Genomic DNA, 121,896 nt, shown 5'->3' with positions numbered 1-121,896 from the left:
CTGATTGAAGAAACCCCAACTGAAACCCAATTTAAATTTATTAAACTGGATTTATAAGGCAGAGTTGAGTGTATTTGTGTTTGGGTATCATGTCACACTCTTAACCTAAAGAGAATAACTGAATGTGACACACTAATAACAATGACTATGTTTAGTTACTTGTTTTTTGCTCTTTCTCTGCCTTGACTCAGGCAGAACTGGCTCCTGAGTCCTAACCCAGGAATGGCCCTCACTGGACCAACTGCCAGGGCTCCAGTCTGCTTGCTGCTGGTTCTCTTGTATCTTCGCACAGTCACAGGTGCAACCACCTCACAGTCAAGCCAAAAGCTTAAGTTATAGGTCACACTTAATGAAGCTTTAACCCCCTGTCTATGTGTTCAAGTGTGTGTTTGTGTTTGGCACAGGAATGTCAGGCTGGGGTGGATGTTTGGACGGCCAGAATGTATCTGCAGCAATCAAAGAAAACACAGTTTGGGGAGAGATTGTTGCTGAGTTAATGGCTGACACCACAATGGAGGGAGTGCAGTGGAGCCTAATTGGAAAGGATGCACATTGGTTTTTCTTGGATGGAAGCAACATCCGGCTCAACACGTCAGCTGACCGGGTGCTTGACAGAGAGGTAATGGCACTGATAACTGAGCTGTCTACAAGGCAGAAATATTTAGATGTGTAATATACTTTTTGTAGTGGCCTTGAGCCACACTAAGGAAACTGTATTTGGAACAAACACATGTTGAACCTCACTATCTCCTTCTTGGCCCAAACCTAACCTCTCTTACTGTCATCCTCTTACATCATGGCAACTGTTAATGGGTCAGCTAGATTATCTCTCTCTCACACCAAGAAAGTCTTTCAATGTGCTGATCACTCATTTAAAACAAAAAAAATGAGATAAACAACTTCAGAAGGAAGAAGCTATAATATTTATAATACATATAACCCCAACAATCCTGAACTTAATAAACAGAAAGAAATGGGTTGATCTGTGAACAAATGACATGATAGCATCACACAGTTGCTGCAGATTTGTTGATTGTTGTACATCTATGATATGATATGAATCTATCTATGATATGAATCTCCTGTCACACTAAATCCCAAATGTTCTCTGTTGGCTAGAGATCTGTTAGCTGTGGAGGCCATTTGAGTGCAGTGAATGCACTTTCATATTCAAAAAACTACATGATTTTAGCTTTGTGACATGGTGCATTATCCCGCTGGAATCAGCCAACAAAAAATGGGTCTGCTGTGGTCATAAAGGGATGGAGTTGGTCAGCAACAATACTCAGGTAGACTGTGATATTTAAACAATGATCTGTTGAAACCGAGGAGACCATATTGTGCCAAGAAAATACCCCCCACACCATCACATCACCATCACTAGCATAAATTACTGGATCCATGGTTTCATGTTGTTTTATATCAAATTCTGAATGTCACAGCAGAAATTGATAATCATCAGATCAGGCAACGTTTTTCCAATTTTCTGTTGTCCAATTTGTTAAAACTGTGCAAACTGTAGTCTCAGCTGACAGATATAGGTGTAGTCTGCTGCTGTAACCATCTGCTTCAAAATCCAGCATGGTCTGCCCATTCTCCTGTGACCTCTGGCATTAATAAGGGATTTTATTTTCTTCTTTTTTATTGTTGACGCCAGACCAGCCCATCTGGCACAGACAACCATGCTGTGTTCAAAATCAATTAAATCACCTTTCTTCCCCATTCTGATGGGATTGGCTGATTAGTTTGTATTTACAGGCAGCACCTAACAAAGTGGTCAATGCATAAATCTCCACATGTGTTTATTTTAAATATGCAATTGCTGCAGTGAAAGAAATGTTATAATTTCATACTTTATAGCATTAAGTAATCCAAATGCAGACCAAATCTAAGTTATATATTATATAAATCATTATAGAATGGAAAGACTCTTTACATATTTAATAATCAACTCAAAAACTCAACACAAATCAGCTTAAAAACTATGATTACAACAAGTCTATTCTTTTAAATTGATTTAAAATCCCTTTATACAAATTAATGTTTCATGTTATTAGACAGGTATTGAGCTCACATGACTCTTATGTCCTGTTTACTGAATAAAGAGAAGTGGCCTAAATTAAGATTTGAAAAATAACCCTGAACATCAACAGAAGTTCAACAGAACATCAACAGAAGTACTAACCAGGCCCAACCCTGCTTAGCTTCTCTATAAGTGTCTTTGATGGACTCTGGTTACAAAGTTTCTGATTTGGAAAGGGACTCCATTTGAAATGTGTGGTTTTGACAGCTATGTTTAACAATGTTATCATATCACTGAATGAAAAGCTCTGCCTGTCGCCTCTTGTTTTACATCTTTTAGGCACTGGGACCCATCCTAATAGCTGAATTGACATGTCATGAGGATGGCATCCTTCTGGTACACTGTCTTCCATCATTTTACTCATAATTCCTCTTTGTATCATTCCAGATTCAAAGCTGAATATATGTGTGTCTTTTTGCTGTTATTTTAGAGTGTTTACAGCGTCCTGGTGAAGATTCTTAATGAGAATGATAATTCACCTGTGTTTCCAGAAAACACAGTCCAGACTCTTATTATCAGTGAGGTATAGGGCTTTCAAAAATACCCGCACGCAAATCTCTGCATGTGTATATTACAATAAAAATTCCACTCCTGCTGCCTCAAGTGCTTCTCTGTCTGTCTGTGTTTTCAAGCTGACTGCAGTGAATACTGTGGTATTTACTGTCCAGGCCACAGATGCCGATAATGACAACATCATTTACTCAATTGACCAGGCATCCGTAAGTTGTATTTTTCTACCTTTTAAATAAAAATTGGAAACATAAACAAACAATTTATCATTGTTTATGTATTTGTGTGTATTCCACAGCCTGATGCTGAATATTTCAAAATTGATCTACCAAACAGTGGAGAGGTGGTGCTGGCCAAGCCTCTAGACTATGAGACCAAAACTGTGCTTACTGTCACCATCTATGCCTCAGTATGTACATTTATTTAATTTATATTTCTTTGATTCTAATCACGTGAGTAATTGTGCAAATATATACATATGTTGCTAGATTGTTTTTTATCCCAAAAAATAAAATAAAAATACAATCAAGATTTGATTCACTGGTTCTCCTGATTGTAAGACTGTAAGAAAAGCTTCACTGTATTTCATGCTTCATGACCAGTGTAATATATTTGACTTGTCTTTATTTCAGGAAATGAACACTGCTGAGCACTACAATATCAGCACCAGTACCACCATCACTGTCCAAGATGGAGATGACCAATACCCACAGTTCCTGCCCTGCACGTGGCTTTTCCAGGAGACTAATCAAATCTGCACCAGCCCTGTGTACACGGTCAACGTCACTGAGGGGGAAGAGGTCAGGTGCTAAACCCTCCCTCACAGATGGCACACACATGTCATCAGAGCAACACAGTGCGTGGCTATCAGTCGCTCAGAGTTTGGTAAACTTAAAGCTGACGAAGTCCAAAATGTTAGTTTTAGCAGATCAAAACACCCAAGATAATGCTCTGAGCTTTATTTTCTTAAAAAACAAAATAAAGGATATTAAATTTAAAAAATGATGAATTTCCTTTATTTTTTTATTTAGATTCTATCAAAAAATTTTATGTTATCTGGCATTTTTGTAATTCCCTGTCACAGTTCAAACAAGACTCAGATCCAGTGGCTTGGTTACTACTTTATTAGAGCTGATTTGAACAAATATGTATAATATTGCAGGACATTTTGTTGGACTTTTCTCCTGGTCCCATTCATGCAGTGGATGGAGACAGAGGACTCAACTCTTCACTGAGTTACACCATCCTGTCAGGTAAGATAACCAGCAACACAAATCAGTATTTAAAAATGTTCTGTGTTTGTATCTATAACTGGGTTTTTCTGGGTTGCAGGAGATGATGATGAACATTTCACGATGGACAGGCTGACAGGTGAGACGAGGCTCACTCGAGGGGTGAGAGACAGGCTCATAACTCCACTGCTGTGGCTTCAGGTCATGGTAAGGCTCAAACACACTGTAAGTGGCAGGTTTAAAATGTATGACGTCTTCTTCAGTACCAATCTCATTACTGTGGCTTTTTGTCTCTATGTCATTCACCCAGGCATATCAGGATAACGACCCCAGGAAGTATTCTGTTGCTACAGTGTTGGTCCGAGTTCTGGCAGCGAACCAGTTTTCTCCAGAGTTTGACAAGCCTGAATATCGTGGCTTTGTAGTAGCAGGAAAAAGTCCAGCCTCTCTGGTCGATACTTACGGTAGCAAAGCACTAGTGCTACATGTACACGACCAAGATTTTAACCAAGTATGCACTGTGACATGCACAGATACAACCATGCTGCCGATGGTCAGTGCAGTCTGTAATGCGTCACCTTTTTTCTCCACAAACTCACAGGGTTTCAATCCAATGATCTACTTCACGTTCAATCCCACATCCAATCACACAGACATCTATCAAGTCACACAGGAGGGTCTCCTGATAGCCAAGACCAGCGAACTCAAACCAGAACAGGAATATGTTCTGGAGGTGAGCCTCGAAACTGTACAGGCTACAAACCTTATGTTGTGTTACTTACATTTAGCACTTTTTAAACAACCGTTTGAATTGAATCACACATTACAGAGAATTTAAATAAAGTAGTATAAAATAGTTCATATATATTCAATAACATTGTCTTTCTATACTAAAATTGTAGAAACACAGTAAGAACTGGTGGGGGGAAATGTAACCAATATGTAACAATGTAAAATCAATTGGCTAAAATATTACAACCAGTGTCTCCCTGTAGTTACTAATAACATAGGCGAGTTTATATTAGGTCTATGTGAATCATGTTTTCTGTGCTCCACTTGCCCTCTGTCTTCCACGAAAGTCTCATAAAAGATGCATGTAAATAAGATAATGATGCCATTAAAATACTTTGCAGGTTATGGCTGTAGATCAGGAATCAGGTGATGCCACGTTTGCTACCGTAGTTGTGGAGGTGTTACCTGAAGGGCAACCAAGTAAGGTGACCCATCTGCACACTTGTATACACTGCTGATTGCTAATAATCCTGCAGACTAAAACAGCCTCTTCATGTTTTACTTTGTTTGCCCCAGTCCCCTATGGTCCACTGCGAGGTGATCACGTGATCGGCTGCACAGTGGGTAAAGCGTTGTTTCTGAGCATGGTGTTTATGACTGCACTTGGATGTGTCCTGTCTATACTGATGTGGCTGAAGAAGAAACAGAAGGGAAAGAGAGGCCCATTGGAGAGAGGCTGTGTAGCACAAGGCAAACATCCCAATGTCGTAAGATAATTTATGACTAAAATATTTACTAAAATTAAAATTAACATTTTTTATTTGTCTGAATGTGATCCAAAATATTCTGCCATTTACTCCCACAGAGCTTACGATGGTTCCAGCTGGTGAGTGGTCTCTTGTTTGTTTGTTTGTTTGTTTGTTTGTTTTGTTTTAGAGTTATCTGTATCCTCACCATATTTTTTTCCTGTAGTAAAAACTGCTTGTCCTTTTAATGTTACCTTTATAGCATATTTATCTTCTATCCAAAACCAACTAAGGGATTTAATTACAGTTTTACATCTGAACTCTTCTAATTCTGCTAAAAGTAAATGATCAGGTTTTACAAAACTGAATGAATAATAAAATTCATGTAAATACAAGATACAACTTCCTCACTAGTTCCAAAATTTCCAAACCCATCTCATGGCCTTCATCTGCAGATTTAACTCAAACTTCCTATTACAGAATAACACGCACAAAAGGTGTGGTCAAGAAATGTCACATGGACCCTGCTTGTCGAATCTACTATTTCTAATGTTAAAGTTTATACAGTATTTGAATATTCAGAGTACTTTATAAGTCTGTGAGACTCGAGGGCAATCTGCATATTCAAATAATCTTGCTCAGGATGATTTGCTTGCACCGTCTTTGTATCTCTGTGCAAAAAGTAGCTTTATTCCTCTGTGTGTTGATCTGATGAATGTAATCACTCCTCAGATGAGTCATCATAATACTATGCCACAAACGGAGGAAGTACCCTACAGCAGTGAAGAATATGGAACTTACAATCCTTCCTTCAGCTTTACTGAAAACCCAGGAATCTACATCCAACAAGGATGTACCCCCTGTCAAGAACCGACCCCACCCACAGATACAGCTGTACCTGACACCAGCTCCATCCCCACTGAAACTGTAACCTTTGACAATAATGTTTCTACACCAACCAACATATCTTGCATTTCGCCCACTTTTACAGCCCCTGCAAATGTGAGCCCAACAGATAAAACTCTGGGTGCTGCTCCACCCAACGAAACCCCTGGTATCCCACCAGAATCAAACCCGGAGTCTATTGAGGAACAATCTAACATCAGCCCAAGCCCTGAAACCGATGACGCTGATACAACTCCACCTGTAACATGCCCGGATATGCAAACAGGCTCCAATGATGATCTTGTTGACCCAACAACTAGCCCCTCCTCTCAATCCAGTATTCCATTCAGTCGTACCCGAATCGCTTCAGCAGAAATTGACAAACCCTTTCGTAAATCTTGCGTGAAGACGCCCTCATATTCGCCTTTATTGTCCACATCCATCCCCAGGCAGACAAGCACACCCCCACCCACCCCAGAGGATGTCCCTTTAAAGGCCACATTGGTACATATAGATACCTCTCCCACTGAGACGCCACCAGAAACACCAGAGCGAACGGCGGTAGCTCTGAGCACAGAGGTGTACCAACCCTCTACGTCACTGGATGAAATAGAATCAGAGCGTCTCGACGGGACAGCAGACAGTAGCAGTCATCCTGAGGAAAGAAGGGCATTGACAAACTCGGTAAACACCCAAGATGACCGCAGGGTGGGGGAGGATGATGATGGTTTTCTGGGAGATGAAGATGCAGACAAGAACAGTGAGGGTGAGTTGGAGTCAGACGAAGAAGAGCTGCTGAGAGTGATGGCTCGTTGTAATCCCATTTTTATCACATTTAGTAAGTGATGTCACTATGATATCGCAGGCGGGTGACAGAAGATGGCGCAGGTAAGACGAAGATGGAGAAATCATGGAGAAACAAAGAAGCACTAAAGGCTGGCTCTGCTGTTCTGAAGGCATAAATGAAGACTGGGTGTATACACAGTGCACTTGAAGGGCCACATCAAAAAAAGGCCTGCATGTGTTTGCACTAATAAGCTACAACATTAAAACCAAAGTGCAATGTTCTCCTTGGAAATCTTGAGTCCTGTTGCTTTGATGGTGCCACTCACCCAAATAGTTGCATAGCTGCAGATTAAGGAAACCTATCCAGTGAGATGGCACTCCCCGGCAGCATGGCCTCCTTAAGCAGAATGATGCTCACAGAGGCTCCCACAAACATGACAAAGAGGCTAAGTTAATGACTTGGACTCTTCACATACTAATCTTACTGAACATCCGTGACGTACTGAAGACCTGGAGTCAATTTTTCTGAATAATGTTTCAGTAACACAAGAGGAACCTCCATGATATTTTGACACATGGTTTGAAAGTTGTAGCTTATTAGTCTATATGTAAAACAACATGTAACGTGTAACATGTAGCATGAAATACACCATGCTGATCCATTCATAACACATACAGTAGTCATAGTCTAAATAAGATAATAAGGATACCATGAAAATGCAATACAAATAAATAACACACTGTTTTAAAACAAATGTAAGCATAAATTGAGATTTTGTTGTCCAAACATTTCACACTAACCAAATATACGAGTTTATCCTGAATATGATGAAATATGTGAAATATACTTCAAAAAGATAAATATACACAAATCTCAGTGAAAAGTGCTGCTAAAATTCCATCCAGACTGAATATGGGGGGTCGGTGGTGTTGCTGTGGGTGTACTAGTCACAAGCAAAACACTTGCTGTAATATCAGAGGACTATGTAAGGCTAACATTTAAATCCACAGGGATAAATGCAGCTCCAGTTTATGTACATGTTGTAACAAAGAGCACAACACATACTTGATAATGATCGTTTATCAGTAATCAGAATGTTCAAAGGGATAATCACAGCAAATGTCTGATTTTCTGGTCACATTCCAGTCAGTGACGTCTTTTTGCAGCTGTTAAAACCCCAGCAGCTGCCATCACATGACACAAGTACAAAATCTACATTTAAAGTCACAGTGCAAAGCACAGCCACATTTGAAAAGCCACTTACCTGTGCATCTAAGGTTCCACAGCGTTATGAATTTTGATGAGAAGAGATTTACACTTATGAATGTACTTACTTACAGCATAAAATTAGTATAAAATATGTGTACATTCATCACGGAACATCAGTTTGAAATCAAAGAGAACAGGGGAGCACATGTTACAACAGGCATGGACACATCTGAAGTTTTAATCTCTCAGTATTTCAAACACTCAGCGCCATCATTACCCAATCTGTTCATCTACTCTTAAAGGCTCCATTCTGATGGACCTTTTCAGATCTATGTCAACATACACTGCATGTCAGTGGGAAAAAAGCCAAGGAACTTCTGTAGATCTTTATCAAGCTACAGAACCGGAGAAACTATTTCCTGGTAGGAAAATGGCTTCATAAACTGTGATGTGGGGGGGGGGGGGGGGGGGGGGGGGGGAGAAAGAAAAAAAAATTCTACAACCACAGGGACTGTTCCTACAGTTAGCTATACTGAATGCTCTTTTAATTTAATTACAGAAGCTACTCGAGCACAGGAAGCAAGCTTTGAATTTTCCAAACAGTATTTTAAGGACTTACTTGCTTTTTCTGATTTGACAGGACAAAACTGAACTCATTAGAAAGAACTGCAAGCACAGCATCAGGCAAACACTCATAAACTGGTTGATGCAATCTCTACAGTGAAAAACGCTGGTGGCAGCCTCATGCTATTGGGCTACTTCAGAAATAAAGGCAGGTCAGAATTGGCCATAGTTTAACTTTCAGCATAGCGTGTCTAAAGATACGGTTTCAGTTTTCGTTGTTAAAGGCCACTGACAGATGGTTATAGACACTAGAAATCTAAAGATACAAAAGGTGAAAGGTTGTGCATACTACTGATTCTTCCTTTAATAAGTTTGTCAGTGTAGCAGGCAGCACTCAGTCTTGAATATTCTGCAGATGAATCCTGTTCTTCTCACATTTTTGTACATCAAAGCAGAATAAAAAAAAAAAAACATTTTTCTGTAAAAACTTAAAGGTTAAGGCTCCTAATGAATAGCATCAGGTAAGTGAATGTGAATCTAAAGATCACAAAGACCTCAAAAGAAAAGAGCTTCTGAATAAATTGTTAATATTCATCACGCCCTATTCTGAATAGTTTGTGACTTCGCCGCATTCATTAAATACTGTGTGCATTCAGCTCAGTTCTGACACTTTTGTATATAAAAACACCAACATTGGTATTATAGTGAAAGGGAAAATGAATGTCTGAAAAAGAAGGTGGAAGGAAGACAACAAGCAGGTCAACATTCTGAACTGTGTTTTTCCTTCACTGTTAATACGAGCACTGATATTTTTCAGCTTCCACTTAATATGATGAAATGTTTTATAAGATTATTTATTAGGAATGTGAAGTTTGTAGAAGACAGTAACTGAGCAATTGGTATGTTTAGCTTTCCAGAGAATAGCTGTTATACAGCAGAAAGCTTCTGACAGCTTAACCAACACAAAAGAATAAAGAAACCAAAACACTCCTTTTTTAATTTTTTATTGAGACTTTGTTCTCAATCACAAAAACTGGACCTGATTGTTAGAGTGCTCACTTTGCTGAACAACTCATTTACAGTAAAGTCACTAGTGAAAGGCTGTTGCTGCAGTGAGCTTGTAAAAAAAAGTCATATATAATACCATAAAAATTATTAACAGTGGTTATAAATGCTAGTAGTGATAGTACAAACATGACAAACATATCTGGGAAAGAAATGTTGAAACGTCATTTTTTTCTAAACTAAATTGCTTACAAAACAGGACAAAGATTTTGGTTGGCACACAAATTAGTTCAGCTGAATCAAACAAAACTGTAACAATAAAAAGCAAAAAAAACAAGTCATCAAGAATACAAGTAAATATGTACACACGGATTCACATGCACGCACACGCACTCACACTAATGAGGTGATGAGATAGAAGAAAGGAGGCAGCATTGAGGACGAAGCATCCATCAGTCCCTAAATTCATCTGTATTCCTTCAGCTAACACGAAGCACGTCGGTTGGGATGTGCAGATTTTGTTAACGTGGAAGGTTTAGGCCCAGCTTAGCAAACAAAGCCTGGTCCAACTGATGATACTGTATTGCACTCGACCAAATGGTCTCCATTGCCACTGGAATTCAACATATACCTCCTTGTTACAAACAGCTGTTACTCCAGCATCACAATAATATGAAGAAATGAAAAACAAAGTACAAGTAAAGTTTAGTTTGAGCCCAATTACAGAGCAATGGTACAAATTCTGCTTTTTGCTTCAGTCTAATGCACTACAGAATGACATGCTGTGACAAGCTGCTCTGTAGGCTACAAACTAAAACTCTGTTCCATGAAGCATTTTGCAACAAATCAAGGCTATGCAAAGAAACTGTCTTCTCAAAGAAAATAATATCTGATTTGTCCTTTACCTGACATGGGCAAAAAAAAAGGTAGTGTATGGAAGCAGAGCAAAGGCCGGCATTATATATCCCAATCTGAGGCATTGCTTAACATGAGCTCACACTGGCCGATGGTGTGCAAGTTGCTTAGAATGTTAGTGTGTGTGTATGCAATGGGACACATTCAAGAATTCAAATAAATTATTGTCTGTGGCGTTCGATTAGGCAAGCTCATCTTGTTTAAAAAACACTCCACGGCTAAAAGGTGGCACACAAGAAGAGCACACAGTCTTTGGAGGCAGGCGGATTTTAGAACTCATCGTGTCGAGTCAGCGCCTCCCCGAAGTCGGTCGCCTGGCTGCCCACGAACAGGTCATACTTATCCACAATTTCGGCTTTGGTGAGATGGCCATCCTGACAAAAGAAACACAAGAAACCATCTGCTATAGGCATTCAGTTTGTCCTATATGTTTGAACTAACACAATGGTCTGCCTTTCAAGCTATTTTAAAGGCCTCCAATTGAGTTTTGATTACAGATACACCAGTATTTTCTGAACACTGGTATGAGCTGATCAGGATCTTGCTGACTGGTCTGGTCTCGACTAGTGTTTGGGATCACATTTAACAATTTACTAGGTCAAGTCAATTTTGCTACATATTCAAAAACTTAAAAATGTTATAACCAGTGTGGGCATGAGTCCACTTTCACTTTCTATACCTAAACTCACGGTGCAGATAAAAGTAAAGTCACAAGGAACAAAATGAAAGAAATAAGTAATTTTGACATTTTACAGTACTCACTTTGTCTGCATCAGACTCATAGACCAGATGCTTGGCCTCAGCCTCAGCGTGGTCATAGTCACTGGGCAGGATCCAGTCTCTGGTCTCCTCCTTGTCCATCTTCCCGTCCTTATTTTTGTCTCTGAATTCAGTAAACTGCTCCCTCTCAGTCTTCACCCACTCAGGTTCTGAGGTGTCTCCCTCCTGGTTGTACATGTCACCTAGACCACAAACAGACAGGAACACATTGACTGATGAAGCAAGTGCTAGAAATGCAACGTGGCCTATAAAATATAATAAAACTTAATATGTGTGTTGGTTTGCTTCCTCCAATCACCAAAGATCGTGTGGTACAAACTAATAATGATGCTGGTAGGCTGTCAGAACTCACCTATGTACTCATCCAGGTCAATTAAGCCATCTCCATTCTTGTCAATGTCTTCCATAGTTTCCTTAAAAAAAAAGAAGAAGAAAAAAAAGTACATAGTGAGAAAGGATAAGGAAGATATCCAGTTGGTCTCAGTATGTAGCACCTTTGTGAGTGTGTCTCTCACCAGCACTACGATGTCTTTCATGTGGTCATACTCCTCAGGGTGAAGGAAGGCTGTAAACTCCTCCTTGTTAGCTTTCATGTCATTGTCCTGGTCAGCCATTTTGAATCTCCTCTCATCACGAGCCATCATCTGCCTGTAGCTGAAGCCATCTTCAGGGTCGGGATCATCTGCGAGTCAGAAGACACAGCATTTTTCAGTGTGAGTCCAAGAGTGGCAAAGTACATTTGTCTATAAAAATAAAGCTAACGTATGAAACGAAAACTGTCTGCCTCTGTACCCAGAATGTATCCATAAGTGGCATTCTTGTATTCCTCCCATGACACCACGTTATCCCCGTTGAGGTCATGACTCTTCCACTGTCGATCCACATCATCATAGATCCACCTCTTCTGTGCGTGCTTGATCCACTTCTTCATTTCCTCAACAGTCACGTAACCATCTTTATCCTCATCTATACGCTCAACCAACATGCTGGAAAGAAAGAGCAGAAAAATTAGAAAAGGTTCATTTTTTCCCCCCCTAAAGTTTTGTCATCTCAGATAAGCATGATCAAAACAAAATGTACCACAAGAATTACTTTTTCAACCAATTTTGGGATTCATTTGTATCTGCATAATTCCTCAAAGTATTCAGGTAATTACAAACATCCCCCAATGACTTTAAAAAAAGAAGAAGCAGAAGACAGTGTTGTTACCCGAGCCTCTCCTTGCTCTCTTCTGGTGTGAGCTGGTCAAAAGTCTTAGCCTCTTCCTGTCCCAGAAAGGCTTCATGGTCATAGTCAAAGTTCTCAGTATCATCGTGCTCTCGGCTGCTGAGAGGTTCATCGTGGTGCACACGGTCCTTCTTGTCTGTGGGTTTGCTGGTGGCGTAAACCACGCAGAGAGCAAAACACATGATGAGTGGCCGCAGCTCCATCCTGTGCACGTACAAGCACCGTCTAGAGCAGGAGTTTGGAGGGGAGAAAAAAAGTCACCAAAAAGCCATTGTCATCCTCCTAAACCCATTTCTTTATCATGGCATGAAAGCATGCAGTCAGTACTAATCCTGTCTTTTGATTTCATTCATTCATTGCTGGTTGCCAGTATATGACTCAAAGGGCAGCCAAATACCACGAGTACTGCTAATCTTTCACAGCTTATGCAATACTTTATTTGTTCTACTGCTGCTTTCTGGAAGCTGGTGTTCCACACATTGTTATTACCATAATCTACTCGACAGTTCCCAGCATATTACACAGTCACTCCACACAAAGTATTAAACCAAAACATGTTAATGGAGCATGTTTATTGTCTTTTACTGTACGGCGTAAAGCTTGGTATACTTAATAAACTGGCAATTGAGTACAGATTTCTCTTCAAAACATGCTGCATGATCTTTTGCTCCAAACATCCACAGATTTGAGCTTTAAAGCAAACTTATGAGATTAAGCTACCTGTTCACATATCTAAAAGACCTTTGTAAGTTTACCTGGCAAAAACACACCTAATAACGGTTTTACAGAATTGCCGGGTTGCTATCCCATATATTCTAATTTTTGGTCATTTTATCATCCTGTGATCAAAAAAGCTCACCATTATACTGGCTTTAGCGTGGCAAGTGATATAATCTTTTTTTTTTTTATCTCGACAACTTAAATCTTGCCTTTTTTGTATTAAAGTTAGAAGCAACAGTTTGTGACCGTTATTTCTAAGACCGTTACCATCCATACCAAGGTGAGGCATTAATAGCAGACTGGCTAACCCAGGATACCGCTAGTTTTCCCCCCTATTAGTCTTGCAATTTAAAGCGCTCAATGCGGATAAGTCAGCACCATCATAACGGACCACTTTAAGTCACTATTGGAGAAATACACTCTATTTCTTTTAGAGATTTTACCCAATTTATTTTGAGTACTCACCGGTTTCTTCTGCAAAGTTCGTCGCTGTAGCCTTACGTCCGCCCCTCGGAAACACACCCATGCACTTCCTGTGCTAGAACAAAAATCAACCAATCAGGTTACGAGAAGCCGAATGCGATGTCGCTTGTTCATTGGTCCACTTCAAGAGAGCATCGTTGATTGGATTGGCCAAGAACCGCCACGTCCTCAAAGGCGACAAAACACACTTCATTCATAAATGCCACTGTCAAAAAAGCTACAAAACCATCACATTTTGCCTAAACATGTCGCTTATTATTTAAATAAATAAATACATTAATTATATATTTTTGTATAGTATTAATGTTGTTACATTTTATTGATTCCAAGGGGAAATTCATTTGTCAAAGACAGAGGCTACAAAAATGAAGAGAAGCTTGGCTAATACATATTCAGACGCATAAAAGAAGCAGTCACATAAACAAGCACAAGTAAATAGAAGTCGGTTTTTTTCGGCTTTTTTATTTGTTTAAAAAATAAACTATTTTCTACAATTATACAATCCACAATTATAAACTTGCTAAGTGTAGCCAAAAAGAAATGAAAAAGAACAAAATGCAATAAGGCCTGCAATTACAAAAAAACAAAACAAAAAAAAACCCTCAACCCAGTGAGAGCAACTATTTAATCAAAAATATGAAACCACTCATTTTTACCACTATATATTGTCATCAGAGTATCCAACTATCCATTTTTTTCTCCACTTTTTGAAAACAGGGTCGTGGGATGCTTGAGCATATCCCAGTTTATAATGGAGGCCAGAGACTCTGTGGAGAGTTCACGAGTGCATCACAAAGCCAACAGACAACCATTAAAACTTGCATTCAAACCTACAGCCAATTAGGATCACCTAACATACACTTTGGATGGTGGGAGAAAACCGGAGCACCTGGTTAGAACCCACACAGGCAGAAAGATTCAAACATAGGACCTTCTTGCTGTGAAGCAACAGTGCTCTTCCAACTCTTAGTGCCATCCAAATAGTAGATTTGATCAGAAATATGAAAGCCATTATATTTTAAATCATATACCCCTCTGAATTCTTTATATGTTTATGTAGCTCATTGGAGAAATAGCAATTTATACTGCCTGTTTTGTCTTCCTTTGCTCAGGAATTTTCATTATTGTAAATTCTAAGCTGACCCAGTATCTGTATGTCCATCCTATGAAGATATGATGAGAATTAATATACATGACAACCTATGACAAATTCTGTTTTTTATTCGGGTGTGATTTAACTACATTCATGTTTTGCATAAAATATTTAACAACTTATGCATGACATTTGCCGACATAGAGGCTTAGTATAAAAAAGGCAACAATTACACATTGTGTAAAAATAACAGTAACTCAAACATGTCTCCTGGTTAGCTCTGAAGTGTAATCTAACTGGCATGAGTTTGTTTTTCTTACAGAGTCTCTCAGAGCCATAAAAATTAAAGTGTTTTATGTAACAATGGGAGCTTATGGCACAGCAAAGTCTCTATATCTCAGCCAACTGCTGAGTTATCCAAATCTGCATTGTCCCCATCTTCTTCTGTCTTGTCGCGCAGGTTAACATTTTCTCCTTGACTGGATTCACAGGTTGTGTCCATCTGTTTCCCACCATCACAGCTTCCTGTAAGACAGACATATTTGGGTTTTTAGCATTTTATTTTCCAAAGTTGATTCTTTATCAAACTGCAGATAAAACTGCAGGTTGTGCTGATTAACTCCTAAAAGTATACAGAGTTGTATCAACAATGTTAGACGTGATCATCTATGTTGCACTGCACTGAATTTGGGCAATCAGGCTGACCTGTGCTTGCTTCACCCTCTTTCTTCTCTGTGAGAAAGATTCGTTGCATTTTCAGTTTCTTCGCTGTGTGGCATAAGTACTTCAGATCTAGACCACCAACTCCTTTTCCTGCAGACAAAAACAAACAAATAAAAAAAAAAAAACCAACTTAAGTACTTAAGTAAAACCACTGAAAAAGTTGTAGTAAATTGGTACCTTTTCCTGGTGTCTCCTCAAACAGCACACAAGTTCCCAAAGCATCTTTAAAGAGGCAAAGATAACAAAGATTTAAAAAACAACAAAAAACTTCACAGACAATCAGCCAGCGGCACCCACATGCTCATCTATTAATGGCTTATATTTCCAGAACAAACAATCTGTAATAGTTAATCAGATATCAGACTAGAAATGACTCTTTGGAACTAAGAAAGGACATCAACATGAATAAGTATCCTCGCAGGATGCAAACACAGCAGGTACAAGCAGTTTGAATCTTTTTCATTTTGCAAGATTTCTCACCTTCATATTCTCCTGCAAACACATACGGTCCAACTTGCATCATGGGTCTGTCGCTGTCAATGTCCTTACACACAAAAGAGAAAAGTAGATTTATGAAGCTACACTGGAAGCAATTAGGTTTCTCTTTTCTCAGTACAACAGAATATGCTTCAAACTCACCAGTATCTTGCATGTGCCCCCACTCTTGGTCAGAAAGTCATTGTTGATTATACCAGAGAGCTCCACCACAACAATCTGCTCCTAAACAGAGCAAAATTATTGATGCTTTAGAAAACATAAAAGTGCATTAGAAAAACAGACTCCCCTGAGAGTTATTTTTCTTTACGTGTTTGTGTTAATTATTAAATACAAAAATACACAAAAGTCAAATTATCTGGTGTGATGATTGTCCCTTAAACCAGCACTTGGGAAATGTTACGCTATCAAACGGCTCTGTATCCTCATGTGCAGTTGAGCTAATGCGGTAGCTTCAGGGGGCTACATCGAATGGGAACTACTAGTAAATTGGTGGCATTTCATACCTCCTCTTCCCATTCGTCTTCCATGCTGAAATTCCTGTAATGAAAAAAAATATTGTAGGTTATAATTTATGTTTAATTAAGAAAATATATCGAGCTAAACCGCTACTCACTGGCTTAGTAATGTTTTGACAATTTCCGCGAATGTACGGTGGCCGAGAAGAGCCTTTCCAGCGTGTTTTGCCGGGTAGCGCTCAGTTACAAGTCCGTCCATCGAGGGGCGGTGTTGCTCAGTTTTGCAGGTAAATTTCAGAGCGGAGCTATTTAATGAGAACTGGAAATTTAATGATCAGGACTTAAATCTGTCTGTTTGTCTGTGTCTTCTGCCAACAGCTGAGAACTCTGAATCTAAATATTGGCTACCTGTAGGCATACTCATGACCTCCATCTGCCATTAGTGTTATTAATGCCCTCCTGTTTTGAGGCCATGGTCGACATGGTGATGAGATGAGATCAGGTGAGATGAGATGGAATAAGATGATACATTTTATTGATCCCCAAGGGGAAATCCATCTGTCAAAGACAGGGGCATAAAAAAATGAAAAGAAACTCAGATCTCACACATATTCAAAAACATAAAAGAAACAGCCACACAAACAAACACAGTTAAATTAAGAATAAAAGTGGAGTGATATTAAGAACTAAATGAAACACTGGAGGTTTGTGACATCAACAAATGCTGCAACCCCTCAGGAAAAACATGAGCATCTCAGTGTTTTTAGGTTACTGTGCAGAAGTGAATGGAGGCATACTAATACAAACGCTTCAGAAGCAAACATCGAGCTGAAAGTGTGCTGTCCAAAATCATTTATATGATTAAAGTAAGAAATATAAAAATGCTCAGAAACTGCACCTAATAGCCATATTAATTTGCGGACTGTGCTCAGTTGGAAAAGGACAAATGCTCACCAGTGGAACCACGAAGCCTAAAAGCTGAAATGTTGTTGTTGTTTTTAACACATCTGCCATTCAGTTGACTCTGACTTCTTTTGTATATTTTTGTCCTTAGAATGCTCACCTGGATTTAATTTTGTTGTAACATAATCATAATGAATATTATATGTATTTGATAACTACAATACATTTGACGTGCCTGAAATATATAACAATATTTAATAGCCAAAAAGGGGGAAAAATGATACTCATTGATCTCTATGGGAAAATCTCTTTTTCCTGGCTACCCTCTGCTCTGGGGTCAGAGATCAGGGTCAGCTGAGGGTCAGCATTATCGATGCTGGTTGGGTTTCATCATTCCACTTAGGGTGTCTAAAGAGGACTTCTTTTTTCTCACAGAGTCCTCCATTTTAACTCCTTGTGCCTATATACTATCAAAACAGCTGCAGAAAATAGAAAAATGTGAAATAAATTTGTGCAAATCTACTCAATTAACTATAAGTGACAAATAGCTCCTTACACATTAGCAATATTAGGTCATTATTTGGGTAAATACATTTTTGAATTTTGTTTTTCACAAATCCTCTTCCACTGAAAGCCAGGTTAACATCGACTAAGAGAAGTGTAGTAATTGTTAACTTGTTTTAAGTCGGCACATCGGCTGGTGTTGGGGCATTAATAGTAGATTTAGGGAATCTTAGGAAGTCTGGGGATTAGATAGCCTACTATATTTAATCGCACAGAAACTTCACCCCTGCAAAATCCTTATTTTTAATTTTTGTTTGCATTTATCATCTATACTGATTTACTCTGGAAGAAAATGACTAAGTTTGTTCAGGTCTGTTATACAAAACTAACAATTCATTGTGAGGCCTATTTTATTACTGTAACATTTTGTAGCAGAAACCTAAATTTTTGTTTTTTGTAAGTTGCTGAGAAATACAATTTTTCTCAACAATATCCATCCAAGTTTCATGAATCTGATCAAGTCTCTTTTTAGTGAAGTTGTTCACGCACCAAGAGTGTTTTCCGTCTATAAATACCTGTGCAACTGGAAAGGAGACTGAAGCTGGCTGAACCTCACCCTTAGAGAGAAAAAAACAACAAGATTTTGAATCAAAATCAGGCAAAGCAAATTAAAGCGGGGTGGGGGTGCAAATCTCCCATGTGCCTTCTCCCTCCCCGTTTCTGGCCTATCATCTATCTCTGGACCATGGTAGGGGTTGTCATGTCGACCAGCCTACTAGTTACTATGACAACGGCTCAAGGGGAAGCTCTTGCTAGGGAGGTTATTGCCTCCTTGGGGATGTAAGAAGGACAGGGGGAATGTGAGCGCAGACAAAGAGACACCCAAAAAGGCAGGAGTGAAAGGTGAGGTCAAGCCAGAGTGTGTTGACTGGAAGTGTGTCTGCATATGAGGCAGTTTACATTTATAATCCCACAGTACGGGACAGAGTGCGTGAAGGACTAAATCAGTGTTGTCCCACTGAGCCTTTGGATGTAGTACAAAGTTTCCTCTCTCTTGGAAGAGGCCCGAGCCTGTCCATACATGATGCATTACACTTCCTTCTCAGTGCCATACCCTGGGGCAGAAAGGGGCGGAGGTAAGTGAGGGAGTGACATTAAGGACCCTCCAAGGTGTCAGATGGGTCCCCAGCTTCCCCCCATATTTTGTCATATAAATGTCATAAAGACAAGTTTGGAGTTGTGGAGCTTTTGCTGTTCCTTCTGCCTGGGGGGTATCACAATGGTTAATTGCCCCATTAGTACTGACAGGGTAAATTGGTGGAAGGGCTAACTATATATTACAGTGAAAACAACAAACCCCTGGCATACACCTGAGGGCATGGGAAGCTTGGCACATTTAACATTACAGCCTGTGCATACTTGAGTGTTTAGGCAAAAGATGGGATGAGTGTGAATTTTGAATGTACAATCACACCAGCTTTAATACATTATTACAACTCTACACTTATATCTATGGAAATGAACTCAGTGGCAGTCACAGAGAGCGGCGCTGCTTTCGTCTGTGCTGGATCGACGTACGTTCAAACCGATGAGGAAAAATATTCTATTTTTTTCTATTTTAAAAAAACCTTTTAGATGAGGATCGCTGTTGAGGTGGATTGTGCCCAAAAGCATACAGACATGTTCTCCTCACACCGAGACAGACATCAAATGTGTTCGCCCGCCTTTCTGTTTTAATGAAAAACACTTGCAAATTCAATGCAAATGAAAATCTATATTGATAAGCAATACCAGTAATAACAAAGATCATTTGAAGGCCTTGGAGTCATTACACAAGTCTAAGGTTTGGGAAATTTGACTAAATTCAAATGGGCTATGTATCTGAAAATGTCAGGGAAACATATTTCCCTTGTATGTTTTGTTCTTACAGGTTACTCTGTTACATTTATAAGAAACAAACATCTGACAAACTAAAATCAGTAAAAACATGAATGTGTATGAGCAAACAGAAACATTTCCAAACAGCATATAGCCACATTGCAAAAGCTTCAATTAACATTTTATCTCTCTCTCTCTCTCTCTCTCTCTCTCTCTCTCTCTCTCACACACACACACACACACACACACACACACACACACACACACACACAATGTCTGGCCTAACGTTATGAAATGATAAAATAGTATACTGTCACGAACAAATTGCAGAAAATCCATGCTGGCACTAAAACAACTGATCCATCCACGATTTTGCTGGAGCTCATTCCAGCTGTGATAGGGTGAGAGGCGGACTTCACGTTGGACAGGTCGCCAGTCTATTCAGGGCCAACAGATAAAGACACAACAATTCACACCTGCGATCAATTTGGAATCACCAGTTAACCTAACACGCATGTTATTAACCATGGAGACACGAGGGGAACATGCAAACCACACATAAAAAGGCCCCAGCAGGTCGGTGGATTCAAACCCAGGACCTTCACGCTGTGAGGCCACGATGCACACCACACACAACAGATCTGTCACTGGTTTTTTTTTTTATTATTTCTATTGTGTGTGTATATATATATATATATATATATATATACACACACACACACACACACTATCACGTCTTTTTTCAGGTTTTCGAGATTTTCATAAACAATTACTAGATGTACCAAACGAAGGCCATTTTTTTAGCAATGTCTTAAGTGACCAATCGAGGACAACCAAGAGAATCACAAATAAAATGTCAGTGCACTTAAATCTAACACAGGTAGAAAAAATAATTATAAAAAATTTATATTCATGACTTTCCTATTCCGATATGACCTAATAGTGCGGTTGCTTCACGCAACAGTGAGCTGACAGAAACCTATATTCATTTAAGCTTCTGTGGAAATTCAATCAAATATGAGAATCTACAGACTGTTTTATATATGGACTTTTTTGCAGGAAGACTAAGGTTTGTGGGGGAAAAAAAAATGTACAATTGTAAAATAAGGACGAGATCAGCTCTGACAAACAAAGCTCAGAAAAGAAATAAAAGGGAAGAAAATAGATGCTATGGATCTTAAATTTAAATGCGGTGTTCACCTTTTAAAATATGGACGATCGACAGATTGCACATCCAGCGTGAAATTCACAATAGTATTATCATAACAATAGATTTCGGTGGCGAGGATGGACGGCCGGACTGGAAACAAAACCCTGCTTGGCTAAAGGTCTTCTGTGATTCTGTGACAGCAATGGATACAATAATTTAGCTTTAGCCTAAATATATATATTTTTGACTTTTTCCAGAGAATTTTTCTTTCCAGTAACATCAAGCCAGTGTGCCAAACTCGAGTCCACTGCTTCGACTAACCTGATCAATCCAAAAAAAAGAAAAGGATGAAATACCTTATTTCTCAGCCTATATCCAACCATATAATAGTTTTTTTTTCTTTGTTGACCTAAGTATACATTTTAGATCTCTTCAAGGCCTTCAGTTTTTCACAGTTTTTAACTTTTACGAGCCAAATGATCGCAAACAGATTTAGTAAAATAGTGTAATTTAGGCGCATGGCATCATGCATACGTTTGGGCGTCTAACCTGTGCTTTATCAGGCACAAATGTCAACAAGATATCTCTAAAACAATCCTCGAGGGCCTTTTGGTGTGTTTGTACCAGTCTTCACAGTGAAGCACAGTGACAGCGTCGCGTTTTGCGGCAGGTTTTCCATTTTTGCACATTCGTAAAAAACGTCTGGATTAAATGTTTTTTGTTGATGTGGATTTTAGTTCGCCGTTTTTATACTTTACAGCATTCCGATGTGTGTTTTGGTAGAATTACATATTTAAAAAAAATTCTGCAAAACTGTTTCCTTTCTAGATATTTTAAATGGGTGGATTTGTTTCTTAGAATCCATCTAAATGGATACGCCTATTGGAATTTCCAGCAGCGACACACTAGTATAGAATAAAATGTAATGTTTCGGCTGTAATCTCATACTTTTAAAAAAATATTTTCCTCTCCTCGTCTTCTCCTTGCGTCCCCGGCAGCCTCTCCCCCCTCCCTCCGTCCTTCCTCCCTCTCGCTTCTCTCTCGCGGAATCCTATTGATCCAAACGGGCTAATTAGCGGTGTCTGCGCAATTACGCACATGCGCACTGGGCGTAATCTCAGCCATTTTTTGAAGGAAACTAATTAGCAGGAATAAAGAGCCAAGTGTTTTTCCTCCCACAGTGATCAGAACTCATTCTACCTCTGGAGCTCGCACAAACCCCTCCGTCCCCCCATCTTCTGTTTACTACAGCCTATATGTAGCTTTAATTACACTGTTGTTTGGTAACAACTTGGACCCCGCTGCTCTCTCTCCCTCTCCCCATTTTTTTCTCTTCCTGGCTCCGTAAAAACGCAGAGGATCATTCATAAGGAATGAGTGGACTCTCTGCGCGATTGTTTTCTGGACTACTACACATTCAGCGTGCGGAGCTTTGTACCAGAGTCGCTGCAGAAATGTAAGTGTGTCATTTGTTTACGATGTTAAAGGGAGCTGGAGGGACGCGACTCGGCGGTGGGGAGGAGGGGATGTTTGGTCAGTGTAGCCTCTAATTCTCACAAATCGAGCTTTTGTGCGTTAGGTCACCTGTTACTGGTTACTGATCACTCTCGGCTTTTGATGAATCGGGCTAGGATACACTGTAAACAAAGGCTGAAGTAGTGTGGGAGCTGATGGTTGGTCAGTGGCTTGACAACACAGAGACGGGGAGTGAACTATTCAAGCCACTGCCCCTCCGGTATTCTCCCAACAGCCCGGCTACTGTGGTCCCAGATTAATGCTAAAATACCAGTGCTTTTACCTTGAGACTGCGAGGAGGTCGTTGGCTTATGGTCCACCGAGTCTTCACGTATAAAAATCAGTATTTGTCCATATCCAACTGTGTTTATCCAGGTCCCACACGGGCAGACAAAAGGCATTTTCCTAAAGTATTGCTTCACAACTCTTCTCTCTGCCTGTTTCTCTCTCCTTCTCACACCCCTGCTCTCTCTTCTCCCTTGTAACACACACAAGCACACACTCGTGCACACACCCACACCCACACACCAGTCTAGGGAATCCGGGAATACACTTTTTGTTGTATATTTGCACATGATTTTTATGTTGCAACTTCTGTTGCGCCACAACTACAGCAATAGGCCTGTGCATGTTGGATTTCAGGTGTTACATGTGTGCTTAATTGACATCACCACAATTAGCAGCACAAAAAGAGGTACAGGCATATTAACAGACAGAGATGCACACACATGTGCACAGACAGACAGACAGACAGACACACACACACACACACACTGTTAAATGATGGCTTCCCGCACTTGATCGATGAAGAGCCAGGAATGCTTGTATAAATAGTTACATTGCCGATAGACCCAGGTTATTGATTGCAGTGTAAATGAAAATCTTTATCAGATTAGAGACTGTTCTCAGCTGCTGGCAGGCCTGCTTGGTCCCTCAGCATTCTCTGGCAGGACAGTGGACAGCAGCAGTGGGCAAGGGTCTGTGGCCTGTGACATAAACACAGTACATTAAAGCACTATCAGGGTGCCGATATGAGCCATATATCTTAAAGCTGCAGAGAGGGGGAGGGGGTGGCTACAGGAATGAGAGAGAGAAAAGGGGTGTTTAAGGAGGAGGAAGAGGGGGTTGGTTGGTTGAAGGAGAAGGTGAAAGGGTAGATTAAGGTCTCTCCTTGATTAAAAAAGGTCAGTAATGAGATTGTGGGACACACGCAGGCTAACAGAGATGTATCTGTCTTAGATGGCATTCATCTGTCATTCAGAAACTGACGAGGGGAGAAAACCTATCCATTTTTAAGGAAGTATCTATAGTGATACGTTTTTATATAAAGTGAATTAGATTCATTGTGAAATTTTATTGCTCTTTTTTATTTTATTCATTTATCTTAAAGTATGATAGAACGTTATAGGCCAGTACTAGCTTTATTTCAAAGTAATAATTACAAAAGTAAAGTCTTAAATATGTAGATTTAATAAGATGTAATAAACTGTTTGAAGTATTCATTTTTCAGACATGCCTCTGCTGTGGATTACAAATGAATAATAAAGCTTCAGTTTAATAAAAGCAGGGATTTATTATTTATTACCCTCTAGTATTTATGTGCCTGGGTATTTCTGTAGCAACAGAGCTTACAGGGGATGGAAGCAATATAACAGACCCAGACTGTGAATAAGTCAAAATAAAATCCACGGCAATGCAACACCACAAGTAAAAACTGCTTCGAAAGTGACCACAGATTAGAATTTTTTTTCTTCACAAATTAGAATTAATACGCATCTAAAATCAGAAAAAAGAAAGAGATTCAAGTACATATTTAGCTGTGTTCACTTCTTGTTTTTGTGCTTAATGTGCAAAGTGTGTTCTCAGTGTAAAATTCGCTTGTGTGCTAGACGATGATCCCGTATCCTCATATTATTTGCGTCCTAGTGTGTGCAGCAGAAGATACAGAGACTGATACACAGGCTTTTAAATGTGTTCTTTTATCTGCTTTTATCTAAGTGTGGCAATTTAGACGAAGCCCTTTAGCTCAGAAGCATTCAGTTCTTTATTTAATCCTATCCCCTGAGGAATATTATAGACCTCCTGCGTAGCCTTTACCCGCATTCCTCTACCTAGTTTAGCGCTTGTGCTATTGATTTTCCCATTAAGGGCTAACGCTAACCCCTGGGTAACCAGCCTCTGGATTGCGCACTGTGAAGGCTCTATCGAACAGATGCTATCCAGGGACCCTAATCAATGCGTCCACTGTTATGCAATAATATTTACATGACATATGTTGTTCATTTTCTCCTCTCTTTTTTTATTTCACTCTTCTGTCTCTGCCTGTCCCGCTCTCTTCTTCTCTTCATCTGTAACTGAAACACACAGGTGGGGTAATGATGTGTGGCAGCTGTAGCCTCTGGTATGGACAGCGGTGAGGGAGGAGGAGGGGATGGAGGGGGAGGAGAGGAGAGAGATGCTGACCTCAGTCCCCAGGCTTTATCTCTTCCTCTCCTGACCCTGGCAGTCATTCCTGAGCAGGGGTCATCCTCTCATACCTCAGCCATGGCCCCTACCAAAGAGCCCCTGACCCTGCCTCAGCAGGAGGAGGAGGGCACAGAGCGGTCCCAGGCTAGAGAAGAGACCCAGGGAGGAGAGCAGAAAGAAGGAGGGCGACATTCACGGGAAAATGGAGTGCGTCAAAGGCAGGGGATGAAGGAAGACTTCGGGGAGGGATATTTGTCAGGGCAAAACAAGGAAGAAGGGGAGGTGCTTGTAGGTATAGGAGAGGCATCAGTTACAGGGGGCCTCCCAGCAGCCCTCAACAGAAGAGGCAGAAAGGAGGAGAAGGAAGAAGAGGAGGCCATCTCAAACCAAAGCCAAACCAAATCCAAATGTTCTTTATTACCTCAACAGAGCCAGCACAGCTCTTCTTCCAGCACTGCAAAGGCCAGTGGCACACTCGACAGCAAAATAGCCGCCTCTCCAAAGCCCTCTCCCACTCCTTCCCCCTCTCCAAAGCCCTCCCCCTTTTTTCCCATTTCTCCAAAGCACTTCAGTTGTCCGTCCTCCTCTTCTGCCGTGCTGAGCGAGACAGAGGTAAAAGACATTAAGGGAAATCAGGGCTGGATTTCTGGGTTTCCTCAGAGCTTTAGATCCCAGCAGTCTTCTCTGGCTTTTCCACTGGCAGGTACAGAGCCTGCCAGTACACCTGCTGAGGATGATGGTCTGGCAGGGGTTCCTCATTCTTCCATTTCCAATGGAGATGGTGCCAAAGCTCCAGAACCAAATGACAGCCAGCTAGACACCGAGGTGGATGATGAGAGAGACAAAGAAAGAGAACAGAAAGAAGCTGTCCTTAAAAACCACAACCAAGACCTCTCTCCTACTTCACTGACTGGTCACATGACTATAATGCACTCACGTAATTCCTGCAAAACCCTGAAATGCCCCAAATGTAACTGGCACTACAAGTCTCAGCATACGCTGCAAGTCCACATGAAGGAAAAACATCCAGAGACAGGAGGCCAGTGTGTGTGTGGCACATCTGAGGGAAAGTGTGTGTGTGGTGGTTCAACACGAGGTGTGTGTGTATACTGCAGGTCGGGGAAACCCCATCCGCGTTTAGCCCGGGGTGAAACCTACGCCTGCGGCTACAAACCCTACCGCTGTGAGGTGTGTGACTATGCTACCTCATCGAAAGGCAACCTCAGCATACACATGCAGTCAGACAAACACCTTAATAATGTTCAAAATGGGGGAAACTTGAACGGCCACATGCACACTTCTCATATTACTAACAGCAGCAGCTCCTCCAATGGTCACGAAGTGGATGAGCAGCCATACAGCAAGCTGACACTCTCTATCCCCACACCTACTACCCAGCCTGCCAAGCTCACTCCACCTGCACACTCCCACTCTCATGGTAAGCGGTGGCGATGCGACGTGTGCGACTATGAGACCAGCATTGCCCGCAACCTGCGCATACACACCACCAGCGAGAAACACACACATAACATGCTACGGCTCCAGAGAGGTTACTATCTGTCTCACTGCAGGAGCCTTGCCCCACAGCTTAAACACCTGCAAAACACAGGTGAGTGATGTGTCACAACTGTCACTGTTATCCAGCATTGAAGTTTCAAAATGTGTAAATTGTAATTTGTGCTTTCTCTCTGCCGCAGGTGCCGAGCTTTCACTGAACATGCGGCTGACCAGTCAACAAGTCGCAGAACAGCCAGTTACCCTTGGGTCTACACTGACTCCATCTCCCTCCCCTTCCCCGTCTCCCCCTCCAGCTCCATCTCTGTCCCCCACTGGACCCCTTTCCCAGGGTGTCTTCCAATGCCTTGTCTGCTCCTGCTTTTCGTCCGACAGCTTAGAGTCTGTGGAGCAGCACCTGAATGCTCCCCGTTCCTTGCCCCAGTCTGAGTGGTGCTCCCTAGTTGCCGGTGGTTGCCACTGCAGGCTGTGTGGTTACACCACCCCGCTGAGGGCTAACTTCTCCTTACACTGTCAGACCGACAGACACCGCACCCGTTACCAGCTTGCTGCTCACCTCCAGGAGGGGGGAGACAGGGGTCAGGAGGGGGCTGCCCTCATTGCTAAGGGCAACCCCATCCAGCTGAGGTGCAACCTGTGTGACTACGTGACCAGCAGCTTGGAGAAGCTCAGAGGGCATTCCCTCAGTTCACACCACGAGGCGAGCGTCCGGGTTTACAGAGTAAGTACACAAAACCACACCTTGTCATACTCCAGAACAAAAACCCTTGCGTCTTAGGAATGGCAAGCTACACTTTAAGTATAAAGTGTAATGTTATTAAAAAAGATTGAGGAACCTTTGCGAGCTCATAATATTGTTTTGCTTTGTCTCCTTTTCACTATGTTATTAGTTCCTGCAGCAGTATGATGGTGAAGTCGATGGAGGTTCGTGGCTGTTCCATTGTCTTCTATGCAACCACTCCTCCTCTTCTAAACTCCAAGTACTGAAACACAGTCAAACCCCAACCCATCAACAGCGGGAAGGGCTACTACAGCTGCAGCCAATGGGTGGAGAGGAGCTGGCAGCCATTTTTACCATTAGGAAGAGCCCTGATGGTGTCACGGGTGAGAATATGAACTGTGTGTGGGTGTATTCTAATTCATGTTTCATGTGGTTGCTGACAACGGAGAGCGGACTCGGGATTAAGATGAAAAGAGCGAGAAAATGAGTAATGGCTTTTGCTGAGATATTGATCAAGCAAAGTGATTAGTCGATACACATCCTTGTTATATCCCCAGTCACCCCTGACAACAGCTAACTAGCACCTGCTAATCAATGGACCAATACAAATCCCCAGGACGAGAACTGTGGGAGGCAGAGGCTAGCTCCTACTCTGCAGCCACATGCAAGATAAAACAGTAATATGCTGTCTGGAGTGCGCACCTAAAATGACTAGTCCAACACTTTATTTGTAAATTTAATCTATCCGATGATTTGCCTCTGTGTAGATTAAGACTTATTGAGATGAACCGATGTGTTGTAAGTCCATATTACCCTTACTCCACCTCTGAGGAGAATCTAATGTAGAATCAATACTTGATCAATAGTGTATGGAGGCAAGCAAGAAGAATGAAGTGTGCCCCACTGAAATTGCTCTTTTTGAATGATGTTACCTAGCGAATAATATAAACTACAATTAGCTTGATAGTTTGCAGGAACATAAAGTATGAAGCACTGTGTTTGTAGGACATAATTACTTGTCTTGTTGTCTCCCAGGAGAGCTCAGTGAAGATATGGAAACTTCCAGCGAGTCCTGCTCTGGTCCTTTGGACACAACCAAAGACACATGTAACTTGGGGGCAAAGAAGATTTCTGCAGAGACAGGTATTGCTGCTTACATCAGTTCTACAGCATACTAATTGTTAAACATGATGCTAGTATGACAATGTATTTTGTTGTAATTATATTCATATTCATTTTTACTTTTAGAAAAAAATAGAGTGGAGGAAGGAGAAAAGAAGGAGTCAGTGCCCTCAGTCAAGCGTCCGTCATCTGGATGCACGGAAATGGAAAACACCATCTTAACCAAACGCCCTAGAACACACCAGCAAAATGAGAACCAGCAGGTGACACACTTTTAAATTATTCAAATATGAATAAGTGAATACAGAATGTACCGCTGGACATAACAAATTAAAAGCCCGCGCATTTCCTTGCGTGATCTGTGCCACCTTCAGATTCACACTTCTCTCCCTTCTATATTTTTCTCCCTTCCCTTTCCTCTCTTTCAGACTGTCCAGTGCCCTTTGTGCCAGGTTAAACTCCCATACACCCAACTTCGACAGCACCTCACACATGTGCACAGTGTGGCGCAGGACTGTGTAGACAAGCTCATCAGCACAGTAAGTGCATGCAACTGTGCATTTGCTGTATTTGCGTTTGTCGGGAAGCAAAAGAAAATGTGAGGGCAAGCGATGGGGGATGGGGCAGAGTGAAATGTAGGGAGACAATTCCATTAAGAAGGCACCAGAGAGAAAGGCAACGCTTTTTTTTTAATGCATGTTTAAGTAGCTCCCCGCTATCATCTTTGATGCAGCCGTGCATTCTGTGTGTATGTGTATGCGCGTCTCTTAGAGTGGAAGAGAGAGGGTTTGACTGAGTGAGTGAGGGAAAAGCCAGTCTTTCTATAATGCATGTTTAAGTAGCCCTCTATTACCAGAAGTGCAGTCAAGCTAAAAAGGGGCCCCCATGCTTTTTACTGTGTCTCTCCAACTAACAATGACCGGTCATCTATCCACATCACCATCCGCCATCTCCTTGGCCTGTATGCTAAGTGGCCTTTGTCTCTTGCTCTCTTCCCTCCACTTCACTGACTGCTTTTCACCCTTTTTCCCCTCTGCTGCCCTCCCTCCCTCCCCCCTCCAGCTACTCCTATCATTCCTATTCTGCAATTTCTGGCGTTGCCCCTCCCTTTCTGTCTCTCCCAAGCTCTCTCTCAATTTCTTATGCGTTACCCCTCCCTCACTCACTGTCTTTCTCCAAAGCAGTTTTTTTTTTTGTTCATTGCCCCATACTTCCTCCCTCCCTCTCCCTGCTCGCTCTTTTTCAAATCCTACACCCCTTAGTCTCCCCCTAGTCCTCCCTCCTTCCTTCCCCCCTACCCCTCCCTCACTCTCTCTGATAGTAATTGAGGTTCATTAATTCAGACTGAGGTGATGATGGCCATTATGTACCTTGCTTTCCAATTACGCTCTCTAGATTAAGCCTGACCTTCAGTTTTCTCTGCAGTGTGTGTGTGTGCGCGCGCGTGCATGTGTGTGTGTGTGCAGTTGTTCTTCCCTTTTGCTCTTATGAAGCTGTTATGCAGAGAAAACTCTTGTCATGTAAATCTCATCTTTAGCTGTCTGTCCTTTCCTTTGGGTGGCTAGCTGTTCGGGTAGATATAGTATTTGCTCTTATTGCTTGAAGCTGTGGGGACGGAGGTTTTCTATATGAAGAATGATTTTAAATAAATTCATTATTCAGCTCAGTAAAGTTTTATTAAACCCTTGGGGCATGTTGGAGGGCGTCGCATGAACTGAAGGGCAGACCCACATATCTCAACCATGTATACTTATTAAGAAATTGATGTGCCTTGCTGCTTAGACTGCTGTGCAGGCAGGTGCAAGATGTAACGATACACTTTAATGTTTTATGATATCAGTAAGGGGAGTGCAGGCACTCTGTGTTTATACATCTTGAGATTTGCTTGCTATTATCCTCTACAATTAAGCATGTTTTATTCATAATGTAGGATTAGGAAAACACTGGGAATACCCCAGCTTTCTTTTATTCCGAATTGGTGAAACAAACCTTAGTGAGAAAATTTAACAAAGGAAAAAAAAAAAAAAAGACCAAAACTGACAGCCCGTTACATTTTCTTTCTTCCAGGTCGCAACACCCATGGAACAACCGCAGCCTCAGCTGGAGACAGAACTACAGGCAGATTCTCTCACAGATGATATTCAGAAAAATAAAACCACCAAGAATAGCAATGCAAATAGCTCCCATGCTGCAGATTCCTGCGCTTCAACCAATTCTCAGAAAAACAAAGGTTGGTGTAAAGTGCCAAACTGATACCAGTTTACTAATTAAAGAAGCAACAATAGCACACCATGCTACTTTTATTTGCCCTGCTCACAGCCATTATATCTGTACATTTTATAGGCATTTCAGTGGAGAGCACTGAGGGAGACGTAGCCGCACCCAAAGATGTCACAGCTCTTCTCACCCCACCCCTAGAAGACAACACCACTCACCCTTCCAATGGCAGATTGGCTCCCCAATCCCCGACTCAGATCCCCCCATCCTCGCCTCCCACCTCACCACCCGGTGACCCCCCTCCCCTTTCTGATCGTCATGGTTACCGGTTCCGTTGCAGCAGGTGCAGCTTGGCGTTCCCCACTCAGGAGAAGCTCCAGCTGCATTGGCAGTACCATGCCATGAGGGCGGCGACAGAGTGCCCCCTCTGTTCTAGACAATGCCGCAGTCAGGAGGCCTTGCAGAGACACATGCAGAACACGCACTCACAGCTGGACAGCACACAGGGACAGAATACGCTATGGCCACCTCATACTGTGCAATACACGGAGAATAACAAGAATTCAGCTCAACAAGATTTTAGTTTATCACCCCAAGTGGGTCAAGAAGCAGGAGAGGGAGAGGATGAAGACATAGATGAAGGAGCAATAAGCATGGAGGGAAAAGATGAACAAAAAGATGTTAAAAATAAGGAGAAAGGCATGGTTTCTGAAGTGGATGGAGGTGAGGAGGATTTAACTGAGCCAGAGAAAGGGCCACATGAGGAGATCTTATCAGAACTTGGTTCCAGCTCTCTTGTCAAAAAGAGCTCTAACCCCACAATGGACCGTTATCTGGATCCATCCAGGCCCTATAAGTGCACCACATGTTCTGAATCTTTTACTCAGAAAACGATCCTTCTGGTCCATTATAACTCCGTGTCCCATCTCCACCGGGCCAGACGAGCCCTGCAGGAAACTGGCACTAGTGTTGCTGCTCCAGAGGCTCCCCGCGGCCCAGATCCTAGACCATACCGCTGCCGATTGTGTGGAGTGGGCTATAGCCAGAGTTCCACACTGGATATACACCTTCGATCAGTCCTTCATCAGACTAGAGCGCGTGCCGCTCAGAATCCCACATCACAGACGCCTGCATCTACTGTAGCTGTTCCACAGTCTGTCCCCACTACAGCTACTCAGGCCGCTACCACTAGAGAAGAAACACTGAAGAGTTTGCCTTTCACCAAGAGGCCAGATGGCATGAGCTCGTCAAATTCTTCATTAGCTGGTTCTGGCTTAGTAGCTGACGCCCAGCCGATCCTGTCCAACCCAACAGAGAGCCCGCAGGCTAAAAAGCGAGTGTCAGATCTTCTAGCTTCAAGAAACCAGCTAATGCTAATACAACAGCAGCAGATAGCCCAGGCACAGGTCCAAGCTCAGTTACAGCAGCACACAGCTTTGCTCCAGTCTCAAGTTATGCAGCACCTTCCCTTAGGGCCAGAGAATCTCCTTAAACAACACTTCTCCCTGACCCCAGACAATTTGCTTTCTCTTCAGCAGCAACTTCTTCTGCCCTTTTACATGTCTGGAGAAATGAAGCTCAACCCAGAGTTCATTGTTAGTAGCCCAGAATGTAGCCACTTGATATCTGCCAGCTCTATCCTGAAAGAGCAGGTTAAGACAGAGGCTAAAAGGGAGACTCAAACAGATGAGAAACAAACCCAGAAACAAAGTTCAAGTTCAGTTAATACCCAACCAAAGGATCTTTCACAGTGTGAAGCAAAGGTTGATGCAGTCTGCAGTGACCCCCCTACTAACCAGACAGAAAAAGAAAACAGCAATTCTAGTTTTGAGGAAGAAAAACGAGAAATGCATGCTCCTGTTGTTAAAAATGAGAGTCGGGAGGAGGAAGCCGTTTCCTCCTCATTTCATCTACTTGGATTGCAGTGTCCTCCTCCCAGAGTGCCCTATGCTGCTGTGAATGGGGAGCCTCTCAGAGCCCTTCTGCAGAGTTATGGCTATGAGTTAGCACTGCAGTATATACAGAGTAGACACAAGCACCAGCAGCAGACAGCCACTCAAAAAATACCAGATAAGCAAGAGTTTTCTGATATAAACAAGATCGAAGTATGCTCAGAAGAGGAAAGAGATCTATTTTGTAAACTACAGGCTGGAAAGATTGAGCGCTGTGATAAAGGAGTGGAAGGCAATGGAAACATAGAAAGGTTGACAGAAGAGAAAAGTGAGGACAGAGGCAAAGAATCGACTAATAAAGAGAAGAAATGCTGTGAAAGAGGGAAGAAGTGTAGAGACTGTGGCAAGTTCTTTTCAGATGCATTGATTTTAAAAAGCCACCAGGAGTATATTCACAGAATGCTGTTCCCCACTGCTGTCCTGGAGAGGTTTTCCAGAGAATACAGGCTTCAGTATGACCAGATGTACCCACTTACACAACCTAAATCTGAAGAGGATTCAGTTCCACCTCCAGCTCCAGCTCCTGCTTCAGCTGCATGCTCAGAATCAGAACAAGCACCAGAACCAATGAAGGCTCAAGTTAAAACCCTTGAATCTTCACCAGGTTCAGAACCCATGAATAAAGCAGATTCTACAGCTTCAGACCTAACAGTAACTGCCCCTTCAGCTTCTCCTGCTTCTCCTGGTCAACCTCTAGATTTTTCACAGCACGAGACACCCATCCAGATCTCAACCACACCTGCTGCCCCTATTTCCCAGAACACTCCCCCTTTACCTCTTCCCTTACCCAAAATACCTATGCTCCCTCTTTCCTTGCCTCAACTTTCTATACCACCACTACCCCTACCAAAGCTTCCTCTACCACCAATTCCTTTTCCCATGGAGCTACCGCTCCTCCCTCCTGTTGTGATGCAGTCTGTGGCTCTTCAGCCCCAGCCTTGGTTAGACTCGAGTGTAAACCCTGAGCTGGCAAAACTCTACCAGTCTCAGCTTAACCCTGCACTGCTGGGGCAACAACCACAGCTTAGCCCAGCTTTGTTAGCTCAGCAGTCACAGCTGAGCCCAGCTTTGTTAGGTCAGCCTCCACAGCTCAATCCTGCATTGCTTGGCCAACCATCCCAACCCAGCCCTATCCAAGCAGGACAGCAAAGTCAAGTCAGCCCAACAATACCTGAACAGCAGCAGGGGAAGAGAACCCGAACACGCATCTCTGAAGAACAACTAGCTGTTCTAAAGAAACACTTCAATATTAACAGTCTCCCTAATGATGAAGAGATCAACAAGATGTCTGCTTCGTCCGGTCTGCCTCACAAAGTCATCAAACACTGGTTCCGCAACACCTTATTTAAAGAGCGCCAGCGAGACAAGGATTCTCCTTATAATTTTAATAATCCCCCAACCACAGCCCTGGAGGACTCCAGAGAGGATATAGCACAAAACCAGTCTTTGGCGCTTTCCCCATGTTCACTGTCCCCTGGGTTCCCACACAACGCTTCCCCACAGCCTCAGACAACAGACCTGCATAGAGGAGAACACCATAGGGGCCGACGCTCTTCACGAACCCGCTTTACGGAGCAGCAGCTGGAAACCCTGCAGGGGGTGTTTGAGGCCACTCCCTACCCCAGAGAGGAAGAATATGACAGGTTGTCTGCTCTGTTATCTCTCCCTAACAGGGTCATTGTTGTGTGGTTCCAAAATGCCAGGCAGAGAGCCCGCAAAAATCAAGACCGAGGCACTGATGATGGATTAGAGGTGAAGCTTGACAACATACACAAGCAGCGAAATGGCTGCTATCAGAATGATGATAATAATCAGGATAATAGCTGTGAGGATGAAGGACAAGGTGACTCTCAGAATGAAAACTCCATGGATCTGACGTATGAGTATTACACCCAACCTGACTCACCTGCCCTTGATTCTTCTACTCACTGCACAGAAAGTGAGCATCCTGTAGCCAAAGGTGAACCGACACCTGCTCAAAAGAAGCAAGAAGATAAAATAAGTTCACCTCGAACTAACATAAATGCAGCTCCTGATAATACTGAAAAAAGAATTTCAGATGCAGAAATCCAGCTTAAAGAAACTATTCCAGCCATGAAAACAGGGTTTTCTCTACAACCTGAGACCAAATTGCCAACAGAAGGTACTCTAGAAAGATCCCAGCCTCTTGCTACTTCCTCTTTACAGAAAACAGTACACACTACATCTCATCCAGACCAAGTGAATACACACAACCCTCCTTCAGATCAAGCTGTTGAAAAGGCTCCTGAGACATCACCCAGCCTCCCTTCTGCTCTAGAGTCTGAAACAAGTCACAATGATACTGCAGCTTGCCCATCCACTGAAACCCATCAGCAAACCCAGCTCCAAACCCAGGCTCAATTCCAGTGCAATCTTTGTCCAGCATCCTTGCCATCATTCCAGCTGTGGCAGGAACATCAGACCAGACACCTCCTAGCAGCTCAATCCCAGGTGCAACTCCTCCACTCCAGCTTCACAGACCGAACCATGCCTTATATGATGCTTCACCCCAACCATCCCTTAATGGCGAGCCAAATGCTTTCCCAGATACACTCAAATCCCACACTTCCCATGATTTCGCACTTAAACAACATACAAATGAAGAACACACTCTCTGATCACTCTAGTAACACACTTACAAATCCCCTGACAACCATAAAGCAGGGTACAGCGCATATATCAGAGACCGGTTTTGAGGGCCAAAGGGGCAGCAGAGAGGTCGAGGAGGAGCACAGAAGAGATAAACGTCAGAGAACCACCATCACTCCAGAACAACTTGAAGTGTTGTATCAGCGCTACAGCTTGGATTCTAACCCCACCAGAGGAGTCCTCGAAAGCATTGCACGCGATGTTGGTCTCACGAGACGAGTGGTTCAGGTACTGAATAGATGAGAAGACAGTGATGATAATTTTGTGGTGTTGGTTCAGCTGAATTTTAAAGCACATGTCTTCCTTCCTTCCTTTCACAGGTTTGGTTTCAGAATACCAGAGCGAGAGAGAGAAAAGGGCAGTTCCGGTCAATGGGGCCAGGATCCAGTTTCAGCTTGGGTTTGAATCACTTGCGATGCCCATTCTGCAGGGCTCTCTTCAAGGTGAAAAGTGCTCTAGATGCACACATGAGGTCACGCCACTGGGCAGAGGCTGAAAGAGCAGGCTTCAACTTAACAATGAGCAATGGATCCAGTGGGCAGTCTGGGATGGCTATGTCTGTCATGGACAGACCAGGTCCATCGATATCCTCCAGCCCAATCCCAAACCACGGCCATGTCATCAGCAACCGAGAGTCAAGTATGAAGTTACCCCTAACTACTTTGCCTTCAACCACTCATCTAAACAACCCCGAGGAGGATGATGACTATGAGGAAGATGATGAGGAATACCCGTGTGAGGAGGGTTCCAGTATGGCTGACCAAGGGTCTCTTAGTCCTGAAGGATCTGTGGGTCCAAGCTCAGACTGGGGTGAGACACAAACTTTGCAGCAGCAGCACCATCAACAACAGCAGCGCCAAAGGACACAGATGAGCCACTTCCAGTTACTCCAGCTGAAAGACTTTTACAGAAGCCATCGCACACCCAACCGACAAGAGTGTGAGACACTGGGCCAGGAACTGGGTCTGCCTCACCGTGTGGTGCAGGTAATTGTTTTTAAGTATTTAAGATTAAAAAAAAAAAAAAAAAAAGAGGAAAAATCTTTAAAATGATATTTGATGATTGTTGACATTTGTTTTGTTTAAATATTCTTTGAAGGTTTGGTTCCAAAATGCCAGAGCTAAGGAGAAGAGGGCCAGGAGCCTGAGCTCTGACTCTGCTGAGAGGGAGAATGCTGAGCTCTCGGCGGGAACAGGGGAGAGAGACAGAGCTTAGAGAGGCGGACTGCTTCCTTCAACTACGTTCGCACCAAAACCCCTCCTGCAGTTGCCATCTTACTCCAAACAAACACCATGTCCAGTTGCTGCCATCCCTCTAACACGAACGCCCCAAAGAAGCCGAGTTGCAGTGGCCCAAAGACAAACTCTCTCAGCCAAAAGTAGGAGAGAGCACAAACCACGTCCTGTCAACCACAGCTTTCCAGTCTTCATTTTTTCCTTCAACTCTTGCCCAAGTCTGTTCTTTCTAAAAAGAGCTTCTCTCCTTATTCAGTCAGACACCTTACTACAACCAAACTCCACCTTGATAAAAACCAACCAGATGCCACAGAGGCCAAAGAGCATTCTCAAAGTATGTGACCTCACTGCCCAGCTAGACCTGCAGTCTACCTCTCAGTCTGCACGACAGACTCACAGTGGGCCCTCCACCAGACCAGTGCTAGATGACTAGCTGTGTAGCATGTAGTGCCAGTCTGTACGAGGCTGGAACAAAAAAATGTCAAAGAGATTTTAGTGTAAATAGAGAGCTCCAAAAAATAAACTTGAAGAAAAAACGGTTAGAAGTGGAAGAAGAAAAAGAAGAGGAAAAAAAAAACCTGAATTGTATCCTTGAAATACACAGGGATATTAGCATAGAGCTTTTGTAAAGACTGACTCAGATTCCAAAGCTCATAACCAAAATTTTACATGTCTGTGGATTTCGTTTGAACACGTTTGTTTTCAATAACAAACTGCAGAGCTGACGTCTGTACGGTGAAGGGGTGAGATCTGCAGCTGGCATAGGTAAGCCGAGTACCAATAGACTGACCCGGTGCTAGAATGCAGCTTCACCCTCCAAAAGCCAATGATGAGTCTTCTGTTGTACATGTACTCCTTCTATGTTCCTTTAGTGGATAACAGCCCAAATAGCACAGAAAGTAAAGGCCAGTTTGTCCCAAAAGGGACAAACTATTTTTTTATAGCACTCAACCATTAAACTGTATATGAAAACTTTAACCAAACTCGAATTTACGTTGTGTGTGTTTAGTCATAGTTTCTTAATATAAATCTTATGGATTGAGATAAACTGTCTTGCTTCGATATAATAGTGTCATGATTATGAAAAGATTATGACAGCTTTGATATGTTCAGGCGAGGTGACTTACTGCCTTTCCGTTCTATTTGAATATACCAATGGCTTACCAATGTTATGTGATTAATGTAAAGCTTTCTATGCTCAGGTCAACAGCTCAACATGGCTCTGCTTCAAATGTGATCTTAATACTGGACTTTTCTGTTTTTAAAACAGAAGAGACACGGTTTAACCATGGACTAAGTATTAAAGGATATCTTTAAAAAAAAAAAGAAGAAAAAAAACATCTCTGTATTTCAAAGATCTGAGCTTTTCACCTCTGAGTAATAGATTGTTACAAAAAAAAGAACCTTATTGAAACTAAAGTGTTTAATAGCGTGAGGGGTAAATGTACAGTATTTAGCTTTTGTATGGTTGACTCGAGACTTCATTGGATGTTTGAGACATAGCTCTCTTTTCCACTTACAGAAAGAGAGCTACTGCGCAAAGCTGAGAAAAAACTTCGGATGTTATTGATGTTATTTTTGTACACTTAATTTATTTTCCCTCCTTTTCTCCCTCCCCACCTACCCACTTTCCGCTTTTTCTCACTACCTTTCTTCCTCTGTTCATTTGCAACCAGTCCTTATTCTATCTGTAATAATGATAATATAACAATAATAGCTAAACAATAATTAATGCTTTAAGACAAAAATCCAAAGACGTGATAATACTTTAACCATATGACCTACAAAAAAATAAGCGCTACTGTTTACTTGACGATGTATTGCTGTTTTTAAAGAAGGAAGGAGTCCCTGTATCTAAGCTACTGTTTTCTGCCTCTCATAAGCACACTGGAGACTGTAACCAAAACCCCAAACTAGAGCCATGGCAGTCTGTAATATAGCGGTTGAAGAGTTTTACTTCTCTTGAGAAATGTTGCAGTTTATTTTTCTTTTATACCATAGTGTTGAACTTCAGCCCTTAAGGATGTCCAGTTTGCTGCTAATGTACTGTAGTTTCTAACGATACTGTAGAAAGATGCATGCTCTGATCGCTTTACCACTAGGCTTTAATGACTACAAACTGTAATGATACCTGTGATGCTGTTGATAAACTGCTCCTCTTTTATTCTGTTCAGAAACAAATGGATATGTGGGGCTCAATTCCATCAAGTTTTTTTTTTTTTACAGTATCATAATAATTACCCTTTCTCAGAAAACAGAAATGGCTTTCGTAATATCAGAATTTTTTTTTCTTTTCTATTTTTTTTGTTAAAGCTTCCAGTCTGAGAGAAACCCTCCGGGGGCATTTACTTCTCAATGCTTAAGGAGATACTGCAGTTCTTTGAAGGAGTTCAGCCCCAAACCCTCTACTGGTTGATGTCTTTCTGTGTTGCAATGTCTCTTGTCCGTTTGTCCAGCTTAAACAGCTTTGCTAAACTCAGACTGACATCACAGCCGACTTTCCAAAGGATGTGGACTGACTAACTCTGTCATGTTTCGTTCTTAACTAACCAATGTTTACGACAATACCAATGAGCTTTCTTCTGTACAGAAATGTGCATTCCAAATACCACAAAGGCAGTTTTTTTTTAAAAATATACTGATTATTTTCAGATTTAATTTCTCTCGTATTCTCTTGATCTTAGTGACTGTAAGATGTACATATTGGAGTACTCTATGGTGAAGAGACTCTGTTATCCTTACTGTAGGTAAAACAGTTCTTTTCATTTTTTTTCCTGGATATGTTGTTGCCATAGTGATGACCAAAAAGATACCTGTGATGTGCACCTGTCCTTATGTCCTGCTCCAGTGGTTTAGTGTGTCTCTATACTCTCCCTACCCCAGTTGTGCTGGTGTGTGTTTCTCTTCCTTTCCCTCCCCGTACTCCACTGAGCTAAATAAAGTCTGCTTTGGTGCACGCTCTGGTCTCATCCTTTTGGTGTAGCCGAGAGAAGCCATTTTGTGAATGTTGTGGTATGCGAGGGTGTCTGCTTGTTACATGCGTGTTTCATATTCCAGGGTGTATGTTCGGCGGCGGTGTGCGTCTGGCTTGGGAGGCTTTTGATGTGCAACCGTGTGTGCGTAACACGGCCAAGTGTGGAAGGCGTTTGGTGAATGGAGCCATGACCTCTGGGGTCACTTCATTAATTACATCTGTGACATTCAGCCAGATGAGTTTCCTTTGTGACTAAATGATATGATGAATATTAACGACCTCGGATGAATTACATTGCTGCTCCTGCTGCTGCTGCTGATGATAATGTGTTTTACGACTCTGGGAGAGAGGAGAGGAAAATTGCACACTACAGCACATTTAGGACACACAAATTTTCATATGCAACATTTCAAAGACCACAGCTTAGGTTGGTAGAGAAGATTTTATTATTTGCTCATTTCTTATGTAAAACTTCCCAGTGGTTGATGAGACAACTTGCTGGAGAGGGGGGAAAAACTTCAATGAACATGGGAATGTAGTGTTCGATCAGACACGCGCACAAGTCGAGCACAAACCTGTATCTGCTTCTTGTTCTCTCGCGGCAAGCCCTTCATTTCACTGTTACACAGAAATGCGGCAACGGAAGATGTAACTGTGAAACTCGGGGTTGTTCTGATTGGGTTTGCTGGGCGGAGACAAGCAGATACATGGCGAGAACAATAGGAAGGTAACCACAGAAAAGGGCTTGAGATAGCTTCGTAGCTCATGATAGCCATCTTAGAAAGTCATCCTGATAAAGTGATCCCCCACCATTTCTCCTTCTCCCTGTCCTCCCCCTCTTAATCAAATGAGTACTGTGCAGCTGGTGGGGTTGCGGCAAAAAAGGGGGTTCGAGTGAGTGTATGCGTGTGGAGAGTAGGTGGAGGTGGGGGGGCTTTGAGGGATAGCGTGAAATTATTGCCTGCTGGTGTATATGTGTCACTGGGGGTAGTAGGGTAGAGTAGGGGGTTGGGCTGGGGCTGGGGAGTAATGTCATTGCCTGCTGGTGTATCTGTAGTGGGGGCTCATTTAGATTTAGATTGGTTATGTGAGGAGAGAGCTGAAAGGCCAGCTCATGTTTATGCATGAATCCCAAAGCATGCTGCTGTGGTGGAGCCCCGAGTTAAAGAGACAGACCTGAAATATATTCGCACATTCAGACGCACCTCTGTTTCTTAGGATAAGGCTTGAGCTGAAGCGACGCTGCGCTATCAGATTTCAGTCAGTGTGTGCATGTGTGCGCACGCCTGTGCACACAGATTACACCTCAGTCCAAATTAATATATTGCTTTAAATCCAAAATATTAAAAAGATGTCAGAGGTTGTGTTTTTTTTTCTCTTTTAACTACAATTTTTAACTACAGCCTTTACCACCCTTTTCCTGACTGTGTCGAGACGAGTGCTTTGGAGTCCTCTACAGCTGATGCAGAGGCTACACTGAGTTCATGGGAGCTTCCCACATTACACTCACTCATACCCAGAGAGTAATCAGTAAATGTCTTTGAAGGAGAGTTTGTTCAGCACTTCATCAGGTATAAAGTGGTTTTTATTTGGAAATGTGGTCCCTATCCATCTTTTAAATGACTTTTTAATGGTCGTCACACCATCCTAATCAATCATGTGGCAGAGCTAGCCTGCAAGCGCAAATACACTCTATTTATAATTCCTATATTCTGCAGCAAAAACCCGACTCAGTGTGCCTCTCAGTACTGTAAACAAACAGATACAAAATCAGTAGGTTTGTCTTTCCAATTTTGTGCAGACATTGGAAAAACTTTCTTTAGCAATCTCCAGCATCCTGGTTATGAGGTACCCCGCGTAATTTGTCTTTATATTACATCAATAACTTTTTCAAAGGAAGGATAGAGTAACTTTCCCCCCCAAGTAGTGCAGTTTATTGTTGTTCTTCTGTGTCTCTTTATTCAGGCCCACACTTCATGAAGGCCCCCTGCTCACCGTCACCACTCCCCCTCCCGCCTCACTGGCGACCACAGTACTTTACATCTATAATGAGATACAAATACGCATCAGCAGGACAGTGTCTATGCCACGCGTCACTCTGTGAATATTACTCACACTTATTAGCTGGATTATGTTAATCTTTACACTTTTTGCTCACAGACAACAGACTCCCCATGATATGGGGGTGGTCACGGCAGCAAGCGTGTGTTGTCCTGTGTGTGTATTTCTGAGTGTGCGCCTGCATGTCTGTTAAAGTGATTGCCATGTTGTCAAACTGATCTGCATGAGAAAGGGTGGTCTAATTACATCACTTATGTAAATGAGAAATGCACACAGCCAAGCACATACATACACATCGCAGAGGTCAAAAAGACAGTGCAGGCTGCCCCCTTATTGACTAACACAGGGTGGCATCACCACCTGTCAGAAATAGCCCTGTGCTCACACTGTACACAGAAGTTACAGGCTGTTTCGATGCACACCACTCAGATAAATCAGAAATGGAAGTCGATTGGTCAAGCTCACATTAGACTAAAGCACTCAAAATGTTATTGGAAAATGTCCGACCGCATATCCAGTGATTAGTCTTTTTTTCAGACTGAAACACTGATAGTATCCCTGTTGGAATGATTTATTGAGTCTGACACATTTTAATTAAGCCCAAATTAAATGAATCGGCTGGCGGACTATAAAACATTGCAGTTTAATAACGAGCCCCTACATTTTCCTTTTTTTCCCCCCCTTCCTTCATCCAATCCCATTTTGGCTAGCCGCACCAAATAACCTCTCTCCATTTAATGATATGCAAATGAATTTTCATGAACCCCATGATCCCATGCGATGATTAAACTGAGATGACATTAGCTGCCATGCTGCTGCCACTCTGTGTTTCTGTCTCCCTATTTTCTGTCTCCCTATCTCTACCATCTTCCTTTGTATCCACGACAACAGCCAACTGGTGATATTAACAGGGTTCATTGTCAATATTCCCTTTCCTTCACCATTCCTTGAAATTTCCTTTGTGAGAAGTGACATTTTGCATATCCGCTGTTATTTCAGAGAAGTTTTCCCAATGCCAGCAGAGATGGCGAATCAGAGAGCTGGTTTCACTGGTTCTCACGTCTCATGTGGTAGTGAGCCCACTGCAGACATACAAGTTACAACAACTTTACAATTACTGTAGTAACATTACATAGACGATTTTAGTAACCTTCCACATCTCTTCATTTTCCACTTTCAATGCTCCCCTCCCACCGTTCCGTTTTAGTCTGTATCCAACTCCACCTCTGCTGTCGTTTATTGTACTCCATTTGCATAATGAAGCCCAGGCTTAATTAAGATCCCACTGGAGTCTGGAGCCAAGGATGAAGGAAGGAAGGACGAGGGAGGGGGAGGTAGTGAGGGAGGAATCCGGCGTTCCTTAGCTTATCCGCACGTGTCCAAATAGGAGGCACAATTTGGGGGGGAGAAGAGCATTGACGAGTGATTAAATCGCTAATTATGATCGGCTGTTAGAATTAGTGTGTGGCTGTTAATTAGCTGCAGATGAGATGCCCAGACAGTTGCCCGCCTCTGATGACTGCAGAACCCTCCCTGACTGGCAATAGAGAAACACAGCTTGACACCCTGGAGATGATGCCAACACATCCCTCCCTTTAAACACACACAGCAGTCTGAGGGGATATCCCTTTAAGAAGATCCCAGGTGTGCAAGTGCAGGAAAGAGGCTCTTCATCATCCTTGTCCACCCACTCCCACTGTTCTTCGTTAAGCACAAAATCCCCCATTTTCCTCCTTCTGCATCCGTTATTCATTTTGCTCATTATTCCTCTCTTTCCACATAGTCTTTCTGCCCATACTGGAATGGTATGATCCCTCCTCTTAGATTTTTGTGATGGGCAGCAGCATCCTTTCAGTGCAGCAGCTGGCACTGAGCAGAGTTGGCATCACGGAAATAGTTTTTCTCCCAAACTCCCACCACGGCTACATTTGTAGTTCTACTTGTAGTTCTTTTGCTACTTTTTTTGCCGTGTCATTTAGTACATTTTAGTGTATCTATTGGTCGTGCCCGCGAACGCCTCGCAGTTTGTGTTTGGCATGGTGCCATCTCTGTTTCCAGTCTTTCCCTTGAGGGGATGCCACCGCCAAAAACGTTCAAGGCATCCGAAATGTTTTGCTCACCGTACGGAGGTTTCTGTTTACTAATGTGTGCATTATGTTGCTTTGGCAGGGTGCCATCTTTCTCCCTGTGCCCTTGCCGCCCCTGAAAAGATGCCATCACTAAATCGCTGGCAACCGTTGCCCGGGCACCTCTTCTTGGCTTTGTCCAAACAAACAAATGGTGATTAGTAGCAAATCCTCGGAGGTGAGTCCTCGTCTTTGACTATGACAGTTTTCCGCCATTCGCTTCGAATGCTTCGGGCATGCCACATGTACAAACTGGCATGCTGCCCGTTGGGTGGCACGCTGCAGCTGGCATAGAAAGGAAGAAAAATTGAATAACGGTTACAATAATTCCAACGCTGTTTCCCATTCTGCGACCTATCGTGCATTTACAAATTTAAAGTATTGTCCATCTTTCTCCTCAACATCCTATGATTCTGTCGTTTATCGATATCCGAGTCCTCTGCTTGCTGGCATCTCACTTACTTCTATGCTCCGCTATCCTCTGATATTTTTCCCATCTTCCCTTTCTCTGCCCAGTCTCTTGTTCGTTACGCCCCATTATGCCTGTGCCAAGGTGCCACCATGGTAGCAGTATGGAGGTCTGTTTCTCTTCCTCTTTCATTCTTATTCTCCTCCTCGCCCCTTTTCCCATGCCCATGCCCGCCCCTGCTCAAGTCCTGACTGGATGGCACTGTGCCAACCTGCCACCGCCATCGCTCTCATTTGTAGCTCATCCCTCCGTTGCCCTTCCCCCTGTCTCTTCATTTCCATCCCTCTCTTTTCCCCTTATTTCATTCATTTATTTTCTAACAAAAAAAAAAAACGCTTCACATTGTATGGAACACTTTATGTGTTGGACCTCTAGTTATGCGCAAGATCACTTCAGACATACAAACTTTTCATTCCTTAAAGTCACTCTGCAAATCTTTGCTGTCATTTGAAAGACTTTTTTTGGCACCTGAAGAAATGCTCTCAGTGGCTGCCCTGTAGGTAATTACAGCAGCACTCACTTATTCCACTGAGACAAGAGGAGAAGGACGAAGAGAGCCCCGAGTTTGTAGAGAGCTTGTGCTGTTTTAATTAACTTTAACCAACCCCCCATTATGTGTGTTTCACTTCACATCTCCTAGAGCCTTGAGTAGGTTGTGCTCGTTCACACATGAACAATACAGCAATATGATTGATATGATCATCAGTAAAATTGATTGTATACCATTGACCTAACCCACTTTGCCAAGATGACCCTTGCTCCCTTGTTTTTCTTTTTTTTTTCTCCCACTCTTTTAATTCTCTTGAGTCAAACAAAAGCTGGCAGTGGTGGTGATGCTATTAAGCAAATACTCTCATTAGAACACAAAACATAATGAATATGTAAATGGTGTGTGTAATTTATGCATGGGCTGAGAGACTTGTTGTCTATTCAGCCCTTTATTATACTCTCTATTTTTATCCCCTTTTCCTTAAAAGTTCACACTCTTTACCAATTTACTGCTTTTCTTAGACCACATCCTGTGACTGAATCCTTGGGGGACTTCTCGAGGTCTATCTATTGTCTCCTTTATTTTGCCTTTTTTTATGTCTACACTTTTCTCCTTGCCTTTAACCATGGTTTGTACTCTCTAACAGTCTTTTTTCTCTGTTTGCTTCTTTTGGCTCACATCCTGTCCTCTCCAAAAACAAACCCTGCAGTGACGCATTAAACCAACAACTGAGTGTTTGAACAAGGTCTTTCTTCCAGGAATATGAATACTGAATAATCTATCCACTAAATCGCATCCGGACCTGATTGTGTTGTATTCTCTGTTTTCCCTTTGTCCCTCTGTGACTGTGTTGATCTTAATGTGTGGTCCAAACTGTGTGGCAAATTGAAGCGTGTCCTGATAGACGGAGAGTAGCCTTGCTCCTGTCTAGGATAAACACCTATAATACTCTGGCTCCCTTGGCAATCACCATAGCAACAAACCATGGTACCCACGTGAGTTGCATAATAAGATGTTCCCCAAGACCATGGACCATAAAGCGACAAAGTGACAAACTAGACACCCGCAGCACTGGCTGTAAGACAGAAAAATTCATTTTGAACAAAACAAAGGTTATGTTTGACATTTGAATGGTTATTTTCTATTTGTCAATAAGCTCACATCAGAAAACATGCACCCTTACAAGCACATACACCTTTTCTGTGTCTCCAGACCTTAAAAGGTGCTGATGAGCTGCAGTCAATGATTGTAATGAGCTATCGATCACCGTGGGAAAACAGAGGGACAGAGAAGGGTGAGGGAGGCAGAGGGAACCAGAGGACACACACACACAAACTGAAGGACTGCCAGAAAAAAAAATAAGAAAAACTTCAGATGAACTAAATGGAGACAAGCTGCCTGAGACAGAGTATCAATACTTGCTTTAATCAAGACTTCATCTCCCATTGTTCTGCTTGAAATAGAATTTATGGGACTGTGTTTTCTGTGATCACAGGTTTAAATGGAAGTGGTCAACTCAGGGCAGTGTGTGGATGAGTTGATTTGCGAAGGATGACCATGCAGACACGCTTACCATGACCAAGTACAGATGCCAGTGAATGGCACTGACGCAGTATCTCTATATTCCCCTCTTTTTGTGCTGTATGCATGGAGTGAAGGCAGACAGCTTTAGGGAAGGGGGAGGTGCGTTGCGTGTGTGTGTGTGTCGTGTGTTGGCTAGCGTTTCAGATAATGAAATGCAGCAGGGAACAAAGAGCTGGGGGCCCCTATTCTCTGTGCTGCAGCTTCATTTTCACTCCCGTCAGTCTATGATTCTTCTAAACCCTCTTTCTTGTGTACACGCATGCATGTGTGTGTGTGTGTGCGTACGTGCATGTTTATGTTTGTATGAACCAGTTGTTGTTATGTGCACGAGTCTCCCCTCCTCCTCCCCCCCGTTAGCATTCTGCATGGCAGATCCCCCTAATGTAATAACTGTGTCTGCATGTCTAATTTACAGCAGGAGAGAGTAAATAGCCTGTGGTTAATTACAGTACGTGTGTGTGCTTGTGTGTATGTGCGTGTGTGAGTCTATGCAAGTGTCTACATGCGCGTGGGTGTGTCAGAATGATTTATGAGTTGCAAATAGCTACACTAGTGGCCCGTTTCTCCTCACTTAGTTTTTAATCTGTCTTTCCATTAATTTTCCTGGAGACGTTATTATGGTTTTATAACAATGTGCACGAGGATGCACATATGAGTACACGCGTGTGTTAATGAGACCGAGGTGTGGACATTTCGCGAGTATCAGCTCTACGTGGGCACCTGGACTGCACTTTTGCTTTTGCTTCTCTATTTCCCTTCCTTCCTTTTCCCCTTTTTCTCTCTTTTGGTGCTTCATTCACTCTCTTCATTGAGAGCCACAATGAACACAGATCTTTATTGACAGTACACGGTAGAACATGGAAACAGCAGGTCAATCCGTTTAGCCCAAGGGCCGATACACCAATTCACCAATTTGTCAGTGTTAGTTTGAAAGAGAAAAGCAGCTAATCTCTCCTCTCTGCTCTCTATTGATCACACACTTAGACTCCACTTCTCTGTCTAAACACTATTGATTCTCTCTCTCTCTCTCAATCTCTTTCTCCCGCTCCCTCTCTTTCGGTCTTGCTCTATTCACATACCACAGCACTCAACACCATATTCCCTTCTTACACTCCCACTACTTTTCACATAATAGTTTTGAATAACTCAGATCGTATGTCCTTGTTTGCGAAGCCTTGAGTCGCATTTTAGACGAACACTTGAGAATTTTTTTTTATATAAGTAAAATAAGACTTCTGAGTAATTCCTGTAATAGTATCACAAGTGGAGCTTATCAACTATACAAAGCATTTTAAAGTTTGCTCCACAAGTGTCACAAATCATTGTCCCCTGCTGCGTACTTTCAAAAGCTTATTCATGGTCTCATTAAAAAAATCAATTACTTAGCAACCCTTCAACAGTCTGAATACAGACTGTGATTAAAAAAAAAAAAAATCACTGCTGGGTACACCGTCTCCTGTCTCCTGGCTTTGTTTTTCAGTCACATCACAGGCTGCACTTGAAAAAGGCCACATTCCTGTCAAGATGAAGGCTATGTAAAAATTATAGAGTGATTATCCAAAGGAAGATGCCCCCCCCCCCCCCCCCTCCAGCATTTTAACATCACTTCAAATTGAACCAAGGATCTCTATTTGATTGGATTTTGCTTGTGGCGACTCTGGGAATGAAACATTTTCGTTGACAGGTATAGATTTGGCAGAGAAATGATTGTGCTGTGGACAGGAAGATGAAACACAGAGATCGACTCAAATCTATGTCAAAAACAGGCATTCATATAGCATTTATTAGGTCTATATTGCTCTGCCATAATGCCAAGTTAATGAAATGTAAACAAGGAATCCCATCTGTTACTCACACGCTGTGAAAAGAAAAAAAACCCAGCCTAACACCCATGGGCTTTACTAGCCTCCTGCATAGCTCATTTATATTAGATTTGTACACCCCCTACTGGTGCTTTTTACTCATTACAATTTACCCCAGGTTACAAAACATTTGACACATGGCTTGTGTAACTGAAAATCAGCTGTTGTTTGGTAACCGGTAGTTCAGGAGGTTGAGATGATCGTGAATATAGAGCTTAGGCTTTAATCTTTTTAACAAACTAAAATGTCAGTCACCTTTTACTCGAAGATGCCTCCTTCAGGAGCTGATGCCCAAGCCACAGTGAAATGGTGGTTAGGGGAAGTACTGGAGGGTCGAGAGGATCCCGAGGGTTTCTTCGCCATGTGTGTGTCCATCCTGGGGCAAGTAGAGACCCGCTCACAGTTTCTGTCCCTCATCGAGCCTCTGTCCACGGGTGACAGACTCCTGCACGCCAGTCTCACCTCCATCTACCAGGAATATTTCACCAAGGTCAGTAAATGTTTCAGCAATAGAAGTACATTCAGGTTGGAGGACTTGTAACACCTAGGCTTAAGTCAGCAAAAATAAAATACATACAAAAAATGACACGAACAAAACACAATAAGGAAGTAACAGGACTTAATTAAACGACTGGCGTTTTTAGAGATTAACTCAAGCATTTGATGATACACGTAACTTTAGGTAGCTAGTTGTGTTTTTGTCACTTTTTCATTTTACCTACTAGCCTAGCTTAACCTAAAATAAATAAATACGTAAATAAATGAAAGAAAACATACATAAGTATTAATGATTTCCTAATGGCGGTACAGGAGCAGCTCTTCACCGAAACTGCAAACCACTGCCAAGGCTAAAGTTTCCCCCTTTTGTGAATGCGGAGCCCCGGGATCTGCGTTAATTGGTGATATTTTCCCGAGAACTACGGAAGCGTTGAGCTGCCACCCAGGCAAAAGAAAAATAGAGCTATATCACATCATAACGTGAAAACTTTATTGTTCTCACAATATACTATCATGTTAGTACAATATACTTTTCACGTTTGAACAACATAATATCACGTCATTACAATATACATAATTATTACGTTCGTAGAATATAAAAAGTTTTTTGTTATAACGTGATATTAAGTATATTGTAATGACGTGATAGTATATTGAACAAACATGAAAAGTATATTGTAAGAACAATAAAGTTTTGTGATATATCTCTATTTTTATTTTGCCTGGGTGGCAGCTCTATGCTTCCCTACATCGAGATGATGTCTCCCAATTTTTTCCCATTTCAGTTTTCTTTGTATTTGTAGGGATTTTTTCTAAAAATGTCTAAAAGTAATTTAGAAAATGGAAATTGTGATTTCCTTGGCATTTTCCACTTTCCCTAAACAATTTGAGGAAAGTGGACAAGTGGAGGACAAAAGAAGTGGCAGGTCTAAAGAACTATCTAAAGCAGATGAACAGTATCTGAAAGTCATGTCCAGAAGAAATAGGAGAAAAAAATCAAAAACAAGACCTGACACAGGACCTGAGAGATGCATGTGATGCAGCCCATCAGCGCAGGATTTAATCCCAGTGCTGATAGGGATTAGGGCAGGACCCCCTGGAATCTAGAGGGCGGTGTTGGAGATGAAGATGGGGGCTTGAATGAAGCCTGAGTGACAAGACGGAACCGGTGATGGGGAGAATTTGGGTTACAATAAGGTGTCTGCAAGGAAGAATGACAGGTTTGCATGTGTCCCTTATGAAGTACTTGATGAGTGTAAACCAAGCCGTGCCTGTACACACCCATCTAATTAAAGAGATAATACATTTAAATAATTGAAACACCTGTGGTAGTTTTTGATAAAAGCTAATGTCTTGTCATTTAGGGCATAGTGTACACATTCGTCTTTTTAAACTACTAAAGAATTGTTTTAAAAGTAATAACAGTGGGTTGTCCTGCTTAAATTTTAGACTGAAGATGACGAGCTGGAACTTGCTTTGGCTCTCTCTCTACTGGATATGAAAGGTCAGAGAGGATCTGTTCAGCTGAATTCTATATTAAAGCCTGAAGGAAGCAACTGCACCAATCAAACTGGATCCTGGAACAGAGAGAGTCCACCGCAGACAGCCAGAGAGATGGAGTTTCAAATAAGTACGTATCCTAATAAGCAGACACTCGGGACAGGTCAGACTGTGTGTGTCTCAGAACAGGAGGGAGATGTGGATCAATCACAGAAACCAAAACGCTCTAAGAATAGGCGGCAGAGGCGAAAATGTACTGGCCAGCACCTTGTAGGTTTACCCCGCTCTCCATCAGCACCACCACCAGTGTTACTGTGGTTCAGGAGGGATTTGCGGCTGTGTGACAATCCTGCTCTCGTGGCGTCACTAGAAGTGGGTGCACCTGTCATACCTGTCTTCATCTGGAGCCCCAAAGAAGAGGAGGGAACGGGCATTACAGTGGCTATGGGAGGAGCTTGTAAGTTTGATCAAGGAATCAGTGGTTATAGCAATACTTTGTCTCATGTCTTCATAATAGTTCTTGACAAAATCCTTGTTTGTAAGGCTCTGTATTCTAATTGTCTGAATGTATCTTCCCTTTTTTAAATAGGTAAATATTGGTTACATCAGGCATTGTTGTGTTTTTGTTCATCTTTGGAGCACATCGGCAGCCGTCTTGTCGTCCTCAAGGCAAATGGGGAGATGACAAGTACTGAATCTTCTCTGAAGGCACTTAAGGAGCTGATTAAAGAGACTGGGGCAAGAACAGTGCTGGCTAATGCCTTGTATGAGCCCTGGCTGAAGGAGAGAGATGATCTGGTAGTATCAGCTCTGCAGAAACAAGGTGTTGAATGCAGGATGTTCCACTCTTATTGTCTCAGAGACCCTTATTCTGTCACCACGGAGGGTGTTGGCCTTCGAGGTTAGTCAAAGCATATTTCTATGTGCATACTGGGTTTGCTGATAATGTATACCTAAATTACAATATGGCTATTCTGATGAACTTTTATTGTTTTTTTATGATGTAGGAATAGGTTCAGTCTCTCACTTCATGAGCTGCTGTAGACAGAACCCAGGGACTGCAGTAGGAGTTCCCCTGGACCCCCCGGTATCTCTCCCTACACCTGCCCACTGGCCAAAGGGGCTCTGTTTGGATGAACTAGGCTTGGCACGCATGCCCCGCAGGAAGGATGGCACAACGGTTAGAAACCAAAGCTCTAAGGCAAAACAAAACACCTATTGTTCAGTTGGTTATCTTAACAGACTTGGCAATGAACAACACCATATATTTATTTCTATTTCTAGGTGTGTATAGATATGAAAAAGAGTCAGGCAGGGCAGATGCTCCGAACACCAGCTGCTTGTCGCCCTATCTTCATTTTGGTCAGCTCAGTCCACGCTGGTTAATGTGGGATGCCAAAGGAGCACGTTGTCGACCCCTAAAGTTCCAACGCAAATTGGCGTGGAGAGATTTGGCTTACTGGCAGCTCACGCTGTTTCCTGACCTCCCATGGGAATCCATCAGACCTCCATACAAGGTGGAAATTAGTTATAGACTACAAAGTGAATATTAACCATACCATAAAATTGTAAACTTTTTTTGTTGCCACGTCAATTTATTAATTTGTAATAAAGGCCTAAACCACATTATGGATAATTTTACATCCACTGGCAGGCTTTGCGGTGGAGCAGTGATCGGGGCCACCTCAAGGCATGGCAGCGAGGACGAACAGGCTACCCTCTGGTCGATGCAGCCATGAAGCAGCTGTGGCAAACAGGCTGGATGAACAACTACATGAGACATGTAGTGGCATCTTTTCTCATAGCATATCTTTATCTGCCTTGGCAAGAAGGCTATCGCTGGTTCCAGGTGAGATGCGTGTGCACACTGGGACTAATGCACTCACAAAGATATTGCACCAAATGCCTGACAAATATTCACAAGTACTACTTAACTTCCTGACTGTATCCAACCCATTTTTAGGACACCCTGGTGGATGCAGATGTTGCCATAGATGCAATGATGTGGCAGAATGGGGGCATGTGTGGCCTGGATCACTGGAACTTTGTCATGCACCCTGTTGACGCAGCAATGACCTGTGACCCCTACGGTACCTATGTTAGGAAATGGTGTCCTGAACTTGCAGAGTTGCCTGACGAGCTTATTCACAAACCCTGGAAATGTCCTGCATCTATGCTGCGGCGTGCAGGTGAGACATTTTATTGTAATTCACTTTTTAAATAAGATAAATGTATGGAATCATGCTTTGCATAGTTTAGTTTTAACAGTTAATATATCAATTTATTACATCGATGCTGTCCTCACGGTTTAGGTGTGGTGTTTGGCCAGTCGTATCCCGAGTGAATAATTACAGATCTCGAGGAGCGAAGGAATCAGTCTCTGCAGGATGTAGCTTTGGTGCGCAGGGAGTTTGAACAGTATGTGGACAAACGCTCAGGCTGCGATTTGGTGCCTTTGCCCCCACGCCTGGTCTCTGAGGCTTTGGGTTTATCACACAAGGATGGGGCTGTGGTGACACAAGGAAAGCAGTTCCTGTTGCCTGTCATCACTCGCATGGAATTCAAACACCAGCATGAAGATCCGGATGCTGATGCCACATCAAACCCCTACAACGCAGTTTTAAAAGGATACGTGAGCCGAAAGAGGGACGAGACCATTGCTTTCCTTAATAAGAGAGACTTCACTGCCAGTGTAATGCATGAGGCAGTCCAAAGAAAGGAGAGGCTCAACAGCGATTATCGGAGAATGGAGGGGCTCCCACCGTCTCCTTCACCTCGAGGCAGGGCCAGACGAACTCCCACAGCCAAGGACAGGTTCTCTATAGTACCCGGTGGGGCAGTCACTTCTCTAAAGTGACCAAGACTACAAACTTTTTAGTCATTTGCCACAGAATGTAAACATATTACAAATTTATTGAGTGTAAAAATTATGCCAAGACATATTCTGCCAATGTGGATGTGGAAAATATTTGTGGAAAAAAAGTAGATTGCAAGGGGGCTGGAAAATGCTCTCAAAAGTTTATATTCAGTTTGACCTCAGGTACTGTGTTTAATAATGGCAGCATACACTGCGTTCCAAATTATTATGCAAATGATATTTTTCTGTTTTTGCTACTTAGTCGATTCAAATGACAGTCGGCATAATTTTCGAGTCATCGACCAATAGAGTATAATTCAAATGTTACTGAACAAAACTCCCAATGAAAACAGTATGTTTTTCAAAAATAAAAAAACTTAAAATGCACTGTTCCAAATTATTACGCACACAGACTTTCAAAAGATTTTATAGATTGTAAAGAATTGAAAATGGTTATTTGTTGAATTTGCAGCATTAGTAGATCAATTTCACTAACATCAAAAGCGATTTCAATCAAAAACATCTTAACAGGTCAAGTTACATATTAACATAGGACCCCTTATTTGATAGCAGTTTTACAATTCTTGCATCCATGGAACAGTTTCTACTTGAATGGTTTGCAGGATGTCAGAATAGCCTCCCAGCGCTGCTGTTTGGAGGTGAACTGCCTCCCACCCTCATATTTTTTGTTTGAGGATGCTCCAAAGGTTCTCAATAGGATTGAAGTCAGGGAAGAATGGGGACCACACCATGAGTTCCTCTCCTTTTATGCCAATAGCAGTCAATGATGCAGAGGTATTCCTTGTAGCATGAGATGATGCATTGTCTTGCATGAAGATGGTTTTGTTCTTCTCTTTCTACCATGGAAGAAAGTGGTCAGTCAGAAGCTCCACATACTTTGCAGAAATCATTTTCACACCTTCAGGGACCCTAAAGGGGACAACCGGCTCTCTCCCTGTGATTCCGGCTTAAAACATGACTCTACCACCTCCTTGCTGACGACGCAGCCTTGTTGGGACATGGTGGCCGTCCACCAACCATCCACCACTGCATCCATCTGGACCATCCAGGGTTGCACTGCACTCATCAGTGAACAAGACTGTTTGAAAATTAGTCTTCATGTAGTTCTGGGCCCACTGCAGCCGTTTCTGCTTGTGAGCATTGGTTAGGGGTGGCTGAATAGGTTTATGCACAACTGCAAGTCTCTGGAAGATCCTACACCTTGATGTTCGCAGGGCTCCAGAGGGACCAGCAACTTCAAATAAGTGTTTGCTGCTTTGTAATGGCCTTTTAGCAGCTGCTCTCTTAATCTGATGTATTTGTCTGGCAGAAACCTTCCTCATTGTGCCTTTATCTGCACGAACCCATGTGTGCTCTGACTCAGCCACAAATCTCTTAACATTATGGTGATCACGCTTACATTTTTGTGAAATATCTAAGGTTTTCATTACGTGTCCAAGGCATTCAACTATTTCATGCTTTTCAGCAACAGAGAGATACTTTTTCCTTCCTATGTTGCTTGAAAATGGTGGTCTGCTTAATAATGTGGAACATCCTTCTTTAGTAGTTTTCTTTTAATTGGGCTCACCTGGCAAACTAATGATCATAAGTGTCCAAGATTGATTTCAATGATACAAAGAGTCCTGAGACACAATTCCATCCATGGGTTTAATTGAAAAACAACTAATCTTTATGACACTTAAACACAATTTGCATTATAATTTGGAATGCGGTGTATATACATATATTTATATTAGTGCGATTTATTTTTTCTTTAAGCCGTATATAAAACATAAAAATTTCAGAAATAAATGACAAAGAAAAGAGACTTTTTAAGGAAATGTTTATTTATTTTTTATTACACAGGTCCTCTGTCCACAGTTTAACCCTTATACATGCAGTGAAGATCAAAATAATTAATACCATAAAGACAAAAGTGCTTTTTAAGTCAAACAGTGTCCCAAGACAGAGTTTCAAGTCCTTCACTGAAATGATTTGTAACTATTTTATTCTAGTCTCAGTCTCTTCCACCTTTTGGTGGTTTGATGCTTTAAGAAACCAACAATGGATATTAGGTCAATGCAGGCTGGAAGGTCCCCTAAATTAAGTCTGTAAAGAAATTCTAAAGTTCACAGCTCTACAGCACTGACAGATCAGTAGCCTGGAGCTACAGAGCTCCACTGGAGAATGCTATGTATTGCGTTTTAACGGACAGGCACATATTGTGCACCTCTCTCTGCCAGTGTTGTGAGAAAAAGGGAAGGTGCACAGCACATACAGAAAGGTGTTATGTCAGTCCTCAATAGAATGGATGTATCTCTCATATGCAGCTTCATCCATTAGACTGTCAAGCTCGGCAGGTTTGGAAATGCTCATCTTCATGAGCCAACCTATAATAGATGTGTAAAAATCAAGTTAAGCTAAGCTCTGATTCAAAGATGCACACTGGTTTCAGTACTTGTAGCATTAAATGCTTCACATGAAAAAACAAAACAAAATAACTACACAAAATATGAGTATATTTTGTTCTTTGCATTGTTTAAAGATATAAGCTAAAAACCTTATAAGAGAAAATGTTTGTAAATGTCACTGACACTGTTATTTTTATATATATATATATATATATATATATATATATACACATATATATATATATATATATATATATATATACACATATATATATATATATATACATACATATACATACACACACATATACACACACACACTTTTTTTGCTTGAGTAAAATAGTCCACCAGAGTGAACAGCTTATGTTTTGCTTTCAGACTGTGAGTGAATGTTATAAGTGAAAGGTTATTTTAACATTCTGCAGTGCATTACTACCAAAGGCCATAAAGGTAATTGTGATGGGTTAGTAATTAACTTAAATAAAATGGAATGAATGCAGTGAGGGAAAAGAGATTGAAACATACAATGTCTCTGGACATCAACTATTCAGATGTTAGTTAGAAAATGTGCAATGAAGGGTCATTTTAATGAAATATAATGTAATGTAACAATAGAACAGCTCCAGCTTTATGGCCTTAATGTAGACCCTGTCTTCACTGTTATGTTGTGTTGTATTACTGCCATCTACTGTCCAGAGATTAAACCTCATAGCTTACTGCCGCGTATTATACTGGGTGATAAAACAGTTAAAAAAAAAACATTAGGTTTTAGCAGTGATCTATATAGAAAAAAAATGCACCAATCGAAAGAAAATGCCAATGTTGTGACAAACCACAAAGAGTAATGTCATTGGTTAATTCTATTTAAGCTCTTGCATTAATCTAAAATGTCTCATACATACACCAGAGTACCCTCCACTAACTGCACTGTGACGTTTATGTGTGTACTTACCATCTTTGTAGCAAGATTTATTGACCAGACCAGGGTTGTCTGCCAGTAGCGTGTTGATCTCTACAACTTCTCCAGTTAAAGGAGAATAAAGCTCGCTGGCTGCCTTTACACTTTCCAGAGCTCCAAACTCATCTGCAGGAGTAAATTTCAGAAAGTACGTCATGAGGGACAAGAGGCCATCCACTTTCCTGCATTGTGGTGACTCTAAATCCAGCGATGACATGCATGAGATCAAGCTTTATACCCATCTTAATAATATTCACTATTATTCGGCAAACATCATACCTTGCTGAGCCAGCTGTGCCCCCACCTCTGGCAGTCCACAATAAACTACATCTCCCAATGCCTCCTGCAAGCGGTTAGGGAAAACATTTAGCCAGGACAACCAGAGTATGATGTTAAAAAAAAAAAAACAAAACAGTTATTTGCGTTTCATTTAAATGTTGTGGAAAGGGATGTCTGTGTTTACATTTGAGTCACTGCTATCTGGTGTTTGAGTGTTGTGCACACACAAGAAATGTAATGACAACTGTCAGTCCTACATATACTTTCTAAACTTTTAAATAAATGCCAGTTTAAAAACTGTACTTTATATTTATGTCAGTAAATATATGTTATTTAAGTTTTTTGGGGGCCATGTGAGGGAGCATTGCCTTAATTAGCTTGCATAATAAAAGAGCTTTAAATCTTGGATCTGCCTTGCATGTGCACATATTTCAGCGCCATTGTGCTAAAAAGTCATCACCTGCAAACATAAAAAAAAAAGATTATGTTTTTATGTCTAATATATTTGCTTATATTGAAAAATAGGCTGCACTCCGCATAATCTACATATGAAATAAAGAAATAACAAGTATCTTTATGACTATATTATTGTACCTACCTACTGTGTATTTTACACAATAATAAACCCAGTCTCTTCTGGCCACTTAAAATAGCTTTTAAAAAGACATTTTTAATGTTAATGAAACACCTGAACAAACAAAGGACACATACAAGTCCCTCTGCCAAAAACTGAGTGCAGCTTCTACTGCTACTGGACTGTTTATTTCAAAACACAATGATAACATTTAAGAGAAATATGTTTCACATACTGTAAGCCATCAAATCATTTATAGCAGTTTTAATCAGTGTTGTCTCAAAAAGTGATTTGAGTGATTTACCAAAACATTGTCAGCCTAGACATGAAACGTATGCCAACCATATCTCTAAAGAATGATATAAACCAGTTTGTGACAAAGTGACTTTTACATAGCATTTACTTATCCAGCTAAAAAGTCTCTTGACATATAAAAATGTCAATTTTTAAAGAGAGAGATCTGGCCAAGCAGCATTAAAAAATAACACTATTATAAAGATATTGTGTGGCCAAAAAAGGACTGGATTGATTATAATGTAGATAGAATAATGCAGAGCCATAAAGATACTCGCGAAACAGGCCATTTCTTTATTTTTCATATATAACATATAAAGTCTATTTACCAATACAATTAAACACATTACACATAAAACTCTGAAATCAACTATCAGTTGATAATTTATTAAGACAACACCAGTAATCATCTTTTTTTCCTTCTTTTTCTGGCAAATTCCGGAAATCACATTTTGGCACCGGTCTGTGAAGTGCACGCGCAAAGGTGGAATACTCACTTGTGCAAAGTTGCTGATCCCGACCGTCCCGATTCCGTCTTCCACACGAATCCATTCGTGTTTGTCTGTGAATTTAAGCGCTGCAAGATAACACAACATACTCAGAACTTAGCGAGGATTTTGAAGTCCTCGACGAGTATGACAGAAACACTCAAACACGCTGCAGCTATCGTGTCCTTTCTGTCGCTAATGTTATCTAATACAAGACATGCATAGTCGAATACCTGCTGATAACCGGCTAGAAGAGGCTAGCGTTCTTCCAAAATAAGGCTTAGATGCCAGCTGCAATGGAGAAAGCGACGCTGAACGAGCGAGTAAAGGCAAAACTGTAGAAAAGTTGGAAGAGAGGGAACGGAGTAGCCAACAGGCAGCCATGTTTGTCGCTCACTGATGAGAGCATGTTTCTTCTTCATTGATATGAGAGGTATCAGTGGCGCTTTACTGCCCTCCACCGATCATCGTTATTGATCCTCTTGAGCGCTCGGTTTGCTATTATAAAAACTATTATTATAATTTAACTAGCAATAAATTTCTTAAAAAATAAAGAAATACCAAACTCAAGCCCAAAGTAAATTACTTCTACCCCTGTTGATTTTTTTTAAAAGTTGCCACAGATGGAAATGGAAACTGACTTAGAATCGATGCTGCATTATTTTAAAATAAATTTCTTGGCAGTTTGAAAGTTTTATACCATTTAAGACATGTTTCAGCTTCAAAGATCATCTAATATTAAAAAAGGAAAAATAAATTTTTGTTTCTGAGTTGTTTTTTCCCATGTGGCTGAATAACTCAGTAAAATAAAGTCTAACATTACCTTGGTGATAAAGTGGAAGGTGTACTACTTTTTATATTTCCAACTATTTTAGTTGATCTTTCCAGTACAACGCCGAAATTACTGTCAGCAAAGCCAAGGGAAGTTATACTGATTTAAAAATCTAAGTGTCAAAAATATAATAAAATACACATACACCATTACTTTACAGTGACTCAAATAATGGATTGTAGGTTATGTCCCAATACTTTTTATATACTTTGCTGCTCTAGCAATGCTCAAGATTTAGACATTAATTGAAGTATAAGTTAAATAAACATTCAAATCAGTGACTTAAAGATCTAGACCTTTTAATATGAGACTGTTCTAAGACATGCCTTGCTATTTCCTCAACACATTTCACTTGGAAATAATTGGAAAACAAAAGCCCACATATTCAGCAGCAACAAATTAAAATATAAAAAAAAAATATGAAAAGAAGGTTTTAGAGAGAAATACTGGGATATACTGGCAAATATCTGCTTCTTTCTGTGAGTATCACCAGGATTTCACACTCAGAATAATACTGCATGTAAATTTCTATGCCCAAAGTAGGGTCGTTTTTTGTTTCGTTTTGTTGGAACACGCCCAACTAATTTAACATATCTAATATCTATGGTTTTGCTGATGATAAGGATAAGCTTCCAAGAAGTTTATCAGGGCGTTATTTCAGGAGCCGTGGTGATATCAGATCTGATTTATGATGGGTGGATTATGTGTAAACACATTCAAGTTTATTTCCTGGCTTCATCCAAATGTTTGTTTATAAACAAACACCCCCCCCCCCACACACACACACACACCTCAGGGCTTATTCTGATTGACCAGCCTCACAAAACTTAAATTATTTATTAAGTAACACTTTTATTCATACAAAACAAAACAAAAACAACAGAATATATAAAGAAAAGTCACTCTCATGCCTGGGAGTTTTACTATTGCTCAAAATTGCATTAGCTGAGGAAATGGCATGTGTACAATTTAAAAAAATAAAGCGAATTCGAGTGTTTCACACAACCACGCACTCCCTTTGTCCTGTTCTGGCTTCATATACTATGCAGTAAAACAAACTTAAAAAAAAAACAAAAAAAACAAAAAAAAAACCCCAAAACAAAACAGAATGACTAAAAGTGTCCTCCCCTATACCAGCGCTAAAAGCTACAAACATAAATAATAAAAGCACATTTGTTTGGCTTTTACATTACACAGCTTCAAGAGTCCATCCAGTGTCCACTTTTCCTTTTTTTGATTCTGAATGTGAGAACAAACAAAACAAAACAAAAAACAACAACAATAACAATGACAACATCAATAACAGTAAAGAGAAATGAGAGCTTGCTGTGGAGAAAGGAGTGAAAAACATAGGGGACAAATACTCCTGTGTGTGTGTGTCTGTGTGTGTGTGTTTGGTCGCATCTCCCTCAGAGCTCCTTGAAAGCTTGCTCGCCCTTGTGGAAAAAAAATCATGTAACATGTGTTAGGTCCTCCTGTGGGGGGTGCTGTGTGCTGCTGGGTGGGTATGGGTACTGGCGGTCCATTGCAGGCAAACCGAGGGGGGTCTTTATTCTTTAAAGTCTCTCTCCTCACTGCACGAAGGAACAGCTAGGTTGGGAAAGCCAGGTCCAAGATCATGGTCACCACCGTGTACCACAGACACAACACACTCTCTCTCCTTTGTACACACACTCCTGTTGCCTCTGTGCTCACAAAAATATGCACAGTCAGCCAGACCCAGCCACCCCTGATGTTTGTTTTTTTTTTAGGTGGTTCGTTCCTCCCCGTCGGTCTCCTGCTTGGTCCTGCGCAGGTTGCTTTTCATCTTCACAAACTCGGGGGTGTTCTCCTGTTCCTCCTCAATTTTCTGTTGCTCCAGTTCAAGCTGCAGGAATAAAGACATTAAATTCACATTTACATTTACACGAAACTCAAGTTTTTCCAAAACACATACAGACAGCTTAGCAACTCAGATAAAGTTTTGAAAAAGCCATTGTACACGTTGGGATTTATGAGCGTGTAAATGACACAATGTCCATCAATCATTTACCTGCTCTAGTTTCTGTTGTCTTTTCATGAGCTCTATCTCCAAGTCACTCCTCTTCTTGTGGGCTTCTTGCTCCTCCTTCTGTTGCTTGAGAACTTGGTCCCTCTTTCTCTTTTCCAGAACCTTCTGGAGCTCAGGTTTGTTCTGAGGAGCCAGACCCCTGTGCAGAATCCATCAATGAAACAGCATGTCAGCTTCAATCAACACATGCTGATGTCACTGCAAAGCCTCATTCAGAAGGAGACTGGCATGCAAATTCATGCGTAATATATGACCTTATTCTGTTTTGACATGCAGATTAGTATTAGACTTTCGGATTAAACACGGCAATCGTGTTACAGGAAAGTTCTGATTCCCAGCAAATCGCAGATTGCTCTGCATCAAAAAGAATTGCATAAGATGATTTTTGCCAGCACAGGAAATGACTTTGAAAGAGTGGGCTGAAACCATGGGTGAGAACTTGGCTGTTTATTTCTTTCCCAGTTGCCTTTTTTTTGGTCTTTTAGTATCAAGAATGATTGCAGGGAAGCATACGGCACACACGGAAAATGTCTTAAGTCACTGCAAAACCAGTGGGACTGTTACACAACTCGGTGAAGACATCTCAGTAAAGTGAAAGCCTGAGGAGCAAAGATGCAAAATATTATGTAATCTGCTAAGCTCTTCCAAAATCATGACAAGAAAAAAAAAATGCACACACACAAAACAAAAACAAAAACATGTTGTTTGGGGTTGAGGGGGTAACAGCAAGTTTGGGACGTGGGGATATTTAAGAACAGATGGATTGAAGTCATCTATAAACAGACAAAAACTAATAAAGATCAAAGGATTAAGGGCAAATAAAGTGGCACAGTAGAAGGGGGAAAAAAATACTGTGCCTGGTCAAAAATCCAATCTCCATGCCCTTTACTGATTTAATTTTTTAAAACCTTTAATGCAGATTACCCAACACTCCAACTGATTTTTCTTTCACTATGACAGCCTGAATCTACACAGGCCACAGATGGTCTTCAAAGAAAACACAGCGTCCCTTACCTGGATACATTTTAGCAACAGCACTGCCTTAATTACATGCATTATTAAATCAAGACGATTACATAACTGAGCTCACCGTGTTCCAAAAAGCAGTGGGAGTTAATTTACAACAAGGGTCTGTTTTATCAAGAGTCACTGCTTCAGTTAAATGCCCTGTTTTGCGTCAGTAAGGGTCTTAGAAAGCTCTTAGTGAGCTGAAGCAGGGCAGAAGGCCCAAGATGTGACTGGGTGGGCTGATTTTAAGTACCCTCACGCAGAAGGGGTGGACGCCAAGGTCGGCGACAGCAGTAAGACAGGCTACAGTACAAAGATGCTGACTTCATTCTTCTCTCACCGTGGGCAGTGTTTACATAATAACTGACCTATGCACACACCCCACCACCAAATGCATGCCCTCAGGCAGACTGAGAGGAATGTGTGTTCAAAATCCCACACATCACTACCTCCATCTGATCGAATGCCTGGCCAGTCATGGTGGCTGAATTTCTCAAATTCCTTTGTTTGTGTAGGAAGGTGCCATTACAGTTAAGGTAGCCAAGGCAGAGAAAGGCCCTCAGCTAGAGACAGTTTTGTAATCTCTGTTACATAACATATTTTTTTCCCTCTCCGTTACAAGCATCCATCCATGCATTCATCCAACCATCCCACTTTCATCACTGTGACTAATCCACTTTGCAGGCCAGCTTTCTATACCTCAGCACACGATAAAAGCACAATCATTAAAGTTTATTCCCCCTTAAAGCTGGTTGATGCTTGTCAAAATCCTCTGTCTAGACTATTAGAAGCAATATTTTGCAGCAGTTTGAGCCGAAAATTTTTATTTTCTATTTTTTTTAGAATTTCATTTCTCTTTGGCCCGTTTCCTGCTGATTCTTAAATGCCCTGCTTTAATCATTACACTCTGGTTTAAGACAGACCGGAGAACTGCTGCTGTGATGTAACAGCTGTCACCAGCATGCGTGTTTACAGAGCTATTTATAGTTCAGGCACAAAGCTGCTGGCACTGTATGGTGTGATAAAATACAAACATCGAGTTTGAAAGGGCAATCATGGGCCCCAGTATGTATGTGCATTTAAACATGCTAAGATATAAACGTATGCATACACTGATTGATGCTCAGAGACTTACAGACCCATAAAATCCTTTGTTTCATGTAATATCAGTAGCCACGACTGGATTTTCCTCCATGGCATATATCTCTGACTTTTACATAACCAATATTTGCCAAAGGTTTTATATATAATAGCTTCTATGAAATGTTTTATATCCCAAGCCTCACATTACACTGCTGCTGGGAACTAGATGGACCAGTGAAGTCAACCACACTGACAGCAGTGGCATACGGTAGCATCAGTGTCGTTGACATGGATACAAAAAGGAATTAGCAGAAAGTGGCAAAGTTACTGGATTCACTCATCCTCCATTAGTGAAGATAAAACTAAATTATCCTGAATGTGGAACCGTTCCTTCTTATCACAAGTTTGTGTTACACCCAGAAACAAACGGGGATGTTTTATTGTCGTTCTAGAAACTATTGGACTTCAGTGGCCTCTCACTATAAAGTATTATCTATCTTGATACTAGCAGTATTAAACATAAGGAAATCTTAAATATTGCTTTATGGCTATGACTATTAAAGGCATAGGGGTGCAGCTATCTTTGTTTAACACTTAACTGCCGTTATAAAATATAATCTTGCTGTTGGTATCAACAAAAGGGAGGTAAATAATCTCTCTGAAAAAATGTTTTGGATTTACCACATGTGGTCACCAAGTGACAGCTAGGAGTGAGATTCAAGGTATTTTTCTATCTGCTGACCTCTTCTGGTTCATGAGCAACTCTCTGTGCAAGTCCTGGTGATTACGGGAGCTTTTCACTGGGTTGATCAGTTTCTTGGGCTTGATGAGCTCATCACAGTCTTCGTCCATATAGTCCGGTTCCGCCATGACACTCCTCCCTGCTGACAGCGACAAACCAGGATCACAGGGATCTAAATCAACAGGGGGGGGGGGGAAGAGAAAAAAAAGAGAGACTGATTTAAACACAGTATGAGAAATCTCATACTTCTTGCAAATCAGGATATGAGCATCTGCCAGATACTCTGGCATGAGCTCAGGGTTTTTCACTGGTCTCTATAGTGATGAAGGGACTCAGCACTGGAATTACGTAAGTGTTCCACACTGAGTGAAGAGGAACATTTCATCCCCTTGATGGATGATATAAGAAACATATGCATATTAATGAAGGGACAGTAATGGGTACAGCCCTTAAAAGCCTAATATCTTTCTGACACACAGTGTCATGTAAATATTCCAGAAACTACTAAAGCACAGAATTAGCCCAGAGAATCAGCCTACAGCTGTCTGTGGGCTTGAAATAAAACCAAGTCACATCTGTGAACTCCTCCAGATGTGAACAGATGTTTGCTTTGGTCAACTTTACAGAAGGAGCAGAAACCATAAAGTAGAAATTTCTAGCAACAGTTGCGAATGGAGTGTTCACCTATTTTCATACACACAACCAGCATGTCAAAAACCCTCATTATGAACCATTATAAACTACGGTACAGAAATAGCAGGGGGTACTCAGGGTCAGCACGGTGTATATTTTTACTTATTTCTTCATTTAGCAGTGCTCTAGTTAAAGCTGTGATTTACTCCAAGTTTGATCAATATCTCTCACAAGTTGCAATGTATGCATGTAACACCATACCTTTTATAGCAGTTACTGTTATCGATCTACCTATCTGAACTCACGGCTCACGTGCTCCACTTCAAAGAATGACTAATCAGGAACTTCGGAACGATGCGCATAAAAATCCCAGGATCCAACCGCATGACAAACATACAACAAATGCACTGAGTGATACTTGTGTTTCTTTAAAACACCGACTCTGCAAGCTAAAATAAAAAGGACTCACTACTTCACTGTTGAGCTACTGTTTGAATTAAAGCAAAAGAATTACATAAATTGAAAATGAAATGATAAACTCACCCTGCAGATGAGGAAAGACGGGGTATCTGAACATTGTAGCCATCTCTGTTATTTTGATTTGGGATGTATTCTCCAAGAAAAGCTATTAAAACACGCTGTCCTCTTTCCCTCTCTGGCTCTCTTTTTTAATTGGTATCTCGTAAAGCCTCGTGCTGGAGTCGTGCTTTGTTCTGCACAGCTGTCTGCTACTGAGCTGGTTGGAGTTCAAAGTCTGTTTTACAGCTAAGCTCACACAAACCCTCCTTCCCTCGCTCGCTCGCCCCCTCTCTCTCACTCTCCCTCTCTCTCTGCCCCCTCCCTTACCTTCATTGTTCCATTCACTTTTAATACACACCTCTGGCAGTTTATGACTATGCACAATGTTTCACTTATCAAATTTCATGCTACCTTTATCTTTACTTTTTACCTTTATTAATACAATATGTATTTACGACCTCTGTTAGCTTTAAAACTGTAAAGTTATTAATTACTCGACTACTAAATGATTGTCTGAATATACCATCCAATAAAGTCGTGGTTTCCCGGTCTGACGAATGGCTCAAACTCATAATCAGGTGTTTCTTCAACTGATAAGGACTAAAGAATGCTGCTTTTGATCTTACAGCCAATCACAGTTACTTGTTCCAAAGACGCATCACACTGCATGTGCCAGACACAATGGCAAAACATGCATTCAAAAGCATTGACGCAATGAGTTACAGTCACCACTAGAGGTCGATATTTTTGCATCCCCAGGAGCTAAATGGTGTCAGTTACATAACAAAGAAGCCTGGGATAAACACCTAGTGTGTGGCTGCACTGGGTGCAGAACAAAGAGAGAGAGAAATGATACAGAAACATCCTTGAAGAATATTATACGATATGCTGGTAATAGTACAGTTTTCCTGCCTGGTTGTCATGGTTGTAAACAATTCCTTCTAATCTCAGATGAGTAACCCTGTGTTTACCAACCGATGTAGCCATCACAAACCTATGCATATAACTAATTTAGAAAAGCAACATAAATAACACTGGTCACTAGTTTAGTTTACCACTACTTTCACAGACATCACTGACTCTAATATTGTGAGGAACCTGGCAGTCAAAGTGCATTTGTTTTTGGAACAGGAAATAGTGATAGTGATTGTAAATGTGAGAAGGGGAAGAACTGCGTGATGCTGTAATCAGGAGCTGCGTGAACCCGCACATGATGGGCACATCAAAGGGTGGCTTCTGTTAATGCTGAGTTGGATGGGTACAGGAACTTACAGACTGGCAGTGTTGTCACAGTGTCCGTTTAACACATCTGCTCCTGCTTCCTCTCTGCCCCCGGGGAGAGGGGAAGTAACATAAGGAGTTCAAAAGGGACCTACAACCTCAAGTTCGAGGACTGCTTAAAGTCAGCTTGATCACCGGTGGTTCTGCATGTTTATTTGCTCCTTCTGGCTTCTTTTTTTTTAAAAAAAAGCGACATGTTACAGTTGCACACCTAAAATCTAAGATGGGTACAGACAAGTTAACATGTTGTCCCTTAAGATCCCTCTGACTGCAGCTGCTTTGCCCATCGGTGGGGTTAAGAATGAAATAACATTGTCACTAACAGCCACTAAAATGTATGTAGTAGATTGCACGTGTTAATATGTGCACCTCCAACTCCACCACATCTCAAGATAACGATAATAATAATAATAATAATAATAATAATAATAATAATAATAATAATAATAATAATAACAACAACAACAACAACAACAACAACAACAACAACAACAACAACAACAACAACAACAACAACAACAACAACAACAACAACAACAACAACAACAACAACAACAACAACAACAACAACAACAACAACACACAGTTTTAAAAAAAAAAAAAAAAAAAGCACTTTCTGCTTTTTCAAGAATCCCATTAAATCCCTCTGTGTTTATTGGTTTTGGAGACACACCCTTACTACTGAGACAGGCGCACACACACACACACACAGATAATGAGTCTCCATTCCCCAAGATGTCCAGGAGAGAGCGTGCAGTACTAATATGATTCAAAATATCAGAGCATCCAGCAATAAAATGAGACAGAAAAAAAAAGTTGGTGAAAACAATGGGAACTAGAGAAGAAACAGAAAACTGGGTCAGAACAGAGTCTTGGAAAGGAGAAAAGCAAAAGCGGAAAAAGAAACTTCTTTCTCCCAGCTGTCCTCATGAGCTGTTCTTGTGTTGTAGGTAATCACACTTCTGGATTAAGTAACAGGGAATATCTGATTGATTAAGTGAGGAAAAATGCCAACAAAAAGATAAACAGTAGTGCACAAGGTTAAAACCACGAGGAGGCTTAAACACACACACACACACACACACACACACTTACTCACATCTTGCTGACACAAGTTCGTTCTTCTCACTGTATAAAAGCGATACTTGTTTTGCTTTTGTTGTCGTTTTATTTTATTTTTTTTTTTAAAAAGAGGAAGCAGTTCAATGTGTTTGCACTGTGTGAGAAAGTGTAGTCCACAGTGGCAGGCTGCATTAGAGCTGATAGAACGACTAGAGTGCCAGCATTGTGCCAAGGAATTGCATCATCATGGCCAGCTTTGCTATATGAGCTAACATGCACACAGACTTACATTCATTATATGGACTCATTTCTCAACAGCCTCTAAGTTGCCATGGCGATCAGCCACCACCCACAATTTAGTGACACAGCACTGTGATGCAGGACTTGTGAAGACGCTAGAACATTAAAATAATTTTAGCACTGAATTAAAGCCTTAAAAACAATGTTAATGTGGCTTAAATTGTTAGCTTTGGGAAAACAATGGGAAAAAACTGCATCATGTAAAAATGTGTTACTTACAACAAAAGCCATCAGACTCTTGAGTTGGGTTCAGAAATAGCTTCTTTCAGTTAATTTAGAGCCTGCATATTCACCCTTAGTCCTTACCTTACGCACATATGTGCATCCATTAAAAGAATAAAAACAAAACAGAGCACAGTAATGAGCATGGAAGGGGATGTTAAGCTGGCCGGGAAAACAATACTGTGGATACTCTAAGAAAAAAAACACAAAAACAAAACAAAACAAAAAACAGACAAATGAAGGGGATTGTTAGTGATGTGAACATGATTAAGGAGCAAAGAAAAAGTAGATGACTATCAGCATGACTAACAAGATAGGGCATGCAAAGACACTGACAGCCATACTGAACGATGACATGGTTTAGCTTTTCATGAGTCACAAACGGCCCTCTTCCTGGTGCAGCTTTAGAGACAGAAAATGAAGGCAAGGAGAGCAGCTGGTGGCCTGCGTTGCCATCTGACCCCACCGTTCTCCTTCTAGGACACAGGCACAGACCATCCAGAGATCTGCACACCACAGGGTGGGGTTGGGCAATCAACTGTCATTGGTAGTGAACACATAGCTGACCACACCCACTACAGCATGTGTGAGCCAAGATCCCCCCCTTGCAATTTCCAGTACAAAGGTACACAGGGGTTAGGCTTAAGAAAAGCACTGATCTGAGATTTAGCATCCAGTTTTGATGTAGGCTTTGGCAGCTTATGTTAAAAAAAAAAAAAAAAAAAAAAAAAAAGGGATCTAATTTTAGGAAGAGCCAAGCCTGTGTATTGTTTGACTTTGTGTTTCTTGGTTAAATACGATAAAGAATCTGAATATTAATTGCTATTCAGGCCATATATTCATATATACTGACATATGTTGATTGTAGATTCATATGAGCTAAAGAAAAAAACAACAACAACACATTAACATTTAATAAGATGCATATGATTGTGGCCATAAAAAAAAAATTAACATTTAATCTTATACATCTTGCTTCCTTGTCCCATATAGTCTGCTTTTACTTTGGACAAATCCTCTATATTCCACTCACAGATGGGAGGTCCACCCCTCAGGGGAAATTACGTCATCAATACCCCTGAAGCAACCCCCACACCCCATTCTGTCCCTCTTACACACACAGACACACACACACACACAGACTCTCTCGCCTTGCTGTGTGTCACAAGCTGTACAGATCCGGATGTGAATCTCCTAGCCTCTCTGTTAATGAAGCGGCCATTCAGCCATAAATAGGGGAGGCCCTAATTAAAACGCAGAGATAGATGGGCTTTTAACGGACAGCTGAGGGAGGATGGGGGTGGGATAGCATGGCCCTGTGTGTGAGTGTGAAGAGAAAGTGACTGAAAAAGTGAATCACAGAGTTGACGGTCTACCAGTGACCATGAGATAATTCCCCGTATGGGCTCCCTGTACAGACGTGATAATTCACAGCCTTACCACATGACAACGAATAAGTCATTGTGGCAAGCGTGCTTACTCTCCTGTACCTACAAACACGTTCAAGCTGTCATCTTGAAACACATACCACATACCCACATTTATTTTTTGTGTGTTTTTTTTTTGTGTATTTGCATTTGTAGGTAAAATCATTTGAGTTCAAATGACTATCTAGGTAGTGCTCATCATATTGCAAAGGAGCCAGTAAGATAAGAAGAAAAGATGGCCACTGGCATGATTTTGTCTGAGCTCAATGCAAATACCACTCTTGCCACCCGCATCAAGAGTTTCAGCTTAGACCAACGACTCTGGGTATGTCAGAAAGGGTGCCACACAATTGCTACCGAGAGAGCAGAGTGGTGAAGACACGGCAACTTTGGAGCGATTATATATTTAGCCAAGTACGACAAAGCAGAAACATACAGTGAGATTGAAAAGGGCTCCTCAAATGTATTCCGAGTTTGGGGGTTGAGATCTGTTTTGTGTTTTCTGCCTTGGGGTGGGGGTCTATAGCAGGGGAATTTAGGGGCCTCATCATGTACTGAACTCCAAAAGCACCCGGACCGCTCCCACAGTACAATGATGTCACTTGGGAGATGCAGGGGTATGGGAATTTACAATCTGGGTTTTAGGGTTCATAAACCACAGATGTGCAAACATGGAGAAAACACCCACACAAGGAAAGGATAATGTGCATCATGTGACAAAGGCATGAGCTGTGCTATGCAGTATGTGTCTGTGCACGTCGGGTGCTTGAAAAACACTGGAGGCATCAAGTCAGTACCAGGCTGTTACAATGACAACAAAAATCACCAATACGCCTCCCAGCCAAAGGGTTCAATCAGGGCATTTGAGTTACTGTTACTCTCTTTGGCAACTTGATACTTACTGTAAATACATTATTTTTGTTTGGCTTCTACTCCAGTTTACAAAATATCGATAGCTTCTTTGTATTGGTCTGATAAATCTTCCACTTGATACAACAGCTTATATGGGCTTACTGCAAACAAACTAGAGTTAGAAAGCATATTTATGCTCCATATACAATAATCTACAACAGAGCCACAAATATTTTGGTTTTATCTCAACAAAAAAAAAAATAAATAAATAAGCGCCTTAGCAGATACTGTATCCTTTAAAAAATTTTAAGAGCTTTGCATGTTTAAAATTAAACCTTATTATCTTATCTTATACTGCTCTAAGGGCTTACAACTGGGCCTTGGTGCTGCTCCCTAGTTAATCCACTGTTGTAAATACAGCCTTTGGGCAGCTCCCTCTCTACACAGTTCTTTCTGGGAGCAAGAACAATGTGTCTGAAATGACCACAATAAAAGAGAATAATGGCCCCTCTCTGTGACTTAATACAGATTTAAGAGTAGCAGTCTGAAGCCCGAGCTTTTGGCTTGTAAGGATCATTTGCAAACAGGACATCGTTATCTGAAAAAAAAAAAAAAATGGCCATGTTGAAGAAAAAAAAAAAACAGACCCCATCAACTATTGCATCAGTACACATGAGGTCGAAAATTAGGAAAGGCATAATAGGTTAATTTATTATATATATTAACAAATATATCTCTCAATATATGTCAGCTTGTCAAACCCTCTCATTATGACTACAATATTGGAAAATATTTCTTCAGAAATCAGGCTTTAATACCGACTCTAAATGAGGAACTAAACTGTTCTTTCCCACCAATGCATTTGTTTTATATCAGACAATTTCAACTATCGGAACAGAACAAAGTAGAGGAACATGCATAATTTTACTTCTCCTGTCTGGTTCTAGTTCTCAATTAAAACAAACAAACAAACAAACAAACAAAACTGGCATACCCAGCGCACACTTTGGCAATAACTGTATGTGCAATTGTTAATGTAGTTTTGTGGCTGTGTTGTAAGCTGCACTTGAAAATGGTTGTCTCTTGTGGCTGTAATTCTTTTATCTGTCTGTGTTATCTTCCACTCCTTTTTGTGTCTCAGCTGCAATTTGTCTTGCCTGATGATAACACAAGCTCCATCTCTTAAGAGTATCCTGATCTTTCAAATGTCTTGACATGATCAGATGAAGCAGATACTGGTAAAATATTATGTATTAGTTGTTAAGATGTTACTTAAAAATGTAATTATGCTTAGCTATGACCTTTCTCTCGTTGAACTGAAACATGCCGAGTTAGACAGTTTCTGTTAAGCACAGAACTGAAATTGTTCCATGCTGTGGCTCCTGTTGCTGCACGGTTTGAGCCCCCGGGGTGAGGCAGATTACAGGATGAATGGGATGGATTGAAAAGGCACAGACACCACTTTGAGTCACGCTGTGGGAATGTGATGAAACTGCACACTGATTATCGCCTTGGACGCACAACAGCAAATACATGTATGGACACAGAGACCTAAATATATTCAAACACTGACATATTTAAGTGAGAAACATTTGGGTGTTTTTCCTCCTTCAAAAGGTTAAAATGAAACTGCTGACAACCGCATTCAGGGCATATTTCAGGAAGGGATACAATTTGAGGTCACACCTGTTAGTCAAATACAAAAGGCTCGCCTATATGCTCACAACTGGCACTGACACATGTTCTTGTATGTATATGTACAGACCTGATGGGAACAGGTGGAGAGATGAAGATCACAACACATGCATAAGATCCAGACTTATATACCACAGGCACAGCTGAGATATACGCACATTTCATGTAGGTCCTCCTTACTGAGACATAAGAAAGATCCACACACACACTTTAAAATACATTTCCAATGTCTGTCTCAATAGTGGTGTGAAAGACATGCAGGAAAATAAAAAATATATAATTGTTTTGTCTGGCTAAGAAATAAGAAGTCTTTGTTATGGCTCTGTTGTCTGTTCCTGCTCCAGATTCAAAGCTTTGTGCTTTACTGCTGTTTTCCTCATATGGAGCAGGCACGCCCATCCTCATCGACTACTGGCGGAGCCCATCTGGGATCTCACATCTGATTGGCTGGAGGGCACACCAGGGAGTATTTGGGAGGTTCTCCTTTGTTTACATGCCAGTAAAGAAACCCCCCAAAACAACTGTTACCTTGAGCGACCAGACAATCTTTAGTTAGCCAGACAGACAGACAGGGGTGCAAGCTGACTGTGCGGGCACACGCATATAGAAACAATAAGGGTCCCAGGTATCCAAAAAAACAGGCTAAATGAGGAGCTTTGTTCTCTCTGATTCAATTAAGTGTGCTCGTCATGACAGAAAATGTACCTGTCCTAAGTAAAATGTATCTGTATAAATCTATTTATACAGGCCTGTATAAATAGATTTATACATGCATATTTTACAGACAGAAGTCTTGATCTTGTGCTTTTGCCTGATGAAACTTCCAAAATCAAGTATACGCACCTTGAAATCGCAGTCATTTTCAAGTATTAGTAGAATGGGGATCTCTTCTACTGTGGAAGTGTAGCTATGTTCCTGTTTGTGTTAAAGAAAGGACCATATATCTTGATATGGGCTTACAATGAGCTTAATCCAATACATTGAGCTCAGACTCCCAATCGCGATATAGCCGCAAGGAGGAAAGCATTTAGAGTCAGCGTGCATGCCATCCATTCTCCAATGCTATGCAAAGTGGTCAGCACAGTAATGGTGCTTTATTGTGATTGAAGCTCTGGCGTAACAGCAGGAAAATCAATGGGATTCTTTGAGAGGCAGAATCGCTGTAGGTGTGTGCACTTGTCTCTGCTTCAGGCTTTCCTTTCCATGCACCTTAATCTGTCTTTCATGAGTAAATCAGTCTTGAGCATGCTTAAACAAGTCTCTCCATGTCTGAGTTGCCACAGCCCCCCCCCCCACACAGATGTGCATGCCACACAAGTGCTATATCAAGATACTCGGCACCTGAACCGTGACACAGCCAACTGTAAAACCGCTGCAACAAAACTGCAGCCGAGTGAAAGATCCTTCGTCGATCCTGCTTTTGGATTGCATCACTTGTGTTTATGTTGCATCATAATATTTAATTCAGCCTTTACGGGCGCAAATTGTTTTTGAAAAACTGTAGAGCCAGATTAAAATGCTAAGCAGCTCTCTAAAACAGTTGTAGAAAACATATTTTAAGAAAGCAGGCTTAAGGAGTCCTTTAATGCAAACCAAACATTTTGGTATTTTATATAATGACACTGAACTAACTTTATTATTAAAACTTGAGGAGTACACTAGAATAAGTACAACTATTTTGGCTTTAAGCCTGGAAACTATTTAGCAAATGCTTAATGTCATTTAATCATTGCAGTTAGTAGATGATGGCTGATTGAATACACTGTCCTTACACTTGCTGATATTCTTTAATACCTGCTTAGGAAAGGACAAAACCAAAAGACCCAAACAAATTACTCTAGCAAACATCTTGAAAAACAAAGTATTCCTATGACATAAGCATCAAAACAGGAGCACTGTGGCACATTTGAAAAGCTTTAAATAATATTACATACGTTAAAAGTGGCACTGGACAGAGTGAGGTGGTGTTTGGTAAAAATGCTTGAAGACTTTACTAGAGATCCTCTGAAATCTTTCTTAGTTTACAGGCTAATTACAGGGTTAAATGCTTAAAAACATTTGGTACAAGGTAGTCTTCACCAACAAGGCCTGAGCTTGAGCTTTCCTGACTCAAACACCTTTATTTTCCTGAGGTCGGTTTGACTCCTTGACATGGTCTCTAACTCTGTAATGATATATCTGAGAAATGCACCAAACCACTAATGGACACTTGCTATTATAGAATGGAAACTCAGATATTTCATTCACATATTTAAATTCCTTTGAGTGCAATGATAATGAAGCAGGCAGCTTTTCAGTTATAACACCCACCACACACACGCACACATACACAGTGACGGCATCAGCTCTTACGGGAAGACAGCAAAGACAGACCTAGTAAGAGAAACAGGAGAGAGAGAGAGAAGAAGGAAGGAGGGGGTTCAAAGATCAGAAAACAGATGTAAATCGTTTCGCAAACTCTCCTCCAAATGACTAACACATGTGCAAAACTTTCCCCTCCCTTTAGCACAAACACCCACTACCACACTCTTAGAAGCCATTCGCCTAAACGGCGACAAACTCACTCAAACCACCTGCTTTTATCGCCTCTCTTCTCACTAAAACATCAGATCGCCAGAGTTAAACTACCTCACCTTAGGTCTACTCTGCACTATTTACCAAGCTGCTAGTTTGCCTCCACCCAGCAATCACACATACATGCGCACACACAGACACTCAACCCTCTAGCTCCAGCTGGGGTTTGCCCTGTTTGCTTACTGTTGTTAAAATTTAACAGACACATAATTCACTATCAAAAAGAAATGCCTCAAGTTTTAGACTTGCAGACCTGTTGCCACTTTAAAAATAGACACTCTCACACTCACATGACAGTTGTTCTGCCTGATGACAGCACAGGCCAGTTTGTCAGTTCTGAATGAAGCCATGTGCTTAGACCTAACCACTCCTGTCCCATTCCACTCAGAGTCTGACTCACTGATTCAGTCACCCATAAAATGTGGTCTCTTCGCATGTCATTTGTCTCTCCGATTGATCTCCTTTCAACAGTAAATACTGAAGTGCTATGTACAGGTTATGGTAGCTGATAAGAAAAATGGAACAACGAGAAAAAAACAAACAAACGTCTGGTGGTACAAACTGTAAACACAAAATACATGGTTTTGGGGTAAAGGATTATGAACTGGCTTAAAAGCAGGAGTACCATATGCAGCCTTTGCATTGGTTGCATTTTAAGCCCTCACAGGTTCACACAGATACAGAAGGGGAACTATAATAAAGGCTTTTCCCCTCTGCTGTTTCCTCAAAGTATCAAGTGCCACAAACGCTACCTGCTCTAAGAAAACCAAACTGTTGTCTGTGCGTGTGGAAACAACAACCTCAACGTGTTTGTTCCTCACTGTCCCGTCGGCTACAGTCATGCGCCGCAACAAAAGGAGACAATGAAACAAGAGTTTGTATTTCTGCAATCTCATCCTCTCTCTTCTCCGGCTTGCTCGTTTGCCCTTAGACACTTTCTAGTTTCGAAACCCCAAACCGGTCGCTTAGCTATACCCGCGCCGCTTTTTTTGTTAGTGCACTTGTGAAGCAAGCTCACGAGAAAAACAGCACGAGCTCCAGCCACGCACGCACGCGCGCGCGCGCATACACACACACCTACCTCAAAGTCGAAGCCGACGCGACTTGTCCAACTCGGGTTGTTTAATATTTAAAGTGACAAAGTGGTTTGAGCCACATCGGTGCGTCTCCGGGTCACTTCTTGGGGTTGAGGTGTGTCTCCCTGTGGAATCTGTTAGCTCCGGCTCCACATACACTCAGTCAGGACCCATAGAAAATGTAAATTTAAACGGGGTGGGAGGGATGGAGTTACGTCACACAGGGGCTCCTCCTCCTCCTCTTTCTTCATCTGCTCCGGAGAGAAGATGAGTGGGGACTCCTCGAGCTCAGGGCGGGGCGTGCACGAATTGAACGTTACCAGGTTTCTTACTGAAAACTGGGCTATAGGTGACATGTTTATCTAAAGCCAGTGGCCTTGTAAAAATTATGTAACGCGTGGAGGGACCAGGCATCAACAACTAAATCTTCATAAATCGTGTGACACACAACATGTATGTATGTAAACAGAAATTTCCCAGCCTCGTAAAAGCATAAATTGAACTGTAATTTGTTTTAGGGAAGTTCTGATATGCAATCTTTTTTATTCCTTTTGTGCATTCTCTTTATCTTTTGCAATAACTGCTTCCTGTTATTACAGCTGCTAATCACTCTGGCGATCACCCATGTGAATACATTGCTTGATAGCACACTTGTTTTTTGTTTTTAAGGACAAGTTTTCATATGTATTGACTTTCATATGAGCTAACTGAGATCTTGGACATTATCTCAATATGTAAGAACAAAAATGCTGTGTTACCACACCTGATCATCCACATAATATATCTGGTATTCTATAACAGACTTATTGTGTATTAAGCAGGCCCAATTACATGTGTAACTGTAAAAATCTGTTTGTTTCTGTACTTTAAAGTTGCAACAATTTTCACTTTGAGTGGAAAAGGGCCCAAAGCTTTTCTTAAAAACGTCCTTATGACCTTTACGACACACCGTTCTGTGGCAGAGCTTCTCTTTGATTGCAACACATCAGCCTGCTGCCTGTTATTTTTTTCTGCAGAATGAGTATGCTGAGCATTATTTGTGATAAAGAGTAATCTGCTTACTGATAAAGGGCCTGTGGATCTTCTTATCCCCCCACCCTTGTCCTTCTGTTAAATCGGCTCACTGAAACCCCTAGTTTCATGGTGATCTGTCCCTTTACATTGCCTTGCTTATTTCAGGGGAAAACCCTATGTTTTTCTTGGCTACCTCTCATTGTGTTGGATGTCCATTTCATAAAGCTCTAAATTCTTGTACAACTACAAGACCAGGCTTACTGGAAATCACACAGACACACACACAAAAAAGCGCAAAATGGCCCAAGGGTCTGGTTTGAAATCTAAACACGTGGGAGGAGGGGGGTCCAGAGAAGCAAAACATTCCTACAAAGCTTGTCATAACCTAAGACAGAGGTGACTAAGAGTTTTCTGCTGAACAATGGGGTGAATCACGAGAAGGGTCGTCACTGGCAGAAAGGACACTCCCTCCAGAGACCACCACACTTAAAGCAGAAAGCATGCAGGAAGCAGATGTGCGTAAGTGTGTGACTGCGGTTGCATGTAAGAGAATAAAATCTCTATGAAAAATCAAAAGTCGGAGCAAGGACTGTCAAAGAGTTTTATAAGCCAACCTCAGCATGCTGTTTCAGATGTATTCCTCCTGCTTAAAGTGACAGTTTTGACATTCTGGAAAATATTCATTGTCTTGTGCATAGAAGAGAGAAAACTCTACACATGAGACTGTGGTGGATGTTTTTGGAAACTATCATACTATGATAGGTCTAGTGTAGTTAAGACTTTGATCTTTCGATTCTAACAAACCTCTCTTAAAGGAAAAGTACAAAATTTCTCAAAATGTTCAACCATACTCACTTAAAACTTAACTTAAAACTTAACTGAGCCTTAATTTCAAGAATATAGCCAACATGAAATAATCTATGGTTTATATAAATAAAAGAACAAGCAAATTTTAACTTTGAGGTTTAGTCTTTGCCCCAAGGGAGGAAGAAGGTACTTCCTCATTGCTAAGGTGACAAACCAAACTACTTTGTCACCATCGGAAAACTAGATCAGAAAAGATATCACATCTGTCACCAGATCCGTTTTTGGTGGCTATAGATTGGTTTCAGCAAAGGTTTGGGGAAGTTTTTTTTTAACTTCCAAACCACATTGTGATAAACAGATTTAGTGTAGCAGTTACTGATGGGATAAACCCAAATAGTGGTTTGAATATGTAAAAAAATCCCCCTTTTCTATTTAATAAAGGACAGACATTTCCATCATAACCACTTTTACTGTTAACCAGAAGCTTTCTGTGATGTCAGGACTGTCGTTATCAGATGCACATTGACAGATTTGTGTGGACACATTTGAGCATATAGACACAATCCATAATGTTGCATGTGACTAGCTAATGTGGACAGTTTTGGACACTGAAGGTCAAGCTGTAGGTTTTTCCTGGAAAAGATAATCCTTACTCTTCCTCTCTCACAATTTCACACCGCTCCTATCTGAAGTATAACATCCAAGAGAGATGTTTCTGTTTATGTTCCAGGTTTTCACATGGTGCTTGTTTATCCTCGTGTCTATGTAGATTTGCAGAGATTTGCGAGGCCCCTTGTTTTTTTCTTTTTCAGGCCTCTGAGGGCCTCCACTTTAAACAGGATATAGCAGTTATCTGAAAACCATGGTGACAGAGAAGCCTTCCTGAAAGTGTGGGCAGGTCTTAAAAACCAATCTCTTTTATGTTTAATTTTTGTGCGTGTTTGTTGCTCCGTGGACCTAGTGATGAAAATGTGCAAAGAGCAAAAGAGGGTGAAGTCATACTGAATCTTGCACCAGTATAGGAAAGGAGTTGATGTAAATAATTGCGTAATTGCAGTGTACATAAACTCCACCCCCTACATGTTTGACCTACTTCTGAGTGACTGGTGGTTCATACCAGCAGCACACCCACCATATGCTGAGGCAGTGTCTGTTCAAGAGAACTTGGTCAACTTAGCAAAACACCATTTTTTTCTCTGTTGTACTCACACCAACAGACAAACTGCATTCTTTCCACAGTTTTATCCCTCATGTCTGACACGACTACAATTTAGGGCACATAACCTCAGTGCACTGCTGGAGAAAACCACAAATAAGACTCTGTTCTTAAGTGATATTCCACTTTCATGATTTGTGTTTTGGAAGAATTTTCCAATTAGTTTGCTATTTTCAGTTGTTTGGGGGTTTTTTGTTCCCCAATTTGTGTGCATTAAAAAGAGGATGTGTTCGGAATATTTTTGAATTTTTTTTTTAAAATAAAATTTGGGCGACATGCCCACCGTCAGCCTGTCTGCCTGTGAGATGTTTTCTCCAGTTGTTTGGGTAACGTAATGCATTCAGCTTTTGCTGCCTTTCCTTCTTTTCCCTGTGAGTGTTCAGCCAAAGTTCAGCTAATTCAATCACTGATGGATGACTCACGCCAGTGTCCCTTTGTGCACAGACACACAAGGGCCAAGCGTACGCATACACATGCACCACGGTGCTTGCCTGGATGAGGTGTGTGAGGTCAGTGCTGCGTCAGCCTCTTGGTACGCTTGTGAAATAATCGGTTCTCACACAGCTTCACGAGCCAGCTGATGTGCCGTGATGCTGTTATATATATTTCCTGTTTCATGTTGTCTGTCTGGAAACCAACCCAGTTCTTTCACTCTCTCAAATGGAGAAATGAAGTCAAAATTGATAGCAGTGATCTAATTTTGACAAAGTAGGATATTTTTTGTAACCTTTTTGTGGTCCATTACTTAAGACTAATTATCAATTTTTTCTTAATTATTTATTACAATTATTTTGGCTCTTTATTATCACACTAGATCGTCACACGATCATTTGAGTGGCTAAGATGGCACATTCATCACATTCAAAGAAAAAACAAGTGTAACTCAAGCGTAACAAGTGAGCAAATTAGAGACTACATGTCATTTCCCTCATGTCTGCCTGTGTGTCAGTGTTTGCATGCATTTGAATGTGATGCAAGGGAGCTCACGCAAAGATCCAGATACAGTTATTTAACTGCGGCCCTTGGATGTTGTCACAGAGGCCATTATTAATGGCCCAGCCAGCCAGATTTATTGAGCTTTAGTGTAGAGTTTTCCTCTTTAGCTTAATGACTGCCAAAAGGAATGAGAGCAGATGGCTTCCTTACAGTAAGAGCAATATAGCCACAGGGTTGGACAAAAGTACCCACTAATTATAATGTCTATTTTATCACACAGACCATACACACTACATTTATGTCTTTGGGATATAAATCTCACCCACATATACAGTATAAACATGTGCTAACTGATAGGAAATTTAACAACTTCCATGATTTTACATATACAATTTCAACACACTCTACAAACAAGCACAAATATTCTTTCACAGCACTGACAGAACAGTTCATGTAGATCACTGAAAGGCCTCAATAACGTACAAATCATACAGGTGCAGAAACAAGACTGACAAAGTTCAACTCAAGGGTGGGAGCTAAGCAAGTCTGAGTGAGAGAATTTTGTGCTTCCCATGTGTCCGTGCACTCATCTGTCTGTGTTTGTGTGAAAAAGCTGAATAAGCAGGATTTACAACATAGAGAGCAAGGCCCTTCCAACAACACACACACACACACACACACACACACACACACACACACACACACACACACACACACACACACACACACACACACACACACACACAGAGTGCAGGAAATCAAGGTCAGTGTGACAATTGTGTGCATGTGTGTGTATCAGAAAGAGACAGAGGAGGTTCTGTACTTACATTACCCCCTGGTGCACCATAATCTCTCCCACTTTATCCTTGGGGGGGAAGGGGGGGGGGGGGGGGGGGGGCAAAAGTGTGCTTGTATTGTTTCAGTTTCTCTCATTGGAATAAAGAGACCCCAGTTGTTCTAGACTTACATGGCACATTGTGTTAACATAGCAACTCTTAGAAAGCCATGTGTAGCAGATGGTGTTTCTTTGTGTGTGTGTGTGCGTGTGTGCTTGTGGCACAGAGGCAAAGTTAAAGATGTTAATCCTTTAAAAGCATCTAAATCACTGTTCTGGGTTAGTAAAGCACTAAGACCACTAGTGTAGTTTGTTTAATATATTATTACTGCTCTTTACCCTCTGTGCTGGCGAGCTGATTATTTACACATAACCCCAGTGAAATGATGAGCCTATTGCATTATGTAAGCAAGTACTATAAATGCCACTTTTGACTTTCAAAGATACGTTTTTGTACTGTTTCTGGAACTTTTATACTGGACTGCATTGTTTTGCGATATATCTTCGAATTCCTGTTCCCAAAACTCTGGAGCTTATCCTAGCTGTCATAGGGCAAGAGACAGAGTACATTCTGGACAGGTTACCAATCTGTCCAGGATGGGCACAGGGTTATGATAAATTTAGAATCACCAGTTAACCTAACCTAACCCCGTGCATGTCTTTGGACTGTGGGAGGAAGCTGGAGTTCCACAAAGGAAGGCCCCAAGTGGTATTTGAACCCAGGACCTGCTTTCTGTGAGGTGACAGTGCTAAATGTCCCCCACCGTGCAGCCCAGAGCACTGTTCCTTGAAAGAATATCAAATGGTTTTAGACAACAAAAGACAAGAGACTGACTGCAGATGGGACGGCCTTGATTTGTGCATGCCAAGGCTTTGATACACACTGCAGGTCCACTGGCACACACTCAAATTCACACTAACATTACAGCTGTTGTATGTAGGCACACGACATACACACTCAATCACATTATTACTCAGCCACTTAACTCCATCCTTTTACCTATTTGTAGCCCTCTACCCCTCCCAAAGCTTTGCCCAGGGCCCATCGTCAAGGTAACCGCCAGCACTCAACTCCTCCCAGACATCCTGGCAAGGTGAGTGGACACACACACACACACACACACACACACACACACACACACACACACACACACACACACATGCACACATGCATTCAGAATATCTGCTCTTTATCAGTATTTACTGCAAACAGACAAAGAGAAGTCTCCCTGGTCATTCCATAACAAACATATATAGGAAACACAAATTCTTCCATAATAACACGCTGACGCACTGGGGCCACAACTGTGTGAACCAGATCATTTCCTCACACGCAGTAGTAACTCTTTTCACGTATATGCCATTTCTTTGCCATTCAAAGTTGTTTTTTCCATCAGCAGATGATAGCTCAAGGTAGATGTCCCCCTCCCAAATCTGTGCCCAAAAAATCAGCAGGGATGATGTGGAGGTGGAGAAGGGAATCAGGAGTAAAAAAGGAGGAAGCTTGTGTTATTTTCCGTACCTGATAACCCTCCATCCTCTGCCTCTCTGTAGTCTGACCTGTCAGACGCTGTTTCCTGGAATTCTGATTCCTGAGGGGAGTGTTTGGAAAAGGGAACACAAAGGGATACTGTCAGTCATTGTCAGGTCTTCACTGAATAACAAACATATTAATCTAATCCACATGGCTACTTTAGGCTGCTCCCTTATTGACGAGGGTTCACCACAGAGGGTAGCTCCAAATGTTAGATGTTAGACAACAGACACCCTTTCTGATGCAACGCTTATATGTGGCTTGTTAATCTGGATCTCTCTCTTGTTAGTCAAATGTGTAAGCCAGTGCATTATGGAGCTTCTACTCACATGGCCATTAGTACAGGCCTTTAAGGGGCTGACTAAAGTAAAGTGTAGCTGTGCTACATGAAATAAAAACGAATCCAATATTTTAATGCAATTTGCACACAATAAAGGCAAAATGGGAACTGCAGTTATGCTTATTAACATACTAAACCCTATTTTTAATAGTTGTTTATAGAAAGAACAGTGTGCCAGGAATGTTGTCATAAAAATTTCAGGCAAAAGTAAGAATTATGTGGTTCAAGGAGACTATTTAGAGGCTTTACGTTTGTCTTATCAGCTTTATCTCTGTGACGACAAAACAAGAAATGCCTTTGCACATGTAAGTTTAGTTTCTGTGGCTGCTTGCAGTGGTATATTGTGAGATCTTTTATGTTCTTTGTTCTCTATTGTCCTCTTCAAACTAACCTCACCATTTGCCTACTAACACCATTCAGTAAACCTTTACTGTAAAGTGCAGTTCTGGACATGTGTGAATGGCTGTGTGGTAGAGGGTGATACAGAAGAGTTGGTGTCATTGTTTAAAGTGGAAACACATTTTTTATTTACCATCTAATCATTCTTCCTGTGTGTGTTCATGCACGCACGCGCATGTCTCTCTGTGTGTGTGTATTGTGCAGAATGTGCAGATATGACAGCAGTCGGCTCTGGATAAAGGAAGTGTTCCATAAACATGTCCGGCTTCGCAGGAGGGGTCAGAGATAAATGCTATGACGGATTTATCTCTCGCTGATATGGGTCCACACAGACACATAGATGAAGCCTTTTGCTCCAAGAGATCAAAAGCTGCATCTGTTACACTGGAAGTCTTAACAGAAACATTAATGACTAAGTCCAGAGAATTACACCGTGGAATGGCTCGACTGGGCGATCACAGTTATTCAAAAGTCACCTTCTGTTGTTCACACACTCCTACTCATTTCTCGTACTTGGTATACTGCACAGTATTCTCATTGCAGTCATAAAAGGTCATATTGTTACATTCCACTCCTTGAACTCTACAACAATGGGGACTTTATTTCATACCTTGATGGTAGGAGTCAGAAAGGCTTCTTAGTGTAAGTAGTTAGTTGTTAACCTGATGGAGTAATATAGTATAATAGTGGTGCATATGATCAGATCATGCCTATGGTCCGGTGAGCATGAATCTGTTGTCAAGATGGAGGAAGTAAGGTGGGTGTTATGCAGACTTGTGAGAGTAAATATTGTGTAACCGCTTTCCGTTTGCCACAGAGAATGCGAATTACATGCCTAAATAAAAAAGCTTTCTCATTCTCACTCTGATTCACCATAACATAGTGTATATTAACAACAGGGATTCCTGTGCGCATTCCCAACCTTCAAATCAAAACATGCATTGTACTTTTGGCTACTGTGCAGTTCTACTACAGTTGAATTTCGAGGCTACACAAAATCAAAAAGTGCTTTTATTTGATCTGGTGAATACTGGTTATAGTCAGCTCAGTGCTTTGGTGTCTAAAGGAGAAGATTCCTCATACCAACCTTTTGTATCACAATAACTTGCCATAAGATTTGTGTAACATAACTTAAACTTAATAGAAATAATGGCAAAAAAGATCTTCAAAGACTCACAGACAGGCCATGCAGTTGGCAGTTTACATTTCAGGATTCTTATTAATACACCACCCCTCTTCCTTCTGGAGTTTCCAATGCTATATGTTTCCAATATCAGTTTTAAAAATGCAAAAAGATGCATGTACACACACACAAACACACACACACACACACACTCATAGCACGGCACAGATGTATGTGTTTGAGGAACTTAAGCTACAGAGATCATGTTGAAAATTATCTCCGGACACGTTTCACTGACACATTATCTACAGCTGGTGGCAAGATACGTGTGTGTACATGTGTGTCTGCGTGGGTGTGTGTGTGTGTGGTGGGGGATTTTCAGAGTTTTTTTAACCTGATTAATAAAAACTGAAACTTTAGTTTCTCCTGATAAGAAAGGCGTTAGCTTGATTGAGCTAGATTACTCTTTGCAAACCCACACAGGATGAATGAACAGTTTTATTTGGGTTCTATGCCCCCTTGTGGTTATATAATTGATTACAACAATGCAATGCCCCAGCATGAAGGAAAATGAAGCAAGCAGCACATCTTTCAAATACCAAACAGTCAAAGTCTTAATGATCACAGTGTGGCTAGTCTTATTTTTCTTTGAGAATGTGTGTGTGTGTGTGTGAGTGTGTGTCATCATGGAAAAATATGATCCTGGTGACAGCTGCAGCAGAAGATGCCACAAAGACGGCTTCAGGTAATTTCTTCAAGTACTTATATGTGTGTTTGTGTGCGTGGTTATATATTTTCAACATGCATTGTCTGACCTATGAGTAACAAGGTGTTTGTGAGGGTGGCTATCTTATTGGCCACAAAATTCTTACCTCACTATGTCTGATAACAATGGAGGGTCTGGGAATGTGAGTATATTTGAGCTCCAGCTCTGGACTACACTCAGACTCCAGGATGTCAATGTCCGAGTGCTCAGATGGGCTACGGGACAGTGGAGGTGACTCAAAGTATGGGTCATCATCTTTATCCTGCGTGTGGCAGACAGAGTTTGGGTTGGTACCATTTATTTTTCTGGTCCTGGAGGAACGGGCAGATGTACAGCTGCCAGCCCTCTGAAGGTGTTTGTGCTGAAGTTCCTGCGGGCTGTCTGGTAGGGCTTCTGGCTGAGATATAACTGGATCTGCTGCTGGAAGTTCATGGTTATTACTGCTTTGCCTGGAGTTGTTTGCCTCCATAGACGGTGCAGGGTCAGTGTTAACATCAGCTGGATTACCAAAACAATGACCTAGAGATGAGCAAGGTAGTCCATGCATGCTGGCAGATTCAGAAATGACCAAGAGAATAAATAAAATAAATCCTGAAGGCTCTAACATCAGGCAGATATGTGGTTTCCTAACACAGCAATAAATGCGTGGTACTTTCTTGTGGATCATCCAGCACTGGAGTCGGAGCTACTGCCATTTAGGTATTCATATCATTTAAAGGCACATGAACAGGCCAAGTTGCCAAGTTGTGATGTGATGTGTGAAAAAAAATCTTCATACCCAGGAAAGACTTTTGGTTCCACCCATAACAATTATTTCATTAATGCAATAGCGGTCCATTTTTCCTGAAGCAACCAGATCAACAGCTTATCCGAGGCTCGTCGTTAGAAATCCATAATGTGTCAGCCTTCTTGGTGAATTGATCAATCTGTTAACACATTATTCTCTCATTGAAAAAAACAAACAAACAAAAAAAAGGGGAAAAAACCCCCCCAAAAGCTAAACAAACCACAAACAGTATTTAACTATTAAGCAATTGTTTCTTCTTCTCTTCTCAGTACCTTATCTGCCACCCTGACAACCAGCATGAGTACGACTGTCTCAGGGTTTTATGCGCATACGTGAGTGCCTTGGTGTCTCATTACTCGATCAGTTAGTCCCTGGCTTGTTGTGAATTTGGAGGCTGGGGTTGGTCCACCTTGTTCCAGCTGGACTCTGGTTACCATCTGACTCAGGGTCAGTTACTAATACACTTGCCCTACACTTCACCACTATTAATTAATGAACTCATCTGATCACAGAGCAGCAGCTCAGGGTGTAAAGGTTATTGCAGCGTTACAGATGGTTGAATATGAGAGTTCAAGTTACAGGCAAACACTGTAAGTGATAGGCCTCAGATGAGAAAGAGAAAGGGGGGAAAAAGAGAGAGCTTGAGAGAGATAGATGGATAGAGAGAGAGAGAGAGAGAGAGAGAGGGTGGAGGCTGGCATCAGTCCTCACTGAAAAAGTGAGACGGTAGAAAGCCAGCTGCCTTTAGGTGAGAACTACTTGAATATTCATACAATCCCATGAAGAAAAGCTGGATCCATAGTTTTGTTGGTTAATGATTTTTCATAGGGAATATCAATGTTAGCATTGGGACCCAACATATTCTAATCCTACTTTGGTTACGGATGCTGGTTTGGACTGTTTCTTTTAATATAAACGGCACAGGCTCTGGATAAAGGAAGTGTTTGATGTAACCTTTATAGGCTCAGATATCATACTTATATTTTAGACCACAATTATATTGCATATAATATTTCTGATGGTCTAGTTGTAATTCTGATTAAAGATAAGCTTTAGTCTTCATTTGGTGCCAGCTGCATAGTTTTCTTAGTTGAAACCAAAATACTCTATACACAGGAAAAAAATTCAACAGAAAAGAAATTATTGCTAAGTTTCCTGCAACAGAATTAAATGTCAGAAAGGGTATATTCTGTCAAGCGAGGAAAAATTTCAACCCACGTGAATTTAACAGCAGGAGTCCTGACTCTCAGTGTGTGAACAAAGGGAAGTCCTAGCACTGTGGACAAGCCTTGTGACTCAGTTTAATGCAGCATGTCATAAATTATCCACGTGAGTGCCACAGGAAAGCAAGTTGATTACACAGCCTGCCAGGCATTTTTTTTCCCTCTTGAAACTATTATTATTTTATGCGTTTTCTCACATGCTGTAAATTGGGGGGACAGGTTCAGTCTCATGGGAAAGATGGGTCATTTCTAAGTTTCAAGTTCTTGGTGGCATTTTGGTCCTAAGTCGGTTGCACTGCTGACTGTAGGAGAAACACCAGACACAACAATTAAACTATTATGTCACCGATATGTTTACCAATTCCAAAGAAAGATTAATGTCTGATAACTAGTCAATGAAGGTCATAAAAATTTTACACACGTTTTTTATTTTAAACACAATGCTTTGCTTAGATGATTAAACTAATTTCAAATTTCTGTCCATTAAATAGAAAGTTAATAAGAAAACTGTTCAAAAAAAAGAAAAAAAAGAAAAAAAAGAGACGCATTGCATTTCTGTTACACCTACAGGCACAGAGTTGTTCTGTCAGGCTGCTCTTCCGTGTTTTTTAATGCGGTTTGGTGCTATGGGTGTAATGCACACCCTGACAAATTGAGCCAGGGTGTTATTATGAAACATGCATGAGCTTTTTTGTGTAAGGATGTAAACAGAAACATACAGGCTTAGAGGGACTTTATAGCCAAGATTAAAAACATGCAACCAAATTATATCCATTTCATTTTCAGGTTGATATTATTTGGAAGCTTTAGAAATCTTCTATCTGTTAGACCTTCAGTAGTAACCCGAGTCTGACAAACTCTACATGTGTTCAAAACCAAAAAAATGAGCACAAACCAGTTTTTCCATGTCAGACACATCAGCTGCAAGTGCTACACTTACTATGTTAGACTTTCAGAGTTGCACGCCGAACATTTATCTCCATAAATATCTCACTTCAGACACAAAATAAAAAAATATAAATTTGATTGTTATTGCACAGGCTGTAGATAACGTAACACAGCTAACCAGAGCCGTCCCCACAGTAATGTTGCAGAGCTTTGTTTCCCTCTGGTGGTCAGTTGTGTGCATGACTGTCACTAGTGTTTAATGCTCGCAAGATCATGAAAAAATCCTTTCAAAATGTTGTGTGCCCAAAAAATTGCTGCTCGTTTTCCTTTAGCCACCAGTATTATAATTAATATGCTACTAAACATTTCGCTATATTTTGTATATTTAAATATTTTTATGATAGCCAGCTTGTTTTTTAATTTTTTTAAAAAATTATTTATTTATTTATTTATTTTTTTATGTAAGCAACACTTCAGGAGGACCAGGAGGTTAAAAGCATGAATCAAAGATGTGCAAAAGAAAGAAAATACAACGACAGCAACAGAAGGCAGCATTACTTCGCCTTCAAATTAAAGGAAAACTGGGGGCTTAACTTCTGCAGTGAACATTTATGCGTTCCTAAACACATCCATATCACAAAAATGAAATCATACAAAATGATGCATTTCACTAAACACTACCATCACAAATCATCAACCGTACGCGCAAATCTTTATTTTGAAAACCTTAACCGGAAACCCATTTTTTTTTATCCTACACTGCTTGAATCTGATGAGGCATCCCTGGAGCGCGCAGCGTAATTGCAGGTGGAAAGCCTGGGAAGCAAGAAGCGATATAAGCAGGTGTCAAGCCGGGTTCGGGTTCATGATACGTTCCGTTTTTCTCCTGGATTTCGGTTGTTTTTGTGTGTTTGTGTCCCCCCCGCCACCTTCGATGATCTACAATGCAGACCTCAGCTTGGCTCGTCGGTCGTTGCGCTCTCATCCTCTGCGCGCTCCAGCTGATGGACGGGGCGAAAGGACAGAAGCAGTGTACTGAGGTGAGGCTACAGTCAATCAGTCTGAGCTGTTTATCGCTATATCAAAATAACTGACTGTTTATACAGAAAAGAAAGAAAAGGCGAAAGGCTGCTGTGTCTGCGCACGCTTGAGCGAGTTATTAATCTAGTGATCGAACAGTAAACACGATTAAACATTGATGTCACATTTCCGGGTCGATTTACGGTGTAGGTTTGGAGTCCCACTTTATAATTTGCAGCATGTGTGAAGACGCACACCTCAGCGCTGCTTTCTGTTTAAATAACGCGAACAACATGGAGGAGTATGAATCACTGTTCAGGTCTGGTGTTTGTTGAACTTCACCAGTCTGTGCTATTAAGTTATCAGTTTCCTGCATGAACTGGCTTTTCCTTCCCTTTGGTCTGGCACAGCTCAACACGTTCTGACACTAGGCTGGCAGCACAACACACACACACACACACACACACACACACACACACACACACACACACACACACACACACACACACACACACACACAGAGGTGTCCCAAGATAGAGGAGCAACATTCCTCTAAGTCATTCTCTTTTTTCACACTGACAAAGAGATTACTGCGGGCCTCCAGTTTGTTCCTATATGGTGGTTAAATCATTGTGCAGCTTTAGCTCTTCTGGGGAGGGTGAGATTTACCAGAGCTGATGTTTACGCTGAAAGAAATTTATTCCGAAGAGGACTTTGCTGAATCATGGTGTGAGATGAATATTGAACAGCTGCCACATCAGTGATTGACCACAGCACTTATGGGAGTCGCAAGAGATAACGAGGGTTTAGTGTTGCACAGTTCACAATCCTGTATTTATTTTTTGTATCACTACAGCAGTAAAAACAGTTTGTGTATTAATATGCTTGATTTAGCCTCATTTCTTGTGACCTTTATCGGAAAGCGTCTCTGAGCTCTAACCTTAGACCCACTTAAAACCAGGGAAAAAAAATCACTCCACACACAACAGCCTGTATGTGCCGGGGTGTCAAAATCTGGTTTGGCTCAAGGAATAGCATTATGTAAACTGTCAGAAATTAGGCCACCCGCCTCTGTAGACACAAGATGAGGAGAAGTGGAATCAAGAACACTGGGCCAGTGCTTTTCACTCATGGGCCACAGATTAAAACAATTACATGCAATAATCGAATGTCTAAGTGAGCCTACTTGAAATGTTAAAAGCTGCTGGTAAAATGACTCAGCCTCTTTCACCAGCAGCCCACTGCTGCCATCTCCCCTACTCCTATCGCCATGGAGATGGTTTGTTGTGACCAGGGGCAGAAGAATGGTTTTAGCTTTAGAGATTACACTGTGACTGGCACTCATGTTTTTCAGCCAATAGCAGCTGGATTCTGTAGGAATTCATTGTTAGTAGCAAGCAGTCTGCTCTGATTTGCTGGTGATTCTTATCTGGAAGAGATGATTCTGTGCTTTAGTTTGGGTGGAGATGTTTGCTGACCTGCCTCTGGCCTATGTTTAGTCAGGTTTTATGTCCAAGCCTGCTATGTTGACTGACTTCTTATGTTTTGTGTGTCTCCCTGGCAGACTGATTACTACTTTGAGTACACGGAGTGTGACAGCACAGGATCTCGGTGGAGAGTGGCCATCCCACAGCACCCTGGGGCCTGTACTGGACTACCAGCGCCAGTGCGAGGCACAGAATGCAGTGAGTTAAGTGTGCGTGTGGAAAATGACTGAAGCTGATGTGTGTATGTCACCTTCTTATCAGTAGCTGGAACTTTCACCACCACAACCTGACTGAGTGTGTTTGGACGTCGACCAACCATAGAGTGAAGCTACAGGCCAATAACCTTGGAGCAAAAACAATGTTACGTAATATCTTTCTGTGCTTGCTACGAAACAAGGCACATAATTGATGGCACGTGTTGATGAAGGTTAGTGGTTGTTTAATGTGAAGTGAAAGGACAGGGAGATGTTAGTGTAGCTCCAAGAATGCACAGGTGCTCACTGACAAACATGTGTCCTTGAGGATGTTAACTCAAGCTCGTTTGGTGCTTTTTATTGGGCCATGTAACTAACCTTTCCAGTCGATGCTAATGTATTTTTTTTTCTTAAGTAAAAAAGTGAGTCATAGAGGGTGTTACTTTTTTCTTTTTGTAGTTTTTGTTTGACACTCTTATCATAATGGAGCCAAGATGACACCGTTTCATTACATGATGGAATGCTCATGTTGCTGGTCATACAAGTTTGGTCTTTATCATTCACCTGTACAGGTTTGCCCAGTGCTTTTATTCAACACCACCTCACTAATGGATCGAATCCAACAATAGGGTTCATGGATGCTTTCTTTTCTTTTACTGTTTTCAAACCTACATGTGTTATGTATGCATAAATTGTTTGGAAAAAGTTTATTTATTATTTTAATAATAATAGTGCCGTGAACTGGAATGCACTGAAGACTGAACTAACAAAATGCTTTCCATATCAGCACTGTTTCTCACCTTTTGTTATTTTAAACAATTTTTTGTTTCCTTCTTCCTCCTCAGACCACTATTTATATACACTTGTGTTCTCATAGGTTCGTCATCTAATTCTAACTCGCATATGATATTTCAGTGTCATTCACTGTATTGAAATGGAGCACACCGCCCACTTAATGAGCTTATCTGTCACCAGTTGTTATGTGTAACTATCAAAGTGCCTGCCAGAGCAAACTATTTTTAAATCTAGCCTTGAAGCAGTTGCATGCTCTCACATTTAGCATAGAGAAGCATCACAATGCCATTAGACGAGAACAGGTATGAGGAAGAACTGTCCTCATACCTGTTCTGGAGAAATGCAGAGACACAATGGCTCAGTGAGGGGAAAACAAGTACAAAGACGCTTTGTAACAGATGTAAGAATGAAGTTTGTCAATCACTGGGGTTACATTACATGTAATGGCTGATGCGACCATGCTTTTTGCTGTAGAATGTGGAGAAGGTTGGTAAATTCAAAAACTGTTTTCTTTCTTTCACTGTGTCCACTAGCCTTCTCGTGTAAGGCTGGAGAGTTCCTGGAGATGTCAGCTCAGGAGTGCACTCAGTGTGCAGCAGGAAGCTACTCCCTCGGTAGCGGTATCCGCTTCGACCAATGGGATTACATGCCTATTGGATTTAGTAGCCTAGCAACCTCCCTGGAGAACAGCCTACCCGGTTATAACAGCCTCACCTGTAACAGGTAATTGAGTAAGACATTTAAAAAAGGGAAAAAGTTGGTAAAAAATACTATGCTGGATTTATTTATTTTTTTTCTTGTAGCTCTTCCTGGGCTCCTCAGGGAAACTATCTGGAGTCCAACAGGGATGAATGCACAGTCTCTCTCATCTATGCTGTGCATCTGAAGAAACAAGGCTCAGTTAGCTTTGACTACCAGTATCCTGACAGTAACCTGCTATTTGAGTTCTTTGTGAGTATTCGTTGCCTTTCAGTGGAAACATCTGCCATCACTTCATTATTAACTGTACAGTGGGGCAAAAAAGTATTTAGTCAGCCACCGATTGTGCAAGTTCCCCCGCTTAAAATGATGACAGAGGTCAGTAATTTGCACCAGAGGTACACTTCAACTGTGAGAGACAGAATGTGAAAAAAAAAATCCATGAATCCACATGGTAGGATTTGTAAAGAATTTATTCATAAATTAGGGTGGAAAATAAGTATTTGGTCAATAACAAAAATACAACTCAATACTTTGTAACATAACCTTTGTTGGCAATAACAGAGGTCAAACGTTTACTATAGGTCTTTACCAGGTTTGCACACACAGTAGCTGGTATTTTGGCCCATTCCTCCATGCAGATCTTCTCGAGAGCAGTGATGTTTTGGGGCTGTCGCCGAGCAACACGGACTTTCAATTCCCGCCACAGATTTTCTATGGGGTTGAGGTCTGGAGACTGGCTAGGCCACTCCAGGACTTTCAAATGCTTCTTACGGAGCCACTCCTTTGTTGCCCGGGCGGTGTGTTTTGGATCATTGTCATGTTGGAAGACCCAGCCTCGTTTCATCTTCAAAGTTCTCACTGATGGAAGGTGGTTTTGGCTCAAAATCTCACGATACATGGCCCCATTCATTCTGTCCTTAACACGGATCAGTCGTCCTGTCCCCTTGGCAGAAAAACAGCCCCATAGCATGATGTTTCCACCCCCATGCTTCACAGTAGGTATGGTGTTCTTGGGATGCAACTCAGTATTCTTCATCCTCCAAACACGACGAGTTGAGTTTATACCAAAAAGTTCTACTTTGGTTTCATCTGACCACATGACATTCTCCCAATCCTCTGCTGTATCATCCATGTGCTCTCTGGCAAACTTCAGACGGGCCTGGACATGCACTGGCTTCAGCAGCGGAACACGTCTGGCACTGCGGGATTTGATTCCCTGCCGTTGTAGTGTGTTACTGATGGTGACCTTTGTTACTTTGGTCCCAGCTCTCTGCAGGTCATTCACCAGGTCCCCCCGTGTGGTTCTGGGATCTTTGCTCACCGTTCTCATGATCATTTTGACCCCACGGGATGAGATCTTGCGTGGAGCCCCAGATCGAGGGAGATTATCAGTGGTCTTGTATGTCTTCCATTTTCTGATGATTGCTCCCACAGTTGATTTTTTCACACCAAGCTGCTTGCCTATTGTAGATTCACTCTTCCCAGTCTGGTGCAGGTCTACAATACTTTTCCTGGTGTCCTTCGAAAGCTCTTTGGTCTTGGCCATGGCGGAGTTTGGAGTCTGACTGTTTGAGGCTGTGGACAGGTGTCTTTTATACAGATGATGAGTTCAAACAGGTGCCATTCATACAGGTAACGAGTGGGGGACAGAAAAGCTTCTTACAGAAGACATTACAGGTCTGTGAGAGCCAGAGATTTTCCTTGTTTGAGGTGACCAAATACTTATTTTCCACCCTGATTTACGAATAAATTCTTTACAAATCCTACCATGTGGATTCATGGATTTTTTTTTTCACATTCTGTCTCTCACAGTTGAAGTGTACCTCTGGTGAAAATTACTGACCTCTGTCATCATTTTAGGTGGGGGAACTTGCACAATCGGTGGCTGACTAAATACTTTTTTGCCCCACTGTAACTGTACAGTACTCTCTGTATATAGTAACCATTGTCCTTAATGTAAATATGTAAGAAAAATTGTGTATGTTTCTGTTCTGTGTCCTGTGTACTGTTTGTTTGTATATGTGTCTTTTTGGCTGCTGTTACAACCAAATTTCCCCTTTTGGGACAATTAAATGGATTATTCTATTCTATTCTATTCTATTCTATTCTATTATTATTGCTTGTATATACATCTATCAATGCTATTTTATTTGTAAGAAGCCTGCAAGAGCTAATTAAAAAGTACTATAGATTGTGCTCAAGCTAAAGCATAGTTACATAGTTTTCTTACAGTTAATTCTAGTACTTTTTTTTGTATTTTCCCCTGTCCACTTATCAGTGTAGTGATGCGGTGTGTATGCATGAACATATAAACCATGCACAATGTTGTAACTGAAAATTAGTGTGAAAAAAAAGGGGGGAGGTTTTGATCTGCTTGTGTGTGTTTAGATCCAGAATGACCAGTGTCAAGAAATGGATCAGTCTGATGACAAGAAGTGGCTCAAGCTCACCAAGCATGGCGAATGGGCAACTCATACGGTAAATGTCTCACAGAGCACGACGACAAGTAGACAGAAAGGGCAGGTTTTTAGCCTCGTTCTCCCAAATCAAATGTATTGTGTAACATCCACAGAGCGGATAGAAGCAGGAAGCGTGTACACAGAAAGGAGCTGGCATCATTTTATATTGTCTCCAGTAATTTTCCACTCATGCTGTAAATGAGCTTCTGCACGTACATATTTTGGTTTCTGCATTGTGAATTAAAATGTACAATTAAATGTAATATATGGATCTTCTTGAGATAGGTTTCTAGTGGTGGTACTGCTCCTTGCTTCTTCTCGCAGGTTAGATTAGATTTGTTTGGTTCAAGAAAATTGTTCTGCTATTTTAATTCCTTAATAAGAAAAAAAAAAAATGAATTTACTTACGTGGCATTATATGCCATGAAAACAAAACAATCTGTATAAAGTTACTGTTGTCCTGCATACTTTGCAGTTTATGTTTTCTGAACTTGTGCTGTTAAGCTTTATACTTCATGGTTAGATGGCTATAGAGTTACAGCTTAGCTGCTGCAATTAAGCTGATCGCATATAATGACCTTTCTTAATTTTCAGATAGAATATTATATTAATTATTAATATTTAATCCCAAGCTGATGATGCATTGATATGTGTATTCTAGGTGAACCTGAAATCTGGCACCAACATCCTTTACTGGAGGACTGGTGGTGTTACGATGGGAAAAAAAGTGGTGAATCCTGCACTGCTGAAAAATATTCATATTGAGGGTTGGTGGTTACTTTTGCTTTTTTCTTTTTCTCTTTATAAAAAATGACAACAAAATAGATCAAACAGTTACTTCTTCTTTCTATCTTTTCTGCTCCGCTCAGGTGTTGCCTACACATCAGAGTGTTTTCCGTGTAAGCCGGGATCTTTCAGTCGAGTCCCTGGCTCCTCCTCATGTGAACCCTGTCCTCGGGACACCTATTCTGGCCATGGTGCCAGTTCCTGCACTCCCTGTAACACCAGCACTCAGTATGCAGGTATGAATAAAAAGCTAGATTTACCATTTCAAATCTGTTTTGAATCCTAATTGCTATCACTGCTTTTTAGAGAAGCACATCTAAAGGATATAGATAGAGCTTGTCCTATTTTTATGTCACAGTTGTCAAACTTTAGAAAAAGAAACACAGTGAGCCCGTGTGATCGCAAGGGAATAGCAGGTTTTGGCAACTGGGGCAGCAAAAGTAATGCTTGATCATTATGTTAGTATATTTGCTAACATATGTAATATGATAGGAAGGCAGCCAATGCACTAGAATCTTGAATTAGAAGTTTAGATTATTATTATTTTTTTTCCCCAGGGGGTTTGAACGAGGACTTTTCAGTTAAAGTACTGTGGTTATTTTATTTGTATGATGTATCTTGTAACATACTTTTACATACTGCTACATAATGTTAACATACTTTTTGAAAATGTATTTAGTTGGATCTTTCTACTCAAGTGATTTAAAAAAATGTATTCACTTATTTTTAAAATTGGCCTGTACCATATTAAATAGGCACATCTCAGGATAAATATTAAGGACTGCCAATAAGTTGCACTCCTTTGGATTATGAACTAAATATGAGACAACCTACTCCTTGCCTGGGACAATGATTGGCCATTTCTTGTAGATGCACTGTTGACCGATATGTATTTTGATGTTATTTTTTTAATATTTTCTATTTGAGCTGTACTAGGTGATGTGTTTTATGAAGACCAAAAGGCAAAACCAGCTGATATGGCAATACAACTCTTCTTTGTACTTCAAACGAGTTGTTCAGACTGTTTAACCATCTAATGAAATTTAAGTTTTAAGATGAAAGAACAGACAATTCCACAGTTTTTACTGAGGCACACTCTGCCTTGATAAAGAATCATATAATGCATTTAATTAATTTTCTGTTTAGTAAAGTAATTTAAAAGTCACTGGATACAGCTAGATATGGTAGAGGATTAGGGCCACCGGGGGGAAAAAAAAAGTTTTCTTTTTCTTTTTTTCCAGAATTCTGAAAAAAAATAATTCTAAGGAAAAAGTCAAAATTCTGAGCTTAACCTCAGAATTCTTTCTTTTGTCTCAGACTTCTGGAAAAGAAGAAAAAAATCACATGCCCACTTTTTTCCCCAGTGGCCCTAGTCCTCTTTCCTAGCTAGATCATCCAGGGAATAAACATATTTTATTTAGTACATATTTTGCGACTGTTGCTTTGCTAGTGTTGTATCCATATAAAAGGAAATGGGGGTGGGGGGGATCGATTCTGCTTAAAATTGCTCCTGTTTTTAAATAATTATATTTGCTTTATATCTCCTATGCTAATATTAATATAATGTATCCCCACTTTTCCTAGCTGAGGGATCTGGCTCATGTAAGGACAGACCTCCCTGTTCCATGAAGGATTATTTCCAGATCCACACAGCTTGTGACCAAGAGCGCAAGGTGAGAGAAAAGAGGCTACCTCTTTACTAAAGAGCCTGTTGAGACTCGCTCTATAATCACAGTTTGTCCTTTTTATTCCAACTCACACCTTTTTTTATCTGATTTCAGACACAGGTCATATTTAAGTGGGTTGAACCTAAGATCTGTCTTGAGAATGTGACTGGAGCTGTGACATTGCCTCCAAGTGGAGAACGAGAGCCCTGCCCCCCCTGTAACCCTGGTTTCTATAACAATGACACGGCCACATGCTCACCATGTCCACCTGGGACCTTTTCCGATGGCATGAAACGTACTGAAAACTTTCTATCTTACAGTCCTCATTTGTCTTCCACTTACCTTTTGTTTCATGCGGTTTCCCAATTGTGTTTTTCACTGTTTGTCCCCAGCATGTCAGCAGTGTCCTGCAGGCTCTGAGCCCACCTTGGGTTATGAGTACAAATGGTGGAATGTTCTTCCTTCTAACATGAAGACTTCCTGTTTTAATGTCGGCAATTCCAAGTGTGACAGTATGAATGGTAGGTGTTTATGGCAAGACATGCCCACTTTTGCTCTTTCCCTCAATTCTGGTCTATTTTGTCACTGTATTGTGTGATGACTCCAATGAAGTGAATCAAAAAGCATGGCAAATATTTGGCTACCATTAGCAACACGCACTAACCGCAACACCCACACGACACTAACCGCAACACTGACACCAAGGCCCCCCCACCCCCCCACCCCCACCCCCAACGACAACAATGATGCCAACAGCTCTTCCTTCTCCTCCAACAAACTAGTTAATTGTGCTCATGGGGAGGAGGTGGGACGGTTTATCTTTATTTTAAGCAAATACACCAGAGTTCATGCAGTTTTCTAAATGTCTATACATTATTATACTTTATTTATTTATTTAAGATGAGATAAGATAAGATAACCTTTATTAGTCCCACACGTGGGAAATTTGTTTTGTCACAGCAGGAAGTGGACAGTGCAAAAGTTATGAGGCAAAAATTAGAATACAATAAGAATAAATACAGTACACAACTGTACAGAATAGAATAAAATAAAATACTATATACAGTAGAATAAAATAAAATAAATATACAATAAGATAAAAATAGAATACAAATACTATATACAACTGAGTAAAAATACAACGATGACAGAAAGGATTATTGCACTTAGTATTATTGCATATGTATGGATGTGTGTGCTTGATCAGTTATTTATTTATTTATTTATTTATTTATTTATTTATTTATTTTCAGGTTGGGAGGTTGCAGGTAATCACATCCAGGCTGGAGCCGGAAGCTCTGATAATGATTACCTCATCCTCAACCTCCATGTTCCTGGATTCAAGTAAGGATAGTAGCTTTGAGTTTTTTAGCCTCCATCACTTTTGCCACTGAGCTATTTCTTTCAGCTGTGACTAATTCCCTTCTTCTGTTTATTTGCCATCAGGCTTCCTACTTCAGTGTCGAGTCATTCAGGGGAAGAATTTGGTCGCATTACATTTGAATTTGAAACTTCTTGCACAGCTGACTGTGAGCTCTACTTCATGATGGTGAGAAGAGTTACTGACATGATTGCTGCTCTGAAAAATGTTACCATAGATTTTCAAACCAGAAATTTGTCTAATGAATCTTTTAGGATGTAAACAGGAAGAGTACAAAAATAGTGGAGTCTTGGGAGAAAAACAAAACAAGGCAAACCTACACACACATCATGACAAAGAATGCTTCAGTTTCCTACACATGGGCCTTCCAGAGGACTAACCAAGCTTCAGATGTGAGTAGAAGTACACAATTACACACAGATATGAACTAATTTAAACTACATTCACTTCAAAGCTGTCAGTGAACGATGTTCATTAATACTTTCCACCCATCCATCCATTTCCTTCCACTTATCCGGGGCTGGGTCATTAGGGCAGCAACCTAAGTAGAGACACCCAGACAGACCTCCCTCTCCCTGGCCACCTCCTCCAGCTTGTCTGGGGGAACACAAAGGTGTTCCCAGGCCAAATGAGAGATATAATCTCTCAAGCTTGGCCTGGGTCTGCAACGCAGCATCCTCCCAGTGGGTTATGCCTGGAACACATCACCCTGGAGACCCCAGCAGGCATCCTTGTCAGATCACCTCAATTGGCTCCTTTCGATGTGGAGGAGTAGCAGCTCTACTCTGAGCCTCTCCCAGATGGCCAAACTCCTCACTTTATCTCCAAGGGAGAGGCCAGCCACACTTCAGAGGAGGCCCATTTCCGTCACTTGTATCCACGATCTCGTTTTTTGGTCACTACTCAAAGGTCGTGAGCGTAGCTGAGGGTAGGGACGTAGACCGGGAAATTGAGAGCTTAGCTTTTAAGTGCAGGTCTCTCTTCACTACAACAGACCGGTACAGCATTCGCATCACTGGCGCTGCAGCACCAATCTGTCTGTCAATCTCCTACTCCCCTCTTCCCTCGCTTGTGAACAAGACCCCAAGATACTGACCCAAGGCACTCCACTCGGGGCAGGAACTCGTCCCTAACCTGGTTTAGTATGGACATGGCACCCTTTTCTGGCTGAGGACCATGGCTTCAGACTTGGAGGTGGTGATTCTCATCCTGCTGCTGGAGGCCACCGCCTGATGAAGTCAATGGAGCCACATCTGCGAAAGGCAGAGATGAGATTCTGAGACCACCCAAGTTGAAGCTTTCTGTCACTTGGCCTAGAAATTCTGCCCATTTAAATTATAAATTGAATCTGTAACAAACGGCAACCCTGGTTTATTTATTTGTTTATTTATAAGGAACCCCATTAGCTTCCACAACAGTGGTTGCTAGTCTTCCTGGGGCCCAAACCATCAAATACCACCAAATAAAATGTTACACAATGAGTTGGATGCAAATTGTCCACATAATTTGGCTCTTAGATCCACAATAAGGTTTTACAATTCTGAAAATGTAAACATGTGAATATTAAAAATTATATAAAAAAGCAAAAAAACCAAAACAAAACACTCAAACAAAATACACAATTTCCATTACAAGTGACATTACCCTCTACAATTTTTACAAATAAATTAAAAACTGCCTAAATAGGCTTTTAGGTGATTTTTAAAATTATGAATAGAAGCCAATTCTCTAATTGCATAAGGGAACTTATTCCACTGAAAAGATGCTCTAAATATAACAGAGTTTTTCAAAAAGTTACTTTTAACTCGAGGAGTTACTAAATTGTGGTTACGGTAGTTGAGAATCGTGTAGCATGATTATGTATTTCATCTGGATACTGCAACTGAGCATAAAAAAAGTGTGGTGTGTTTACCAGTATTGCTTTCTTTAAAAATACAAGTAATCCATAGTATAATTTAGCTTGTACAGAAAGCCAAGAAAGTTTATCGTGCATTTTATCAATACTTGTATAATATGAACACCTTAACACTAATCTGGCTGCCCTATTTTGGACTAACTGAAGTCTGTTCAGATCTGTCTTATTAGCTGCTGACCAAATGATTGAGCAGTACTCTAGATGAGATAATACTAGTGCATTAATGACATCTTTCATAATTGAAGAAGTGATATAAAAAGAGCATTTCCTAGCTATAGCTGTGCCCTGTCCCATTTTCTTAATAACAGAGTTGATGTGCTGAGACCATGAAAGGTGGTGGTTTATGGTAACACCAAGTAATTTAATCTGGGTGACCTGTTCTAATACCAATCCAGCTATGGAAAGATTTAGTTGTGGGCTGTTGACTAAGCGTCCTCTACTTCCTATTAACATGGATTTGGATTTAGACACGTTTAAAATCATGTTGTTTTTACTTATCCAATCAAACACGTTCAGCAAATCTAGTTGTAATACGCTTGTCAATTCAGAGTGGCTACTGGCTGAATAAAACATGGTGGAATCATCAGCATACATTACAAGATGAGATTTATCCAGGACATACGGCAAATCATTTGTAAAGACTGAGTAGAGAAGTGGACCGAGGCAGCTGCCTTGGGGTAGACCACAGTTCATTTCACAGCCCTCCGAGAAATAACCATTATAATAAACCTTTTGCCTTCTTCCAGACAAATAACTTTCCATCCAGCACAAAGCAGCTGGTGAAAATCCATAACATTTTAGTTTATCTATCAAAAGATCATGATTTATCAAATCAAATGCAGCACTAAAATCCAAAAATACCACCCCGGCCAAATTCCCATTATCTAGATATTTGTACCAGTTATCTGTCATGTGAATGAGAGCTGAACTGGTGGAATAACCAGGTTTGTAGGCATGTTGAAACTGAGTGAGTAACTGATTTTCTGTTAGGTAATGTTGAATTTGTTCATAGACAATCCTCTCCATAATTTTACTTAGAACGGGGAGTAGACTAATAGGTCTGCTATTGACACCATTAAAAACGTCATTCTTGTTTTTAGGAATGGGAATTATTTTCGATTCTTTCCACTGCAATGGAAATAAGCTGCATGCCAAAGATCTATTAAATATGTGACATATAGGAAGGGACACAAACTTGGCTGCAACTTTGAGCAGTTTACTGTCTATGTTATCAGAGCCGGAGGATGTATCGTCAGGAAGTGATATCAATAAGCGCTCTACCATCTCCGCATTCACTGCCTCAAACTTAAATTGGCATTGCTTATTATTCATGATAACATCCTGTATAAGATGACGTGATAAGGTGGGATCGCCTCTGCTCATATTAGATTTTAAATTTGTTATTTTATTGCTGTAATAATTCGCAAAATAATTGGCTATGTCCTTAGCTTTACTTATAAACGTACCACCCGTGTAGATGTGAGACATCACCGGAGCAAGATCTCTACCCATTATATTATTTAAAACTTTCCACACCTTTTTGCTGTCCTTATTGGCCTCCTTGAGCTTAAGTTGATAATATTCTTTCTTCTTGCGCCTATTCGATTTAGTTACTTGATTTCTTAACTCGCGATATCGTGCCCACTCTTGTGGACTGACAGACTTATGTGCTTTTGCTTTTGCTATATCCCTTTCTGACATTGCAACCTTAAGTTCATTATCTAACCAAGGTGCGTAGTTCTTTTTAACAGTAAATCTTTTTAAGGGGGCATGTTTGTCAGCCAGGTAGCAAAAGTTTTCAATAAACATAGATAATGCCATATCAGGGTCACTCTCGAGGCAGATGTCAGTCCAGTGAATTTCTTTTACGTCATTAATATACTTATCTGCATTGAAATTTTTGTATGATCTATGAAAAATAATCTTTTGTGCAGTTTTCAGTGGTTTCATTTTCTTGGTCAAACCTACAAGATTATGGTCACTATAGCCAACTGGAATAGAAACAATATTAGAGCAATGCTCAGGAACATTTATATATATATATGATCAATACATGATGATGACCTATGACCTCCTGCGTTGACCGTGACCCGGGTGGGAATGGTGATCATCTGAGACAGGCAACAAGCCGACGCTGATGAACTTATCTTTTTCCTTAAAGGACAAGAAGGAGCTGACCAATTGATATTAAAGTCTCCTAATAAGAACATGTCTTTGTTTTCCTCAGTTACTTTTTCCCTGGTAGAGTCCAACACCCACTGGGAAGCCTGACTTATTACAGGCTATGCAGACCAAGCTCTTGCAATGGTGGCAAAAGGATCAACTGGCTCAAAGCAACGGGCCAGACACCCCATACTCCTGAAACACCTCCCACAGAACTCTCCGAGGCACATGGTCAGATGCTTTCTCCAAGTCCACAAAACACATGTAGATTGGTTGGGCAACCTCCCATGCACCCCCAAATATCCTCAAAAGGGTAAAGAGGTGGTCCAGTGTTCAGCGACCGGGACAAAAACCGCATTGTTGCTCCTGTGTCCAAAGTTCAGTCTTTGTACAACACCCAGAGCCTTTAGGAACCTCATCCACTCCAGGGGCTATCCCACCAAAGAGTTGGTGGTGATAGAGTCATCTATCACCAGGGGTGACCCCACCCCTGGTGATAGATGACTCGCCCCCCTCCTCCCCAGACTCTGCTTCCTCTATGGAAGATCCCACAGTCCCACCTGAGCCAACTCACCACCAGGTGGTGATCAGCTGTCAGCTCAGCACCGCTCTTCACCCAAGTGTCTAGCACATACAGCTGCAGATCTGATGATACAGTTACAAAATCGATCACTGACGTGTGGGCTAGGGTGTCCTTTAAAATTATAAATATATTTATATATTATTAATGAGTTATATATAAATATATAACTCTAATTTAATTTACCTCAAATATTTTAGTTATCTCATATAATTGCAAACCTTATTACATATCATAAAGTGCAAAACTGTAAAAGAATAGCAGTAACCTTTGCTTCTTGCTTTTTGTTTTAAACTGTCTTTGGTTGCTGTTGTTGTCGTTGTGTTGTAATTTGTGCAATAGCTAATAAAATCTGAAATGACTGAGTTCTTGAGGTCAGACCACTTTAGGCACACCAAGTACTCCCTTCTTTTTGGTTCTAAAGATAAATTCTGAAGTGTCATTCAGTGTCTTGCACAATATATCAACACTGGAGATTTTATTTCATGTCATCTCGCTGATGTGTATTTATCTCTCTCTACCTAAGGTACGACAGTATGTCAAAGATGTGGCGCGAATCTACTCCATCACTGTGAGTAACGCGGTGGACGGAGTGTCCTCTAGCTGTCGGGTTTGTGCCCTCGGTGCACAACCGTCCAGCTCTGCGTGTGTGCCGTGCCCACCTGGGCATTACATAGACGCAAGTACGAGCCAGTGCACAGAGTGTCCACCTAACACATACCTGATGCCTCACGCTGCACCAGGCCCTGATGCCTGCAAATCCTGTGGACCTTCCAGCAAAAGTGACAAGGTTTGTTGCTATGATTGAGAAAGAATTTAAGAAAATTCTTGTTATCAGTAAGGCGGTACACCAGATACCTGTGTATTTGTTTTCCAGGAGCACAGCTTATGCTATAGTGACTGTCACTTCACCTACACAGAAGGCAATGCCACTCTGACTTTTGACTTCAGCTCACTTGGGCCAGTGGGGTCACTGATGAATGGCCCAAGCTTTACCTCAAAAGGAACCAAGTACTTCCATCACTTCAATATCAGTATCTGTGGAGGAAAGGTGTGCAAAGATGAAAATGCGCAGAAAATCCTGCAATTTTAAATGTGTTGTGCACAAATTGAATGTCATTGCAATTTTCTCTTTTTCTTTAAGGGTCAGTTGGCAGTATGTACAGACAATGTAACAGACCTATCCATCACTGACTCCCAGAGAGAAAAGGAAGGGCCCAATGCCATCACGACCTTCATCTGTCAATCAACAATAATCCCAGCTAGTGGACGAGGATTCCACACAGCCCTCTCCTCGCAGTCCATTAACCTGGCTGACACATTTGTTGGTTAGTGAGCATCAAACACAGACGGTGGCAGTGAAGAGAATTGAATTTAGGTTTACTTTTTTATGCCTCTATTTTTATTTTAAAAGAATAAAATAATATGTGATAATAAGTAAAAGGTCCTTTTTTGTGGGGATCATTACTCGTATAATATAAAAGGTCTTTTTTGCTTGTCTTTAAATGTTAAACTCCTGTCATAGAAAAGATTAAAGACAAATTAAAAGTAGACATATTATTAAGTAATACATTTCTATAAATATTAACAGGGACAACTGTGGATAACAACCTTGAAGGAATAAGTGTAACACCAGATCTGTTTCCCAAGACCTCCAAGAAAGTTCCTGATGTCAACTTTTACTACAGGTGCCTATCATTACAGGCATTATTTATAGAGTGGAAAAAAAAATCACTGCTTTAAGCTTCTTGCTTTCTGTGCTTTTTGGTGTAAGGTCTTTGGAGACAACTTCATCTTGCGAGTCGGGTCGGAGCGTGGTGGTGACACTTCGCTGTAACCCAGACAAGAGCACTACGGGGGAGCTCTCAGTACCCAGGTCTTTCTCATCAACGTCTCTCTAATTTTCATGTGTTTGTCACTGTTCTGTGCTGTGGTCCAGCTTACTGAACAAATTGTGCCTTTGGCTATTTCAGTCAGTGTCCTGCTGGAACGTGTGATGGTTGCACCTTTCAATTCTTATGGGAGAGCTCAGGGGCTTGTCCTACATGCACAGAAAGAGACTACCATCAGATAGAGGGAGTCTGCAAGGGAGGAAATCAGGTGTGTGTGTGGACATATACTTGTCTATGAGTACTGGATTTTTCTTAAAGGCATGTTTAATGTGAATTAAAACAGACTGTGTACTGCAGCTTTCATTTGAAGTGGTTTATATTCACCTCCGATTTTAAAATTCTTATCCAATTTTATAGCCAGCCAAGCAACCAAACGGGTTATAATTCCACAACCGTTCATGGTAACAAGCCTAAAGGTTGTTAGCATCCAAAATATCCATGTATGTAGAAAAATCCCACAAAGCTTAAAGTCAGCACTATAACAGTCTTTGTTTCACTTAAAATGCAGGTTGCTGGAATGAAGACAAACCTATTGAACACTTCAAATTTCATATTTACACTTACTAGTGTATGCGCTGTCCCATTCATGTGTGTATATCCACCCTTAGGACTTGCTGTATGTGTGGAATGAACCAAAGCTGTGCATGGGTGGTGTGCCCTTGCCTGCTAAGAAAACACAGACCTGTGAGGGCATTGAGTTCTGGATCCAGCTTGGTGCAGGACTGGGAGCTTTCACTGCAGTGTTGCTCGTTTCCCTGACCTGCTATTTCTGGAAGAAGAACAAACGGTATCTTTAGCCTCTTGTTCTTTAACTTCTAATTACATGTTTTCTCATTTTCCCCTTAATTCCCCTTAATATTCTCCCCTTCTCCCTTTCTCACCTTCTTCCTCATCACTGCTGTAAGATTTTAGCTTCACATGTTTTGTTTTCTTTCCTTAACTTTGTCTCTTCTTCTCCATTATTACCAAATCCCATCTCTTGCCATTCTGTCTCTGTAACATCACAGTATTTATGTGAAGATTCTTCGTCTTCTTCTTCTTCTTGTAAATTTCTGCAGTATTGATTCTGTCACTTGTCTCTGTGCAAGGTTGGAGTATAAGTACTCCCGGCTGGTGATGTCTGCTAATAAGGAATGTGAAATGCCAGTGGCTGACAGCTGTGCTGTGATGGAGGGGGAGAATGAGGCAGACATGGAGGATGAAGTTGTATACACAAAACCTTCTCTACTTGGAAAACTCAAAGCCATAGCATCCAAGGTGAGAGACACAGTATCACTATACTTTTAAAACCACAAAGTTCCACAGTGGTAAAAAAAACAAACAAACAAACTATATAGTGTTGCAAAATAATTCTCTTTTCGTTTTCATTTTAGAGAAATGGAGATAACTATGAAAATGTGCAGCTAAATTCGGCTCATTCCAAAACATTGGTGTGGAGCTAGAGTGGAAGAACCGTGAAGGGGGCTGAGGGGAGAAATCAGACCTTCAAGAGACTTTTCCCACTTTGTGACCCCTATCTAACTATCCCCTTTATAAGCTTTGATACCTGGAACACCAACTGTTTGTATGTGCACACACATATAGACATAACATCAGAGCCATGCTCAAATGAGTCACACTAACCTGGTGGCCTTAAAGCTTGGTACGATGGAGCTGTCCAGTTAAAGACTGTGAAGCAGGTGTGTGGCTGACACTTCCTGATAGCTGTCTGATTCTAATTTATTTCAGGAAAAAATTGATAGAAGAGCTCAGGGTAAGACAAAGACCTATTTAAGATGTCCTGTTTTGCTATTTTTCTCTCTTCAGTTTGCGTATCGTCCAATATTTCGTTGATACCTGTGGTATAGTTCATCTTCAGGAAAGCTATGATTTGCCTTTCCATATCCCACAGATGTTTACACAGATGGTTTATTCTTTTCATGTACAATCATTACCTTCTCATGTTTTTGTTGTTTTTTTATTTTATTTGAAATTATATAATGAAGAGAACTACTGATCAGTTGAAATTTGAATTTGCCATATTCTGTTTGGGTTGTGGTGTGGACTGTCCATGTACTTCAAATAAATCATGATGTATTTATGTATAATCTGACTCAGTTTGATTATCTTATTAAAAAGCTGCTGAAAAATTAAGCAATAAATACATTTGACTTAAGGTTAAGTCAAATGTATTTGTTCAATACTATTTAGACTCAAGGTACTTTTGCATGCTTTGCAGACTGAAAAGAGGAATACAAAGAGACATTTAAAACATCTGTAAACATATGTATACAAGCTTGCACAAACAGTCATTATTAAAATATGAAGACATTTCACAGATGTCCAGTTATATAGATCTGGTGCACTTGCTTCTATTTTAATGGGATTGTCACCAAAAATTCAAGTTGTTTCTAATACGGCCTTAGTAAAAGCTATGTCAAATCGTCATTAACACTATGGGGCATCCATAAAAAATGGAACTGGCAAACAAAAATGTAACTCGTGAAGAAATATGCACTCATCAACCACTTTGTTAGGGGATCCTATTGTTAAGATGACCTGCTGAAGTTCAAACTGAGCATTAGAATAAAGAAAAGAGATCTAAGTGACTTTGAATGTGGCGTGGTTGTTGGTACCTGACGGACTGGGCTGGTTCACACACAACCATCCTCGAGGTTTACATTTCCCCACAGAGGCAGTGCTTTGTGGGGAAATGCCTTGTTGATGTCAGAGAAGAATGGCCAGACTACTTTGACCTGATAGGATAATGAGAGTAACTCAAATAACTACTTGTTAAAACCAAGATACGTAGACGAGCACCTCTGAATGCACAACATGTCACAGCTTAGAACAGATAAGCTGCAGTAGCAGAAGGCCACATCAGATGTCACTGTTTTCTTTATCATGACAGTGAGTTCAACATACTCATTTGGCCTCCACAGTTACCAGATCTAAATCCAATAGAGCACCTTTGAGTTTTGTGCAGCGCCAGATGCAGGAGATCATTCTACATCACAGTGGTGATGTGTTTCAAATAAGATCATTTTGAATTTGATGGGATCAACATATCTCCAAAAAACTTGGGACAGGGTGATGTCCCCATTTCATTTAACAGCAGCTTGTAATTGTGAGCAAAGGAGACCATGTGCTGGGTCTTATTTGTATTTTTGGTTTTCTGGTGTGAGAAATATTTGACCAATGTTATCCTAAAAAATAATTTCAAATTTAAAACAATCTAACCACAAATGGTGATTTCCACATTTTCTCAGTCCAGTATAAATGAGCCTTGACCCAGAGAAGACGTGTGTTTCTGGATTATGTTTGCAGTGATTTCCGGAAGTGTTCTCAAGCAGTGATTTCCATTATAGAATCATATTTGTCTGTTAATGCAGAGCTACCTGATGGCCCAAAGATCATGAGCAATCAATACTTATTTTTGGCCTTTTGCCTTGCCCAACAAGATTTTTCTGGATTCTATGAATCTTTTGATGCACTGAAGATAATGAGTTATTGAACATCTTACATTAAGGAAAATTATTATGAAATTGTTCCACAATTTGTAGATGCAGATTGGTGAACATCTGCCGAGCTAAGATGCTTTTTTTTTTTTTTTTTAAACAAAAAATACAGAATATGTTACTCACCTGTTGCACAATTAATTTTGCACAATTGCAAAATGTTCCTCCAGATATTTCTCTTTAGTACTACTTATGTTTCCAGCCTTTTGCTCTTGAAATGTGTGGCTGCTATCAATTTCAAACTAAGCAAATATTGTTCATAAAATGGTAAAAATGTCTCAGTTTAATGTTTATGAGATTTGCAAATGATTGCATTATGTTTTAATAACATTTTCCAAACTGCCCAACTAGTCATCGCACAACAAGTTTACAAATAAGGCAGAACTTCTTTTCCTGGTTTTGGTTGTTATAGTGGAATGAATGGCATTCATCAGTCAGATTTATATCGTGGCCTGAAAGCATTCAGTATTTCCAAACCCCTCTGGCACTTGGCTTCAACAGTAATATAATATCCTAGCAAGGGAGGGCACAATATTACCTTAAAATGATATATTACTTTTTAAAGTTACCATTGCGCAAATCATCATGCTGGCTCAGAAGTGGCTACCTTTGACTTACTGATATACAGGATGCGAAAATTACAAATCAAATCAAATCACTTTTTATTGTCACATCACATGTGCAGGTACATTGGTACAGCACATGCGAGTGAAATTCTTGTGTGCGAGCTTCACAAGCAACAGAGTTGTGCAAAATACAACAACATAAACAGGCAAAATATACGAATGGCTAAATCTGAAACTAATAAATATATGTACAATATATAATAGTATATGCAAAAAAAATAAAATTAAAAAAAAAAAACTCTGGATGTGTATACTAAATGTTTTTCTACGTGTGTGTGTGTGTGTGTGTGTGTGTATACACATATTCTGCAGCTGAAGCAGCTGAAGCAGAAAAAAAAATCCCTCTCGCGGTTAGAAATGATACATTTGATGAGCCACTTTTCCCCCACCTTTTTCCTTAGCAACTCACCCTGGTCTTCACTGGCATTCGCCATATCGTCCTGCAGAGGTCAGTCAAACATTAAGATTTTAAAAGGTAAACTCATGTCGTTTAATTTAACGTCCTCTCTGATTTTTCCCTGGTTTTTGCTTCCCTACAGAACATCATTTTTCAGTACAAGTTTCTGAAAATTTACCTGTACACGATTTCCGAGTGTTTAATGCCGCTGGAGAACTCCTTGCTGTAAACCGCAGCACAGTATGGTGGTCAGAAGTGTAATTACTGAAACTAACCACTGGAGGGCGACATTCACTAGTATACAAAAGAAGAGTCCAAATCCTGTTTTACAGAACAGATAACGATAATGTAATCTTGTAAAAATAATAAAGTAAAATGAGATAAAATGAATAAATATGATAAGATTTTCATTTCAACAGTTTGACATGTCCCCGACTTTTCTAAAAGCAAAACAAAATAGCTTCTCTAACGTACGTTGTGTCAAACTACAAGCTACTGACTGCAGTGTAGAATGGAAAATTACCAAAAGACTGCTTCATCTTTATCTTTTTTTAATACACACTTTTAACGTCTTACTTTCAGAGACTGAACCTTCACACTGCATTTAGCAAAAACACTGGGCTCTCCGGTAGATGGTTTAACAAGAATGCCTTCATTGGGGAACAGATGAGGCAGGGTGTTAGAGCCATCTTTCAACATTTGGCAACACACACGTTGAATAGAGCCCATGTGGATATGAAAGTGATGTTGAGAGGCTGTTAGTGTTGCTGGAGAGACGAATGTATCTGCACTTCGACACACATTTTAGCTGCATTTATTGATATTTTTCTGAGATGAACAGAGAGAAGGATGAGTGGACAAAACCAGGTTTTTTTCCTTGTTATTTTATTATGATGTCATCACAGCCTTATTATTGCACATACCATAAACACGGAACTATTGCTTTTGTGGTTGATCAGTTCCAGAGTCCCTTAAACCTCAGCTTCATTTTGCCTGCAGAGATCTCATCTTGTTTCAAAGAGGCCAAGGACACATTCTGCTATACGGCGGGGGCTATAGCACAGAGATCTTTGTGGAGCACACAGCAGTTGGCCGAGGCTGAATAGAGGAACAATGTTTATAATGAATGGCTGCTTGTAAAGGATATTCATGAGTAAAGCCAATTAAGGACGCTTCCAGAGTGAGTTACTTGGTGCATGACATGGTAAAACTCGGAAAGGTGAGGCATTTCAAAGTAAAGCGTTTCCTCTACGTCTCAGTTCCAACAGATTTTCCCATACACCCGTTAAACCCTTTTCAAACCTCCTTATGCCTCGACAGCATGCCTGCAGTGGGCTCCCAGATCTAAATGCTTCAGTTCAAGTATGGCCCAGCAGCCTGCTGGTCTTGCTTAGGTGGTCTTGGCTGAGACCCACTGTGTAGCAAGTTTCACACATCGAGTGGAGATGAGGTGGACAAATGTGGCGAGGGAATGGTTGAAGGGGTGAGGCAGACTGTGAGAGACGGGGTCAAAAGAAGAGTGTGAGATTGTTGTCAGAGACTGGTCCCCGGACTAAATGAGTGGAGAACAGGGTTAAGTGCTCTATTTGTGCAACTATTAAAAGCTGGGAGTAGGGTACAGGGACTCGCAGAGCCAAATCTCATCAGTCACTGCCAATTTGAATCAGAACCAGCAACTCGTTTTTCTTTTCCTCCTTTTTCGGCAACTCCTCACCCCTCCTCTTCATGCGGACAAACAGACATTCCAGCAGCGGATGTGATGGTGGTTGTCCATAGCAACGTGCCATGCTGGGTGTATCTTGTGGGAGCAGGACCACTGAGTGAATGGCTAAGCCTTCTTCTAACAAAGCCTGCGAATCTCTGAGATGCTTTGAGCTTCCATAGAAGCACTGTGACTTCTGGGCTGTGGGAGTGCTTTACATAATCCAGCAGCAGCTTCCCTCTGCTCTGCCACAGCGCTCTCTCCTGCTGCTCTCTGCACCTAACACACACGCCCCAATGTAGGTCGGCTCATCTTGGCGCATCCTCTGAAATTCTTTCAATCTATCATTCAGTGTGATAATCACAGGGTGCTCTTGGAGACAGGCAGCATAAAGGTGTAGACCAGTCATGAGATGAATGTTCAACAGTTCTACCCACATCTGCTGTATGAAATTTGAGAGAATAGTTTGAAAAGGCTCGACTGGGGGGGGGAAGAAAATGAGTGATTCCGATCACATATTTTGCTGGAAACATTAAATATAACAGTCACACTTTATTCCAGACAGCATATTATATGTAAACATTTAAGATCAATTTATTAATAATTTACTACCACCTTAAATGCAATAAATTATTGCATGAGTCACTTGTTTAAAAAGAAAATATGCTAAATTACTCTGCTAATATTTAGATTTTCTCGCAACATTCATTTATTCACCACCTCAGAACTGTCACCCAGCAGCGAGTCTGCAACATTTCCAGCTTGAAACAGACAGTTTGATGTGTGTGGATGTTTTGATAAATTGGATGTACTTTATGGATATGAGTTCTTCTCTAACATCCTTTTGTTAGCTGGGATCAGCCAGCAGCTGACATTGTGTGCTCTGCTTCCTTTCGTGAGCCTCTCTGGGACTGCCAAAGCCAGCTGCTCCTCTGTGCCTCTCAACATCAACACATTTAACACAGATATGTAAACTGCACACTTCAATAACTCAGTGAGTCAAAGACTCAATCTTAATGGTATATGAGCTCCTCTTCCCCTCCCTCATTTTATTGGAGATGCTATGCTGTAAAAATATATGGGCATATATATCAGAAATACCCTTTCCCTTTTAATAACAGACTGGAAAAGATATGGGTGGTAGGGAAAGGCATTTTAACCCAGGGATTCCTCCGAGTCGCCGTTTCAGTAATTCAGGTAAACAATCAATGGCAGAAGGCTCGTTAGGAAATAAAACTATCTGCATGTTCTCTATAGTTAGCCCACTTTTCCATTCACCAAACAGGGATTTGCAGCTGGTAATGTAAAATTGATCTTTTACAACTTCTACCTGGAGAACTATCAAACATTACATTAAGGCACATAGCCATATTCAAAACATCACCACATACTGTATCTATGGGGCACAGAAACATCAGCTACCATTCCCCTCTAGCTGGAGAAATTCAGCATGTATTCATGAAAGCAGACCATTTTCCTCCATTAGCGTTTGAGTCATTTGAGTACATAAAGTTCATAATTACAGGGTAAGACACCAGTTTGCTTTTGTCGACACAACTATTGCTGCACTGTCTGTGTTGACAGTTTTGAGGCAGAAAAAAAGGTGTTTGTTGTACTGTATCTTTTCAGCCCTGCTATTAGTTATTATTAGCAATCCATTACAGAAATCCTCCATAGAAACAGCAGTTTAAGAGTGGGAGTAAAATACTGTTGCTTTGGTGAACACATGTCTGGAACTATGGCCATTAAGATAAAGGGATTCCATGATTAGAAATAGAAAAATGAACATTTGTATCAAAAGCAAAACATACCTTCCCGCAAAAAACAACCACATTAGGTTCTTAAATAGATCTAGGATGCAAAGCACATCTATCAAGATGTGAACGGATGAATTCTCAAACTGAAAGTTGATGAATTTGAGAGATTTTGTTTTTTATACATGTCCATTCCAGCTGTTCTAACCAGTCCAGGTTATGCTTTAGTCCACATTCACTCTAGGGTTGTAAGACCATCAACATTGTGCTGTTTGAACCATCAGTAGCATAATATACAAATGTACAGATACACAATAGAAATACATACATCATTTGTTATTACAATGAGACCTACAAAAAAGCATGAGAATAAAAAGTCTGTGGGGTATTGCAGGTGAGGCAAGCAGAGCCACAAATGTGCATCCAGACTGAGGGACACAGCCCCTCCTACCATGAGTAAGCGCATGTCTATTTACACTGCATCATAACAAAGCTATCAAAAACAAAGGCTCCAAAAATTCCTCCTAAAAACTTTTTTTGTTCTTTTGTTTCTCTACATACAACAAGTTTTGATTTCCATGTATATACATCCCTAGAAAATAATTTCCATATAGTTACACACTTTCTACATATGTGAAACGATACAGTTCTAGTCCACAAGGAAGGTGTCTGCTTGTTTGTGCGTGTATGTGCACATATGTGACTGTTTATCTGTGAGCGTTGTGTGTGTGTGAGGCGGGCAAAGAAGAGGATAATGTTCATCAACTGGCTAACAGTCACAGGGGGCAGATTTGGAGAGTAGACTGGATGTGGTCACAGAGAGGAAGTAGTGGAGTCTACAATCTCTCTCCCGTTGCACACAGTGGGAACATAGTGGGCGCTGACAGAAGCTAGGAAAGGAAAAAGGAGCAAGGGGGTTAAAAGGGAAAATACAACTACACAGACAGAAAAAAAAGCATAGTTAAATATTCAATTTTGTTGGTGTCAAATTAGTAAAAGAAAAAACAACAACATCTTTGTCATACAGAATAGAAGGATACACAAATATTCATATTTTGCAGTAGAAATGACCCTGCAGCAATAACCCCCCCACCCTCTTCCCCACACACACACACATTTAACATATTTTACATTTTTACTAAGTCTTGAATTATTCACAGGAACTTACTAACATTAGGAGTTGTCAGGTAATAACAATTCTCAGCTGAATAAGCCCTGTGGAAACACTCACCAACCGGGCTGCTCCAAGAAACTGAGTGATCTGGAAATAAGCTAATTGGTTTGGGTATCTACAATTCAGGGGAGTCTATAAATACAACCCATGTTCTTTTAGTTTTAGTTTCCACTATCCAAAATACCATTAAGCAACGTGAGTTTACAGAAACTGTGGAAATCAAGACAGCATCTGAGAGAAAATGTTCAGATAAAACTGCAGGTCTGCTGGGCAGGAAGTCTAATCAAAACCACCCACTACAAAACAGTTGCTGGAAGCTTTAGCTAAAATAGGCGTGGTGGTGCGCTGTTCCACTGTGCAGCACTAATGCACAAACTGGGTCCCTACATCAAAGAGTCATCAGGAATAAAACATTACCTGTGACCTCATCACTAAAATCAGTGTCTGATGTATGCAGAGCAACATCTGGATAGGTCAGAGATGAAGCTTTTTTGGCCACAATCACCAGGGATTTTTCACCAGGGGGAAAAAGAAGCACTATTTCATGAAAACATGCCAATGGCTGCCAACTGTTAAGTAAGTAAGGAGGTTGGGAATATTATAAATAGTAATAGACAGGGAAATATTGGACTTTTTGTTGAGTACAGAATGTTGAGCATATAACCAAATAACCTACCATGAGATGCATATGAGGTGGCAGCCCCGCTGACACTGAAGCGATTAAGGTTAAGCCTGTGGCTGGTTACATTCTTTTGGGGCTGAAACATGATGATGTGGACCTTGGGGGCAAACATGCAACCCAGCACCACAAAGCCACTCAAGCTGACTGAGATACACATGGTAGTTGTCTGAACCTGCAGAGGAAACATAAGAAGACAGTAATTAGTAGCCAGGTTAGCACAAGACATCCATCCATGCATCCATCGATCTAGCTATCAGCCACATTGTGAGCAGTTTGCAAGTCTATCACTGTCACATGGACTAAATCGTTTTTGCTAACATTTGCATCTACGGTCAGCTGAGACTTGCCAGTAATCCTGACATGCATACTTTTGTACTGTTTCAGTTGCTATTACAAACTAATTTAATGATAACAATCTATAATAATGAAAATACTTCAAAGGAACATTTGAGTGCTTATGACAAAGTGCTTTGAATAGAATTAGAAATGAAAGCAAATGCTGCTAAAGACACTAAAGAAATTAATCTCTGTGTCTGCACACGCTGCAGATAATCATGCATGTAAAGTGAGAGCACAAGTCTTTGTTAGCATACTTTGTTAGCTTATAACACTTACTAGAATCTATCAATAAAAGACTTAATCAACAGAGACCACAGTGGCCAAAGTCTCTCACTGGAGGGAAGCTTTAATTTTATTCTCTGTGAAATCAATGCCGATTAAGTACACTCTTATTCTCTCTTGATTCCTGATCTCCAGCACGCAGCAGTGCGCACTATATGTTGCTGTATCCCGCCATAATCGTTATCACAAGTGTTACAAATGTTTGAATAACAGCAATTCCCAGTGAGATCACAGTACATTTGAGCATATCAGCAATAAACCCTTCAACGTCTCCTCTGAGTACGTATGTACATAGAGTATGTGAGTGGGCGGGTATGCATATTGGCGATGTTTTTCCCATATCTGTCTAATCTTACAGTAACATTACGTCAAAAAATGCATATTTAGAGGGGTGGAGAGGAGAGCTAGAGAGAGTATGAGAGTGAGCGAAAGAGGGTCATTTATTTGACATTTTACGGGGATCAAATGAGCAGCCCTGGCATCAGCACTCTATCAGCACTCCTCTCTTGCGCCCTTTGATACAACGTGTGCATTTGTGGAGTGTGTATATAAGGTGTGTGTGTGTATGCCTAAGATTTGTATGGTCAGGTGAACATTCACTCCCCGTTGCTGTTAAATCTGAACATGTGTCAGCAGTTTGACAGAGCTTGTTCAAGTGTCACTCCCAGTACTGCACAGCTGGGACATTTGCCAATAGGATTAGGAATTGTTGAAGTTGTGACTACACCTATGTGATTTCTGCTTTGTTAGCTGTGCATCTTTAAAAAAAAAATCATGTTGAGAAGATAAAAACTGCTCAAATAACCGCATTACATACTTGAAACACCAAAGCGAGTCAGTTGCCATAGAGTCCCATTGAAAAAACGCTCATCTTTATCACAGAAATAAAAAACTTTTAAGGTGGAACATGAAACAGCTTTCTATTCTAACTGAGCACTCAAAACGCTTTATACAACATCCAACATCAAAATGTCTACATATAACTTTTGCAGTCTATGGGAAAAAACAGTAAATGTGAAACTGCCAATAGTTAATTTTTACCACAAACAGCCCAGAGTATTTAATTCTGCTTTTTATTTGGACCATAAGCATACCATCACAGTTGTGCTGCTGCTAGATAGTTTTTAAGGTTAGGCTTGCATCTTGTTGAGCTAGAGTCAGATCAGTGTCCTCCTTAAATACAGAAACACGCACTCGTGCATGCATGTGTATGTTCAAAACCATACCCTGTAGTCACTGGATGTAACATAGAAGATAGGAAGAAAGGCCAGCCAAATTATACAGGTGGTGTACATAGTGAATCCAATAAATTTGGCCTCATTGAAGTTCTCAGGGCACTTCCTGGTCTTAAAGGCATACCTAGTGGAGAAGAGAATCACATTTTTAAGTTGACAAAATACCCTTTTCATTTCAGCAGTTCCTGATTTGATCTGTAGAACATAAACTACTTTATATAGTACATTTTGGGTAGTTGTGAGTTTAGTTGTGACACACTTACACAGTACACAAGATGACCAGGAGCACATCATATCCCAGTGACAGCAGCATGCTGGAGTCACGTACATTACACTTCAAGATGACAGTCTGTCGTCGCTCCGGCAATGTAAAGCGACGCGTGCCGGGGACTTCCAGCAGCAGCCATACTGACACCATTACTAACTGGACAGAGATTAGACTCAGACAGATGAACACCTGGAAAAAAAAGGGAAAAGAGGAAGTAAGGTCATCGAGATCTACTGTTTGTCCATCCATCCATCCATCTGACTGATGCAGATGGATAGACATGATGCTGCAATCACTCACCTGAGAGGATGGGCTAATGAAGCGTGGCCTCACGGCTCCCGCTCCGTCTTTCACACCACTGAAAATCCTGGCGATTCTGTTGGTTTTGGTGAGAAGGGCGGAGTAGCAGACAGCAAATGATGTGCCCAGGCCAAGGCGGCGCAGGGCACAGATGGCAGGAGAGGGTTTGGCCAAAAAGAGGAAAGTCATGGCGTAGGACATGAAGACTCCTAAGAGGAGGATATAACACAGTTCTCTACCTGATGCTTTCACCAGTGGTGTGTTGTTGTGTTTGACGAACACCCAAATCACCAGGCCGGTGCACATGAATCTGGGGACAGGGAGGAAGTTGCAGCCAGACATACAATCAGTGTCATGAAGTCACTGCTTATATGCTGTCACACACATAAAGCATGGTTATAAATAGCAAAATTGACTTAAACAATCAACAAAATATTCTGAAATCAGTATATGCTCATGTCATTGTCTGTGCATAGCTATGAAAATTTCTGTATCTGTATGACGCTGAGCCTCGGCTGACCACATGCTAAGTTTTTCCTCACTTACTTATTGTTGTGAGCTACTTCTGTTCAGTTTCCCTGTCACTTACCCTACACATGCAATGGTAATTGGGCCAATAGCCCAGGCATCTTCCCACATAATATAGTCCTCGGGAAGGTCATAACAGGACGTCAGGTCGTCAGTGGGCCACTGGCCAGGAGCGCAAGGTGAGCAGGTAAACTCATCAGCCAGGTATTCATGAGGCTCACAGGCTGTACAAATCCAGCAGCAGTACTCACCTGGGAAACAAGAATATGAACAGTTTGTGGCAGATTTTCCAAAGGTGCTGCTACCTTGAATGTCACTACAACAAAGACGAAATTAATGAAATTCACCATCCTACCTGCCTGCATTTTCTTCATCTCATTGCGCTCACAGGGGTCGCTGCACTGCGACGTGGGCACTACTTCTCTGGGCCAGCGAATTAAATCACTGCTCAGACTTAAACTCTCTGCCCATTCACCTACTGGCACGTAACCATAACGATCACCAGAGTGCTGGTAGCTGAAGATGTTGTATCGGCCTACGCCATCCCCCTGGGTGTCAAACTTCACTACTGTCTCGCTGCCTGGAGGAGAAAATGGGGCTGAAGAGAGAACACAGAGACAAAGAGTGGAAAAAAGGCGATAAACCCAGTGGGAAAGGAGATCAAAGCTTAACAATCACAAACAATCACCTTATTGAGGTCTCATTGATGTCTTTTAAAAGCAGCAGTGAAGAGAGGGACAATAAGCAATGGTCAGTAAGCCTTAGGAGTCCAAAACAGATAGTGAAAGGCACTACAAAAGTGTTTTCATTACTGAAGACCAGCCAGTCACAAAAGTGTTTTCTAAAAGGCTATAAATGCCCAGTATAATTGGTGATGTGTGTGTCACTGGCCTCCCACCTGTCCATAAGGTCACCTAGGGACAAAATTGCTGTTCTAAAATCAGATCTGATAAAGTTTATTACCAGATGCATCATTAACAAGCTGCCCATAAAGCCATATAGGCATGGAAGCAGAGAATTGAATCCCTTGGTAATGCTATAGCTACCCACACAATGATAGATTTAGCCTCTGGGTCTCTTCTGTGAGTGAGGTGCACTGCTGAAACTGCCAAATTGGTTTGTATACATGTTGTTATGAAAGGATTACCATCTACCCTGAGGATGTGGGAACAGAAGAGATTGTAAAATTGGCAGGATGTGCGGTCACCATTAAAAAAACAAATAGAAAAGGGCTATGGACTGGGAAAACAGTAAGTTATTGATGCTTTGCAGGCAGTGCTGGACCTGACAGTGCTGAAAGTTGGTTGTTTTGACACAGACAAAGTGTATGCCACTCCTATTGTGCCATCGCTGTCCTTTACAGCAGAGCAGTCAGCTCTGTATTGCTGACACACAGGCTTGCGTGTTATACGGTGGTGCCTTGTCGAAAGATGATGTGACTAGAGAAATCACAGTGTATGCTGGGTTTATAAAGCACCGTTCTTCAATTTGTAACAAGGCTCTCGGTCCTCACCGTGCAGCTTGCTTTGATGATGCTATGCCGCCTTCCTCATATCTCTTTGTCTTTGGGTAACTGAATAAATCGTGGGCTGAATTCATTCTCCATACATACAGCCTGGGATCAGTAGAGTGAATCAGGATACAGATTGCGAATAAGCTGTTGGGCTGAAAAGTTTGCATGTGTGTACGTGTAAGGATGTGCACACAAGATTGAAGCTCGATTAGGTTTTGCTTTACAGTTTGATGGCTAAGGTATTGCTCTGAGCGCTGTGGGAGGCAGTGCTGACAGAACCAAAGCTCTGACCCTGCTGTTAGCTGTGTGTGTGTGCGAATGTGTACGTATGTGCACGCAGCACTGACAGGGGCTAAAGCTGTGCTATTGTTGTGATAGTTCAGTGTGCTCAGAAAAGAATGGCGTGTCAGATGGCAGCAGAGGGGGTTAGGGTTTATGAAATCCATAAATCACAGAGACAGCACAACTCTCTATCTTTCTCCTCTCTCATCTCCCTCTGTCACAGGAAATTCTAACTGTCAAGTCTTCTTTGGATTTTGCAGCTAAATGTTTAGGTGACAGCTAAATGAAAATGATTTCAATAAGAAGGTGCTGATAATATCTTGAGATAAAGGAGATATATGAATCCATTATGCTGCACGTCGCCAGATAATAAAGTCTGCTAATATCAGCAAGCAATAAGGCAAGCTGGGACCTCCTCCTTTTAAACACCAATACACACTGACAGAAGACGTTACCAGTGGCTAATTATCATAACTGCACCTTATTAGGACCTTAGATATGTGCTGAGGCCTAATTATCTGCATGTGGTAATTACGTGTAATACAGACAAAAGAGATAAGAGTATTGGCCTACAGAGCCATTTGAAGGCACTGTTTTTGTCCTTGACTTCCCGCTAACACATCGCATTCAGGCAGCAATAGACTCAGAGGACCGGTGATTCCTCCTTATTTCCAACATCAGTGACCTCGCTGACATGACAGAATGGCTTATCAAGAAAGTGGATGAGGGTGCAAGTCAGAGCTAGCGAAGGCCACCAAGATTCAACTGACTGCAGAGAGCGGAGACACGTAGCCCAGGTTATTGACTGATGGACAAAATTCTCTCTCTTCATCACTGTCCTGGACTGAACTAAAAAAAAATAAAACTAAAACAACAACAACAAAGGTTTTTGTTTTGACAGGACTAAGCATCTATGGCCGTAGACTCACTGAATCAAACTTCTGAGCATGTTGAAATTTTGAGACTGGCCATTTAAATAATAGCTAAAACAGTTAATAAATATTTGTCAGTCCACATCTCCAGCCTGTTTTGTTGAATTAAAAAATATATACATTTAGGATTTCCTGATTTCCCAAATAGTTACAAATCTCTCTCTCTCTCTCTCTCTCTCTCTCTCTCTATATATATATATATATATATATATATATATATATATATATATATATATATATATATATATACTGATCATGTAATTCACTTGCTGGGCGCACGTCCTTATTTGAGGTTTGACAGCGGTTTAGTAAATAAAGATGAATGGCTTGGACATGAATTGAGGTGCAGTTTAGGCAAGGCCTCGAAGTGGACTGGTGGCGGCTCCCGAGCCTGGCAGATCCCCATGTACTAAATAGAAGTGAAGAAGTTAAAGAATTGAAAAGGGGAGGGATGGTGGGGCGTGTAAACGAGAATGAACAGCTTGTAGAACTGGGGGAACTTATAGAGATGAGAACCGGAAGAGCGTGTTTGGAGATGTGGTCCTGCACCTGAAATTCAGATACTTTATCTCCAATTACAGCAAGTTAGGGCACCACAAATGTGCTTTTACTATCAACAGGTTAGCTGTGGCCATATTATACCAACTAAAAGTGATTATAGTGGCCATGTCCTTTAAATATAGTCTTGGTAAACATCAACAGATGCAACTCTAATGTCAGCGATACTCATCGAGATCCATTTATCTTATGAAAATGCACGTATTAAATTCAGTTCCACCGATGGACCGAACAGGGAACCAGTCTGCCCATATGTCCAATTATGAGCCGGTCTGTTTCATGCATGCGCAACACATGCTACACGCACAGCGGGGCAGACAAATAGTGCACACTCATAACCACACATTAATATATTGTTAGCATGGAAGCTCTTCGGAAAGCAGTTGTCTCTTTGTCTTCAAAGTTTGCCAAAGTAAACCATGTGTGGACGAGTGCGAAAACATTTGTAACAACAGACCTAATCAGGCACTTAAATCACCCTCACCCAGCTGAATACAGACATTTTAAAGAAACTAACAAAGACAAAGTGGCTAAAGCTAAAGCTATCCAGTGCACAGAGTCAGCCACACGCCTGCAGGCTCTATATGAGCCTCGGTATGAGCAACAGATCAAAGCACTTAAGAGGAAAGTTATGGAGACAAATGAAAAAGTGGTTGGTGTCCTGTTATCTGTTAAAGTTATAAACATACTGGAAAATAATGTAAACACCTTAAATTAACATTGTTGTATAAACCTGTTACACCTAAATGTCAGCTGATGATGGGTGTACAGTATCTTTTTCAGGTAGCAGAACACTTATTTTTCAGATATTTAATAGACAATGTGCTGTAACTTACTGCAGTTTTGGGGGAATTGTAAAGTTTAATTTGGTAATTTCTGTATAATTTTATTTGGTGTTGGTTTTGGTTCTTAGAAAGAAAATCAGAACTGGGAAAATCAGCATAGGCAAGTCACTTTTAGGAAAAAAATCAGAATTGACAAAGAAAATTGAAATCTCTAATATCAAATAAAGTTAGACTCATTTAACCAGCTGGAAACCTCAATAAAGCCTCAGGATCTTTATAGCAAAGCTGAAGCACTGTGACAGGTCTTTGTGTTCAAGTCCGGCATCTCAAATATGCAAACTGTCTTTTTCGACCGACCTGCAGTGTTTCCGAAACAGTGTTGCTTAAAAAATGATTTTTAAAAAGCCTGTTCATATTATTTCCAATGTGCACAAAAGCCTTGATCTGTCAGCTACTTTTCTACAACATGTTTCTGTTACAACAACACGCTGAACAATAAACTGACGGAATGATTTGTAGCGATGCTTCCTAACGGCGGCTCTTAGGTTTCCATGTGTAACAGATCTTTTAACGCAACCTAATACAGTGTTATAGATGATTCTGTGTCACCTCATCCACACAATACTTCCCTACTGCTCCGGGTGACTTTTTATGCCCGTGAAGTGTCATCAGCAAACAAAAGACCAAGCCTCACTCACTGACATCCAGCAATACTGTCAGCCAATTCATCTGCCATGTGGTACACTAGAAGTAGAGTAGAAACGGTGTCTCACAGGCTGGGTGAAACATAGGGTTTGCTTTGTCCCAATCAAATCTAAATATACAACTATCTTACTGCAATGGCAACAAACTCTTTC

General features: G+C 41.0%; 9 protein-coding genes across 10 annotated transcripts in view; 4 read left to right on the top strand and 5 right to left on the bottom strand.

The window, feature by feature from the left end:
* The first annotated feature begins 222 nt into the window (after positions 1–222).
* On the top strand, positions 223–7,034 carry LOC146627812 (uncharacterized). Its single transcript, XM_085357377.1, has 15 exons — positions 223–298; positions 405–619; positions 2,363–2,419; positions 2,514–2,606; positions 2,716–2,802; positions 2,892–3,002; positions 3,226–3,393; positions 3,756–3,846; positions 3,926–4,032; positions 4,136–4,336; positions 4,427–4,558; positions 4,959–5,037; positions 5,134–5,324; positions 5,423–5,443; positions 6,036–7,034. The coding sequence occupies exons 1-15, from the start codon at positions 223–225 to the stop codon at positions 7,032–7,034; spliced, it is 2,628 nt and encodes an 875-aa protein (XP_085213503.1).
* A 2,710-nt stretch (positions 7,035–9,744) lies between these two features.
* On the bottom strand, positions 9,745–13,915 carry calub (calumenin b). The gene is made up of 7 exons (XM_085357376.1): positions 13,861–13,915; positions 12,658–12,900; positions 12,241–12,434; positions 11,964–12,130; positions 11,801–11,861; positions 11,431–11,630; positions 9,745–11,042 (listed from the first exon to the last, which is right to left on the bottom strand). The coding sequence occupies exons 2-7, from the start codon at positions 12,876–12,878 to the stop codon at positions 10,938–10,940; spliced, it is 948 nt and encodes a 315-aa protein (XP_085213502.1). The 5' UTR covers positions 12,879–12,900; positions 13,861–13,915; the 3' UTR covers positions 9,745–10,937.
* A 1,329-nt stretch (positions 13,916–15,244) lies between these two features.
* gtf3c6 (general transcription factor IIIC, polypeptide 6, alpha) lies at positions 15,245–16,837 on the bottom strand. Its single transcript, XM_085357375.1, has 7 exons — positions 16,806–16,837; positions 16,696–16,729; positions 16,334–16,414; positions 16,175–16,238; positions 15,872–15,916; positions 15,677–15,784; positions 15,245–15,496 (listed from the first exon to the last, which is right to left on the bottom strand). The coding sequence occupies exons 2-7, from the start codon at positions 16,717–16,719 to the stop codon at positions 15,369–15,371; spliced, it is 450 nt and encodes a 149-aa protein (XP_085213501.1). The 5' UTR covers positions 16,720–16,729; positions 16,806–16,837; the 3' UTR covers positions 15,245–15,368.
* Positions 16,838–25,000: 8,163 nt separating this feature from the next.
* LOC146627809 (zinc finger homeobox protein 3-like) lies at positions 25,001–36,475 on the top strand. Its single transcript, XM_085357373.1, has 10 exons — positions 25,001–26,672; positions 26,761–27,299; positions 27,469–27,682; positions 28,335–28,442; positions 28,548–28,684; positions 28,850–28,960; positions 30,489–30,651; positions 30,765–35,488; positions 35,581–36,246; positions 36,359–36,475. Exons 1-10 carry the CDS (start codon positions 25,001–25,003, stop codon positions 36,473–36,475), a joined length of 8,451 nt encoding a protein of 2,816 aa, XP_085213499.1.
* Positions 36,476–48,329: 11,854 nt separating this feature from the next.
* Positions 48,330–52,916, top strand: LOC146627808 (uncharacterized). The gene is given in 8 exon segments (XM_085357372.1): positions 48,330–48,551; positions 50,009–50,516; positions 50,649–50,960; positions 51,067–51,288; positions 51,344–51,576; positions 51,714–51,908; positions 52,023–52,248; positions 52,372–52,916. Coding segments are annotated over 8 exon segments (2,463 nt in total).
* Positions 52,917–54,783: 1,867 nt separating this feature from the next.
* Positions 54,784–58,304, bottom strand: LOC146627807 (glycine cleavage system H protein, mitochondrial-like). Its single transcript, XM_085357371.1, has 5 exons — positions 58,154–58,304; positions 57,930–58,009; positions 56,565–56,628; positions 56,280–56,411; positions 54,784–55,306 (listed from the first exon to the last, which is right to left on the bottom strand). Exons 1-5 carry the CDS (start codon positions 58,302–58,304, stop codon positions 55,209–55,211), a joined length of 525 nt encoding a protein of 174 aa, XP_085213497.1. The 3' UTR covers positions 54,784–55,208.
* A 1,356-nt stretch (positions 58,305–59,660) lies between these two features.
* On the bottom strand, positions 59,661–75,427 carry fam107b (family with sequence similarity 107 member B). Of its 2 annotated transcripts, none has more exons than XM_085357370.1 (4): positions 75,282–75,427; positions 63,636–63,807; positions 60,785–60,941; positions 59,661–60,619 (listed from the first exon to the last, which is right to left on the bottom strand). In XM_085357370.1, exons 2-4 carry the CDS (start codon positions 63,761–63,763, stop codon positions 60,500–60,502), a joined length of 405 nt encoding a protein of 134 aa, XP_085213496.1. In that variant the 5' UTR covers positions 63,764–63,807; positions 75,282–75,427; the 3' UTR covers positions 59,661–60,499. The 2 variants fall into 2 exon arrangements, with proteins under 2 accessions (XP_085213496.1, XP_085213495.1); XM_085357369.1 differs by lacking the exon at positions 75,282–75,427 and adding an exon at positions 64,812–64,994.
* Positions 75,428–88,088: 12,661 nt separating this feature from the next.
* Positions 88,089–105,732, top strand: elapor2a (endosome-lysosome associated apoptosis and autophagy regulator family member 2a). Its single transcript, XM_085357368.1, has 22 exons — positions 88,089–88,184; positions 89,729–89,849; positions 91,174–91,363; positions 91,444–91,591; positions 93,731–93,820; positions 94,463–94,568; positions 94,671–94,823; positions 96,172–96,260; positions 96,369–96,549; positions 96,647–96,775; positions 97,508–97,598; positions 97,701–97,803; positions 97,890–98,027; positions 102,820–103,083; positions 103,171–103,344; positions 103,438–103,621; positions 103,885–103,981; positions 104,068–104,169; positions 104,267–104,393; positions 104,794–104,972; positions 105,274–105,442; positions 105,559–105,732. The coding sequence occupies exons 1-22, from the start codon at positions 88,089–88,091 to the stop codon at positions 105,625–105,627; spliced, it is 3,000 nt and encodes a 999-aa protein (XP_085213494.1). The 3' UTR covers positions 105,628–105,732.
* Positions 105,733–112,974: 7,242 nt separating this feature from the next.
* grm3 (glutamate receptor, metabotropic 3) overlaps positions 112,975–121,896 on the bottom strand; it is a 22,421-nt gene continuing 13,499 nt past the window's right edge. The window contains exons 5-11 of the mRNA XM_085357367.1: positions 117,325–117,567; positions 117,031–117,220; positions 116,442–116,751; positions 116,137–116,330; positions 115,865–115,997; positions 114,012–114,189; positions 112,975–113,051 (exon numbers count right to left, since the gene is read on the bottom strand). Of these exons, the coding sequence (XP_085213493.1) occupies positions 112,975–113,051; positions 114,012–114,189; positions 115,865–115,997; positions 116,137–116,330; positions 116,442–116,751; positions 117,031–117,220; positions 117,325–117,567 (1,325 nt within the window). The remainder of the gene's footprint in view (positions 113,052–114,011; positions 114,190–115,864; positions 115,998–116,136; positions 116,331–116,441; positions 116,752–117,030; positions 117,221–117,324; positions 117,568–121,896) is intronic.

This window comes from Diplotaxodon limnothrissa, linkage group LG7, assembly GCF_057381915.1.
Source record: "Diplotaxodon limnothrissa isolate DT_005_m linkage group LG7, D_limnothrissa_male_GT1.1, whole genome shotgun sequence".
In the NCBI taxonomy this organism is placed as follows: Eukaryota; Metazoa; Chordata; class Actinopteri; order Cichliformes; family Cichlidae; genus Diplotaxodon; species Diplotaxodon limnothrissa.
This window is presented reverse-complemented; position numbering and strand designations above follow the sequence as displayed.

Coding starts and splice junctions, on each gene's coding strand:
- LOC146627812 (XM_085357377.1), top strand. CDS start 223: ATGGCCCTCACTGGACCAACTGCCAGGGCTCCAGTCTGCTTGCTGCTG. Junction 2,607..2,715: donor AGACTCTTATTATCAGTGAG/GTATAGGGCTTT, acceptor TGTGTTTTCAAG/CTGACTGCAGTGAATACTGT. Junction 3,847..3,925: donor GAGTTACACCATCCTGTCAG/GTAAGATAACCA, acceptor TCTGGGTTGCAG/GAGATGATGATGAACATTTC.
- calub (XM_085357376.1), bottom strand. CDS start 12,878: ATGGAGCTGCGGCCACTCATCATGTGTTTTGCTCTCTGCGTGGTTTAC. Junction 11,862..11,963: donor TGAAAGACATCGTAGTGCTG/GTGAGAGACACA, acceptor TTTTTTTTTAAG/GAAACTATGGAAGACATTGA. Junction 11,043..11,430: donor ATGAGTCTGATGCAGACAAA/GTGAGTACTGTA, acceptor TTCTTTTGTCAG/GATGGCCATCTCACCAAAGC.
- gtf3c6 (XM_085357375.1), bottom strand. CDS start 16,719: ATGGAAGACGAATGGGAAGAGGAG. Junction 16,415..16,695: donor AAGACGAATGGGAAGAGGAG/GTATGAAATGCC, acceptor TGCTCTGTTTAG/GAGCAGATTGTTGTGGTGGA. Junction 15,497..15,676: donor AGAGGGTGAAGCAAGCACAG/GTCAGCCTGATT, acceptor TCTGTCTTACAG/GAAGCTGTGATGGTGGGAAA.
- LOC146627809 (XM_085357373.1), top strand. CDS start 25,001: ATGGACAGCGGTGAGGGAGGAGGAGGGGATGGAGGGGGAGGAGAGGAG. Junction 27,683..28,334: donor GAGCCCTGATGGTGTCACGG/GTGAGAATATGA, acceptor GTTGTCTCCCAG/GAGAGCTCAGTGAAGATATG. Junction 30,652..30,764: donor CAATTCTCAGAAAAACAAAG/GTTGGTGTAAAG, acceptor TACATTTTATAG/GCATTTCAGTGGAGAGCACT.
- LOC146627807 (XM_085357371.1), bottom strand. CDS start 58,304: ATGGCTGCCTGTTGGCTACTCCGTTCCCTCTCTTCCAACTTTTCTACA. Junction 58,010..58,153: donor TTCTAGCCGGTTATCAGCAG/GTATTCGACTAT, acceptor GTTATCTTGCAG/CGCTTAAATTCACAGACAAA. Junction 56,629..57,929: donor GGATCAGCAACTTTGCACAA/GTGAGTATTCCA, acceptor AACCGCTTGCAG/GAGGCATTGGGAGATGTAGT.
- fam107b (XM_085357369.1), bottom strand. CDS start 64,854: ATGGCTACAATGTTCAGATACCCCGTCTTTCCTCATCTGCAGG. Junction 63,808..64,811: donor CGTCTTTCCTCATCTGCAGG/GTGAGTTTATCA, acceptor CTGTTGATTTAG/ATCCCTGTGATCCTGGTTTG. Junction 60,620..60,784: donor GACAACAGAAACTAGAGCAG/GTAAATGATTGA, acceptor TTATTCCTGCAG/CTTGAACTGGAGCAACAGAA.
- elapor2a (XM_085357368.1), top strand. CDS start 88,089: ATGCAGACCTCAGCTTGGCTCGTCGGTCGTTGCGCTCTCATCCTCTGC. Junction 88,185..89,728: donor GACAGAAGCAGTGTACTGAG/GTGAGGCTACAG, acceptor TCTCCCTGGCAG/ACTGATTACTACTTTGAGTA. Junction 91,592..93,730: donor ACCTGCTATTTGAGTTCTTT/GTGAGTATTCGT, acceptor GTGTGTGTTTAG/ATCCAGAATGACCAGTGTCA.